The sequence below is a fragment of the Hypanus sabinus genome, unplaced genomic scaffold, assembly GCF_030144855.1.
Source record: "Hypanus sabinus isolate sHypSab1 unplaced genomic scaffold, sHypSab1.hap1 scaffold_416, whole genome shotgun sequence".
Lineage (NCBI taxonomy): Eukaryota > Metazoa > Chordata > Chondrichthyes > Myliobatiformes > Dasyatidae > Hypanus > Hypanus sabinus.
In genome coordinates this window covers 1-137500 of record NW_026781295.1, presented here as the reverse complement: position 1 = coordinate 137500, position 137500 = coordinate 1, and the positions used below count along the sequence as shown (strand labels likewise).

Genomic DNA, 137500 nt, shown 5'->3' with positions numbered 1-137500 from the left:
GCAGTACATTATTTCGAGATGATTGCATTGACGGCGGAGATCGGTGTGCGTTCGATTCAGCTCTGAGAGATTGGAGGTGAGGATGGAGATGCCGATTTCTATAATTGAAAGGTTGTTTTTCAGGACTGAAATATTCTGGAGACATGTTCTCTGTGAGAGAGCCAGGCGGGTATTCTCGGATATCCTTGATTCAAGGGTTGAGTTGAGCTCGTGGACTTGCTGTCGATATTGGCGCTGGGTCCTGTCCATCTCCTGATGTTGTTCCCAAAGTCTCCGATAGCTTCTGTTGGAGATGTTCAGAGAATGACGAATCTGTAACACTGAGAGAGACGGTGTGCGTCGTTTTAGTATCACAGTGACGGGATTGTCGGTGTCAGATGAGGCGCCAGGCGGTGTCTCGGTGAACGGAGTGTCATTGTCACGATGTGTGTTGTGTCGGTGTCACGGTGAGGGTCGTGTCCCTGTCACGGTGAGGGTTGAGTCTACCTCGGCGAAGGAGGTAAGCTGTCACGGTGGGTGGGCTCGTGTCACAATGAGGGGTGTGCAGTTTTCTGCGTGATGGGTAAGTGGGTGACATTGTGAGGGGCGTGCCCTTGTCACGGAGACGGAGGTACCGTTTAAACGGCGAGTACCATGGCGATGTTGCAGTGAGGTGTGTGTTCGTGTCATGATAGAGTCGATTTCAAAGTGATGGACGTGCTTTTGTCAAAGTGACGGATGTCTCCAAGTCTCGGTGCGGGGCATGTCGTTGTCAAGGCGGGGATTGTGAAGGTGTAACAGTGAATCGTCACTACGGTAGCATGAGTATCGATGAGGTGAGGGTTTTGTTGGTATCATGCTGAGGAGTATGACGGTGGGGGTTATGTTGGTGGTCAGTGTGAGGGGTGTGTCATGGTCACGCTGTGAGCCCGTTAGTAACAGTGATGGGTGTATTTGTATGACCATCAGAACATAAAACACTGGAACGTTGGTGGGCCATTCGGCCCATCGAGTCTGATACATCTGATCCGATTCTACCAGTCATCCACGCTCGCCTGACTTTAACCCTAACCCTTCGAAGCCGTAACTAATTAAGAAACTACCTGTCTCCGCCTTATATTCACCCAATGACTTGGCCTCCACAGCCGCTCATGGCAACAAATTCCTCAGACTGTCCACCCTCTGACTAAAGTAATTTCTCTGCATCTCAGTTCTAAAAGGACGTCCTTCAATCCTGAAGACGGGCCCTCTTGTCCTGGACTCCGCTACCGTGGGAAATAACTTCTCCATATCTAATCTGTTCAGGCTTTTTAACATTCGGAATATTTCCAGGAGATTCCCCATTCATTCTCCTGAACTCCAGCTGAAACAGCCCAAGAGCCGTCAGACGTGCTTCATACGGTAAACCTTTCATTCCTGGAACTATTGTAATAAATCTTCTCGGAGCCCACTCCAATGTCGGTATATCTTTTCGAACATAAAGAACACATAAATGCACACAATACTCCAATTGTGTTGTCACGAGAGCCTTATAGAGCCCCAACATCACATCCCTGCTCATACTCTATACCTCGAGAAATTAATGCCTACATTGCAGCCGCCTTCTTCACCACCGACTCAACCTGGAGGCTAACCTGTAGGGTACCCTGAACAAGGACTCCTAAGTCCGTTTCCATCTCTGCCTTTTGAATTTTCTCTCCATCTAATTAATAGTCTGCCCGTTTATTTCTTCCACCAAAGTGCATGATCATACAACTTCCAACATTGTATTTCATTTGCCACTTCTTTGCCCGTTCCCCTAAAATACTAAGACTCTCTGCAGTCTCTCTGGTTCCTCAACGCTACACGCTCCTACATCTACTTTTGTATCATCGGCAAACTTAGCCACAAATCTATTAACACTATAGTCCAAATCATTGGCAAACATCGTAATAATCAGCTGTCCAAGCACCAACTCCTGTGGAACTCCACTGGTAACCGGTAGCCTGACAGAACAGGATCCCTATGTTCCACTCTCTGCTTTCTGCAGATCAGTGAATGCTCTACCTATGCTGTATTCCCCCTGTAATCCCATCTTTCTAAGCTCTCTCATTTGCGGCACCTTGCCAGAAAATCAGCATACCAATTTCACTGCAACTTCTTTGTTTATCCTGCTGGGAAATTCCTCAATAAAATTGCAGTAGGTTTAACAGGCCGAACTGTCCTTTCAAGAAACTATCATGCATTTGTCCTAGCCTGTCATATGCCGCCAGGTACTCCGTAACGACTTATTGACAAACGATTCCGACAACGTCCCAAATTCTAATGACAGGCTGACAGTTCTATAGTTCCCTTTCTGCTGCCTCCCTCTTCTCGGAAAAGGCAGAGTTACATTTGCAACTTTCAGTCATTTAGTACATTGCCAGAATCCATCCACTCTTGAAAGATCATTCTCAATGACTCCACAATCTCTCCAGCTACTTCCTTCAGAACCTGAGGGTGCATTCCATCAGGTCCACGAGATTTATCCAGCCTATGCTTCCTGAGCACCTTCTCAGTCGGAATTTTCACTGCACATACTTCACTTACCTGACACACTTGAGTGTATCACGGTAAAGTGAGTTTCGGGGCAATGTTGGGAATGTGTCGTTGTTACAGTTTCTGCTGTTTGATCGTGTTAAACTCACCATGAATCCTCCAGCAGATACCAGTGCTAATGAGGGTCGCTGTCAAAACGCAGATTAGACATATGCTCGGGTCTGATCTGCTTCTCCTTTTGGGTCGTTCACTACCTATGTTGTCTGTGGGAAAATCGTTTCTTGTACTTGTCAAACGATCGTCATATTCGCTGATCTGCCCCGCCTTGCTCATCCCACCCATGAGTTCAAATCAGTCTCTTCCGCTCCTGCAGCGTAGAGAACGTAAATGGCAGAACAGAACAGACCCTCCGGCCCACAATTTTGTGCTATACCAGTGAAATAAATTCTAACTACGCAATATCCATCTCCCTTTACATGTAACTGCCTGTAACCGCTCCAGGGAAATACACCCTGTATCTCTCATAATGATATAGACCTGTATCTCCTCCCCCCTCAGTCCCCGCCGCTCTAGACTAATACACCGAATGACTCGTCTACCTGTGTCTCTCGTAATGATGTAGACCTGTATCGCCCCCATCTCAGACTCCGCCGATCTAGAGAAATACATTGGTTGTCTGGTCTACTTGGGTCTGCCGCAGAGGTACAGACCTGTGTCAGCCCCAACACTGACTCCCCTGCCTCAGGTCTGGTCTATCTGTTTATAGATTATACTGTCTATTACAGGCAGCGGAGAAGTTCTTCTGCATTCTCTCCGAAGACCCCTAGACTCTTCCCGTAACGGGGCGACCGGTAATCAACTCGTGAACTCGAAAACGTCAAAATCTGTCTCAATTCCAATCTGCCCTGTGGCTCGTTTCCTCGACTCTCCACAAATTGTATAGCCCATCCGTGGAAACCGAAGTCCCCCTCTCCTTCAACACTTCCGACTACTGACGTTATGGGCCTTTCCCTTGGGCAGATACCGCAACACCTTGTACAGAAAATAGCCTCTCCCCATCCACCTATAGCCGAGGAATTTGGCCACAAGAATATTCTGCCATGGCTGTCTAACCCCTTTCATCCTGTTGACTATCACCCTGTTTCTTCTGCACTACGAGAGGAGTCTATTTACTTACCAATATGCCCTCCTTATCACCCCCTCACCTTCCCGACTGACCCTGAGCTCATTCAGTTCCAGCTCCAACTCCGTAACCCCGAGTGTTGGAAGCTGCATCCGATGCGCTGCTCACATAAAACGTCATCAGAGACACTGGAGACCTCCTTGACGTCCCACGTCCGACAAGAGGAGCTTTCAACTCTCCGGCCAGACATTGCCGACAGATTCAACTGTCCGAATATAAGGAAGGAAACAATAAATAAACGGAAAGTAAGCTAGAAACAGTTGTGTGCCTTCTCTCGCCCTGGACTCTCCTCCTTGAAGCCTGAAAGAGCGAAAGCCACAAATACCCACGATAACCCTGCCCACTCCAGTAACGGCCTCTCCGTTTGCACCGGCCATATTTTTTGTTTGGCCCTTGCGAATGAATCCCGGACTCTGGGCAGTTGCTGTTTACACGCCGACACTTCCTGTGAATCACTGTGTTTTTTTATAACCACACGCCGACCCATGTGAGAGACATTTCACCGGTTCCTTCTCTTTGTTTGGAGATACGGAAACCACCTGTCCCTCTGACTCAGACATAGAGGGATGCTCACTCCATACCATCCCATCACACAATTCCCTGTAAAGCTCTCTCCGCGTTGTCCTGTGACAGGATTCCGGGTACAGACACCTTCTTTCGGGACGGGAAAGAAAGATCATTCTTTCCCATCCTGAACACAATCCCGAGGTCAGAAAAGAACTAAAGCTTACTACAGACTGTGCCATCACACACTTCTGGATTTAGACACTGAGTGAAGCTCTCTCCACACAGACGCATCACGCAATCTTCAGCCACAGGGTGGAGCTCCATCCACGCCGTCTCATAACACGCTAGTGGGTTCAGTTGTTTTGTGAAGTCCGCCCTCTGCCCCCCGCTCCACGGATGGGGTGTGGAGAACAGAGGCCGGAATGGGCGGAGAACGCTTTGCTGGGAAGGGGCGGTGAGATTACAGCCACTGGAGGAAGTTGGGGTGGAACCGCACGATCGGCCTAACCACACAGAGATTGGAGAGATTCTGAACCGGGAAATCGATATTCGGGGGGAAAAAGGGAGGTATGACAACAGACATGAACTCTCTCACTCCCTCATCCCAGTTCCTTCTAAACACATGGAGGGGCACAGTGGAGGTCTGGGGTAACGGAAAAGGGTCGAGTGTAGGAGAGGTGGGAGGGTGTGGAGCATACGAGGATGGATATGGGTGGGAATTCGGCCCGGGGATTTGTTTTTCAGGAGACGGGACGGGGGACGGGTAATGGAGACCGTCTGTACTGTGTTGCATTGTTCTATGTTCTACGTTCATAATCACTAGATTGAAAGTGTGCCTCTGCACAAACCTCTGACACCCTGACTTATCTCTTGCCCTGATATGAGATAAAGTGATGTTCTCTCTCATTGGGACTTCTACGTACTGGCTAAGGATTATTCTCTGAACATTTTTGGCAAACTCCATTCCACTGGTCCTCTTGCAGTAGGCGACTCAGTCAATAGGTGGAAAGCTGAAAACACCTGTTATCACAATCTTACATTTCTTGCAACCGTCTGCGATCTCTCTACAGGTTTGTTCCTCCTCATCGAGCGGACAGTTGTCTGGTTTATAATGCAGAGGTATGAACACCGTGATACATTTCTTATGCCTTCATTCCACCCATAAAGCCTGACTTAGACGAGTTCTCTTGTCTGTTCTGACTGCGCACTGTAGGCACATTTTCTCAGCCCTGTAATGTCACCCCTCCCCCTGTTATTCCTTCCGCTTTCTCACGTTTAAAAATAGGGCTCCCCGAAATATCGTGATTTCCTGCTTCCTCCTGCTACACCCAATTCTCAATGATGGCTACAGTGTCATAATTCACTGTGTTGATTCAATCCCTGAGCTCACCTGCCTTGCTTCGAAGCTTCATGCCTTGTAACATACACAGGTCAGGACACCAGTCGCATCATGCTCAAGCGTTTGATTCCTGCCTTTTGCTGAGACGGCCTCACTAGGGCGGGTAGTGGTGTCGTTCTTTAATAACTGAATCCCTGACCTCACTTACCAGAACTACCTTCCCATACACACTGGTTTCATTGCTACCTATGTGGACCTGGACCTCCAACTGCTCAGTCACGCACTTGAGAATCATAGAGAAGGAACGGTGTGCTGTGAAAAGAGGAAGGAAGGGGCGAAGAGTGGAGGCCACAGAAAGAGTGTTCAGATTCAGCCGTTGGAGCAGAACGTGTGAGTTACCATTTTCTTGCTCCCTAACTCTGACTGGAGTCTGCTTGAACGCCAAAATCCACTGACCCATGATTTGGAGTCAGAGACAGAGCGAGAATCCCTCCATACAATCCCATCACACGCACCTGGAAACATACACTGAGTAACGCTTCCTCCGAACCGATCCATCACATACTCCCGGGATCACAGTGCAGCTCCCTCCACACTGTCCCAGCACACACTTTCCGGGTCAGGTACCCAGCAAAGCTCCCTAAATATGATTCCCTGACACTCCCTGTGTCAAACATGTGAATTACTTCCCGCACCATCGCATCACACTCCACTAGAATGAGTACAAGTACGAAACCGTCTCCCACCTCCGGTCTCCCCACTCACCAGTACCCAGCATTCCGGGTTTCCAGTAGTCTTGAATTGTGTGTGTCACTCGGAGATGGTGTGTGTGAGTGAGCGGATTGTGCGCTGCCGGAAGAGGAAGGAAAGGGAGGAGAGAGGAGGCCAGGGAAAGGGTGGTAGGATTGAAGACACTGATGCTAGCGGTATGGAACCACTCATCCGGCCAGTGCATGCAGAATTTTGAAGTGGTGATGGATATGCGGTGGAACGGGATTCCCCACAATTGCCTGTGTCAGAGAGTGGGAGGAGAGTGGAGGGAAAACGTAGATGGGAGTGTTTAGCGGGTAGAGTGTATCACGAAGAAGGGGAGGGGCGTATGTTTATGTAGGGGATGAAGAAGACGGCGAAGTGTTCAGGAGAGGGTTTACGTCATGGAGACGGGGTTGCTTGTCGTCGAGCAATGGGTGCCGAAGACGGGGGCGGTGCACAGGAGACGGAGTTATGCCATCTCGCACTAGACTCTCCCACCATGAGAAACAATTTTGCCACATCCACATCCACATCCATGTACTGTAGCATTCGAGATGTTTCTACCGCTTCCCTCCTTATTCTTCTAAACTCAGAGGAGAACAGTCCAAGAGCGGTCAAACGTTCCTCATAAGTTAGCCCTCTCATTCCCCAAACATACTAGTGAATCTTCTCCCAATCTTCTCCGAATGCAGCTCAACTATTCTTAAATAAGGAGCCCAAAACTGCACACAGTACTCCAAGTGAGTTCTTACCAGTGCCTAATGGAGCCTCAACATGCTCCTGTACTCTATTCCTCTAGAAATTATTGCCAACATTTCATTCGCCTTCTTCACCGCCGACTCAACCTGAAGGCTAACTTTAAGGCTATCCTACACTAGGACTCCCAAGTCCCGTTGCATGTCAGAACTCTGAATTCTCTCCCCTTTTAAGTAATAGATTGACCGTTTATTTTTTTTCTACCAAAGTGCATTACCGTATAATTTCCAACATTGTATTTTATTTGTCACTTGTTCGGCCATTCCCCCAATCTATCCAAGTTTCTCTGCAGACTCTGTTTCCTCAACACTACAGCCACCCCCCCCCCCCCCTCCCACCAACTATCTCTGTATCATCGGCAAACTCAGCCACGAAGCCATCTATTCCATAATCCAAATCGTTTATTTACAACTTCAAAAGAAGCGGCCCCAGCACGAACCCCCGTGGAACATCAATGGTAAACGGCCGCCAACCAGAATGGGATTACTTTATTCCCACTCTCTGTTTCCTGCAAATCAACCAACGCGTTATTCACGTGGGCAACTTTCCCATAATTCCACGGGCTCTTATCTTGTTTAGCTGCTTCATGTGCGGTATCTTGTCAAAGGTCTTCTGAAAATCCAAATTGCAACTTCCACTGTATTTCCCTTGTCTAGCCTACTTGTAATTTCCTCAAAAAATGTACTAGGATTGTCAGGCAGGATTTTCCTTTAAAGAAACAATGCTGAGTTCTGCCTATCTTGTCTTTTGCCTCCAGGTACTCCAAAACCTCATCCTTGACAATCGATGCCCACAACGTCCCAAACACAGATGTCAAGCTAAGAGGTCTATAATTTCTTTTTTCTTCCTTGCTCCCTTCTTAAATAGCGGAGTGACACTTGCCGTCTTCAGGTTCCAGTTCCTCCGGAGCCAGGCCAGAATCTATCGACTTTTAAAAGATCATTGCTAATGCCTCCGCAATCTCCACTGCTAATTCCTTCAGAACACAAGGCTGCATTCAATCTGGTCCAGGAGATTTATCTACCCTTCGAAAATTCAGCTTCCTGATTACTTTCGCTGTCGTAACTCTGACTGTGCATATTTCTCTTAACTGACACCCTTGAATGTCCGGTATATTGCTGATGTCTTTTTCAATGACGACTGATGGAAAATACTGGTTCAGTTCCTCCGCCATCTCATTATCTCCCATTACAACCTCTCCAGCATCATTTTCTATCGGCCCTATATCTACCCACACCTGTCCTTTATACTTTATATAGTTGAAACGATATTAGTATCCTCTTTGATATTATTTCCCAGCATCATTTCACAGTTCATCTTTTCTCACTTAATTACCTTTTTTATTTCCCTTTGTAAGCTTATAAAAACTTCTCAATCTTCAGTCTTCGCACTAGATTTTGTTTCCTTGTATGCCCTCTCCTTTGTTTTTACCTTGGCTTTGACTTCTCTTGTCAGCCACGGTTGCAACCTTTTTCGATTCGAAAATTTCTTCTGTTTGGGAATATATCTGTCTTGCACCTTCCTCACTTCTCGCATAAACACCAGCCACTGCTGCTCTGACGTCCTTCCCGCTGGTGTCCCTTTCCAGTAAACTTTGGCCAATTCCTCTCTCATAACACTGTAAATTCCTTTACTCCACTGAAAAACCGACACATCGGATTTCGGCTTCTCTCTCTCAAATGTCACAGTGAACTCAATCATGTTGTGATCACTGCCTCCTAATGGTTCCTTCACCTCAATCTCTCTGATCACCTCTGATTCATTACACAATACCCAATCCAGTATAGTCGATCTCCTAGTGGGCTCAACAACAAGCTGCACTAAAACGTCATCTCGTAGACATTCTACAAATTCTCTCTCCTGAGATCCAGTGCTGACCTGAATTTCGCAATCCACTCGCATTTTAAAATCCCCCATAATTATTATAACAATGCCCTACTGGCAAGCCTTTTCTATTTCCTGTTGTAATTTGTAGTCCACATCACTGCAGCTGTTTGGAGGTCTGTATATAACAGCCACCAGGTTCCTTGTACCCCTGCCGTTTCCTAGTTCAACCCATCAAGATTCTGCACCTGCTGATCCTATGCCTTCACTTTCTAATGATTTAATTTATTTTTTTTTCCAATACAGCCACGCCACCCCCTCTGCCTACCTGCCTATCCTTCTGATACACCATCTATCTTTGGACGTTCAGCTCCAGGAGTCATGCATCCTTTAGGCACGTCTCAGGGATGACCACAACATCATACCTGCCAATCTGTAGCTGTACGTCAAGATCAACCACCTTATTCCTTATGCTGCATGTATTTAAGTATAACACCTTAAGTCTGGTAATAAGTGGATTTTCGCTTTTTTTGCTCTGCAACTTTATTGGCCTGCAACTGATCTCCATGGCTGCAAATTTGCTCCATCACCTGCCTATGATTCCTTACATCCTTTCTGCTCACTCCGTTCGATCTATTTCTGTTTCCCTCTTCCTCCGCTCTATCATTCCGGTTCCTATCCCCCCTGCCATATCAGTTCAAACCCTTCTTAAAAGCTCTACAAAACCTTCCCGTCAGGACATTTGTCTCTTTCGGTTTCAAGTGTAACCGTCCTTTTTGAACAGGTTATACTTCTCCCAGAAGAGATTCCAAAGATCAAAGAATCTGAAGCCCTGCCCGCTGCACCAGTCTCTCAGCCTCACACTCATCTGCTTGATCCTACTCTTCTTGCTAGCACGTGGCACAGCTAGCAATCCTGAGATTACTACCCCGGAGGTCCTGCCTCTCGGCTTCCTTCCAAACTCCCGGAAATCTCTCTTCAGGACCTCCTCCTATCTTGTTCCTATCTATGTCATTGGTACCAACATGCACCAAGATAGATAGCTGCTCGCCCTCCTCCTTCAGGATATTCTGGACCCGATCCGGGACATCCCGTACCCTGGCACCTGGGAAGCAGCACAGTATGCGGGTATCTCTATCAGGCTCGCACAATCTCCTGTCTGTTCCCCTGACAACGGAATGCCCTGCGATTACCTCATTCTTCTTTTCCCAACTACCCTCCTGCACAACAGCGCCAGGTTCAGTGCCAGAGACCCAGTCGCCATGACCGCCCCCTATCTGGTCATCCACCTCAAAGGCATCCACAACTATGTTAGCTGGGGGGCAGCCATAAGGGTGTTCTCCACTATCCGTACATTTCCCTTCCCTCTCCTGACAGTCTCCGAGTTTTCTGACCCCTGTAGCCTGGGGATGACTACCTCCTGTCTATTCCATCTTCAGTTTCCCTAATAAGCAGTAGGTCAAGCTGCAGCTACAAAACCCTAATCCTTCAGAATGTCAACTCATCATTTCCTATATAAGACACCAACCACCACTCATCATACTCGACATTGGGTTTCGGAAGAGCCTCAAAACGCATTAAACTTTAAAAGAAATTGCCTTCCTCACAACCGACCCTATCTGTAAATTAACATCGATGGAATACTCCATGAGGACTTCCAAATCACTATCTGCGGTAGATTGTTAAAGCGTCTCTCCATTTGGAGAAAAGTCTACGCTTTAATTTCGTCTTTAATCGGATTACAAGGATGCTGACTGGACTTGAGAAACAGAGTTATAGAGAAAGGTTGAATAGGTTAGGACATTATTTCCAGGAGAGTAGAAGAATGAGGGTATTTTTGATAGAGTTGTATAAAATTATGATGGGGATAGTGAATGCTAACAGGCTTTTTACACTGAGGTCAGGGGAGAAAATAAACCAGAGGTCATGGGTTAAGGGTGAAGGGGGAAAAGTTTAAAGGGAACATTAGGGGGGCTTCTTCACGCAGAGAGTGTTGGGAGTGTGGAATGAGCTACCAGATGAAGTGGTCAATGCGTGATCACTTTTGACATTTAAGAAAACTTAGGCAAGTATATGGATGAGAGGGGATTGGAAGGATGTGGCACAGGTGCAGGTCGGTGGGACTAGGCAGAAAAATGGTTCGGCACAGCCAAGAAGGGCCAAAAGATCTATTTTTGTGCTGTAATATTCTATGGTTCTATGGTCTGCCAAATTGCACGATCATTCACTGAGCGACACTGTATTCCATCTGCCACTTCTCCTAATCAGTTTCAACCATTCTGTGGCCTCTCTGCTAATTCGACGCTGTCTGTAAATCTTAAATCTTATCACCGAGCAACCCTGAGTGTGGATTCCTGATGAGGAAGACAATCGTTCTTTTGCAGAGGAAGATACAATCGCTCAGGATTTGGAGCATGTTGGATATCCAATTCAATAGGGGGTAAAGAGAGAGGGAGAGAGGAGATTGGGGAATGGGAATAGGGACAGGAAGCGAAAGGCGAAGTCAGTCGTATGGAGAGTGGGAGGGAGGGGAAAGGGGAGGATAGGGAAAGGGAGGTGAGCGGAAGTGGTTAAATGAGGTAGTTGGGGAATAGAGATAGACGGCAGGTACAGAGAGGAGGAGGGAGAAAGAGAAGTGGATGGTGGGGAGTGGTGGTGGATAGTGAGAGGGAGGGCAGGAGGGCTGTAGTGATTTTGGGAGGGGGAAGCGGAAAGGTTGCGGATGGGGAGTAACAGGGGGAGTAGGATGTGAGTGGAATGGAGGGGAATGGTGGGGAAGAACCGTAAGGGCGACAGATGGAGGGAGACAGATGAGGAAGGAGGATGTCAAGGGGACTGAGGCGGTGGAGGGCAAGGAGATAGAAGGAGTCGTGAAAACAAGTGAGGGTAAGCGAGTGAGAGGGTGGAATGAGGTCAGGACGTCATTCAGCTCCCGCCCGGACCATGACTCCTTCCCGTATCTCCCGGATCAGCTGGAGGCTTTCTGTCCCGCTCCTCGGTGCGCCGGAGGGATTACCCTATCCCGGACGGTGCATGCGAGTACCCTCTACTCCTCCTTCTCCTCATCCCCACTAGTTACTCTCTAATCTCCTTCTTCTACGCTCTGACCCCTCCGCGACCTCCCCGGCACTCTCCCCCTCACCCTCACCGTTCTACGTGAAAGGCGGCGGATCCTGCAGAGGGACATTAGGGGCTGAATGGGGTGCGAAAGGTGGGGGTGGTGAAAAGAAGTGGAAGCTCGGAAGGTGGAGGCAATTCATCCTAGGAATCCAGGCTTCTAGGGAAACTGACTGGACCGTGCAATTCCACACGTGCTCCTGCCCCGGAAGGAGGTGGCTGCCCACCAGCGTGAAGCGATGCCCGAGTGGACATGACGACGTGGAGCTCCCTCATTACAGCGCTCCGCAGGGGAGGCTCCTACGGAGTGGGTGGGTCCCAGCTCAATATCGGGAACTGTGGAGAGCAGAGTAGAGAGGGAGGGATGGAGGGGAACGGAGGAAGGGAGGAAGGGATGAGAACGGAGTGGAAGGGATGGAGGAGAGGTGAGGGAAAAAGGGAGAAGAACGGAGATGCTTGAGGAACGGGGAAGGAAGAGGAGGAGAGCGGACAGGGTTGTGCAGCGGAGGGAGGTTAAGATAAAAGAAGAGGAGAGGTTGGGAGGGAATATAAGGGGTAGAGAAGGAGCAGATGGGAGAGACTTTGGGAAAGGGATAGAAGAGGAAGTGAGTTAGACATAAATAGGAAAAGGAGGGTAAAAGGGAAAGAGTAACAATTTGGTGCAAGAGAAGTGGTGTTGTTTGGAGGAATGATCTGGCTCCAGATCTGGTCGCCTCACTACAGGAAGGATGTGAAAGCATTGGAAAGGGTACAGAGGAGATTTACCAGGATGCTGCCTTGTTTAGAGAGTATGCATTTTTTTCAAAAATTAAGGGAGCTAGTGCTTTACTCTTTGGACAGAATGAGAATGAGAGGAGACATGATAAAAGGTTATCATGTTATCAGGTTATACAAGAGATTAAGAGGAACAGACAGGGTGGGCAGCCAGCGCCTCTTCCCAAGGGCACTACAGCTCAATAGAAGACATGGCTTTAAGGTAAGGGGTGGAAAGTTCAAGGGGGATATAAGAGGAAGATTGTTTACACAGAGAGTGGTTGGTGCGTGGAATGCACTGCCTGAGTCTGTCATGGAGGCAGATACACTAGTGAAGTTGAAAAGACTACTAGACAGGGAAATGGAGGAATTTAACGTGAGTTATATGAGAGGCAGTGTTACATATTTCCGGAACACCTCCTCACCCCTCGAAAAGTCGGGTGGCGGAGAACAAACAGGGAGCTGAATTCGGGGTGCAAAGTCTGGATGGGCAGGTGGGTATCTCTAGTTTTGGGGGAACATGTTTGTTGGTGGTTTGGAGGAGAATGAGAGAAGTGCAGACAAATGGAGGAGTGCAGTAAGATATTGGGAACGAAGTAAAGGTTGGGTAATGTGGGAGAGCAGGTGAGAGATGAATGATGGTGAGAAAGGGGTGAGAGAAAAGGGAGTGAGAGAAAGATAAATAGGGAGAGAGAGACAGAGCGAGAAATCCTTGGAACAAAGAAGAGAAGACAGAGGGCGCCACTGGAAGGGAAAGTCGAATAAACCCCGTAGAGGGGATGTTTCGAGGGGAGCTGATCAAGATACTCCAAGGGGGGAGGGTGGACTCACTCACCTCGGTGGGGTTTGGGTGTTTGTTCTGGGTCCGTGGTTTCTCGCAGACAGAGCGTTTGAAGCTCCGGTGTCCGACAGTTAAAACAGGAACCAGGAATCTTCAGGGCAAAAGAGGCTCTGTATGTGACACAAATCCCAATTTCCTTCTATAATTCCTTCCTTCCATTCCTTGCCTCTCTCTCCCCCTTCGACGCCTCACTCCTCCATCGTCTACATTCCTTTTCCCTCATCCCTTCCCTTCTGCACGCCTCTTTCCTCTCTGTACCACTCTCCCTATCCTGTTCTCCGTTCCCTATCATTCCTTCTCTCTCCCTCCCTTCCTCCCATTCACGTCCCTACTTTCCTACCTTTCTCTCACATTCGCCTCCCCCTTCTATATATCTTCCCATCTACCTCGTCCCCTCTGGTTTCCCATCTCCATCACTCATAAATTCCCCACTCTCCCAACACTCCCTCTTCTCTCCTTCCGTCTGCTTACTGAGTCCACAGTCACAGTTCCCTCTCTCTCTGACGAAACCCTATCTCCCCTTCTCTTCCCGCTATCTCTCTGCCCCCGCATTCACTACAGTTACCCCCACCACTCTCGTATCTCTCGACCACTCTCCACCCTGAGACTCCTTCCACCCAGATTACCGCCCCTCACCCCCTGCTCTCTGTTCCTTTCTCCATCAGCTGTTCATCTGGTGTTTGTTGGTGTCGGTCTGCCTCCCTGTCATCACAGGCTTCCTCTGACAACTGTTGCTTCCCCTTTTCAGCTGAGAGCCGCAGAGAGTCCTCGACAGGATGGACGACAGTGACACTTATATGAATGTGAATTTCGCAAAAACGGACGCACCGTCTCCTTCCCGAGGTGAGTGGGCAGAAAAACGGAGAGAGGGAGTTCCAATCTACATCTGACCCCGAGGGCGTGTGATGATACTGTGTGGAAGTAACCTCACTCTGTGTCTAACCCTGCTGGTATGTGATGGGACAGTGTGGAGGATGCTTCACTGTGTCTCTAACTACAGGGCTGAGTGATGCGACCGGGCGGACGGAGCTTCACTCTGTGCCTCACCCCGCGTGAGTGTGATCAGACAGTGTGGGGGGGAGCTTCACTCTGTGCCTCACCCCGCGTGAGTGTGATCAGACAGTGCGGGGGGATCTTCATTCTGTGTCTGACCACGGGAGTGTGTGAATGCGAGGTGTGCAGGGTGCTTAACTCTGTATCTGATCGCGGGAGTCTGTGATGGGACGGTGCCTAAAGGAGCTTTACTGCATGTCTCACTCCGGGCGTGTGCGATGGGACGATGTGAATGGAGATTCACTCTGTTCCTGACACAGGTAGTGTGTGATGGCGCAGGGTGTAGGGGAATTTCACTATGTGCTTGATACCGGGAATGTGTGACGGGACGGTGTTGAGGGAGCCTCAGACAGTTTCTGACCCTCACTCCTCTGCTCCCAGCGGAAGCTGATGTATCGTCCCTGGTACCTGACATCAGGATACTCTCTGAGCCCCGGGTCCAGAGAGATGGAAGTAAGTTTCATCTCTGTTAGTTTGACGGTGTTTATCTGATGGGTCCACTCCTGTCGAGAGATCTTCGGGCAAGAGCGCCATGAATCCGGACGATTCCTTGTCTGAGGTTGTCAGAGGGTATTCGTCGGACTGGCTCCTGGGAGAGAGCACTGTGAGGGGTTGGGGCGTCAGTGGGGATGGTGCGCTTTGGGAGGGGCGGAGTGGAGGTGGCTTCATTGGAGGGTGGTATCGAAGGCCGCTGTGTATCGGTGTGAAGAATGTGGTGTGGATGGATGGAATGTCATGGGAGGGGCAATGTTGCGTGTGACTGGTGGTAGGGGCGGTGTTGTGGATGTGTAACTGAGGAAGGAGCACTGAGTGGTTGAACGGGAGCGCTGCGGGATGGTAGATGAATAAGAAATGCCGTGGGGAGGCGGTGATGAGGGAGCGCTGTGTACAATTTTATAATCCTCTCTCCTCTTTCAAACCACCATCTAACTTCTCTCTCTCTCTCTCTCACACACACACACACACACACACACACACACTGCCCCCTTCTCCATTCTCCCGTCCTCTGTCTGCTTTGACCCGCATTTCATCTTCTCATTTCCCTTCTCTCCATCCACCCCTATCACTACCCCTCCTCTCAATCTGCCCCTCCCCTCTCTCTCCTTCTTCCTTGCTCTCCCTCCCCTGCCACTGACGCTATCTGTTCCACTTTTTCTCCCACTCTCCCCGTCTGCTCTCCCTCTCGCACTCTCCATCTCTCTTTCCCCTCTTTCCCCCTCACTCTGACCCTCCCTCTCTAATCTCGCTCGCAGATTTCCTCACTGTCTACCCATCGTTCGACCTTTCTCTCTCTTCCTATTCTCTCCCAATTCTCTCACCCCTCTCTGTTTGCCCACCTTCTCAATCCTCTCCCCCTGCAGCACTCCCCCGGTCTCCCACTCTCACTCTCCCCTTTGACCTCTTCCCCTCGCTATCGCTCCCTTGCTCTCCCCCACTTTACTCATGCATGTCTGAACCACCCCATCCATTATTTTTATCCTCTTTTCCCGTGTCTGTTCCCTGCCTTCTCATTCTCCCTCACTCCCTCTCGCAGTCTCCAATCCCACTTTCCCACTCACTTACCTCCTCTCCCCGTACTCTCTCTTCCCCTCTCTCTGCATCTCGTTGTCTCCCACTCTCTAACATTCTCTCGCTTTATCTCCCAGACGGACTGAAGTCCACCTACTCGGAGCTGAACTTTCGGAAAGACAATCCACTCATCGATGAGGATGAGTATCCTCCCATCGCCTCCGATCTCGGCGTGTTGCCAGTTGCAACACAAGCAGGTCAGAATTCTTCGATAATTGTTTGTTTCCTCCATTCCCCAAGTCTGGGTAAAATAACTGTGCGCATCTACTTTGTCCGTGTCCCTCGTGGCTTTAGAAAACCCGGAAAGGTCATCACTGCGCTACGTGGCATAACTTGGCTACCAACCCAACCTCTCTTCATAACTCTGTCCCTGGCATGCCGTCAAAATGTTCCTCTGCAATCTTTCCATAGAACCACAGAACAGAACAGAAGCAGGCTTTTTGGCCCTTCTTGGCTGTGCCGAACCATTTCTCTGCCTCGTCCCACTGACCTGCACCTGGGCCATATCACTGCAACCCTCTCTCATCCATGTACCTCATCCAAGTTTTTTCTTAAACCCCATTTGCCACTTCATCTGGCAGCTCATTCCACCCTCCCACCAGTCTCTGTCTGAAGAAGCGCCCCCCCACCCCCATGTTCCCTTTAAACTTTTCTAACTTCACACTTGACCCATGTCCTCAGTTTGTTGCTCCCCAGACTCGGTGGAAAAAGCCAGCTTGCATTCTATACGCATTGTCACGTACCCCGTGAGCGGGTTAACAAACTAGCAGAAATGGAAGATACGTTGGTGTCTGGTGGTACTGTAACTAAAATTGTTTATTAGTAAACTAAGCAATACAGTATCAAAATGCAAATATCCATGTTAGCGATGATAAATATAAAAGTATTGGAATTAGAATCAAAACCAAGCTCTGTCTTAGTGCAGGGGTAAATGAATAGTCTTAAGATAAAGCAGAGTTCAGTTCAGTTTGGGTTGAGGGAGTTGCTGTTGTGACGTGAGAGAGAGAGAGAGAGAGAGAGAGCGTCCGTTGTACTGTTGTGGTCACCGATTATGACCCCTCCGTTCCAAGCCAGACCGTTCTTCAGTGGTGGACTCGTCACCCAGGCGAGGGTGGAAACACACACAAGACGCCACCGGTCTGGTTTCACACACTTTGAGCCTTTGACCGATACGCCGAATCGATCCTCCAAGCCCACACCTTCCTGTGGGTGCACAGCACTCTTTCAGTGTCCAGTGGCGTGCCTGCCTGTGTCTCAGCAGACTCGTCTTTTATCTCCCCTGCCGGGGTACCAGCCATCCATCAACTGATCATGGCCATCAAACTGGGCCACTCCCTGCTGTCTCAGCAGGCACCTGGCATCACTCTGCTGTGTCAGCAAGGATTCACACAAGCAGGCAAAGTACTTGGAAGGAAAGTCAGCAATCAGCAGAGAAGACATAATTTTAAATCCTTGTGTCCTTCTCATTATCAGCTTGTGCAGCATGGTGCCTCTCTCCCTCTTTATCGCTCTCTCTCTAGTTAGCACCATAGTTCACGGGGGGTCATCTCTGGACCCCATCTCCCCATGCTTTGCTCATCACACGTAACAACATCATAATTTTATATACCTCTATCAAATCGCCGCTCGTTCTTCTACGCTCCATGGAAAAAGGTCCTAACCTACTTGACCTTTCTCTGTAACTCAGTTTCTCATGTCTCGGCAACATCCTCGCAAACACTCTCTGCACTCTTTCAACGCTATTAATATCCTTCCTGTAATTCGGTGAACAGAACTGCACACAATACTCCAAATTCGACAGCACCAATGCCTTATGCAACCTCACCATAACATTCCAACTCTTATACTCAATACTTTGATTTACGAAGACCAATCTACAAAATGCTCTCTTTACCACCCTACCTGCCTGTGGTGCCAGTTTTTGGATATTCTGTATCTGTATTCCTAGATCCTTTTGTTCTACTGCACTCCTCAGTGTCCTAACATTTACCTTGTATATGCTAACAACACACACAAAATGATGGTGGAACACAGCAGGCTAGGCAGCTGTTGTCCTGGTCTCGGTCCGAAACGTCGACAATGCTTCCCCTTACAGATGCTGCCTGGCCTGCTGTATTCCACCAGCATTTTGTGTGTGTTGATTGAATTTCCAGCATCTGCAATTTTCCTCGTGTTTTCTCCTTGTATATGCTACCTTGATTGTCCTTCGCAAGTGCAATACCTCACTCTTGCGTTTATTACACAATATCTGCCATTTTCAAGCCCATTTTCCAGTTGGTTCAAATCCCTCTGCAAGCTTTGAATACCTTCCTTACTGTCCACTACACCTCCAATCTTTGTATCATCAAACAATTTGCTAATCCAATTTACCACGTTATCATCCAGATCATTGCCATAGATGATAAATAACAATGGACACAGCACTGATCCCTGTGGCACACCACTAGTCACAGGCCTCCACTCAGAGAAGCAATCCTCCACAACCACTCACTGACTTCTCCCGTTGAGCCAATATCTAATCTAATTTACTACCTCACCATGTATACCTAGCGACTGAATCTTCCGAACCAACCTCCCATGTGGCACTTTGTCAAAGGCCTTACTGGTCCATGTATACAACATGCACTGACTTCCCTTCATCCACTTTCCTGGTAACCTCCTCGAAAAGTTCTAATAGATTATTTAAGCATGTACTTCCACTCTTAAAGCCATGTTGACTCTCCCTAATAAGTACCTGTCTATCCAAATATTTGTATCTCCCATCACTTAGTTCTCATTCCAATAAGTTACCTACTACCTACGTCATACCTACCGGCCTATAATTTCCTGGTTTACTTTTTGAGCCTCGACCTCGACCGTAGATATCGAAATTTGTAATATACCTGCCAGGGCAACTGCAATTGCAACACTCGTCTCCTTTAACATCCGAGGGAATACCCTGTCAGTTCCTATGGATTTATCTTCTCCTATATTCCTCAAGATAGCAAGGATCTCCGTCTCTTCAATCTGCAAAGGTTCCATGACGTCACTGATTGTTTGCCTTACTTCCATTGACCACATGCAAGTTTCCTTCGTAAATTCAGACGCAAAAAAAGCAAAAGAAACTGCATTTTTAGATCTCCCCCATTTCTTTTGGTTCCATACATAGCCTACCATTCTGATCTTCAAGACGACGAATTTTATCCCTTACTATCCTTTTGCTCTTAGTATACCTGTGGAAGCTCTTTGGAATATCATTGACCTTGACTGCCAAAACAACCTCTTGTCTTCTATTAGGCCCCCTGATTTCTTGCATGTATTTTATTTGCAATTATATAATCCTCAAGCACGTTATTTCTCAAGCTCGTTTTTTTTTCTTTCTGTCCTGTACATGTCATATTCATCTCTCTTCTTCTTTATCAAATTTCCAATATCCCTTGATAACCAAGTTTCCTTGTTCCTATTCACTTTGCCTTTAATCCTGACAGGAACATACAAACTCTGTACTCTCAAAATTTCTCCTTTGTAGGCCTCACACTTAACCAATCACATCCTTGCCAGAGAGCAACATGTCCCAATTCTCACTTTTTAGATACTTTATCATTTCTTAAAATTTGGCCTTTTTCTGTTTGGAACCTCATCCGAGGACCAGATCTATCTTTGTCCATTTTCGAGTTGAAACTAAAGGTGCTACAATCAGTGGAAGCAAAGTGTTCCCCTGCACACACTTCCATCACCTGTCCTAACTCTTTTCCTAATAGGAGATCTAATATTGCATCCTTTCTCTCGTCGGTACCTCCATATATTAATTTAGACACAGCTCAGGAGATCATTACCAACATACACAACCCTTCCAGTTGTTAGTTTGCAAAAACTATTAACATAGTTTGTTTTCGCCCACGCTCTACTATCGGCTCTGGCACTTTGGATCCCACACCCTGCCAATCTAGTTTAAACTCCCCCCAAATAACACTAGCACACCTCTTTTTACAGATCCCAAATGCCCCAAAAGTTTCGATTCCTTTCCTGTTCGATTGCATTTTTGCTAGAGCTGGACGATCAAATACTGAATACCGTACTCCTTGTGGGACCTTACCGATGTCCTGTACAACTGCAAAACGGCCTCCCGGCGCCTACACTCCGTGCCCTAACTGGTAAAGACCTGCGCGTCAGACGCTTTTTTCTCCGCCTTGTCTACCTGTGACACCACTTCCTGGCGACCGCGTTCCTACAACGTGTGTCATTCTGTTCCACAACGCACCTCAGGATTCCTTGCAACACTGTGAATGTCCTACCCTAACTTGACAGATACGATAGCTCGCCCTTATCCGATCTAAATTGGTTTTGCTCCTTTCGGCCCCCTTTCCCAGCTAATCGAGATCCAACTGCAAGAGATAACTATCTTCACTGTTTACCACGCAACAAAAATTTCTGTCATATGTAAGCTGACCAACCGCGTGCTGATGAAATGGTCGATATAGTTGACAATGATGACTGGTCCCACCATCGAACGCCTGGTGAACACCACTAGTGACGGGCCTCCAGACTGTGAAACGAACTTCAACCCTAATCCTTTGTTCCTCACGCCGAGCCAATTGTATATGCAGTCAGCCACCCCTCCGAGCCTGGCACACGACCTACCGGAGTGGTATATTATCCGGCACGTTGTTTAACTCTGTCTACATCATCCTGACTTCATCTCTCCTCCGCAATCTAAATCGTGAGACACATCTCATTGGGTTCCATATCATCCTGCAAAATAGACAACCATCTGGGCCTTGTTAATATCCGTTTTAAATTCCTCCTACCCGTGTCTGCCCTGTCCTCTCCGGTAAAATCAGCCCTCAGCTCACCCGCGGTCTCTCACCATCTGGAATCTCCCTGTCTCTTCTGTCTTCCACCCGCCGTCCCTTTCCCTCTGTCTGTGAATTGTTGTTTCTCCATCTTTCCCAACCCTGTCTTCCATCTTACAAAGCGATCGACATTCAGGGACCTTAAGTCAGTTTACACTATGCCTCCCAATCAGCACAAATCAGCCAGGCAAATCTCCTCAGGCCCCACACTATTAGACACAGTAGATACAAAGTGAAAACATAAAATACCTTATTGAGTTCCCATAACGTCAAGTCCAACCTCCCTCTTCTCACGACCCACCCTCGTTCCACACTCAAAATAGAGAAACTGCTCCGCTCGTGATCTTAAGAAGCTGCGGTTTGTTGTAAATGCCAGGATTACCAGTATTTACAGAGTATTTAGCCTGTTTCCAGCCCATAGATTCTAATATCTACCCCATATGCGCAATCACTCGCAGCATGTCGAGAGAGGCGGGGGAGAAAGTGGACAGTTTAAATGAGTCTAGTGTTGACTTGGCTGAGAAGTTTTTACCGACCCTGTACCAAGAGGGGTTAGGGAATGGTAAAGTGGAGAATAGGAGTTGAAAGAGAATAAAGGTGAGGAGGTAGACCTACCCTTAGCCCAGAGAGAATGAAAAGAGACACAGAGTAAAGATGAGAAACAGATAAGGCAGAAGGTCTAGGGTTGGACACGGATGATCTGTCTGGCTTGACAGAACTGTTTGAAGAAGGTGAAAATTTTAAATGTGTTCCCGATAATGATATAAGGGCACTCCCACATGAAAAGGATGCCGCTACCTTGAAGGAGTCTGCAGGGTTAGCAGACGAAGTTGTTTTAACCCGTAGAGTTGAGTTTACTCCGGATGGGAGTTGCCCAGAGAGTAACTGGGAGGATCAGGGGTATTTAGAATTTGAAAAAGGGACTGGTATGGAAGAAGTAGTTGTCCCGTTTGAGTGTGTTCAGGATGTGGATGCACAGGGTACTGAACCTAATATTGAAACTCAGGAAGAGTCTGAGGTATCTGATTTAGTTCAAAAGGAATGCAGTCCTTTTGGGGCAGATGGACTTGGTTCAGTGAAGAAAGCGTTAACTTTGGTACCAGTGGAAAGTGAGAATTCTCAGTTGTTTGTGTTAAAAGGAATATTAAAAGTTAGTGAGGAGATGAAAGGTGGTAATGTGAATATTATTGAAGGAGAAGGGAAAGGTGTTGTTCCTAAATTGAATAAAGAAAATTTAAAGTCTGGATTGGTTTTAGAAGCATTAACCAGGCTGAATGAACAATGGCTTGTTAACAAGGTGCATGTGAATCAATTCCAGTTTGTTTTGGAATTTAAAGGTAAACAACTCGCTGATGTTACTCAAGGACGTGATTTGGAGGGACAGAATCAAAAGTGTTATTTTGACACAGAGGGATTACTTGCAGATGTTAAACTGAAAACTAATAGAATGCAGGGTCCTGAAGATACAATTAATGACTTGCTTAAAAATAAAGAATTGTGTGGGAGTTCAGAAAATAGACTGAGTTTGGAAAACATTGGTGATAAAATAACTCCTAGGAAAGGAGTATGTGAAAGTCTATTCCACATTGGTGAACAAGATAACCACGTGAGAGTTAAGTGGAAAAGAGGCAAAGGTTGACAGAATGCCACTTTAAATAACAGGATCTGGTTTTGAGTGGATTCGACAAAGCATGTAAATAATAAAGACAACAACATAGAAGATTGAATGTTAAGTTTAGAAGTAAAATAGAGGTTAGTATTTGCATAAACTTTTGTAATGTACTGCAGTATAATCACACATGTACTACACATTTTGTAATACACACTTAAGCTAAGATCACAACCCTTGGTATTTGTTGGCTAACAAAGAAAAATAGGCGGTTATTGAATTGGAATCTGATGCTACAGGAATTTATTATGATACAAGATATTAAAGGAAGTGACAATGTAATCGCTGACAGTTTATCTAGATGCTAAGCTGAAGGTATATCTGTATTGTTTTGTAGTTAAACATTTCTGTATTTTTTTGCTAAACTCTGTAATCCTGTAAAACGCTGTACTCGCTAATTTTCTCCTTTGTTGAAAATTCCTAGAAGGATGGGGGTGTTACGAAGTATGAACAGCTCTGATAGGTAGAAGGGTGCAAGGTTGCCCATGACCCCCTCCCCGAGAGCCCTGCCAGGCTGTTAATGAGAGAGAAAGAGATGGAACAAAACATACTGGGACTGGAACATTTGCTTCAGACAAGGGTGAGATAACACCGGGGGAGAGAGACCATATTATGACTCCTGTAAGACTCACGACTCCGGAGAGGGCGGTTTACTTGGTACTATTCTGTTCATTAAAATTCCTCAGTGGACAGCCGGAGTGGGCTAGTTTGATGGGCTAAACCATTCAAAACTGATTGACACCTGAAACCCCGTGAATAGGGATAAAACTGAGGACTGGGGAGACACCCCTCAGAAACACCAGGAGACGCACTAGTGAGCACTGCTTAAGTGCTGGGACCCACGAGTAGGAGTGGGGGCATCGGAAACCGAGCGAAGGATCAGTCAATTTTAACTCACAGTGTTTATAACGAGGCCAGTGGGGGCTTGTGTGTGTGTCCACCTTTGCCTGGGTGAAGTGTCCACCATTGATGAACACCCTAGACCTAAAGGACAGAGTGGTCATACCTGAATGGCCACAACAACCTATGGACGGATCAAGAACGTAAAGGACGGTTTGACTAGCTGTCACTGTTTCATCGTTCTCTCTCTCTCTCTCTCTCTCTCTCTCTCTCTCTCTCTCTCTCTCTCTCTCTCTCTCTCTCTCTCTCTCTCTCTCTCTCTCTCTCTCTCTCTCTCTCTCTCTCTCTCTCTCTCTCTTTCTCCAACAATTACAACACCTCGCCGAACAACTACCTCAGCCTGTATGAACTTTATACTTCCCATGTTAATTCATTATCCCCTAGACATGAAAAGAGCTTGTTTATTATCGATTATTATTATACCCACATTTTTAGATTGAGTACTGCTAAAGTGTATTAGCTGTATATTTGTATTGTTGTTATTGATTTGTAAATTTTACTAATAAACACAGTTTTGAAAATAGTACCAGACTGTAACGGACTCTTCTATCTTTGCTGGTAAGACACCCAGTTACGGGGTACGTAACACAAGTCTCTGTTATAGTTTGGGGTACAACAAATGTACCGACCTCGCCAGCTCTGTGAATGTTTGCCCAGTTTCCTACCTTAACTGCATGAAGTATGCAATCTGCCGTAGAGTTTGCAATTTCCGGAAGACCAGACAAATGATCGCCTGAATTTACGACAGAACTACTCAATTTTAAAGCTGTTTTATTCCAAAACTCAGCTGAATTGCTATTGGACAGACGGACAGGCAGACGGACAAACGTACTTTAGTGATCCAGAAGGAAATTGAGTTTCGGTACAACCGCACCAACCAAGAGTAGTGAAGAAATATAGCAATATAAAACCATAAATAATTAAATAATAATAATTTAATCATGCCAAGTGGAAATTAGTCCAGGACTAGCCTTTTGGCTCAGGGTGTCTGACACTCCGAGGGAGGAGCTGTAAAGTTTGATGACTTCCTATGCCACTCAGTGTTACATCTCGGTGGAATGAGTCTCTGGCTGACTGTACTCCTGTGCCTAACCAGTACATTATGGAGTGGATGGGAGACATTGTCCAAAATGGCATGCAACTTGGACAGCATCCTGTTTTCAGACACCACCGTCAGAGAGTCCAGTTCCACCCCTACAACGTCACTGGCCTTACGGACGGGGCGTTATCTACAGAGACGGCCATTTAGAGTAAACACATACTTCAGTCCATTCTTCAGCTCTTTTCTGAATTTCCTCTGTGTCAGTGTACAGATACAAGTATTGGTGCACATACTGAGCGTTTGCAACATGTGTCCAAATTGTTGTAGAATATACGCTGGGGAACTCAAATATCTGTCCTGATAAAAATAGTTTTCCGCTTGCCATTTCAGGGAATGAGCTGGATAGGGAATCCAAAATAAAATGAAGTTAGCTGATATTGCAAACAACAAAATCATCGATCTTCTGCGGTTTTTAACCTCGGTATCTTTCTGATTATCGGGGCTGTTCCGAAGCCCTCTGCGGACTCTATTTGCCGCAATTATATGTCTGACTGTTAACCCATTTGATACTAGAATTAAGCCGATTGGTAACAACGGAGTTAAAATGTTATCCAGCAATTCGAATCCTTTCCACACTGATGACGTAGCGTATTCCTGTGTGAAGGCGCAACGCCACGGGATGTTGTCGATAATGACGTAAGGTTCAATGGCAAAGTAAAACGGTATATTTCTCCCACAACTCACGAGAGCCACGGTCACCATAACCGCCGTTGCGGTCCTCTCGGTGCAGTATCGTTCCCGCAGCTGTTGACAACATATTGCGATGAAGCGATCGAAGGTAAAACTGACCGTAAACCAAACAGAACAGACCATCGTTACTACGCGAAATACCAGTGTCAGTGCGCACACAGGAGTGATGAGCAGGGTTCGGGAATAAATGTAGATATTGTTGGTCTGTTCCACTAAAGCAACAACGATGACCACCAGTAGATCCGCTGTTGCCATTCCAACCAGGTAACGGGTGATGCATTTGGAGAGTCCGCATTTTCCCCGAGAGAGGATCACAATCGCCGTTAAATTAACTACAAGAAATATGAAGAAAAAAAAACAGGATTATCGTTCGCTGCAACTGTCTGAATGCCCACGATTCCTTCAATGCAGGAAGTTCTGCTCTTCGGAAGTGAAAAGCAGAAATTCAAAGTGTGGAGGCTCCGTTGATGCACTTTGGCTAGAGTACCATTAACTTCCCGACAGTTTAGAGAGAGGCGTATAATTTTCACAACTCACCTTCCGATCGCTCCAGTAACCAGGAGCAACGCCAATTCCATAATTAGAGGTGAAACAGGTGAAGGGATTTCATAAATTTTAGAAGAATAGATCTGCGTGTCCAGATTCTACTGGGCGATCTTTTGAAATAAAGGATGCCTATCTGGAAAAGCAAGCGCCTGGAAAGTGGAAAGCAGAAATAAAGTGTGTGTAGTCTCTGCCGGTGCACTCCGGCTGGTGGACGAGAGCGGCAGTGGGTTGGCGACCCTCCACCAGTTTAGAGCGAGGCAGTGAGCCGTCCATCGCTTCCCAAACACAATTCCTATTAAGTTACAGTCACAGCTGATGACACGTCCCACAATAAAACATGATGTACGTATGTTGTTACAAGCATATAAAATAGATTGACAGCAATATTCCAGAGACCATTCATAATAAAAAAAAATCTTCGCGCCAACTCATATCTAGTTGCAGCTAGCGGACTGATTGATGAACGTTCCTTTCTGGATTGGTAGAGTGTGTCTGGTTGCTTCTTTGTGTGACAAGTGTAACTGCAGGATTGATGTTAGGTCCGTTATTATTTACCATAAATGTTACTGACTTGGATTTCAATGTAGAAAACTAAATCAGAAAAAAATGTGGGCAATCCTAGGTTGCTAGCGTTGTTAGACAATAACTCTATCCAAGCTTGTAGATTGATATTGGATGGCTGGGGAATCGGTTGAAAATGGCCGGTGGAATTTAATGCAGGCTACCGTGACGCTGTCTGCGTAGTGAGGAAAGATGCAACAGGTAAATAAGCAAACATTGAATTTTTTGGAATTTAGTGTGCATTATTTAAAAGGGTCCTGGGAATACAGATCGATATTTCACGGGCAGATCGGCACGTATTGACCACTCATCACATAGGCCTAAACAATCAGTTCACTGAGTACAGGAGTTGGGACGTCATGTTGAAGCTCCGTGAGCTTCGTGAGGCCGTAGGTAGTATGTTCTGGACTGTTCTGGTCACCTAACTGCAGTTTTGAAATGTCAATAAGCTTTCAGGTTTGCAGCGGTAACTTGAAAGGAAGAGTTCAGGAAATGACAGCAAGAGTTAGAGGGACTGGTTGAATAGGTTAATAATTCATTCGTTTGACAGCAGGAAAATGATTGGTGATTTTTCAGGAGTATAGAAAATTGTGAGTTACGGACGGTGAATTCCCGAAGATATTCCCCATCATCTGAGTGCATCTACAAGAATTCATAGGTTTGAGGTGAAAGGTGATTTGTTCAAAAGGAGTATGTGCTGACGCTTATTCAACTCAGTGGGTCGAACAAATGTGGAAGTAATTGCCAGCGAAACTAGGAACTGTATAATTTCTGTGAAATTTGTCAGGCACATGTATGAGAGCAGGAAGGAGAGTGCGGAAACAGGACGGGGTGGGGATCTAGAGGGGCAGAAGGCCCTATTTCTCTCTAGTGATAATCAATGACGCCATGAATATCTCCACTCTTCTCAATTTCCAGTTCGTCACTACTCTAAGTATGTGCAAAACCGCGTATGCGTTCAAACTCAGATTTCAATCGCAATTCCTACTGCTCTTGCAGTACCCCCTCTTTGTCTATCGTAGAATTCGTAACGATGTGCAGCTCTCGGTTGTCTCCGGAAGGTCTGACGCCAGTCCCGTCGTGGAACTGGGATCGACGTGCGGCCCTCGGCTTACTGTCGGATGATTCACTATTCGATATCCATTGTGGAGCTTGTTTCTGTGCGTGGCCCTCGGCTCGTTTAGGAATATGTCAGCGTGATAACACGCTTTACCTTCTTACACTTTGAATCCTATTTGCAAGGCTCACTGCATCCGTCTTGGGAATAGTTTTATTCTATTCCCAATTCGTAAACATCTGTCCTTTGTTGCAACAACAGATCATTTCAATTCCTACACCGTCATTTTTATTGCCAACAGCTCCATTATTCAATTTATCCGATTAGCTGATTAATACAAGTATTCATATAACCATATAACCAGCACGGGAACAGGTCACCTGGGCCCTTCTAGTCCGTGCCTAACGCTTACTCTCACCTAGTCCCGCCGACCTGCACACAGCCAATAACCCTACATTCCTATCCTGTTCATATACCTGTCCATTGTTTAAAATGACAAAATCGAACCTGCCTGTCCACGTCAAATCTATCTATCCACCTCATAATCTTAAATACTTCTATCAAGTCCCCCTTCAACCTTCTACGCTCCAAAGAATAAAGACCTAACTTGTTCAAACTTTCTCTCTAACTTAGGTGCTGAAACCCAGGTAACATTCTAGTAAATCTCCTCTGTATTCTCTCTATTTTGTTGACATCTTTCCTATCATTCGGTGACCAGAACTGTACACAACACTACAAACTTGGCCTCACCAATGCCTTGTACAATTTTAAAGTTACATCCCAACTCCTATACTCAATGTACTGATTTATAAAGGCCAGCATACCACAAACTTTCTTCACCACCCTATTGACATGAGATTCCACCTTCAGGGAACTATGCACTGTTATTCCCAGATCACTTTGTTCTACTGAATTCCTCAGTGTCCTACCATTTACCATGTATGTCCTATTTAGATTATTCCTACCAGAATGTAGCACCTCACACTTATCAGCATTAAAGTCCATCTGCCATCTTTCAGCCCGCTCTTCTGACAGGTCTAAATCTCTCCGCAAGCTTTGAAAATCTACTTCATTATCCACAATGCCACCTATCTTACTATCATCTACATACTTACTAATCCGATTTACCACCCCATCATCCAGATGATTAATGTGGTTTTGTTCATTTCTGCGATATTTGCGTTGTTACCAAGGAATCAATTATTATCTGTATGCAATTACTCCTCCGGTGGCGATGATTGCAGTCTTTCAAGTAGCGGATGGAATGAGGTAGAGAACGACAGTGACGGTCGGAGATATATATCTCGGCAAAACAAGTTCTAACTCGCACGGGAACTGTGAGGTGGCGGGGTTTCCCTGCCACTATGGCCGTTGCCCCAGACGCCGGAGCTACTGCCTGGACGGTCTCTGCACTCGCCGAATGAAACAGCATGAAGCAGGTTTCCTGTTCCGGATAGCATCGAATCTCCTACTGACTTGCTGAGGATTTGTTTTTAAGGTCAGCGGTGCACATTCCATCGTATTCTTGTGGCATGCCATGTGCGGACAGAAAGCAGGATATTTTACCGAAATTAAATTTCTCAATTAACCCGAAATTCACTGGGCTTCATTCTTATCGACTGGACACAAATCCATTTGTCTCGGAGTATTGGAAATTCTTTGTACATACATTCGCTGATTCAGAAGGCATGGGCTTTAGAGGGTGTCTGCGAAATGATGGTGTTTCGCAATGCTGAACCGGATGTTCATTGGGCGTCACCAGTCTGAGGGCCACCACTCCCAGGGATTGCGATTTAACTGCCGGATCTGCAAGGACAGATTGCCGTTAAAGGTAGTTGTTGAGCGAGAAGGTATAGATGCAGGTAAGCCACTTGCAACGCCTGCAGGGATCACTGCCAGAAAGGATGTCAGTAGGGAGGGATAGTGCACACGGCAGTGATGTGGAAAGTGATACCTGCCGAAAGAAATTGGGGGGTGGGGTAGGGAATGAGAAACTTCCTGAGCTCCCGTTCGAGATGAATGAATTTCCGGAGGACGAGATGCTCGTGTTGTGTTCGGTAACGACATGAAGATTCTGTTCTCAGCTCTGACGAGGGATGAAGTTGTAGTTGGAATTTCTCCAGAGGGTGAGATATAGATATCGAGAAATACTTATTGGTTTCAAGGTGATCATCTCGTTCAGTCAACTGAAGGTCTGGAAAATCGTGTGTAGCATCAAACACCGAAACCTGCAAAATAATCATGATTGCTATCGGAGGTAAATGCAAGTACAGGAAACTGAGCCAAACTTCAAGCGTTTGAGGATATACCGCCTGGAGCTTCAGTGAAAGATTTCCACGGGCTTCGGGCAGATCTGTCAATTTACTACAAGAATGTGCTGTTCAGCATACTCTACAAAACGCTCAGGTGCTGTATCGGCGTTGAATGCAATTGTTGCCGTTGTCCGCGTCAATATATTGATCTCGTACTTGTCAACTAAATATCATAATTATTTATTATGTTGAATATCATCAGCTAACAACCAGCATTGAAATACGAGCGGTCCACGGAAACGTACCTCTTTCACTTTCAGGAAAACGTACTGTATAAATTTACTTCAATTTAACTGCCTTACTTTCTTTAGAGAACCGCTGTGCTCCGCCAAAGGTAAGAACTGATAGTTATGACGTATTTCGTGCTGATTGTTCATGTCATAAAAATGACTATATATGAAAATTTCCCAAATTTGGCAGCTTAACTTTCGTGCCAAAACAAAGCCTCCAAGACTCTTCATTTATAAAATAATAATTTGGTTGGCACTTCTGGTGGCGAGCTTGTCGTGCTCCACCAGGGGCATCTCGTCCACCTTTGGTCACCACTCGCCACCACCTATAACTTGTGTTTCCAAGTAACCCTGACCCTGGCACATCACCTCGACAGGCGGGCTAAATAAGGTGAGGGTAACCGGGAAACTATAATCCCGATAAGTTAGGGATTTGCCTACCCGAGCATGGGAAAACAGCTCCCGGACTGGGCAGATGAGGTCAACTACGAGAACCAAAGCCTAAGAAGGCGCTGTTGCAAAGCTTCGTGGAGAGCGAAGGGCAAAACAAAGCATATGGTGCGTCACGGCTCTACGCTGCAGCGGCTGACGTCTGTAATGTTAGCGACATTTTCCCGCCATTGGACGGAATCTGTTAAGGCCGATGGAGCGCAGCAGCTGTCCCGCAGCAACGGCCGTTTCACTGTGAACTTTATCCCTCCCAGGTTTACGTCACCGTCGCATCGACGGTCAATAATCTACATCAGCAAGCAACAATTGAAAATGCATCAATAATAAAGCAACAAACCAATTATATTAGGATATAACACAGACATATTGTTGCGGAATTTTAATCTTCACGATTTTTACAATCATTTTTATAAACCTGCTTACTGGTGAGAACTCTGTCAACATTCAAAAGAAGATGGCACCGCGGCTATTTCACAGAAAGAGGTGTTCAGTTTATCGCAATGTGCACATACAAGTAGATAGATATGTAGAGAGGTAGATGGAGAAGGATTATATTGATGAGGCTTTTCTGGTCTGTGAGGAGCCCACTGGTATTTTCCTCATTCCCGGGCATCCATTACTCCTCGAGGCACCAGACTGTCACTACCAGTGCTTACTCGGAGATCTTACGGACCACCTAGGCCATAGGTGTCAAACTCCGGCCACATCCGGCCCGGCGTACAATTATATCCGGCCCGCGAGTTCATTTTAGATAGATCTGTTATTTTAATTAATGGCCCGGCGATATGAAGCCTATGATTGTCAGTTAATACCAATCATAAAAATAATGCTTGCTCAGCAGTCTTCTTCATAAGAAACGGAATTTGTGAAGTGAAACACTTTGTAGTTATAGCAGAGACTGAGACACATGAGAACAGGCTGAAAAAACGGTGGCAATGAAAGCTGCGTTCGCCCACGCCCGACTGATCCGGCCTCATGAAGCTGCATTTTGCCCCATCCGGCCCGGGACCTAAAATGAGTTTGACACCCCTGGTGTACAGTGTCCTATCACACGCGCCCGACTGATCCGGCCGCATGAAGCTGCATTTTGCCCAATCCGGCCCGGGAACTAAAATGAGTTTGACACCCCTGGCCAAGGCAATGTCTCTACTTGTCAGAGTTCCTCAATACTGCAAAGTTACTCTCACAGCTCATTCCGTCCTACGATCTCTAACACGGGGAATATCACTGCTTATTCAGAACTCACTACACTGATAAAGTCATTGATTTTTTTTCAGCCTCATGAGGGACGCAGCGCAAGCCAGATGCAAAACCATAAGACCAGAAAACCATAAAAGCTCCCTCTTCATAAAAATATTCTTCAGCAGAGTGACACCGTTAGTGAAGATGCCCAGTGATCAGTGCCCACATTGTCAGCGGAATGGCAGAACGTATTTCTCATGTCTTTATTCGATAATATCCACTCCCCTTTAGCAAGTAAAAATGTCGATAATACACATATTATAAACGGCAGAATCAATTCCTCAAAAGTGCAAACATTTAAAGATACTTATAGCACCAGGCACAGCAGGAGATGGATTGAATGAATTGAATTGAATTGAATGATCTTTATTGTCATTATACATAGGTACAATGATGGGGTGTACTGGACACAACTTCCGTTCATCGTATCCTTGTGGCCGTGATTTTATCGCTAATTCAGTTCAGAGGTCCACATACCTACGAGTTACCGAAAACATTAGTGGGACAGAACGTCATGGAACCTCGGCTTTTGCTGTTGATCTCAGGAGGAAAACTCACTCATTATCTTCACTTGTTTATATTTGGAGACAAGGGCATAGTTTTATTTTCGTATCTCTAAATGAAATTCGAGATCTTTATTGCAAATCCTGTTACCCCTATTTTATTTCGGCACTCTCATGAAAATACATCCGGACGTTGTACGGCGTCTTCGCGGATAAAGAACCTCAATGACAAAAGTAGTTTCAGATAATTAAGTTTATTAAGGGATTGGACAAGATAGAGGCAGGAAATATGTTCCAGATGCTGGGAGTGTCCAATACCAGAGGGCATGGTTTGAGAATAAGGGGTAGGTCATTTAGGACAGAGTTAAGGAAAAACTTCTTCTCCCAGAGAGTTGTGAGGGTCTGGAATGCACTGCCTCGGAAGGTAGTGGAGGTCTATTCTCTGGATGCTTTCAAGAAGGAGCTAGATAGGTATCTTATGGATAGGGGAATCAAGGGATATGGGGACAAGGCAGGAACCGGATATTGATAGTAGATGATCAGCCATGATCTCAGAATGGCGGTGCAGGCTCGAAGGGCCGAATGCTCTACATCTGCACCCATTGTCTATTGTCTATAATGGAAACATATGAATGCCGAGCCTACAGCACTTACAGCTTTACAACTATATGATACTCTGAAGTCTAATGCCAGGTATGAAATGGAGATTATTTATGTTAAAATACCCTGTGTACATGTAACCATACTTTTAAGATACTTAACTATTGAAGAAAATGTGCTGAATGCTGTGAATGAATGCACATGTTTTTAGTTGTTTCAGTTGGGCTGTGCGATGATGAAAAGGTAGCATCAGTGCAAATCACTGATCAAAGTGGGATGTAGTTAAACCGTTACAGTTCGGTCCTTGCAGAATTCCGGAACACACTCAGTTATTTGTTTGTGTGTCGGCAGTGAGGCCGATGACCAGGCGATGTGAGGGTCGTAGGTGGAGAGGAAGGGGTAACCAAATGTGAGAAGGATGTCAGGCTGCACTTGAAATAAGCTGATCAGTTTTAGACGGACATTTATAGAGCAAATTGTATTACTCTAGAATAGCACAGGAGGCATTCATCGATACTTTAATAGCACACAGGGAAATCCGATCTGAGAGAAGCTGGACAGCAAGAACATTGTTCGTTGGAGCTGAGCAAAATGACGTGTCAGCTTATGGATGTGTCTCTGGTCTTGCCAGGGTGAATACACTCAGTCTTCTTTTATTCCCGTAGATGTGTAAAATTCGATTAAAAATGGCATTTGTCGGCAAAGAGCAGTCAGAAAGGGTGTAGCCAAGTACCACAGACCCATAGAACATTACAGCACGGAAACAGGCCTTTTGGCCCTTCCTGGCTGTCCCGAACCATTTTTCTGACCAGTCCCAGAGACATGCCCGTGGCCCATATCCCTCCATACACCTCTCATCCACGTAACTGTCCAGGTTTTTCTTAAATGTTAATAACGTTTACAATGCCATCACTTACAATAACAGGTACAATAACATCATTTAAAAGCATTTCAAGGGATGCATTATTTGGGAAGGTTAGGCAGCGAACGCTGACAAATAGACCGAGCTTTGAAGGCACCGCGGTCATCATGGACGGCATGGTCTGATTTCATGCTGTACAACTCCAGCGCATGCAAAATGAGCAAACAGACTTTCATTGTTCCTACAGTCAGATTAAACCCAGTCTGCCATTGAATCAGAGACCTGATTTGGGAAGGATTCTTTAGCAAACTCAGGCGGCTGAGTGGCCGGGTGTTTCAGTTTCCTATCCTCTTGCATTCTATGATCAATAATGTAACTGTGCCAGCAGAGTCTGCAACTTTAGGCACGGGCCACCTCCGTTACCGACACTCAGGGGCCATAACAAGTCTCCTTGTACGTGTTGGACAGCTGAATCCTTTGCACACCTGAAGTCCGGTCGATGATCTTCAGTTCGCGCTGTTGGTTGAGCAGGATCGTTTGATCAGGGTAATTGTGTGTAAGGCTGCGCGGATCATTCTGCCAGCACTCCTCAATCGCAGTGAATTCACAGTGTGTAAGTTTACAGGGAACGGGCGGGCAGCTATAGGAGTGCAAAAGGAATCGGCAATAATGTGAATCCAGCAGGGTGTCAGCAGAGGACGTCAAACTCAAACAAAACATGTTCCGCCATCGACAGATTGTTTGTGATTTTTTATCCATTTATCGGTTCTGTGGGCACACGTGACACCAGCGGTTGACCTATGACCCCGTCAACAGAACACCTCCAGGTGACCAGGCAATGTCTGCAGCAACGGCAAATATGAGGACTCTGCGGACAGCCAATCCCCGTAAGGCTGCTGGTTACGTCAAAATCCCAGACTGACTGCTCAGTCTGTGTGCGCGCCAGACCACAGATAGACACGTTCAACATTTCACAAGCTGCTGCCCACTGGCATAAAGACAGGCGCTATGAAACATGTGCACACATTCTGTGTGAACTAAAATATTAAAGGAAGGATGCAATACTGAGGCTTCATAAGTATTTAGTCAGACAACACTCGGAATACTGTGACTGGTGTCGGCAATTCATCTGAGAATGGATGCGATCGCATTGGCGATGGCCGAGATGATTGACGCAAGAGTGATGCCGAATTGAAAGGGTTAACGTATAAGGAGCGTTTGATGACTCTGGGCCCGCACTCGCGGGAGTTCAGGAGATTGCAAATGGATTTAATTGAGATTATAGACTATTGGAAGACCAGGAAAGAGTGGATGCGTGGGGAATAATTCGCACATTGTGGGGTTTGGGAACAGACTGCACGGCCTCAGAATACAAGGACGTTTCTATAGAAGAAAGACGAGGAGATAATTCTGCAGCCAGGAGGTGGTGATTCTTTGGACTTCAATCCCTCAGACAGCTGTTGATGCCATGCCATTCGGTATATGAAACAAAAAAATTACATTTTTTCCTGATTATTAACGAGTTAAAGGTTATGGAGTAAAGGCAGGAGAATGGACGTGAAGGGAACAATAAATGATGGAATGGTGGAATGGCGGAGCTGAGTCCTTGGGCCGAATGGTCTAATTCTGCTCTGATTTCTTATGGTTTTGGTCAGTGACATCTGCTGGCACTGACGCCAATCATTGTGATGAAATCCGTGATGATGATGATTGCTTTATTGTGGGCAGTGTCTTTGAAATTTGGGTAACGCGGCCATGATAAATAACCTTCAGAGATTGCTTGCCTAGTATCATCAGTCACATAACTAGGACTTGTGAGACACAGCTGCTCATGCAATCGTCCAACAGCCGCTGCCGTGGCTTCACGTGACCTTGATCAGGCTGCCAAGCAGGTACGACATGTATCGCAGTAGCGGCCAGCAGGCCAGTGGAGGGAAAGGACGCCTTTCATCTCGCTGGCTCCAGACGAATTCCCAACTACTCACTTATTAAATTTCCCGCATATAATGATTTTTACCATCTCCATCTCAATACTTGTTCATTTTAAACTTAAATATGGAATGTAATGGATTACCGGAACTGTAGCGGTTGCAAACAGAATATTGAAATGAACAATGTTTTACTTTAATATCGAAAACAGCATTCAGCAATTAAATGTATTTCCCGAATAAACGATAATGTTAAGCAATGCCCAAGCTGTCGTATCTTCTATGTGCCCAGTCTACTAATCCTCCTCTTCATTGATATGATATCCGTTTTGTAAATGATCCCTGAAAGGAAGATCTGTGAATGAGAGAGAGAATCCCGGATGTCTTCTCAACTCCAGGATGACAGATTGCGGGGTATTCCGGATCGAGTCCTCTGAATTTTAAGCTGAAGGGTGAACAGTCACGGGCTGTGGTACATTTGGCTACGGGTGACGTAGATATGAAGTGTGACGAAGCTCTGCAACATTGGTTCAGAGAGTTAGGGACTACCTTTGAAGAACAGGCCGTCCAGGGTTGTGATCTCAGGATTGCTACCACATGACAGTAGGGACATGCAATACGAAGAATATACAATTTAACACGGGAATAAGAAACTGGTGTAAGCGGCTTGGTCTCTTCGAGGGAAGGTGAGCCCTGTACCTAGGAGACGGATTGCAACTGAACTAGAGGGGGACAAATATCCTGCTGGGGAGAGCTGCTTTGCAGGGGACAGAGTGACAGAGTTAAACGAGAGTGCAAGGGATGGTAATCCGACTGTCAGAAAATATTTAAAAATGGACTGTGGAGGCAGATGATGCTGAGAACTCAAGCATAAATCAAATATTTGAACATGTGCGACTAATGTTCTTTCTCCCTTAATTGTTCACAGGCTCGAAAGTGGCTTGTAGGCCAACGATATCTCTGATCTCCATCGTCCATTTGGGGTTGGCCGTATGGTTGGAAGTCATCAGCGCTCCATCAACTGTGCAGGGAATGGGCGTAAAGAGCTTTACCAGAGCCCCTTTGGCCTGTCTTATCCGTTTCATCTGTGACTGCGGAGACATAGGCTTGGTCTGTGAGGCAAATGTGCATAGCAGCGCATGATCCAATGCCGGAAATGTCGTAGGAAAGGCAGATGAGTTAAAGGCACCTGGAATTAAAATATAATAACGCAGTGATTAGTGAGACCTGCTTGCAGGAGGGGCAGAAAGTTCTGGCAACTTAATATTCCCTTTCTTTGGACGTGACAGAGCGGGAGGGAGAAACGTGGGAGGGGCGGTGTTGTTAGTCACGGAAAATGTCATCTCACTGCTCAGTCAGCACAGATTGGAAAATTCGTCTAGTGAGGCGCTAACGGTGGAACTGGGGATGAAAGTGGAGATGGCCACTATAATGGGGCCCTATTACAAATCACGTATCAGTCCTCGGGATTCAGAGGAACACACTCGCAGATAGACTGTAGCAAGAAACATAAAGTTGCTATAGTAGGCGCATTTAACTTTCCATACATTTACTGAGATCCTCATACACTGCTATCTGTTTATATATTTATTTGCACAGTTTGTTGTTCATTAATCCTGTTTAGAGTTACGTTTTAATAGATGTTCTCAGGTGTGCCCCTCAAGAAAACTACATTGGTATGCAGAAGTTTGGGCATCTCTGGTTTAAATTTCTGTTGATGTGAATAGCTAAGCGAGTAAAAGATGATCTGATTTTCAAAAGGTGTATAGTTAAAGATGTGATATTTCTTTAATTTTTTAAGCAAGATTATTATTTATTTTTGTTTCCAACTTTGACGGGTTTCAAAATAACAAAAAACGGAAAAGGCCCAAAGCAAAATTTGTGCATCCTGCATGGTCAGTACTTAGTACCAAGCCCTTTGGCAAGTATCACAACTTGCAAACTCTTTCTGTCGCCAGCTAAATGTCTTTTAATTCTTGTTTGGGGGATTTCGCCTGTTTTTACTTTCAAAAGGCTTCTAGTTCTGTAAGATTCTCGGGTCGTCTTGCATGCACTGTTTTTTTAAGGTATATGCACAAATTTTCGACGATAGGTCGGGAGACTGTGAGGGCCATGGCCAAACCTTCAGCTTGTACCCCGTGAGGTAGTCCATGGTGGATTTTGACGTGTGCTTCGGATCATTATCCTGTTGTAGAAGCCATCTTCGTCTCAACTTCAGCTTTTTTTTCTTTTTTTACTGGCAGTGTGATATTTATTTCCAGAATTTGCTGGGATTAAATTGAATTCATTCTTCCCTCTACCAGGAAAGCGTTCACCGTGCCACTGGCTGCAACACAAGCCCAAAGCATGATCGATCCACCCCTGTGCTTAACAGTTGGAGAGGTGTTCTTTTCATGAAATTCTGTACCCGTTTTTCTCCAAATATACCTTTTCTCATTGCGGCCAAAAACTTATATTTTAACTTTTGCAGTCCACAGGACATGCCAAAATGCATCAGACTTGTTTAGATGCTGCTTCGCAAACTTCCGACTCTGAATTTTGTGGACGCACTAAAAGTTTTCTTCTGATGACTCTTTCATGAAGGTCATACCTGTGCAGGTGTTGCTGCCGCACAGTAGAACAGTGCGCCAACGCTCCACAGTCTGCTAAATCTTCCTGAAAGGATTGATTTGCATTTTTAGAAATCCTACGAGTAGTTCTGTCAGAAAGTTTTCTTGGTCTTCTAAACCTCAACTTGACCTTCGCCATTGTTGTTAACTACCATTTCTTAATTACATTACGAACTCAAGAAACGGCTACCTGAAAACGCTTTGCTGTCTTCTTATAGCCTTCTCCTGCTTTGGGGGCATTGTTTACTTTAATTTTCAGAGTGCTGGGCAGCTGCATAGAGGAGCCCATGGCTGATGATTGTTGGGACAAGGTTTGACAAGTCAGGGTATTCATTCAACTTTGAAATTTGTATTACCTGGCCGTTCCTAACGATTGCTTTGAACAAGCCCTAGACTAACAAGCTAATTAATGTCTGAGCCTTTGGTAAAAGTTATCTGAGAGCTCAAATCTCTTGGAGTGCGCAAACCTCTGCATGGTGTTCCTTTCCTTATTTACACTCTAAAAATGTAGAAAACAAAAAATAATACACTACTATCGCTTAAAATGTTGAAAAAATGTTTTATCTTTAACTTTAAGACTTTTGGAGATCAGGTCAACTTCTGGTTACTTAGCTATTCTCAGTAACAGAAATTTTGACTAGGGGTGCCCAAACTTTTACATGCCACTGTTGACATTCCTATGACATTTTCCAACATTCAGCTTGCATCGTTGAATATTGGGGAATGAGTTCACAACCGAACAAAGTTTCGGAAAATTTGAATTCAATTAAACAAATGAATACAACAAAACAATCCGCCCACTTTCTTAGAAAGTTAGTTACATAAGGACAAGTAGTTGTTCATTTCATTTGGTTCACTAGGAAAGAACAGCCGTGTAACCTGTTCCAGGCCAAAGTCAACGTGACGACTTTCACTGCCTGCTGTATACAAGCAGATTATTCAGTTCGTTTCCCATTGGGATTTGAGATCATTGCAGAGCGTGTTAGCGATAACTCCCCCGTAACTGGAGAGAATTCACTGAGAGGCTGAACAACGTCACTGGAGAGCAAGGAACGGGAAACGTAAGTGCTCGACAGCGAACAACTCCGGAACACCTGGATTGAGTTCAATTTAACTGTTTTCAATGCCGCCTGTCAGGTCAGAATTCCATTGGTAATTATGATTCTCACACTTTGTCCAGCTTTACTTGTCAGTTTTGATCTCGGAAAACAGTCTGATGGAATGTGTTTCTATATATTGCTCCTCACTGAGTCTCCCTAATTACAAAATTAAATAAAATTACAAAATTGTATAAAATTATTGTAGGGGTCTATATTTCCACTGGAGGATCTTTTGCCCAAACTGTTTAGTTTACAATGAGCATGTCTGAGAGAGAGAGAGAGAGAGAGAGAGAGAGAGAGAGAGAGAGAGAGAGAGAGGGGGGGGGGGGGGAGAGAGAGAGAGAGAGAGAGAGAGAGAGAGAGAGAGAGAGACAGACAGACAGACAGACAGACAGACAGACAGGCAGACAGAGAGAGAGAGAGAGAGAGAGAGAGAGAGAGAGAGAGAGAGAGAGAGAGAGAGAGAGCTGTAACAGCTACAGGCAGGCAAACCTTCCTTTACGTTCTTGATCCGTCGTTTCGTTGTGGCCATTCAGGTATGACCCCTCTGTCCTTCAGCTAGACCGTTCTTCTGTGGTAGACTCGTCACTCTGGCATGAGTGGACACACACACAAGCCCCCACCGGCCCTGCTATAACAGTGTGATTTAAACTGACCGATTTCTTTGTTGGGTCTCCGATGCCCCACACCTTTCCGTGGGTTCCAACACTCAATCAGTGCTCAATAGTGTGTCTCCTGGTGTATCTGAGGGGTGACTCCCCAGACCTAACTTTTATCCCTACTCACGGGATCTCAGATGTCAATCAATTTTTAATGGTTGTGTCCATCAAACCAGCCCACTCCGGCTGTCCACTGAGGAATTTTAATGATCAGAATGGTTTAAGATAAATAACCCTCTCAGAAGCCATAAGTCTTACAGAAGTCATAATATGGTGAATCAACAAGTCTGACTACCCTGCTATATCTCTCTCTTATCTGTAGCAGATGTCCCAGTTCCAGCATGTTTTCCCTTATGTATCTCTCTCTCATTAGCAGCAAAGCAACAGTAACGGTTTATGATTCTCCCGGCCGAGGGGGGGGGGAGGACATGGGCAACTCTGCACCTTTCTGCCCATCAGAGCTGTTCATCCTTCATAACAACAGGAACAGCTCCTTCGGCCCAATATCTCCTTGCCGATCTACACGGCCAGCTGAGCTGTTTCCATTTGTCTACATTTGGACATCATCTTGTTAAATCTTTCGCAATCAATATTGGTTTTAAAACATCGATAACCATCCTGTATCACCCATTCCATTGCCAGGTAGTTCCATATACACACCGCCTTCTGTGTGATAAAATTTCTCCTGGAATCTAACTACATCTTGGCCCTCTGGACATCAACATACCCCCACCCCCCGCTTAGTTCGGTTCCACAAACTTATGGCGATACAAGTGACTCTGCGCCTTGTTTTACACCACTCTGTAAAGTTATCCTTCTTTCTCCGACCTTTAGGAATAAAACACTCTATGTAAGGGACAAAATACAGCCGGACCTCTCTCTCTACCTAAGCCTTTAGAGACCTTGCAGCATCTTTGTCAGTATTGGCTGCACTCTTTTCAGCCCTTGCTAAACGAGGCCACCAAAACTGCGCAGTGCATTATATCCAAAGACGGGGTAGTGTGATTAATGCGTGGAGGGAAACCTATACAAAGATGGCATCAGCATTAAGAGCCAGAGAGTTTTAATGATTTGTCAGAATGCCCTTCTCTTCAACCCGGGATCGCCCATCTGCGCTTCGTTTCAAAAGCCCCGGTTTGTATTCGAATGCAAGGCCGGATTGTGAAACCACGATATTGCCCAACAACATCGCCTCATCTCTCTTCATAGCTGTGCGGCCCAACTATTACTCTGAGCAGAACTTTTTTTTCGGAAGTTGTGAATCCCGTGCGTCACTGTAATTTTATATTTGTAATTCGCACATGAAACAAACACAAGCGGATGCACAGCAGGCGAGTGAACGATGTCAGGCTGAAAAACCGACTGACGGGCACGATGTCAAAAATAAGATGCTCTGACCAGACAGTGTCGGCGTTCAGCGGTCGGGATGCTTATTAGAAATCAGGTGCCGCCTACTGATCTGATTATCTTTCCCATCTGTAACAGTGGCATAACTTGAAACGCTGACAGCATAAACACTTTTGAACTCAAAATCTTTCAAGGTAAAGATTATGGGATGTTTATCCTTTCGAAATAAATATGGAATATAGTCATTGCTACATTATTAGTTTCAGGGTACTTCTCACTGATATTAGCAGGTATTTCGAAAAATTAAATTGACATAATTTCTAAATTATATTATCATAGTAATAGTAACGGTTTGCGACTCCCCAAAAAGGGGGGCATGGGCAACTCTGCACCCTTCTGCCCATCAGAGTTGTTTATCCTTCGGGACAGTACCATAACCTCCTGCAAAGCTAAATCCTTCGACAGAAGGAACCCCAGAACTTCGCTTCCAGATGTGTTCAATGTCCCCCATGTTCGCGTTGACCACCAGTACAGGGAGGGACCACCGCGCCTCCGATGATCCTTCTGTCTCAGTATCTGAAGATAACGCGCGGGCTGCTTCAGGAGAGTGAAAACAGGAAAGCATCGCGTCCGAACATGGCCAGGCATTGAAGACTTGTGCCGAACAACCACCCGGTGTGTTCAGGATACCTTCAATCTCTCAGTCCGCAAGTGTTTGGTACTCACCTGCCCCGAAGTTTGTGCCACGTAGGAGAATCTTACTGGTCCGGAAATCTGCCACTCCCCCATCTGCCGCTGCTTGGTTAGATGACGTAATGTGTTGTTTTAGTAAAGATTAAATTCACTCCGAGGACGTCTGTGATAACGTGGCTGTGAAATGCCCGTACTTGTATTTGTGAAGTGTTGTATTGTAAATACATTAGCTGTCATTGTATGCTCGGGGAGGGCGGTGAGGGGAGGTTTGTTTACGGGTAAGATACAAGAGCAAAATGGAGGAAAATGTAATCCAGTATGTATTCTATATTGTGTCGTTCCTTCAGTAAGATATATTATAAAAAACAAAGAATCGTAGAGAAGGAATGGTGTGCTGTGACAAGAGGAAGGAAGGGGCGGAGAGTGGGGCCACAGAAACGGTGTTCAGTTTGCAGCCGTTGGAGCAGAACGAGTGAGGTGCCATTTTCTGGCTCCCTGTCTTTGTTTGGAATCTGTTTAAACGCCGAAATCCACTGATCACTGACGGAGACGGGAGTGGTGCACTGCAATGTGTGTGACTGTGACTGGGAATGCTGTAGGAGTAGGGTGATGGAGTCGAGGAGAGTGTAATGCATACGGGGAGGTCTGTATTCGAGTTACTGTGCAGGGCCTGACTCTGTGTTGGTATCGTTGAGTGGTGAGATCCTGCTGTGGTGCAGAGCCTGTCTCTGTCAGTGTCACGATGAGGGGCGTGTTCATGTCAGATGTGGGTTGAAGAACGTCTCCGTGTCACAGTGAGGGTTGTGTGTCTCGTTCATAGCTTATGCAAACGGTTCTGTCCCGCCTGCAATCTCGTCTCACTACTATCTGCTGTGTCAGGCTGAGAGGCGTTGACCCCTGACCTGAGCGCAACGGCCCTTCAAACAATTCTTCCTGCATTGAAACGTACGCAGCTCAGAACATGAGTCCCGACAGGCTCGATTTTTTCCTTCTTGACTTTTTCAGAAGTCCTCACAACTGTCCCAACATCCATTCAACTAACTGAAATGGCGTTCTTATTTACATGTCCCTGCAACTCTAGTTTATACCAGCCCTCACCCCTTCTCATGGCAAACCGTACGGCTGGGATATTAGTTCGATTCCAGTTCAGGTGTAAATTCAGAGAGTTGCTCACGGGAGAGGAAATGAAGGAGCTGAGCCAGGTGGGGGCGGTGTGGCGCGTCCTCCAGGCAGGCGTCTGTGCTGCCCCCTAGAGTTCGATCGGCAGAATGCAATCTGCAGATAAATAAGTTTGGAGAACCGGCTCCCTTTTCCTACCGATATCCTGGTGACGATAACGACCGCATGCCATCGAGGAATCTCGGTATCGTCCACAGTACCGCTTTTCCGTTCCCCGAACAAAGACAATCCTATCGACACAGCTCGTCAAATTTCACCACTTATTCCCTGCAGAGCCGCAGAATCATAGTCAGTGACAGAGACCTGACCGGTGAGACTTTCCCCTGCTTGGTCATTCGCCCCTCCCTCCTCCCATCCAGAAAATCCGAAGTGGTCTACCTGTTATTGAGCGGGTTGGCCTCAAGGTGTCTCTGCATTGTTTCTGGCTGTTTATTCCTTTTCACCTTCCTGTCTGTCACCCAGATTCCAGTACCCTACACCGTGGGTGTAAATACCTCTCTATATGTCTTCACTATCTTACCTCAGTTTCCCGAATGATCCCGAGTTCATCCAGTTCGAGTTCCAGCGATGTTCCGCAGAGTCTCACGGCGAGATGCGTGTGGGTGTCACGGTATGGGGTCGTTTAGAGTCCGGTCGGTGTTGTGTCCATGTCATGGTGAGGGGTGTGTAGGTGTCGCAGTGACAGCTGTCTGTCTCGCTCACTACCTATGCTGTCTGGGAAGTGGTTGTTCTCGGTGTTTCGCAATCTATCTCCAAAGTCCTTGATCTACCCCACGGCCCTTCTCTGCCCACTCGATGAGTTTAAGTCTGTCTTTTTGCCCCTCTTTCAGAGCAGTGAATGCAAATCACCGAACAGAACACACCCTTCGGCCCACAATGTTGTGATATACCAACTGGCCTAAATCTCTTCTCACTGCACAACAACCATCCCCCTGCATTCCCTGCACGTTAACATCCCTGTCAAAGAGGCACATGAACCTCTCTCTCCCTGAGTTTGTCAATGAATTTCATGTGACCAGTAAAGCCGCCCCTCAACTTGGAATACTTCCCGCTTCATCACGAATAATGCACCCGAAACCGGGAACGTTGAGCTGACGCTCTGGCCGCCCTGCAACGGCGTCTCACTAATGTCTACAATATCACAATTCCAGCCGTTGACCCCTATCCTGAGCTCATTGGTCTCTCGTACAAAACTTCCTGCATTGAACTGAAGGCAGCTCAGAACATTTGTCCCTGCAGGCACAATTTTTTTTTTATTTCCTTGAATTTATCTGTGTTCTGAAAACATCTGTCCAAACGGTCACCCAACTATCTGTCATAGCGTTCTTGTTTACATCCCCCTGCAACTTTAGTTTATACCACCACTCTCCCCTTTTAATGGCGAACTTACCCCTGGGATATTAGTTCCAATCTAGTTCAGGTGTAAACTGAAATGATTGCTCAGGGGAGACGAAATGAAGCAGCTGAGCAAGGTTGAGGCGGTCAGGCGCGGCCACCGCAGGAGTCTGTGCTGCCCCCTATTGTTCACTCGGCAGAAGAAAGCTCAGTTGTGAACAATTGTAGATTGCAGTGGCATGCAAAATACCCAGGGGCTCAAGTGCAGTGATGTGCGAGTGAGTGGCTTGTAATTCTCAGGACTATCCCTACTGCATTTCTTGAACAAAAATATAGCATTCGCTGTCCTTCAATCCCCTGGCGCCCAGTGATGACGCACATATCATGTCCAAAAGGGCAGTAATATCTTTGTCCGCTTTCTCTAATTACATGGGGGTATATACCTTCTATCACTGGTGAAAGGTTTATTTTAGTTTTTAACAAATTTCCAACGCATAAATCTTTACGTAAGTATGTCCCACTATACCCGCCTTTTTACGCTGGATGCACGTTCATCAAGGTCTCGCTTGCTGATGAATACCGAAACAAAGTATCATTAAAGACCTTCAAAGCCTCCTTGCAATCCAGAGATATGTCCCACCCTTTCTCTCGTTACCCTTCTGTTCTTCATGTACCTTAATGCGACTCTCCAAGGCATTCTCATGTCCCTTTCTAATTCTTCTAATTCCTACTACTTTCCTTTCTGGCTACATTGTGACTTTCCAGAGCCTTGTCTGATTATTTCTTCCTGAAGCTGAAGTATCTTTCTCTCTTCTTCTTCTTGACGATGTGATCCATATCTTTTGTCAACCAGGGGTTACTTCAGACTCGCTTCCGTTCCTAGCCACGATGAAACAAGCCGACACTGAACCGCAATCAACTTTTCCATCAGCAGCCATTCGTTGTGCATTTCAGGCAGCAAACAATTTTACAAATTGGACTCCATGTGCCTACCTAATAGCACCAATTACCTACATTCCATAGTATCATCTACTATCCAGTGTAAGGTTATATTACATATCGAATAGTTGACCCGCGAGGAGGACTGTTAAAGTTTCTGATACTAGACTCTGAATGGACTGTTCTGTCGTTCGCCTGCAGACTTATGGAGACATTTCTGTCACATCTGAACCTTTTAACCTCAGGAAGTGCCAATGAATATTTGGAAAGTTTAAGTTGCCTGCGACAGGAACCACGTTAATATGGCACACTGGCCAAAATCTATCTCCGGACTTTTTGTTCTTTTGAGATAGTCTGCGGGGTGTGCGGTCTCCCAAGCGAGTGATTGTTCAGTTTCTGCCTCTGAGTTCTACTCGGAGTCCACCGGTAGACAATCTCTCCGCTGTTTCTTCCCTTTCAGCAGCTGAGTTACTATCACACTCTCCCTGTGATACTCTAATCACAGTCTACCGATAGACAATCTCTCCGCTGTTTCTTCCCTTTCAGCAGCTGTGTTACCATCACTCTCTCCGTGTGATACTCTAATCACAGTCTCCCGATAGACAATCTCTCCGCTGTTTCTTCCCTTTCAGCAGCTGTGTTACCATCACTTTCTCCGTGTGATAATCTAATCACAGTCTCCCGATAGACAATCTCTCCACTGTTTCTTCCCTTTCTGCAGCTGTTTTACTATCACTCTCTCCGTGTGTTTCAACGACACTCCCTTTACTCTCTTTTACCCGACTCTGTCAGTTTTGAAACATCTGGACCCGGGTAAGTACAGAAGCTATTCCCGCCCTTCTGTTTGTCAAGTCTCTGTGATAGTTTGGAGTGATTCACACAATGTAACAATCACGCCAGTTTATTGAGCGTTTCCCGAATTTCCTACCTAAACTGTATAAAGTATGTTACCTTCCTCAATTTTGCAATTTCAGGGTTACCAGGCTGATAGTAGTCTGAATTCATGACCTACTCATTTTGTAAAACTGTTTGATTAGAAATTTCCGCTGAATTGCAATTGTAGCGGGCGTTATCTACATAGATGGTCATTTAATGTAAGCACTTACTTCATTCCATTCTTCAGTTCCTTTCTGAATTTCCTCTGTGTCAGTGTGTAGATACACGTATTGGTGCACATATTCAGAATTTGCAACATGAACCCAAGTTGGTGTAGTATATATACCGGGGGATTCAAATATCTGTCCTGATACAAATAGTTTTCCGTTTGCTATTTCAAGGAATGACCTGCATAGGGTATCCAAAATAAAATGAAATTAGCTGATACAGCAAACAACAAAATCATCGATTTTCTGCGGTTTTCTCTCTCGGTATCCTGCTGATTTTCACTGCTGTTCCGAAGACCTCTGCGGACTCTATTTGCCACAATGATAGGGCTCACTGTTAACGCATTGAACACCAGAATTAAGCCGATAGGTAGCAACAGTGTTAAAATGCGGTCCAACACTTCGTATCCTCTCCACACGGGGGCGCACCGCCACGGCGTGTTGTCAGTGATGACGTAAGGTTCAACAGCAAAGTTAAACGGGACACATCTCCCGCAGCTCACTATAACAACGGTCACCATGACGACTCTTGCTGTTCTCTCAATGCAGTATCGTTCCCGAGGCTTCCGGTTTATCGCGATGAAACGATCGAAGGTAAAACTGACCGTAAACCAAACAGAACAGTCCCCGGTGACAACGTGAAATACAAGAGCCAGAGGGCATACAGGAGTGAGGAGCAGGGATCTGGAATAAATGCAGATTTTGTTGGTCTGATCCACCAAAGCGAAACCGAGAACCACCATCAGATCCGCTGTCGCCATTCCAGCCAGGTAACGGGTGATGCATTTGGAGAGTCAGCATTTTCCCCCGGGATAGGATCACGATCGCCGTTAAATTGACTGTAAGAAGTTTTCAGGAATAAAAAAGCATCAACACAGAATTATCTTTAGTTGCAACTGTCTGAATACCCACCATTCTTCCAACGCTATGCAGGGGTTGTGATGGAAAATAACTGGTTCTTTGAGTCTCAACAGTAGAGGCCTGGACACACACAGTTTTAATAATAAGGAATTTATTTACAAGGGGAAGTCGGGTCAAGACAAGCAACTACAATACACAGGAAGCGGTGTGGGGACAGGGTACGGTTACACAAAGAACAAGGGAAAAACACTACGACAGCTATCCCCCTTGACCTTGGATAGCCGCGGCTCCCTTATCAGGACAAGCGATAGACCTTCCCAAACATAAATCAATGCTCTTACCTGCAATGAGGTGGTCTGTAAGAGAGGGCGAGCCAAGGACAAGTCTCACCTTGTATAGCATGGGGCTGGGCGAGATAATCCAATTAAGGTGACCAATAATTTAGGTGTGCATTGATTAGTTGGGAGGGTCCAAATGTTGATTGGCATGTGGTGTGTCCTCCGACCCGCCAGGTGGCAGTGCACCAAATGTTGATTGGCATGTGGTGTGTCCTCCGAACAGCCAGGAGGCAGTGCACCAAATGTTGATTGGCATGTGGTGTGTCCTCCGACCCGCCAGGTGGCAGTGCACCAAATGTTGATTGGCATGCGGTGTGTCCTCCGACCCGCCAGGTGGCAGTGCACCAAATGTTGATTGGCATGTGGTCTGTCCTCCGAACAGCCAGGTGGCAGTGCACCAAATGTTGATTGGCATGTGGTGTGTCCTCCGAACAGCCAGGTGGCAGTGCACCAAATGTTGCTGGGCATGTGGTGTGTCCTCCGACCCGCCAGGTGGCAGTGCACCAAATGGTGATTGGCATGTGGTGTGTCCTCCGACCCGCCAGGTGGCAGAGCACCAAATGGTGATTGGCAAGTGGTGTGTCCTCCGAACCGCCAGGTGGCAGTGCACCAAATGTTGATTGGCATGTGGTGTGTCCTCCGACCCGCCAGGTGGCAGTGCACCAATATGTTGATTGGCATGTGGTGGGTCCTCCGAACAGCCAGGTGGCAGTGCACCAAATGTTGATTGGCATGTGGTGTGTCCTCCGACCCGCCAGGTGGCAGAGCACCAAATGGTGATTGGCATGTGGTGTGTCCTCCGACCCGCCAGGTGGCAGTGCACCAAATGTTGATTGGCATGTGGTGTGTCCTCCGAACAGCCAGGTGGCAGAGCATCTGTCATGTGGCCGGTATCTCTCGATGTAGCAGGGTAGAGTTTCTTTTTGGAAATAAATAAAAACGGAAATCCATAATGTCCCGGCTTCATCGGTGCACCACGGCTGGAGGGACAGCAACGTACCGGAGTTGCCGACCTTCCGACAGTTTGGTGCGGGGCATCAGATTACCACGACGCACGTACCGCTGAACGGTAGATCGCTTCATAATTAACACCATTTCAATTATCAGAGATGAAACAGCGGAAGGGTTAAATTGAAGTGAAATTAATGAGGTCCAAAGCACAAGTTACAATTTAGTGCTAATGCAAGAACTGACCTGCGTGTCGATTTTCGACTGGGAGGTCATTTGAAAAAAGCTGCCGATCTGGAAAAAGCGACCACTGTCGCTTCAGAAAGCCGAGCAAGATCAGTCTATGAAGCTATGGCCATATCGGCAACAACGTATTTGACAAAAGAGAAAAATAAATCACCGTATCGGAAAAATAAGGACACCGAAACTGAGGGTAGCATTCGTGCTGATAAAATTCCGAACAGCGCAGCGAAACAAAAAGCAGGACGACGGCACCATATATTTAGTGACCAACTCCAGTATCTAACCAGGGACACCGATCGCTACAATTGCAGGATAGAAAATGCTCAGGTTGTAGTAAATCGCTGCCTATTCTATATTCCGTCACAAGCAGCGTTCAGTTGTCCGGAACGCTCCAACTGCTCATATTGACCGGTGATGGGTTTTACAGAATTATAAGCAACAGAGAGCAATTCCACTGAGGCAATTATTCTGATTATGACGTCAGTCACATTCTGACCCCGGGAGTGTGTGATGGGACGGAGTGGAGGGAGATTCACTCTGTGTCTGACCCCGGGAGTGTGTGATGGGACGGTGTGGAGGGAGATTCACTCTGTGTCTGACCCCGGGAGTGTGTGATGGGACGGTGTGGAGGGAGATTCAGTCTGTGTCTGACCCCGGGAGTGTATGATGGGACGGTGTGGAGACAGATTCACTCTGTGTCTGACCCCGGGAGTGTGTAAGGGGACGGTGTGGAGGGAGATTCCCTCTGTGTCTGACCCCGGGAGTGTGTGTTGGGACGGTGTGGAGGGAGATTCACTCTGTGTCTGACACTGGGAGTGTGTAACGGGACGGTGTGGAGGGAGATTCCCTCTGTGTCTGACACTGGGAGTGTGTGATGGTACGGTGCGGAGGGAGATTCACTCTGTGTCTGACCCCGGGAGTGTGTGATGGGACGGTGTGGAGGGAGAGTCACTCTGTGTCTGACCCTGGGAGTGTGTGATGGGACGGTGTGAAGGGAGATTCACTCTGTGTCTGACCCCAGGAGTGTGTGATGGAACGGTGTGGAGGGAGATTAACTCTGTTTCTGACCCCGGGAGTGTGTGATGGGACGGTGTGGAGGGTGATTCATTCTGTGACTGACCCCGGGAGTGTGTGATGGGACGGTGTGCAGGGAGATTCACTCTGTGTCTGACCCCGAGAGTGTGTGATGGGACGGAGTGGATGGAGCTTCACTCTGTGTCTGACCCCGGGAGTGTGTGATGGGACGGTGAGGAGGGAGATTCACTCTGTGTCTGACTCCGGGAGTGTGTGATGGGACGGTGTGGAGGGAGATTCACTCTGTGTCTGACCCTGGGAGTGTGTGATGGGACGGTGTGGATGGAGATTCACTCTGTGTCTGACCCTGGGAGTGTGTGATGGGACGGTGTGGAGGGAGATTCACTCTGTGTCTGACCCCGAGAGTGTGTGATGGGACGGTGAGGAGGGAGATTCCCTCTGTGTCTGACCCCGGGAGTGTGTGATGGGACGGTGTGGAGGGAGATTCACTCTGTGTCTGAACCCGGGAGTGTGTGATGGGACGGTGTGGATGGAGATTCACTCTGTTTCTGACCCTGGGAGTGTGTGATGGGACGGTGTGGAGGGAGATTCACTCTGTGTCTGACCCCGGGAGTGTGTGATGGAACAGTGTGGAGGGAGATTCACACTGTGTCTGACTCCGGGAGTGTGTGATGGGACGGCGTGGAGGGAGATTCACTCTGTTTCTGACCCCGGGAGTGTGTGATGGGACGGTGCGGAGGGAGATTCACTCTGTTCTGTCCCCGGGAGTGTGTGATGGGACGGTGTGGAGGGAGGTTCATTCTGTGACTGACCTCGGGAGTGTGTGATGGGACGGTGTGGAGGGAGATTCATTCTGTGACTGACCCCGGGAGTGTGTGCAGGGAGATTCACTCTGTGTCTGACCCCGAGAGTGTGTGATGGGACGGAGTGGTGGGAGATTCACTCTGTGACTGACCCTGGGAGTGTGTGATGGGACGGTGTGGAGGGAGATTCCCTCTGTGTCTGACCCCGGGAGTGTGTGATGGAACGGTGTGGAGGGAGATTCACTCTGTGTCTGACTCCGGGAGTGTGTGATGGGACGGCTTGGAGGGAGATTCACTCTGTTTCTGACCCCGGGAGTGTATGATGGGACGGTGCAGAGGGAGATTCACTCTGATCTGTCCCCGGGAGTGTGTGATGGGACGGTGTGGAGGGAGATTCATTCTGTGACTGTCCCCGGGAGTGTGTGATGGGACGGAGTGGATGTAGCTTCACTCTGTGTCTGACCCCGGGAGTGTGTGATGGGACGGTGTGGAGGGAGATTCACTCTGTGTCTGACCCCTGGAGTGTGTGATGGGACGGTGTGGAGGGAGATTCACTCTGTGTCTGACCCTGGGAGTGTGTGATGGGACGGTGTGGAGGGAGATTCACTCTGTGTCTGACCCCGGGAGTGTGTGATGAGACGGCGTGGAGGGAGATTCACTCTGTGTCTGACTCCGGGAGTGTGTGATGGGACGGCGTGGAGGGAGATTCACTCTGTTTCTGACCCCGGGAGTGTGTGATGGGACGGTGCGGAGGGAGATTCACTCTGTTCTGTCCCCGGGAGTGTGTGATGGGACGGTGTGGAGGGAGGTTCATTCTGTGACTGACCCCGCGAGTGTGTGATGGGACGCTGTGGAGGGAGATTCACTCTGTGTCTGACCCTGGGAGTGTGTGATGGGACGTTGTGGAGGGAGATTCCCTCTGTGTCTGACACCGGGAGTGTGTGCAGGGAGATTCACTCTGTGTCTGACCCCGAGAGTGTGTGATGGGACGGAGTGGAGGGAGATTCACTCTGAGTCTGACCCCGGGAGTGTGTGATGGGACGGTGTGGAGGGAGATTCCCTCTGTGTCTGACACCGGGAGTGTGTGATGGAACGGTGTGGAGGGAGATTCACTCTGTGTCTGACTCCGGGAGTGTGTGATGGGACGGTGTGGAGGGAGATTCACTCTGTTTCTGACCCCGGGAGTGTGTGATGGGACGGTGCAGAGGGAGATTCACTCTGATCTGTCCCCGGGAGTGTGTGATGTGACGGTGTGGAGGGAGATTCATTCTGTGACTGTCCCCGGGAGTGTGTGATGGGACGGTGTGGAGGGAGATTCACTCTGTGTCTGACCCCGAGAGTGTGTGATGGGACGGAGTGGATGGAGCTTCACTCTTTGTCTGACCCCGGGAGTGTGTGATGGGACGGTGAGGAGGGTGATTCCCTCTGTGTCTGACCCCGGGAGTATGTGATGGGACGGTGTGGAGGGAGATTCACTCTGTGTCTGACCCCTGGAGTGTGTGATGGGACGGTGTGGCGGGAGATTCACTCTGTGTCTGACCCTGGGAGTGTGTGATGGGACGGTGTGGAGGGAGATTCACTCTGTGTCTGACCCTGGGAGTGAGTGATGGGACGGTGTGGAGGGAGATTCACTCTGTGTCTGACCCCTGGAGTGTGTGATGGGACGGTGTGGAGGGAGATTCACTCTGTGTCTGACCCTGGGAGTGTGTGATGGGACGGTGTGGAGGGAGATTCACTCTGTGTCTGACCCCGGGAGTGTGTGATGAGACGGCGTGGAGGGAGATTCACTCTGTGTCTGACTCCGGGAGTGTGTGATGGGACGGCGTGGAGGGAGATTCACTCTGTTTCTGACCCCGGGAGTGTGTGATGGGACGGTGCGGAGGGAGATTCACTCTGTTCTGTCCCCGGGAGTGTGTGATGGGACGGTGTGGAGGGAGGTTCATTCTGTGACTGACCCCGGGAGTGTGTGATGGGAAGGTGTGGAGGGAGATTCACTCTGTGTCTGACCCTGGGAGTGTGTGATGGGACGTTGTGGAGGGAGATTCCCTCTGTGTCTGACACCGGGAGTGTGTGCAGGGAGATTCACTCTGTGTCTGACCCCGAGAGTGTGTGATGGGACGGAGTGGAGGGAGATTCACTCTGAGTCTGACCCCGGGAGTGTGTGATGGGACGGTGTGGATGGAGATTCCCTCTGTGTCTGACACCGGGAGTGTGTGATGGAACGGTGTGGAGGGAGATTCACTCTGTGTCTGACTCCGGGAGTGTGTGATGGGACGGTGTGGAGGGAGATTCACTCTGTTTCTGACCCCGGGAGTGTGTGATGGGACGGTGCAGAGGGAGATTCACTCTGATCTGTCCCCGGGAGTGTGTGATGTGACGGTGTGGAGGGAGATTCATTCTGTGACTGTCCCCGGGAGTGTGTGATGGGACGGTGTGGAGGGAGATTCACTCTGTGTCTGACCCCGAGAGTGTGTGATGGGACGGAGTGGATGGAGCTTCACTCTTTGTCTGACCCCGGGAGTGTGTGATGGGACGGTGAGGAGGGTGATTCCCTCTGTGTCTGACCCCGGGAGTATGTGATGGGACGGTGTGGAGGGAGATTCACTCTGTGTCTGACCCCTGGAGTGTGTGATGGGACGGTGTGGCGGGAGATTCACTCTGTGTCTGACCCTGGGAGTGTGTGATGGGACGGTGTGGAGGGAGATTCACTCTGTGTCTGACCCTGGGAGTGTGTGATGGGACGGTGTGGAGGGAGATTCACTCTGTGTTTCACGCAGGTATTCCATCCTCCATCCGTCTGGTATTCGGGACCTCAGTGACTCACGTCTGATATTCTGGAGGATAATAACTGTCTGCGTGGTACAGGAGGGGTATAGTTAGCCTTGAACGGGGTTATTTTTAGACGAGATCCTGGGCACCCAGACTCTGCCAGTCCGACCTCCCTCAGCCTGGAGCTGAGACACTACTGTGTCAGTGTGAGGAGCTCCGACCCACTGTTGCGGTGCACAGGGTGCGGGGGGCAGCAGAAACCTCAAACAAACTCAAGTCCGACACCAAGGCAGGAAGTTACAGCGGTTTATTGATTTCATCATGATAAATGCAAATTAAACAGTATGTGAGCTGCTGTCTTGCGGGAGTAAATAAGCTGCTGTAGCGATGTACTACATACAGAGTTAGAGACAACGACTGACAGTCGGTAAATCTGTTCCAGACTAGTTTATTCAAACTTCCTGGTGCTGGCATTTACTCCCTGGGTATTTGTGAGCCGGTGCGCCTGCGCAGAAAGTGGGTGCCACACTGTTCCTGACTCGCTCACAGTCACTCACAATTAACTAACCGGCGACAACGGGTGACCGGTAGATTAATCAGTCCCGTTCCTCCCCGTCACTCTGCATCCAATCACACTCCGGGGCCGTGTCCGGGATCGCTGCGGATCCAAGGTCATTACCGAGGTATTTGTCAATTTAACACCATTATATCGGCCAGACAGCCGAATGCCCCGTCCTCGCTCACAGTCACTCACAATTAACTGACCGGCGACAACCGGTGACCGGTAGATTAATCAGTCCCGTTCCTCCCCGTCACTCTGCATCCAATCACACTCCGGGGCCGTGTCCGGGATCGCTGCGGATCCAAGGTCATTACCGAGGTATTTGTCAATTTAACACCATTACATCGGCCAGACAGCCGAATGCACCGTCCTCGCTCACAGTCACACAGAATTAACTGACCGGCGACAACGGGTGACCGGTAGATTAATCAGTCCCGTTCCTCCCCGTCACTCTGCATCCAATCACACTCCGGGGCCGTGTCCGGGATCGCTGCGGATCCAGGGTCATTACCGAGGTATTTGTCAATTTAACACCATTATATCGGCCAGACAGCCGAATGCACCGTCCTCGCTCACAGTCACTCACAATTAACTGACCGGCGACAACGGGTGACCGGTAGATTAATCAGTCCCGTTCCTCACCGTCACTCTACATCCAATCACACTCCGGGGCCGTGTCCGGGATCGCTGCGGATCCAAGGTCATTGCCGAGGTATTTGTCAATTTAACATCATTCTTTCGGCCAGACAGCCGAATGCCCCGTCCTCGCTCACAGTCACTCACAATTAACTGACCGGCGACAACGGGTGACCGGTAGATTAATCAGTCCCGTTCCTCCCCGTCACTCTGCATCCAATCACACTCCGGGGCCGTGTCCGGGATCGCTGCGGATCCAAGGTCATTGCCGAGGTATTTGTCAATTTAACACCATTATATCGGCCAGACAGCCGAATGCCCCGACCTCAGCAGAGGGGGCAAAAGGATTCTCTCCCGGGACACCGGTGTCCCAGACTGAGCCCCGGCCCCCCGGGCTCCTCCCGTCCGGGTAATTCCCCGGGGTGGCACGCGGGAGAGTCTCGGACCCGCACATCCGGCGGAAGTGGCGCCGCCGGACAGCGGGCGGAAATGCGTCACGGCGGGAGCGCTTCCGAGATCACCGAGCTCGAGACCGGAGCCAGTTCCGTTAAAACCGTTGGGAATCAGCCCCGGCGCGCGGCCATTAAAGGGAAGGGCGGGAGTTAAAGGGGAGGGGTAGTTTAAGGGGAGGGGGAGTTAAAGGGGAGGGTGAGGGGTAGTTAAAGGGGAGGGGTAGTTAAAGGTGAGGGGTAGTTAAAGTGGAGGGTGAGGGGTAGTTAAAGGGGAGGGGGAGGGGTAGTTAAAGGGTAGGGGGGGAATCGGCTCCATTCCGCGGGCGGGGATGTTCACACATTCAGATCCCCACTCCCAGTCCGGGTCTGGGTCTCTGTAGAGATCTCAGTTCCTTCCTCCCGGTCTCACTGAACCGATTCCCCCACAGCCTGAAACAGATGGGAGAATGAAGATGAAATAAACTGATCACACAACAGTGTCAGTAACGGGGGACTGGGGTTAATGTTTCAACAACACTCACAGACAAATATCACCAGAAAACCCGCGGATCCGCTGACATTTTATCACATTGAACATCAACACAAACACTCACTGGATCCACTTCAGACTCGGGAGGGTCAGTATGAGGCGGCGGAGAGCGGGGACAGATCCGTCTGTCAGAGAGTTTGATCCCAGGCTCAGATCCGTCAGGGATGGTTTTGTACTGAGAGCGGAGACGAGATCCTCGGCCCCAGAATCTGTGAGACCGACATATTCCAGCCTGGAAATGAGAGAGAGTGAGGGTGAAGGACACAGAGAGACTGGAGACGGTACAGATCCCCAGTGTTTATCAGTAACACAATTACTGATCACATTAATGTTCAGTGTCAGACACCCAGTGACTGTAAACACAATCTCCCACAGTCTGGAGATGAGAGAGAGTGAGGGTGAAGGACACAGAGAGACAGGAGACGGTACAGATCCCCAGTGTTTATCAGTAACACAATTACTGATCACATTAATGTTCAGTGTCAGACACCCAGTGACTGTAAACACAATCTCCCACAGTCTGGAGATGAGAGAGAGTGAGGGTGAAGGACACAGAGAGACAGGAGACGGTATAAATCCCCAGTGTTTATCAGTAACACAATTACTGATCACATTAATGTTCAGTGTCAGACACCCAGTGACTGTAAACACAATCTCCCACAGTCTGGAGATGAGAGAGAGTGAGGGTGAAGGACACAGAGAGACAGGAGACGGTACAAATCCCCAGTGTTTATCAGTAACACAATTACTGATCACATTAATGTTCAGTGTCAGACACCCAGTGATTGTAGACACAATCTCCCACAGTCTGGTACTTACAACAGTGTCTGTATTTTACTCTCCGGATTCCTCAGAGCCGACAACACCAGTTTCACTCCTGAATCTCCCAGTTTATTATCACTCAGGTTCAGCTCCATCAGTGATGGGTTTGTACTGAGAACGGAGACGAGATCCTCGGCCCCAGAATCTGTGAGTCCGACACGGGTCAGCCTGGAGATGAGAGAGATTGAGGGTGAAGGACACAGAGAGACAGGAGACAGTACAGATCCCCAGTGTTTATCAGTAATACAATTACTGATCACATTAATGTTCAGTGTCAGACACCCAGTGACTGTAAACACAATCTCCCACAGTCTGGTACTTACTCCAGTGTCTGTATTTTACACTCCGGGTTCCTCAGAGCCGCAGACACCAGTTTCACTCCTGAATCTCCCAGGTCATTCTCCCCAAGTCTAAACACAAACAAACAACTTGATGAACAAAGTGATACAAACCGTGGGTCTGAGGGTAATTCTCTCACGCGGATATTTCAGGAAACATTAAACCCTTCCGTAAATCACTGATCGGAGTTCCCATCACTGTCAATGTCCCTCACTGCCCAGCTCCATGGTATTCACCCAATGTCAGTCATTTAGTCTGTTGCTGTGACCCTGTGAACTCCACATATTCTGTCTCGTTCTCCGTTGGCTAGAGAAGGGTTACTGACCACAGAGTGTCAGAAGGGGCAGGGATGAAGGTGATATAGCCCCACAGTGAGGAAGCTTTGTAAATTGGGAAATGTCGATGGGAGATGGAGGAAGAGACCCCAACTGAGGGAACGGATGGAAACACACAAGAGGAAAAGGATGGGGGAAAGTGGGATGGGGAAGAGAGATCCCAAAGGTGGAAGGGGGATTCGGAAGAGAAATCTCAGAGGAGGAAGGGGGATGGGGAAGAGAGTTCCCACAGGAGGAAGGAGGATGGGGAAGAGAGATCCCACAGGAGGAAGGGGATGGGGAAGAGAGATCTCATTGGGGGATGGGGAAGAGAGATCCCACAGGAGGAAGGGGGATTCGGAAGAGAAATCTCAGAGGAGGAAGGGGGATGGGGAAGAGAGTTCCCACAGGAGGAAGGAGGATGGGGAAGAGAGATCCCACAGGAGGAAGGGGATGGGGAAGAGAGATCTCATTGGGGGATGGGGGAAGAGGGATCCCACAGGAGGAAGGGGAATTAGAAAGAGAGTTCCCATAGGAGAAAAGCGGATGGGGAAGAGAGATCACATATTAGGAAGGAGAATGGGGAAGGGAGATCCCACAGGTGGAAGGGGGCTGGGGAAGAGAGATCTCACTGGGGGATGGGGGATGGGGAAGAGAGATCCTACGGGAGGAAGGGGAATGAGAAAGAGAGTTCCCATAGGAGCAAGGCGGATGGAGAAGAGAGATCCCGCAGGAGGAAGAGAGATGGGGAAATGAGATCCCACAGGAAGAAGTGGGATGGGGAAAAGAGATCCCACAGGAGGAAGGCGGATGGGAAGGGAGATCCCACAAGAGAAAGGAAATGGAGAAGAGAGTTCCCAAATGAGGAAAGGGGATTTGGAAGAGTGATCCCACAGGGTGAAAGAGATGTGGAAGAGAGATCCCACAGGAGGAAGAGGCAAGGGGAAGAGAGATCCCACAGGAGGATGGGGAAGAGATATCCCAGTCAGAGGCGGAATCAGCAAGAGAGATCCCACAGGAGAAGGGAAAGGCGATGAGAGAACCCACAGGAGCAAGCTGGGAAGAGAGATCACATCGGAGGAAGGGGGATGGGAAAGAGAGATCCCACAGAAGGACGCAGAATCAGGAAGAGAGATCCAACAGGAGGAAGGGGATGGGGAAGAGAGTTCCCACATGAGGAAGGGGGATTGGGAAGAGAAATCTCAGAGGAGGAAGGGGGATGGGGAAGAGAGATCCCACAGGAGAAGGGAAAGGCGATGAGAGAACCCACAGGAGCAAGCTGGAAAGAGAGATCACATCGGAGGAAGGGGGATGGGAAAGAGAGATCCCACAGAAGGACGCAGAATCAGGAAGAGAGATCCAACAGGAGGAAGGGGATGGGGAAGAGAGTTCCCACATGAGGAAGGGGGATTGGGAAGAGAAATCTCAGAGGAGGAAGGGGGATGGGGAAGAGAGATCCCACAGGAGAAGGGGAAGGCGATGAGAGATCCCACAGGAGAAAGGGGGATGGGGAAGAAATTTCCGGCAGGAGGAAGTGGATGGGGAAGAGAGATCCCGCATGAGGAAGGGGGATTGGGAAGAGAAATCTCACAGAAGGTAGGGGATGGGGAAGTGAGCTCCCACAGAAGTAAGGAGATGGGGAAGAGATCCCACAGGAGGAAGAGGATGGGGAAGAGAGATCCCACAGGAGGAAGGGGGCTGGGGAAGAGAGATCCAGCAGGAGGAAGGGGGATGGGAAAGAGAGATACCACAGGAGGAAGAGGGATGGGGAAGAGAGGTCCCAGAGCAGGAAGCGCATATAGAAAAGAGGTTTCATAGGATGAAGGTGTTGGGGAAGAGAGATCCCACAGGAGGAAGGGGTACTGGGAAGACAGATCCCACAGGAGGGAGGGGGACAGGACAGAGAGATCCTGCGGGAGGAATGGGAATGGGAAGGAGAAATCCCACAGGAGGAAGGCGGATGGGGAAAGGAGATCTCACAGGAGGAAGGGGGATGGGGAAGAGGTCCCATAGGAGGAAGGCAATGGGGAAGAGAGATCACATATTAGGAAGGAGAATGGGGAAGAGAGATCCAACAGAAGGACGGGGATGTAGAAGAGAGATCCCTCAGGAGGAAGCGGGCTGGGGAAGAGGGATCTCACTGGGGGATGGGGAAGAGAGATCCTACGGGAGGAAGGGGAATGAGAAAGAGAGTTCCCATAGGAGCAAGGCGGATGGAGAAAAGAGATCCCGCAGGAGGATGGGGGATGGGGAAGAGAGATCCCACAGGAGGATGGGGGATGGGGAAGAGAGATCCCACAGGAGGAAGGGGGATGGGGAAGAGAGATCCCACAGGAGGATGGGGGATGGGGAAAAGAGATCCCACAGGAGGATGGGGGGTGGGGAAAAGAGATCCCACAGGAGGAAGGCGGATGGGAAGGGAGATCACACAGGAGGATGGGGGCTGGGGAAGAGAGATCCAGCAGGAGGAAGGGGGATGGGAAAGAGAGATACCACAGGAGGAAGAGGGATGGGGAAGAGAGGTCCCAGAGCAGGAAGCGCACATAGAAAAGAGGTCCCATAGGATGAAGGCGTTGGGGAAGAGAGATCCCACAGGAGGAAGGAGAATGGGGAAGAGAGGTCCCACAGGAGGAACGGGGATGGGGAAGAGAGATCCGACAGAAAGAGGAAGAATTGGGAACAGAGATCCGACATGTGGATGGGGGATGCGGAAATGAGATCCCAGAGGAGGAAGGGGAAGACAGATCCCACAGTTGGAAGGTGGATGCGGAAGAAACATCCCACAGGAGGGGGGGATAGGAAAGAGAGATCCTGCGGGAGCAATGGGAATGGGAATGAGAGATCCCACAGGCGGAAGGCAGATGGGGAAGGGAGATCTCACAGGAGGAAGGAGAATGGGGAAGAGAGGTCCCACAGGAGGAACGGGGATGGGGAAGAGAGATCCCACAGGAGGAAGGGGGATGGGGAAGAGAGATCCCACAGGAGGAAGGGGGATGGGGAAGAGAGATCCCACAGGAGGAAGGGGGATTGGGAAGAGAGATCCCACAGGTGGATGGGGGATGGGGAAAAGAGATCCCACAGGAGGATGGGGGATGGGGAAAAGAGATCCCACAGGAGGAAGGGGGATGGGGAAGAGAGATCTCACAGGAGGATGGGGGATGGGGAAGAGAGATCCCACAGGAGGAAGGGGGATGGGGAAGAGAGATCCCACAGGAGGATGGGGGATGGGGAAAAGAGATCCCACAGGAGGATGGGGGGTGGGGAAGAGAGATCCCACAGGAGGAAGGCGGATGGGAAGGGAGATCACACAGGAGGATGGGGGCTGGGGAGTAGAGATCCCACTGGGGGATGGGGAACAGAGATCCAACAGGACGGGGGATTGGGGAAGAGAGATCCCACAGGAGGATGGGGGATGGGGAAAAGAGATCCCACAGGAGGATGGGGGATGGGGAAAAGAGATCCCACAGGAGGAAGGCGGATGGGGAAGAGAGATCTCACAAGAGGATGGGGGAAGGGGAAGAGAGATCCCACAGGAGGAAGGGGGATGGGGAAGAGAGATCCCACAGGAGGAAGGCGGATGGGAAGGGAGATCACACAGGAGGATGGGGGCTGGGGAAGACAGATCCAGCAGGAGGAAGGGGGATGGGAAAGAGAGATACCACAGGAGGAAGAGGGATGGGGAAGAGAGGTCCCAGAGCAGGAAGCGCACATAGAAAAGAGGTCCCATAGGATGAAGGCGTTGGGGAAGAGAGATCCCACAGGAGGAAGGAGAATGGGGAAGAGAGGTCCCACAGGAGGAACGGGGATGGGGAAGAGAGATCCGACAGAAAGAGGAAGAATTGGGAACAGAGATCCGACATGTGGATGGGGGATGCGGAAATGAGATCCCAGAGGAGGAAGGGGAAGACAGATCCCACAGTTGGAAGGTGGATGCGGAAGAAACATCCCACAGGAGGAGGGGATAGGAAAGAGAGATCCTGCGGGAGCAATGGGAATGGGAATGAGAGATCCCACAGGCGGAAGGCGGATGGGGAAGGGAGATCTCACAGGAGGAAGGGGGATGGGGAAGAGATATCCCACAGGCGGAAGGCGGATGTGGAAGGAAGATCTCACAGGAGGAAGGGGGATGGGGAAGAGGTCCCATAGGAGGAAGGCAATGGGGAAGAGAGATCCAACAGGAGGAAGGGGATGAAGAAGAGAGATCCCTTAGGAGGAAGGGGGCAGGGGATGAGAGATCCCACAGGAAGAAGGGGGATGTAGAATTTCAACATGCAGGTGAACTGGGAGAAACAGTTTGGTGCTGGACCCCAGGATAGGGAGTTTGTAGAGTGCCTACGGGATGCATTCTTGGAACAGCTTGTACGAGAGCCGACCAGGGACAAGGCTATTCTGGATTTAGGCTTGTGTAATGAACAGGATTTGATAAGCGATGTTGAAGTTAGGGAGCCATTATGAGGTAGTGACCATATTGTTATGGGGAAGAGAGAAATTGCAGAAGAATTTAATGAGTACTTTAGATCTGTTTTCACTAAGGAAGACACAAGCAATCTCCCAGATGTATGGATTGGCCAAGGACATAGGGTAACAGAGGAAATGAAACAGATTGACATTAGGATGGAAGGGGTGACAAGAAGACTGATGGGACTGAAGGCTGACAAGTCCCCAGGTCCAGATAGTCTGCATCCTAGGGTAGAGGAGGGAAGAGGAAAACAGAGAACTATCGACCTGTCAGCCTGACATCGGTGATGGGGAAGATGCTAGAGTCCATTAGTAAGGATGAAATAGTGGCATATCTAGATAGCAGTGATATCAATTCTCTGGATGCTTTCAAGAAGGAGCTAGATAGGTAACTTATGGATAGGTGAATCAAGTGATATCGGGACAAGGCAGGAAACGGGTATTGATAGTAGATGATCTGCCATGATCTCAAAATGGCAGTGCAGGCTCGAAGAGCCGAATGATCTACTTCTGCACCTATTGTCTATTGTCCCACAGGAGGAAGGGGGATGGGGAACCGAGATCCCACAGGAGGATGGGGGATGTTGGAAGAGAGATCCCAGAGGAGGAAGGGGGATGGGGAAGAAATTTCTGGCTGGAGGAAGTGGATGGGGAAGAGTGATCCCACTGTAGGAAGCAGAACCAGGAAGAGAGATCGAACAGGAGGTAGGGAGATGGGAAAGAGAGATACCACAGGAGGAAGGGGATCCGGAAGAGAATTCCCACAGAAGGAAGGGAGATGGGGAAGAGAGATCCCAAAAGAGGAAGGAGAATGAGAAAGAGAGATCCCACTCGAGGTAGGGGGATGGGAAAGAGAGATCCTACAGGAGGAAAGAGAATGGGAAAATGAGATCCCAGAGGAGGAAGGGGCCTGGGGAAGAGAGATCCCACAGAGGAAGGGGGATGGGGAAAACAGATCCTACAGGAGGGAGGGGGATGGGGAAAGAGATCCCACAGGAGGATGGGGGATGGGGAAAAGAGATCACACAGGAGGAAGGGGGATGGGGAAGAGAGATCCCTCAGGAGGAAGGGGGCTGGGGAATTTCAACATGCAGGTGAACTGGGAGAAACAGTTTGGTGCTGTACCTCAGGATGGGGAGTTTGTAGAGTGCCTACGGGATGCATTCTTGGAACAGCTTGTACGAGAGCCGACCAGGGACAAGGCTATTCTGGATTTAGTCTTGTGTAATGAACAGGATTTGATCAGCGATCTTGAAGTAAAGGAGCCATTGGGAGGTAGTGACCATAACATGATCTGTTTTTATCTGCAGTTTGAGAAGGATAAGGGCAGCTCGGAGGTGTCAGTGTTGCAGTTGAACAGGGGAAACTATGGAGCCATGAGGGAGGAGCTGGCCAAAGTTGACTGGACGGATATCCCAGCAGAAAAGACCGTGGAACAGCAATGACAGGTATTCTTGGGAATAATGCACAATGTGCAAAATCAGTTCATCCCCAGAGAAGGAAGGATTCAAAGGGGGAAAGGGGCCACAGTGGTTGACAAAGGAAGTCTGAGACTGCATAGCATTAAAAAAAAGGAAGTATGTCAGAGCTAAGGTGAGTGGGAGGACAGATGATTGGGAAGTTTTTAAGGAACAACAGAACTTAACTAAAAAGGCAATACGGGGAGAAAAATTAGGTACTAACGCAAGCTAGCCAGGAATATAAAGGAAGATAGCAAAAGCTTTCATAGGTATGTGAAGAGAAAGAAGATAGTTAAGAACAATGTTGGGCCCTTGAAGACTGAATTTGGTTAAATTGTTATGGGAAACAGAGAAATGGCAGAAGAATTTAATGAATACTTTAGATCTGTTTTCACTAAGGAAGGCAGAAGCAATTTCCCAGATGTATGGATGGGCCAAGGACATAGGGTAATAGAGGAATTGAAACAGATTGACATTAGGAAGGAAACGGTGATGAGTAGACTGATGGGACTGAAGGTTGACAAATCCCCAGGTCCAGATGGTCTGCATCCTAGGGTACTAAAGGAGGTGGCTCTGGAAACTGCAGATGCATTGGTAATCATTTTCCAAAGTTCCTTAGATTCAGGATCAGTTGCTGAGGATTGGAGAATGGCTAATGTTATCCCACTTTTTAAGAAAAGAGCGAGGGAGTAAAGAGAGAACTATCGACCTTTCAGCCTGACATCGGGTAAATCATGCTTGACTAATCTGTTGGAGTTTTTCGAGGATGTAACCAGGAAGTTAGACGGGTGAGATCCAGTGGAGGTCATGTACCTCGATTTTCAGAAGGCATTTGATAAGGTCCCACATAGGTGATTGGCGGGTAAAATCAAAGCTCAGGGCATCGGGGTGTAGACATTGACATGGATAGAAAACTGGTTGGCAGATAGAAAGCAAAGAGTAGTGGTGAATGGGTGTTTCTCAGAATGGCAGGTGGTGACTAGTGGGGTGCAAGAGGGCTCGGTATTGGGACCACAACTGTTTAGAATTTACATCAACGATTTGGATGAAGGCATTGAGAATAACTTCAGCAACTTTGCTTATGATACTAAGCTGGGTGGCAGTGTGACATGTGATGAGGATGTTAGGAGAATTCAGGGTGACTTGGATAGGCTGGGTGAGTGGGCAGATACTTGGCAGATGACGTTTAATGTGAATAAGTGTGAGGTTATCCACTTTGGGAGTAAGAACAGGAAGGCAGATTATTATCTGAACGGTGTAGAGTTAGGTTAGGGAGAAATACAAAGAGATCTATGAGTCCATGTTCATCGGTCACTGAAGGTGAATGAGCAAGTTCAGCAGGCAGTGAAGAAGGCTAATGGAATGTTGGCCTTTATTACAAAGGGAATTGAGTACAAGAGCAGGGAAATCCTCTTGCATTTGTACAGAGCCCTGATGAGGCCACATTTGGAGTATTGTGTACAGTTTTGGTCTCCAGGGTTAAGGAAGGACATCCTGGCTGTAGAGGAAGTGCAGCGTAGTTTCACAAGGTTAATTTCTAGGATGTCTGGACTGTCTTACGTAGAGAGATTAGAGAGACTGGGCTTGCACACACTGGAATTAAGGAGATTGAGAGGGGATCTGATTGAAACATATAAGATTATTAAGGGATTGGACAAGAGAGAGGGAGGAAATATGTTCCTGATGTTGGGAGAGTCCAGTATCGGAGGGCATTGTTTGAGAATAAGGGGTAGGTCATTTAGGACAGAGTTAAGGAAAAACTCCTCCCAGAGAGTTGTGGGGGTCTGGAATGCACTGCCTCGGATGGTAGTGGAGGCCAATTCTCTGGATGCTTTCAAGAAGGAGCTAGATAGGTATCTTATGCGTAGGGGAATCAAGAAATATGAGGACAAGGCAGGAACCGGGTATTGACAGTAGATGCTCAGCCATGATCTCAAAATGGCGGTGCAGGTTCGCAGGGCCGAATGGTCTACTTCTGCACCTATTGTCTATTGTCCCACAGGATGAAGGGTGCTGGAGCAGAGAAATCCCACATGAGGATGATGGATGGGGAAGAGAGATCCCTCAGGAGTAAGTGGGATGGGGAAGAAATTTCTGGCTGGAGGAAATGGATGAGGAAGAGTGATCCCACAGGAAGAAGCAGAATCAGGAAGAGAGATCTAACAGGAGGTAGGGGGATGGGAAAGAGAGATACCACAGGAGGAAGGGGATCCGGAAGAGAATTCCCACAGAAGGAAGGGAGATGGGGAAGAGAGATCCCACAGGGGGTAGGGGGTTGGGAAAGAGAGATCCTACAGAAGGAGAATGGGTAAGAGAGATCCCACAGGAGGAAGTGGGCGGGGGAAGAGAGATCCCACAGGGGAATGGGGAAGAGAGATCCCACAGGAGGAAGGGGGATGGGGAAGAGAGATCCCACAGGAGGAAGGGGGATGGGGAAGAGAGATCACACATGAGGAAGGGGGATGGGGAAGAGAGATCTCACAGGAGGAAGAGGATGGGAAGCAGATATCCCACAGGAGGAAGAGGGATGGGGAAGGTAGGTCCAGAGCAGTATTTGCAAATAGAAGAGAGTTCCTGGAGTAGGAAGCTGAATCAGGAAGAGAGATCCTACAGGAGGAAGGAGGATAAGGAAGAGAGATCCCACAGGAGGAAGGGAATGGGGAAGAGACAACCCACAGGAGGAAGGAGAAAAGGGAAGAGGGATCCCAAATGTGGAACGTGGCTGGGCAAGAGAGATACCACATGGTGAAGGGGGATGGGGAAGAGAGATCCCACAGGAGGAAGAGAATGGGGCAGAGGGATCCTACAGGAGGAAGGGGATGGGGAAGAGAAATCCCACTGAAGGAAGGGGGATGGGGAAGTGAGATCCCACAGTAGGAAAGGGGATGGGCAAGTGAGATCCCCCAGGAGGAAAGGGGATGGGGAAGTGAGATCCCACAGGAGGAAGGCAGATGGGGAAGAAATTTCCTGCAGGAGGAATTCGATGGGGAAGAGAGTTCCTACAGTAGGTAGGGGGATGTTAAAGAGAGATCCGACAGGAGGAAGGAGATGGGCAAGAGGTATCCCACAGGAGGAAGGACAATGTGGAAGTGAGATTCCACAGAAGTAAAGGGGCTGGGGAAAAGAGATCCCACGGGAGGTATGGGGATAGGGAAGAGAGATCCCACACGAGGAAGGCGAATGGGGAAGAGAGATCACACAGGAGGAAGAGGATGGGGAAGAGAGATCCCACAGATGGAAGGGGGATGGGGAAGAGTGATCCCACATGTGGAAGGCGAATGGGGAAGAGAGATCCCACAGGAGGAAGAGGATGGGGAAGAGAGATCCCACAGGTGGAAGGGGGATTTGGAAGAGTGATCCCACATGAGTAAGGCGAATGGGGAAGAGAGATCCCACAGGAGAAAGAGGATGGGAAGGAGAGATCCCACAGGAGGAAGGGGGATTGGGAAGAGAGATACCACAGGTGGAAGAGAATGGGGAAGTGGGATCCCACAGGAGGAAGGGAATGGGGAAGAGATCCCACAGGACGAAAGGGGATGGGCAAGTGAGATCCCACAGGAGGAAAGGGGATGGGGAAGAGAGATCCTACAGGTGGAAGGGGGATTTGGAAGAGTGATCCCACATGGGTAAGGCGAATGGGGAAGAGAGATCCCACAGGAGAAAGAGGATGGGAAGGAGAGATCCCACAGGAGGAAGGGGGATTGGGAAGAGAGATACAGGAGGAAGGCGGATGGGGAAGAAATTTCCTGCAGGAGGAATTTGATGGGGAAGTGAGTTCCTACAGTAGGTAGGGGGATGTTAAAGAGAGATACCACAGGAGGAATGGGATCCGAAAGAGAGATCCCACAGGAGGAAGGGGGATTGGGAAGAGAGATCCCACAGGTGGAAGAGAATGGGGAAGTGGGATCCCACAGGAGGAAGGGGATGGGGAAGAGATCCCACAGGACGAAAGAGATGGGCAAGAGGTATCCCACAGGAGGAAGGACAATGTGGAAGAGAGATATCACATGGTGAAGGGGGATGGGGAAGAGAGATCCCACAGGAGGAAGCGGTTGGGCAAGTGAGATCCGACAGGAGGAAAGGGGATGGAGAAGAGAGATCCCTCAGGAGGAAGGCGGATGGGGAAGAAATTTCCTGCAGGAGGAATTCGATGGGGAAGAGAGATCCCACAGTAGGTAGGGGGATGTTAAAGAGAGATACCACAGGAGGAATGGGATCCAGAAGAGAGATCCCACAGGAGGAAGGGGATGGGGAAGAGAGATCCGACAGGAGGAAGGAGTTGGGGAAGAGAGATACCACAGGAGGAAGGGGATGGGGAAGAGAGATCCAACAGGAGGAAGGGAATGGGAAGGTGAGATCCCACAGGAGGAAATGGATGGGGAAAAAGAGATCCCACAGGAAGAAGGGGGATGGGGAAATTCAACATGCAGGTGAACTGGGAGAAACAGGTTGGTGCTGGACCCCAAGGTAGGGAATTTGTAGAGTGCCTACCGGATGCATTCTTGGAACAGCTTGTACGAGAGCCGACCAGGGACAAGGCTATTCTGGATTTAGTCTTGTGTAATGAACCCGATTTGATCAGCGATCTTGAAGTAAAGGAGCCATTAGGAGGTAGTGACCATAACATGATCTGTTTTTATCTGCAGTTTGAGAAGGATAAGGGCAGCTCGGAGGTGTCAGTGTTGCAGTTGAACAGGGGAAACAATGGAGCCATGAGGGAGGAGCTGGCCAAAGTTGACTGGACGGATAGCCTAGCAGAAAAGACAGAGCAACAGCAAAGGCAGGTATTCTTGGGAATAATACACAAGGTGCAAAATCAGTTCATCCCCAGAGAAGGAAGGATTCAAACGGGGGAAAGGGGCCACAGTGGTTGACAAAGGAAGTCTGAGATTGCATAGCATTAAAAAAAGGGAGTATGACAGAGCTAAGGTGAGTGGGAGGACAGATGATTCGGAAGTTTTTAAGGAACAACAGAACTTAACTAAAAAGGCAATACGGGGAGAAAAAATGAGGTACGAACGCAAGCTAACCAGGAATATAAAGGAAGAAAACAAAAGCTTTTTTACGTATGTGAAGAGAAAGAAGATAGTTAAGAACAATTTTGGGCCCTTGAAGAATGAATTGGGTGAAATTGTTATGGGAAACGGAGAAATGGCAGAAGAATTTAACGAGTACTTTAGATCTGTTTTCACTAAGGAAGACACAAGCAATCTCCCAGATGTATGGATGGGCCAAGGACATAGGGTAACAGAGCAAATGAAACAGATTGACATTAGGATGGAAACGGTGACGAGAAGACTGATGGGACTGAAAGCTGACAAATCCCCAGGTCCAGACGGTCTGCATCCTAGGGTACTAAAGGAGGTGGCTCTGGAAACTGTGGATGCATTGGTAATCATTTTCCAATGTTCCTTAGATTCAGGATCAGTTCCTGAGGATTGGAGAATGGCTGATGTTATCCCACTTTTTAAGAAAGGAGGGAGGGAGTGAACAGAGAACTATCGACCTGTCAGCCTGATATCGGTGGTGGGGAAGATGCTAGAGTCCATTAGTAAGGATGAAATAGTGGCATATCTAGATAGCAGTGATAGGATTGGGCCGAGCCAGCATGGATTTACCAAGAGTAAATCATGCTTGACTAATCTGTTGGAGTTTTTCGAGGATGTAACCAGGAAGTTAGACGGATGAGATCCAGTGGATGGAGTATTCCTCGATTTTCAGAAGGCATTTGATAAGGTCCCACATAGGTGATTGGTGGGTAAAATCAAAGCTCAGGGCATTAGGGGGAAGACATTGACATGGATAGAAAACTAGTTGGCAGATAGAAAGCAACGGGGAGCGGTGAATGGGTGTTTCTCAGAATGGCAGGTGGTGACAAGTGGGGTGCCACAGGGCTCGGTATTGGGACCACAGCTGTTTATAATTTACATCAACTATTTAGATGAAGGCATTGAGAATAACATCAGCAAATTTGCTGATGATAGTAAGCTGGGTGGCAGTGTGACATGTGATGAGGATGTTTGGAGAATTCTGGGTGACTTGGATAGGCTGGGTGAGTGGGCAGATACTTGGCAGATGTCGTATAATGTCAATAAGTGTGAGGTTATCCACTTTGGGAGTAAGAACAGGAAGGCAGATTATTATCTGAACGGTGTAGAGTTAGGTAAGGGAGAAATACAAAGAGATCTAGGAGTCCTTGTTCATCAGTCACTGAAGGTGAATGAGCAAGTGCAACAGGCAGTGCAGAAGCTATTGGAATGTTGGCCTTTATTACAAAGGGAATTGAGTACAAGAGCAGGGAAATCCTCTTGCATTTGTACAGAGCCCTGGTGAGACCACACCTGGAGTATTGTGTACAGTTTTGGTCTCCAGGGTTAAGGAAGGACATCCTGGCTGTAGAGGAAGTGCAGCATAGATTCAGGAGGTTAATTCCTGGGATGACTGGACTGTCTTACGCAGAGAGTTTAGAGAGACTGGGCTTGTACACATTGGAATTAAGGAGATTGAGAGGGGATCTCATTGAAACATATAAGATTATTAATGGATTGGACAAGAGAGAGGGAGGAAATATGTTCCTGATGTTGGGAGAGTCCAGTATCAGTGGGCATTGTTTGAGAATAAGTGGTAGGTCATTTAGGACAGAGTTAAGGAAAAACTTATCCCAGAGAGTTGTGGGGGTCTGGAATGCACTGCCTCGGAAGGTAGTGGAGGCCAATTCTCTGGATGCTTTCAAGAAGGAGCTAGATAGGTATCTTATGGATAGGGGAATCAAGAAATATGGGGACAAGGCAGGAACGGGGTATTGATAGTAGATGCTCAGCCATGATCTCAAAATGGCGGTGCAGGCTCGAAGGGTCGAATGGTCTACTTCTGCATCTATTGTCCCACAGGAGGAAGGGTGCTGGAGAAGAGAAATCCCACAGGAAGAGAGATCCCTCAGGAGTAAGTGGGATGGGGAAGAAAATTCCGGCTGGAGGAAATGGAGGGGGATGAGTGATCCCACAGTAGGAAGCAGAATCAGGAAGAGAGATCCAACAGGAGTTAGGGCGATGGGAAAGAGAGATACCACAGGAGGAAGGGGATCCGGAAGAGAATTCCCACAGAAGGAAGGGAGGTGGGGAAGAGAGATCCCACCGGAGGTAGGGGGATGGGAAAGAGAGATCCTACAGAAGGAGAATGGGAAAGAGAGATCCCACAGGAAGAAAGGGGCGGGAGAAGAGAGATCCCACAGGGGGATGGAGAAGTGAGATCCCACAGCAGGAAGGGGTATGTGGAAGAAACATCCCGCAGGAGGGAGGGGATGAGGAAATGAGATCCCGCAGGAATAAGTGGGATGGGGAAATTAGATCCCACCGCAGTTGGGGTTATGAGGAAGAGAGATCCCACATGAGGAATGGGGATAGGAAAGAGAGATCCTACGGGAGGAAGGGGAATGGGAAGGAGAGATCCCACAGGAGGAAGGCGGATGGGAAGGGAGATCCCACAGGAGGAAGGAGAAAAGGGAAGAGAGATCCCAAATGAGGAACATGGCTGGGCAAGAGAGATACCTCATGGTGAAGGGGGATGGGGAAGAGAGATCCCACAGGGGGAAAAGAATGGGGACGTGGGATCCCACAGGGGATGGGGAAGAGAGATGGCACAGGAGGAAGAGAATGGGGAAATAGGATTCCACAGGAGGAAGGGGATGGGGAAGAGATCCCACAGGACAAAAGAGATGGGCAAGAGGTATCCCACAGGAGGAAGGACAATGTGGGAGAGAGATCCCACAGAAGTAAAGGGGCTGGGGAAAAGAGATCCCACAGGAGGAAGGTGAATGGGGTAGAGAGATCCCACAGGTGGAAGGGGGATAGGGAAGAGAGATCCCACACGAGGAAGGTGAATGGGGTAGAGAGATCACACAGGTGGAAGGGGGATGGGGAAGAGAGGTTCTAGAGCACGATTTGCAGATAGAAGAGAGATCCTGGAGTGGGAAGCTGAATCAGGAAGAGAGATCCCACAGGTGGATGGAGGACAGGAAAGAGAGATCCCACAGGCGGAAGGGGGATGGGGAAGAGGTCCCATAGGAGGAAGGAGAAATGGGAAGAGAGATCCCAAAGGAGGAATGTGGCTGTGTAAGAGAGATAACACATGGTGAAGGGGGATGGGGATCCCACTGAAGGAAGGGGGATGGGGAAGTGAGATCCCACAGGAGGAAAGCGGATGGGGAAGAGAGATCCCACAGGAGGAAGGGGGATGGGGAAGAAAATTCCTGCAGGAGGAATTCGATGGGGAAAAGAGATCCCACAGTAGGTAGGGGGATGGGAAAGAGAGATACCACAAGAGGAATGGGTTCCGGAAGAGAGATCCCACAGGAGGAAGGGGGATGGGGTATTTCAACATGCAGGTGAACTGGGAGAAACAGGTTGGTGCTGGACCCAGGATAGGGATTTTGTAGAGTGCCTACCGGATGCATTCGTGGAACAGCTTGTACAAGAGCCGACCAGGGTCAAGGCTATTTTGGATTTAGTCTTGCGTAATGAACCCGATTTGATCAGCGATCTTGAAGTAAAGGAGCCATTAGGAGGTAGTGACCATAACATGATCTGTTTTTATCTGCAGTTTGAGAAGGATAAGGGCAGCTCGGAGGTGTCAGTGTTGCAGTTGAACAGGGGAAACTATGGAGCCATGAGGGAGGAGCTGGCCAAAGTTGACTGGACGGATAGCCTAGCAGAAAAGACAGTGGAACAGCAATGGCAGGTATTCTTGGGAATAATGCACAAGGTGCAAAATCAGTTCATCCCCAGAGAAGGAAGGATTAACAGGGGGGAAAGGGGCCACAGTGGTTGACAAAGGAAGTCTGAGACTGCATAGCATTAAAAAAAAGAAGTATGACAGAGCTAAGGTGAGTGGGAGGACAGATGATTGGAAAGTTTTTAAGGAACAACAGAACTCAACTAAATAGGCAGCACGGGGAGAAAAAATGAGGTACGGATGCAAGCTGGCCAGGAATATAAAGGAGGATAGCCAAAGCTTTTTTAGGTCTGTGAAGAGAAAGAAGACAGTTAAGAACAATGTTGGGCCCTTGAAGAATGAATTGGGTGAAATTGTTATGGGAAACAGAAAAATGGCAGAAGAATTTAATGAGTACTTTAGTTCTGTTTTCACTAAGGAAGACACAAGCAATCTCCCAGATGTATGGATGGGCCAAGGACATAGGGTAACAGAGGAAATGAAACAGATTGACATTAGGATGGAAACGGTGACGAGAAGACTGATGGGACTGAAGGCTGACAAATCCCCAGGTCCAGATAGTCTGCATCCGAGGGTACTAAAGGAGGTGGCCCTGGAAATTGCGGATGCATTGGTAATCATTTTCCAATGTTCCTTAGATTCAGGATCAGTTGCTGAGGATTGGAGAATGGCTAATGTTATCCCATTTTTTAAGAAAGGAGGGAAGAGGAAAACAGAGAACTATCGACCTGTCAGCCTGACATCGGTGATGGGGAAGATGCTAGACTCCATTAGTAAGGATGAAATAGTGGCATATCTAGATAGCAGTGATAGGATTGGGCCGAGCCAGCATGGATTTACCAAGGGTAAATCATGCTTGACTAATCTGTTGGAGTTTTTCGAGGATGTAACCAGGAAGTTAGACGGGTGAGATCCAGTGGATGTAGTGTACCTCGATTTTCAGAAAGCATTTGATAAGGTCCCACATAGGAGTTTGGCGGGTAAAATCAAAGCTCAGGGCATCGGGGGGAAGACATTGACATGGATAGAAAACTAGTTGGCAGATAGAAAGCAAAGGGTAGCGGTGAATGGGTGTTTCTCAGAATGGCAGGTGGTGACTAGTGGGGTGCCACAGGTCTCGGTATTGGGACCACAGCTGTTTACAATTTACATCAATGATTTAGATGAAGGCATTGAGAATAACATCAGCAAATTTGCTGATGATACTAAGCTGGGTGGCAGTGTAACATGTGATAAGGATGTTAGGAGAATTCAGGGTGACTTGGATAGGCTGGGTGAGTGGGCAGATACTTGGCAGATGACGTTTAATGTGAATAAGTGTGATGTTGTCCACTTTGGGAGTAAGAACAGGAAGGCAGATTATTATCTGAACGGTGTAGAGTTAGGTAAGGGAGAAATACAAAGAGATCTCGGAGTCCTTGTTCATCAGTCACTGAAGGTGAATGAGCAAGTGCAGCAGGCAGTGAAGAAGGCTAATGGAATGTTGGCCTTTATTACAAAGGGAATTGAGTACAAGAGCAAGGATATCTGCTTGCATTTGTATAGGGCCCTGGTGAGACCACACCTGGAGTATTGTGTACAGTTTTGGTCTCCAGGGTTAAGGAAGGACATCCTGGCTGTAGAGGAAGTGCAGCGTAGATTCATGAGGTTAATTTCTGGGATGTCTGGACTGTCTTACGCAGAGAGGTTAGAGAGACTGGGCTTGTACACACTGGAATTAAGGAGATTGAGAGGGGATCTGATTGAAATATATAAGATCATTAAGGGATTGGACAAGATAGAGGCAGGAAATATTTTCCTGATGTTGGGAGAGGCCAGTACCAGATGACATGGTTTGAGAATAAGGGGTAGGTCATTTAGGAAAAACTTCTCCCAGAGAGTTGTGGGGGTCTGGAATGCACTGCCTCAGAAGGTAGTGGAGGCCAATTCTCTGGATGCTTTCAAGAAGGAGCTAGATAGGTATCTTATGGATAGGGGAATCAAGGAATACGGGGACAAGGCAGGAACCGGCTATTGATAGTAGATGCTCAGCCATGATCTCAAAATGGCGGTGCAGGCTCGCATGGGCCGAATGGTCTACTTCTGCACCTATTGTCTGTTGTCCTACAGGTGGAAAGGGGATGGGGAAGAGAGATCCTACAGGAATAAGTGGGAATGGGACGAAATTTCCGGCTGGAAGAAGGGAATGGGGAAGAGTGATCCCACAGGAGGAAGGGGATGGGGAAGAGAGATCCAACAGGAGGAAGATGGATGGGGAATAGAGATCCCTCAGGAGTAAGTGGGACGGGGAAGAAATTTCCGGCTGGAGGAAATGGATGGGGAAGAGTGATCCCACAGGAAGAAGGAGAATCAGGAAGAGAGATCCAACAGGTAGGGGGATGGGAAAGAGAGATACCACAGGAGGAAGGGGATCCGGAAGAGAATTCCCACAGAAGGAAGGGAGATGGGGAAGAGCGATCCCACTGGAGGTAGGAGCATGGGAAAGAGAGATCCTACAGAAGGAGAATGGGAAAGAGAGATCCCACAGGAGGAAGGGGGCAGGGGAAGAGAGATCCCACAGGAGGAAGGGGGCAGGGGAAGAGAGATCCCACAGGAGGAAGGAGGATGGCGAAAGGAGATCCCAAAGGAGGTAGGGGGTCTGGGAAAACTGATCCCACAGCAGGAAGGGTTATGGGGAAGAAACATCCCACAGGAGGGAGAGGATGAGATAATGAGATCCCACAGGAGTAAGTGGGATGGGGAAAAGAGATCCCACAGCAGTTGGGGGTATGGTGAAGAGAATTCCCACATGAGGAATGGGGATAGGAAAGAGAGATCCTACGGGAGGAAGGGGAATGGGAAGTGGAGATCCCACAGGAGGAAGAGGAAGGGGAAGAGAGATCCCACAGGAGGAAGAGGAAGGGGAAGAGACAACCCACAGGAGGAAGGAGAAAAGGGAAGAGAGATCCCAAATGAGGAACGTGGCTGGGCAGGAGAGATACCACATCGTGAAGTGGGATGGGGAAGAGAGATCCCACAGGAGGAAGGGGGATGGGGAAAAGAGATCCCACTGCAGGAAGGGGATGGGGAAGAGACATCCGACAGGAGGAAGGGAATGGGAAGGTGAGATCCCACAGGAGCAAATGGATGGGGAAAAAGAGATCCCACAGGAGTTAGGGGGATTGGGAATTTCAACATGCAGTTGAACTGGGAGAAACAGTTTGGTGCTGGACCCCAGGATGGGGAGTTTGTAGAGTGCCTACGGGATGCATTCTTGGAACAGCTTGTACGAGAGGCGACCAGAGACAAGGCTATTCTGGATTTAGTCTTGTGCAATGAACCCGATTTGATAAGCGATCTTGAAGTAAAGGAGCCATTGGGAGGTAGTGACCATAACATGATCTGTTTTTATCTGCAGTTTGAGAAGGAGAAGGGCAGCTCGGAGGTGTCAGTGTTGCAGTTGAACAGGGGAAACTATGGAGCCCTGAGGGAGGAGCTGGCCAAAGTTGACTGGACGGATATCCCAGCAGAAAAGACCGTGGAACAGCAATGACAGGTATTCTTGGGAATAATACACAAGGTGCAAAATCAGTTCATCCCCAGAGAAGGAAGGATTCAAAGGGGGAAAGGGGCCACAGTGGTTGACAAAGGAAGTTAGTGACTGCATAGCAGTAAAATAAAGGAAGTATGTCAGAGCTAAGGTGAGTGGGAGGACAGATGATTGGGAAGTTTTTAAGGAACAACAGAACTCAACTAAATAGGCAACACGGGGAGAAAAAATGAGGTACGGATGCAAGCTAGCCAGGAATATAAAGGAGGATAGCAAAAGCTTTTTTACGTATGTGAAGAGAAAGAAGACAGTTAAGAACAATGTTGGGCCCTTGAATAATGAATTGGGTGAAATTGTTATGGGAAACAGAGAAATGGCAGAAGAATTTAATGAGTACTTTAGATCTGTTTTCACTAAGGAAGACACAAGCAATCTCCCAGATGTATGGATGGGCCAAGGACATAGGGTAACAGAGGAAATGAAACAGATTGACATTGGGATGGAAACGGTGATGAGTAGACTGATGGGACTGAAGGCTGACAAATCCCCAGGTCCAGATGGTCTGCATCCTAGGGTACTAAAGGAGGTGGCCCTGGAAACTGCGGATGCATTGGTAATCATTTTCCAATGTTCCTTAGATTCAGGATCCGTTCCTGAGGATTGGAGAATGGCTAATGTTATCCCACTTTTTAAGAAAGGAGAAAGGGAGAAAACAGAGAACTATCGACCTGTCAGCCTAACATCAGTAATGAGGAAGATGCTAGAGTCCATTATTAAAGATGAAATAGTGGCATATCTAGGTAGCAGTGATAGGATTGGGCTGAGCCAGCATGGATTTACCAAGGGTAAATTTCCCAACTAATCTGTTTGAGTTTTTCGAGGATGTAACCAGGAAGTTAGACGGGTGAGATCCAGTGGAGGTCATGTACCTCGATTTTCAGAAGGCATTTGATAAGGTCCCACATAGGTAATTGGCGGGTAAAATCAAAGCTCAGGGCATCGGGGGGAAGACATTGACATGGATAGAAAACTAGTTGGCAGATAGAAAGCAACGGGGAGCGGTGAATGGGTGTTTCTCGGAATGGCAGGTGCTGACTAGTGGGGTGCCACAGGGCTCGGTATTGGGACCACAGCTGTTTATAGTTTACATCAACTATTTCGATGAAGGCATTGAGAATAACATCAGCAAATTTGCTGATGATACTAAGCTGGGTGGCAGAGTGACATGTGATGAGGATGTTAGGTGAATTCAGGGTGACTTGGATAGGCTGGGTGAGTGGGCAGATACTTGGCAGATGACGTTTAATGTGAATAAGTGTGAGGTTATCCACTTTGGGAGTAAGAACAGGAAGGCAGATTATTATCTGAACGGTGCAGAGTTAGGTACGGCAGAAATACCAAATCTAGGAGTCCATGTTCATCGGTCACTGAAGGTGAATGAGCAAGTACAGCAGGCAGTGAAGAAGGCTTATGGAATGTTGGCCTTTATTACAAAGGGAATTGAGTACAAGAGCAGGGAAATCCTCTTGCATTTGTACAGAGCCCTGGTGAGACCACACCTGGAGTATAGTGTACAGTTTTCGTCTCCAGGGTTAAGGAAGGTCATCCTGGCTGTAGAGGAAGTGCAGCGTAGATTCATGAGGTTAATTCCTGGGATGCCTGGACTGTCTTACGCAGAGAGATTAGAGAGACTGGGCTTGTACACACTGGAATTAAGAAGATTGAGAGGGGATCTGATTGAAATATATATGATTATTAAGGGATTGGACAAGATAGAGACAGGAAATATTTTCCTGATGTTGGGAGAGTCCAGTACCAGAGGGCATAGTTTGAGAATAAGGGGTACGTCATTTAGGACAGGGTTAAGGAAAAACTTCTCCCAGAGAGTTGTGGGGGTCTGGAATGCACTGCCTCGGAAGGTAGTGGAGGCCAATTCTCTGGATGCTTTCAAGAAGGAGCTAGATAGGTATCTTATGGGTAGGGGAATCAAGGAATACGGGGACAAGGCAGGAACCGGCTATTGATAGTAGATGCTCAGCCATGATCTCAAAATGGCGGTGCAGACTCGGAGGGCCGAATGGTCTACTTCTGCACCTATTGTCTGTTGTCTATTGTCCCACTGGAGGAAGGGGGATGGGGAAGAGACAACCCACAGGTGGAAGATGCATGCGGAAGAGAGATCCCTCAGGAGTAAGTGGGATGGGGAAAAAATCTCCGGCAGGGGGAAGTGGATGGGGAAGAGTGATCCTACAGAAGGAAGCAGAATGAGGATGAGAGATCCAACAGGAGGTAGAGGGATGGGAAAGAGAGAAACCTCAGAGGGGAGGGGATCCGGAAGATAACTCCTACAGAAGGATGGGAGATGGGGAAGTGAGATCCCACAAGAGGAAGGAGAATGGGAAAGAGAGATCCCAATGGAGGTAGGGGGATGGGAAAGAGAAATCCTACAGAAGGAGAATGGGAAAGAGAGATCCCAGTTGAGGTAGGGGGATGGGAAAGAGAAATCCTACAGAAGGAGAATGGGAAAGAGAGATCCCACAGAAGGAGAATGCGAAAGAGAGATCCCACAGAAGGAAAGGGGCTGGTGAAAATGATCCCACAGGAGGAATGGGGATAGGGAAGAGAGATCCTACACGAGGAAGTGGGATGGGGAAGAGAGATCACACAGGAGGAAGAGGGATGGGGAAGAGAGGTCCCAGAGCAGGATGTGCATATAGAAGACAGTACCTGGAGTAGGAAGCTGAATCAGGAAGAGAGATCCCACTGGAGGAAGGGGGACTGGGAAGACAGCTCCCACAGCAGGAAGGGGTATGGGTAAGAAACACCCCACAGGAAGTAGGGGATGAGGTAATGAGATCCTGCAGGAAGAAGTGCGATGGGGAAAAGAGGTCCCACAGCAGTTGGGGGTATGGGGAAGAAAGATACCACAGGAGGAATGGGGAAAGGAAAGAGAGATGCTAGGGGAGGAAGGGGAATGGGAAGGAGAGATCCCACAAGTAGAAGAGGATGGGAAGAGAGAGCGCACACGAGGAAGGGGATGAGGAAATGAGATCACGCAGGGAGAAGTTGGATGGGGAACAGAGTTCCCTCAGGTCGAAGGGGGATAGAAAAGAGAGATCCTACGGGAGAAAGGGAATGGGAAGGAGAGTTCCCACAGCAGGAAGGCAGATGGTGAAGGGAGATCCAACAGGAGGAAGGGGGATGGGGAAAATGATCGCTTGGGAGGAAGAGGGTTGGGTAAAGGAGATCCAGCACGAGGAAGGGGGATGGGGAAGAGATATCCCACAGGAAGAAGGCGCATGGGGAAGAGAGATCCCACAGGAAGAAGGGGGATGGGGAAGAGATACCCCACAGGAAGAAGTGGGATGGGGAACAGAGTTCCCACAGGTTGAAGGGGGATAGAAAAGAGAGATCCTACGGGAGAAAGGGAATGGGAAGGAGAGATCCCACAGGAGAAAGGCGGATGGTGGAGGGAGATCCAACAGGAGGAAGAGGGATGGGGAAGAGAGATCCCACAGGAGGAAGGGGGATGGGGAAAGGATGTCCCACAGGAGGAAGGGGATGGGTTATCGAGATCTAAGAGGAGAAAGGGGATGGGAGATCCCTCATGCAGAAGAGTGATGGGGATGAGAGATCCCACAGTAATTGGGATGAGGAAAGAGATCCGACAGGAGGAAGGGGGATGGGGAAGAGAGATACCACAGGAAGAAGGTGGATGGGGAAGAGAGATCCCACAGGAGGACGGGGGATAGAAAAGAGAGATCCTACGGGAGAAAGGGAATGGGAAGGAGAGATCTCACAGGAGGAAGGGGATGGGGAAGAGAGATCCCACAGGTGGAAGCGGGATGGGGAAGAGATATCCCATAGGAAGAAGATGGATGGGGAAGAGAGATCCCACAAGAGGAAGGGAGATAGAAAAGAGAGATCCAACGGGAGAACGGGAATGGGAAGGAGAGATCTCACAGGAGGAAGGGAATTGGGAAGAGAGATCCCACAGGAGGAAGGGTGATGGGGAAGAGAGATCCCACAGGATGAAGGGGGATGGGGAAGAGAGATCCTACAGGAAGAAGGGGGATGGGGAAGAGAGATCCTACACGAGGAAGGGGGATGGGGAAGAGAGATCCCACAGGGGGAACGGGGATGGGGAAGAGATATCCCACAGGAAGAAGGGGGATGGGGAAGAGAGATCCCACAGGAGGAAGGGGATGGGGAAGAGAGATCCCACAGGTGGAAGCGGGATGGGGAAGAGATATCCCATAGGAAGAAGATGGATGGGGAAGAGAGATCCCACAAGAGGAAGGGAGATAGAAAAGAGAGATCCAACGGGAGAACGGGAATGGGAAGGAGAGATCTCACAGGAGGAAGGGAATTGGGAAGAGAGATCCCACAGGAGGAAGGGTGATGGGGAAGAGAGATCCTACAGGAAGAAGGGGGATGGGGAAGAGAGATCCTACACGAGGAAGGGGGATGGGGAAGAGAGATCCCACAGGGGGAACGGGGATGGGGAAGAGATATCCCACAGGTGGAAGCGGGATGGGGAAGAGATATCCCATAGGAAGAAGATGGATGGGGAAGAGAGATCCCACAAGAGGAAGGGAGATAGAAAAGAGAGATCCAACGGGAGAACGGGAATGGGAAGGAGAGATCTCACAGGAGGAAGGGAATTGGGAAGAGAGATCCCACAGGAGGAAGGGTGATGGGGAAGAGAGATCCCACAGGATGAAGGGGGATGGGGAAGAGAGATCCTACAGGAAGAAGGGGGATGGGGAAGAGAGATCCTACACGAGGAAGGGGGATGGGGAAGAGAGATCCCACAGGGGGAACGGGGATGGGGAAGAGATATCCCACAGGAAGAAGGGGGATGGGGAAGAGAGATCCCACAGGAGGAAGGGTGATGGGGAAGAGAAATCCCACAGGATGAAGGGGAATGGGGAAGAGATATCCCACCGGATGGGGGATGGGGAAGAGAGATCCCACAGGAGGAAGGGGAATGGGGAGAGAGATCCCACAGGATGGGGGATGGGGAAGAGAGATCCCACAGGAGGAAGGGGAATGGGGAGAGAGATCCCACAGGAGGACGGGGGATAGAAGAGAGAGATCCTACAGGAGAAAGGGAATAGGAAGGAGAGATCCCACAGGAGAATGGCGGATGGTGAAGGGAGATTCAACGGGAGGACGAGGGATAGGGAAGAGAGATCCAACAGGAGGAAGGGGGATGGGGAAGAGAGATCCCACAGGAGGAAGGGGAAGAGAGATCCCCAAGGAGGATGGGGGATGGGGAAGAGAGATCCCACTGGAGGAAGGGGGATGGGTAAAGGAGATCCCACACGAGGAAGGGGGATGGGGAGGTGAAATCCCACAGGAGGAGGGGGATGTGGAAGAGAGATCCCTCATGAAGAAGAGTGATGGGGATGAGAGATCCCACAGGCGGATGGGAATGGGGAAGTGTGATCCCACAGTAAGGGTGATGAGGAAAATGATCCGACAGGAGGAAGGGGATAGGGAAGAGAGATACCACAGGAGGACAGGGATCGGGAAGAGAGATCACACAGGAGGATGTGGGATGGGGAAAAGAGATCGCACAGGATGACGGGGGATGGGGAAGAAATTTCCGGCAGGAGGAAGTGGATGGGGATTATGGATCCCACAGTAGGAAGCAGAATCAGGAAGAGAGATCCAACAGGAGGTAGGGGGATGGGAAAGAGAGGTATCACAGGAGGAAGGGGGATGGGGAAAAGAATTCCTACAGGAGGAAGGGAGATGGGGAAGAGAGATCCCACAGGAGGAAGGGCAATGGGAAGAGAGATCCTACACGAGGAAGGGGGATGGGGGAGAGATCCCACAGGAGGAAGAGGATGGGTTATCGAGATCCAAGAGGAGAAAGGGGATGGGGATGAGAGATCCCTCATGAAGAAGAGTGATAGGGATGAGAGATCCCACAGTAAGTGGGATGAGGAAAGAGATCCGACAGGAGGAAGGGGATGGGAAGAGAGATACCACAGGAGAAAAGGGATCAGGAAGAGAGATCACACAGGAGGAAGGGGGATGGGGAAGTGGGATCCCACAGGAGGAAGGGGGATGGGGAAGAGAGATCCCACAGGAGGAAGGGGGATGGGGAAAAGAATTCCTTCAGGAGGAAGGGGGATGGGGAAGAGAGATCCAACAGGAGGAAGAGGGATGGGGAAGAGAGATCCTATAGGAGGAAGGGGGATGGGGAAAATGATCACTTGGGAGGAAGAGGGATGGGTAAAGGAGATCCTACACGAGGAAGGGGGATGGGGAAGAGATATCCCACAGGAAGAAGGCGGATGGGGAAGAGAGATCCCACAGGAAGAAGGGGGATGGGGAAGAGATACCCCACAGGAGGAAGGGGGATGGGGAAGAGAGATCCCACAGGAAGAAGTGGGATGGGGAAGAGAGATCCCACAGGAGGAAGGGGGATGGGGAAAAGAATTCCTACAGGAGGATGGGAGATGGGGAAGAGAGATCCCACAGGAGGAAGGGCAATGTGAACAGAGATCCTACACGAGGAAGGGGGATGGGGGAGAGATCCCACAAGAGGAAGAGGATGGGTTATCGAGATCCAAGAGGAGAAAGGGGATGGGGATGAGAGATCCCTCATGAAGAAGAGTGATAGGGATGAGAGATCCCACAGTAAGTGGGATGAGGAAAGAGATCCGACAGGAGGAAGGGGATGGGAAGAGAGATACCACAGGAGGAAAGGGATCCGGAAGAGAGATCACACCGGAGGAAGGGGGATGGGGAAGTGAGATCCCACAGGAGGAAGGGGGATGGGGAAGAGAGATCCTACACGAGGAAGGGGGATGGGGAAGAGAGATCCTACACGAGGAAGGGCAATGGGAAGAGAGATCCTACACGAGGAAGGGGGATGGGGAGAGAGATCCCACAGGAGGACGGGGGATACAAGAGAGAGATCCTATGGGAGAAAGGGAATGGGAAGGAGAGATCCCACAGGAGGAAAGCGGATGGTGAAGGGAGATTCAATGGGAGGAAGAGGGATGGGGAAGAGAGATCCCACAGGAGGAAGGGGAATGGGGAAGAGAGATCCAACAGGAGGAAGGGGGACGGGGAAGAGAGATCCCGCATGAGGAAGGGGGACAAGGAAGAGAGATCCCACAGGAGGAAGGGGAATGGGAAGAGAGATCCCAAAGGAGGATGGGGGATGGGGAAGAGAGAACCCACAGGAGGAAGGGGGATGGGTAAAGGAGATCCCACACGAGGAAGGGGGATGGGGAGGCGAAATCCCACAGGAGGAAGGGGATGGGTTATCAAGATCCAAGAGGAGAAAGGGGATGGGGAAGAGAGATCCCTCATGAAGAAGGGGGATGGGTAAAGGAGATCCCACACGAGGAATGGGGATGGGGAGGCGAAATCCCACAGGAGGAAGGGGATGGGTTATCGAGACCCAAGAGGAGAAAGGGGATGGGGAAGAGAGATCCCTCATGAAGAAGAGTGATGGGGATGAGAGATCCCACAGGCGGATGGGAATGGGGAAGAGAGATCCCACAGGAGTAAGTGGGAATGGGATGAAATTTCCGGTTGGAAGAAGGGGATGGGGAAGAGTGATCCCACAGTAGGAAGCAGAATCAGGAAGAGAGATCCAACAGGAGGTAGGGGGATGGGAACGAGATACCACAGGAGGAAGGGGATCTGGAAGACAATTCCCATAGAAGGAAGGGAGATGGGGAAGAGAGATCCCACAAGAGGAAGGAGAATGGGAAAGAAAGATCCCACTCTAGACAGGGGAATGGGGAAGAGAGATCCCACAGGAGGAAGGGGAATGGGAAGAGAGATCCCCAAGGAGGATGGGGGATGGGGAAGAGAGATCCCACTGGAGGAAGGGGGATGGGTAAAGGAGATCCCACACGAGGAAGGGGGATGGGGAGGTGAAATCCCACAGGAGGAGGGGGATGGGAAAGAGAGATCCTACAGAAGGAGAATGGGAAAGAGAGATCCCACAGGAGGAAGGGGGCAGGGGAAGAGAGATCCCACAGTATGAAGGAGGATGGCGAAAGGAGATCCCAAAGGAGGAAGGGGGACTGGGAAAACTGATCCCACAGCAGGAAGGGTTATGGGGAAGAAACATCCCACAGGAGGGAGAGGATGAGATAATGAGATCCCACAGGAGTAAGTGGGATGGAGAAAAGAGATCCCACAGCAGTTGGGGGTATGGGGAAGAGAGTTCCCACATGAGGAATGGGGATAGGAAAGAGAGATCCTACGGGAGGAAGGGGAATGGGAAGTGGAGATCCCACAGGAGGAAGAGGAAGGGGAAGAGAGATCCCACAGGAGGAAGAGGAAGGGGAAGAGAGATCCCACAGGAGGAAGAGGAAGGGGAAGAGACAACCCACAGGAGGAAGGAGAAAAGGGAAGAGAGATCCCAAATGAGGAACGTGGCTGGGCAGGAGAGATACCACATCGTGAAGTGGGATGGGGAAGAGAGATCCCACAGGAGGAAGGGGGATGGGGAAAAGAGATCCCACTGCAGGAAGGGGATGGGGAAGAGACATCCGACAAGAGGAAGGGGATGGGGAAGAGAGATCCTTCAGGAGGAAGGGGATGGGGAAGAGAGATCCGACAGGAGGAAGGGAATCGGAAGGTGAGATCCCACAGGAGCAAATGGATGGGGAAAAAGAGATCCCACAGGAGGTAGGGGGATTGGGAATTTCAACATGCAGTTGAACTGGGAGAAACAGTTTGGTGCTGGACCCAGGATAGGGAGTTTGTAGTGTGCGTACGGGTTGCATTCTTGGAACAGCTTGTACGAGAGCCGACCAGGGACAAGGCTATTCTGGATTTAGTCTTGTGCAATGAACCCGATTTGATCAGCGATCTTGAAGTAAAGGAGCCATTGGGAGGTAGTGACCATAACATGATATGTTTTTATCTGCAGTTTGAGAAGGATAAGGGCAGCTCGGAGGTGTCAGTGTTGCAGTTGAACAGGGGAAACTATGGAGCCATGAGGGAGGAGCTGGCCAAAGTTGACTGGACGGATATCCCAGCAGAAAAGACCATGGAACAGCAATGACAGGTATTCTTGGGAATAATGCACAAGGTGCAAAATCAGTTCATCCCCAGAGAAGGAAGGATTCAAAGGGGGAAAAGGGGCCACAGTGGTTGACAAAGGAAGTCTGAGATTGCATAGCATTAAAAAAAAGGAAGTATGTCAGAGCTAAGGTGAGTGGGAGGACAGATGATTGGGAAGTTTTTAAGGAACAACAGAACTCAATTAAATAGGCAATACGGGGAGAAAAAATGAGGTACGGATGCAAGCTAGCCAGGAATATAAAGGAAGATAGCAAAAGCTTTTTTACGTATGTGAAGAGAAAGAAGACAGTTAAGAACAATGTTGGGCCCTTGAATAATGAATTGGGTGAAATTGTTATGGGAAACAGAGAAATGGCAGAAGAATTTAATGAGTACTTTAGATCTGTTTTCACTAAGGAAGACACAAGCAATCTCCCAGATGTATGGATGGGCCAAGGACATAGGGTAACAGAGGAAATGAAACAGATTGACATTAGAATGGAAACGGTGATGAGAAGACAGATGGGACTGAAGGCTGACAAATCCCCAGGTCCAGATGGTTTGTATCCTAGGGTACTAAAGGAGGTGGCCCTGGAAATTGCGGATGCATTGGTAATCATTTTCCAATGTTCCTTAGATTCATGATCCGTTCCTGAGGATTGGAGAATGGCTAATGTTATCCCACTTTTTAAGAAAGGAGAAAGGGAGAAAACAGAGAACTATCGACCTGTCAGTCTAACAACAGTAATGAGGAAGATGCTAGAGTCCATTATTAAAGATGAAATAGTGGCATATCTAGGTAGCAGTGATAGGATTGGGCCGAGCCAGCATGGATTTACCAAGGGTAAATTTCCCAACTGATCTGTTTGAGTTTTTCGAGGATATAACCAGGAAGTTAGACGGGTGAGATCCAGTGGAGGTCATGTCCCTCGATTTTCAGAAGGCATTTGATAAGGTCCCACATAGGTGATTGGCGGGTAAAATCAAAGCTCAGGGCATCGGGGGGAAGACATTGACATGGATAGAAAACTAGTTGGCAGATAGAAAGTAATGGGGAGCGGTGAATGGTTGTTTCTCGGAATGGCAGGTGGTGACTAGTGGGGTGCCACAGGTCTCGGTATTGGGACCACAGCTGTTTATAATTTACATCAACTATTTAGATGAAGGCATTGAGAATAACTTCAGCAAATTTGCTGATGATACTAAGCTGGGTGGCAGTGTGACATGTGATGAGGATGTTAGGAGAATTCAGGGTGACTTGGATATGCTGGGTGAGTGGGCAGATACTTGGCAGATGTCGTTTAATGTCAATAAGTGTGAGGTTATCCACTTTGGGAGTAAGAACAGGAAGGCAGATTATTATCTGAACGGTGCAGAGTTAGGTATGGCAGAAATACAAAATCTAGGAGTCCATGTTCATCGGTCACTGAAGGTGAATGAGCAAGTACAGCAGGCAGTGAAGAAGGCTAATGGAATGTTGGCCTTTATTACAAAGGGAATTGAGTACAAGAGCAGGGATATCCTCTTGCATTTGTACAGAGCCCTGGTGAGACCACACCTGGAGTATAGTGTACAGATTTGGTCTCCAGGGTTAAGGAAGGTCATCCTGGCTGTAGAGGAAGTGCAGCGTAGATTCATGAGGTTAATTCCTGGGATGTCTGGACTGTCTTACGCAGAGAGATTAGAGAGACTGGGCTTGTACACACTGGAATTAAGGAGATTGAGAGGGGATCTGATTGAAATATATATGATTATTAAGGGATTGGACAAGATAGAGACAGGAAATATTTTCCTGATGTTGGGAGAGTCCAGTACCAGAGGGCATGGTTTGAGAATAAGGGGTACGTCATTTAGGACAGAGTTAAGGAAAAACTTCTCCCAGAGAGTTGTGGGGGTCTGGAATGCACTGCCTCGGAAGGTAGTGGAGGCCAATTCTCTGGATGCTTTCAAGAAGGAGCTAGATAGGTATCTTATGGATAGGGGAATCAAGGAATACGGGGACAAGGCAGGAACCGGCTATTGATAGTAGATGCTCAGCCATGATCTCAAAATGGCGGTGCAGGCTCGCAGGGCCGAATGGTCTACTTCTGCACCTATTGTCTGTTGTCTATTGTCCCACTGGAGGAAGGGGGATGGGGAAGAGACAACCCACAGGTGGAAGATGGATGCGGAAGAGAGATCCCTCAGGAGTAAGTGGGATGGGGATAAAATCTCCGGCAGGGGGAAGTGGATGGGGAAGAGTGATCCTACAGAAGGAAGCAGAATGAGGATGAGAGATCCAACAGGAGGTAGAGGGATGGGAAAGAGAGAAACCACGGGGGGGAGGGGATCCGGAAGATAACTCCTACAGAAGGATGGGAGATGGGGAAGTGAGATCCCACAGGAGGAAGGAGAATGGGAAAGAGAGATCCCAATGGAGGTAGGGGGATGGGAAAGAGAAATCCTACAGAAGGAGAATGGGAAAGAGAGATCCCACAGAAGGAAAGGGGCTGGTGAAAATGATCCCACAGGAGGAATGGGGATAGGGAAGAGAGATCCTACACGAGGAAGTGGGATGGGGAAGAGAGATCACACAGGAGGAAGAGGAATGGGGAAGAGAGGTCCCAGAGCAGGATGTGCATATAGAAGACAGTACCTGGAGTAGGAAGCTGAATCAGAAAGAGAGATCCCACTGGAGGAAGGGGGACTGGGAAGACAGCTCCCACAGCAGGAAGGGGTATGGGTAAGAAACACCCCACAGGAAGTAGGGGATGAGGTAATGAGATCCTGCAGGAAGAAGTGCGATGGGGAAAAGAGGTCCCACAGCAGTTGGGGGTATGGGGAAGAAAGATACCACAGGAGGAATGGGGAAAGGAAAGAGCGATGCTCGGGGAGGAAGGGGAATGGGAAGGAGAGATCCCACTGGAGGAAGGCAGATGGGTAAGGGAGAACCCACAGGTGGAAGAGAATGGGAAGAGAGAGCGCACACGAGGAAGGGGATGAGGAAATGAGATCACGCAGGGAGAAGTGGGATGGGGAACAGAGTTCCCTCAAGTCGAAGGGGGATAGAAAAGAGAGATCCTACGGGAGGAAGGGAATGGGAAGGAGAGTTCCAACAGGAGGAAGGCGGATGGTGAAGGGAGATCCAACAGGAGGAAGAGGGATGGGGAAGAGAGATCCTATAGGAGGAAGGCGGATTGGGAAAATGATCGCTTGGGAGGAAGGGGGATGGGTAAAGGAGATCCAGCACGAGGAAGGGGGATGGGGAAGAGATATCCCACAAGAAGAAGGGGGATGGGGAAGAGAGATCCTACAGGAAGAAGGTGGATGGGGAAGAGAGATCCCACAAGAAGAAGGGGGATGGGGAAGAGAGATCCCACAGGAAGAAGGGGGATGGGGAAGAGAGATCCTACAGGAAGGTGGATGGGGACGAGAGATCCCAAAAGAGGAAGGGGGATGGGGAAGAGAGATCCTACAGGAAGAAGGGGTATGGGGAAGAGAGATCCCACAGGAAGACGGGGGATGGGGAAGAGAGATCTCACAGGAGGAAGGGGATGGGGAAGAGAGATCCTACAGGAAGAAGGTGGATGGGGAAGAGAGATCCCACAGGAAGAAGGGGGATGGGGAGGAGAGATCCCACAGGAGGAAGGGGGATGGGGAAGAGAGATCCCACAGGAGGAAGGCGGATGGGTAAGAGAGATCCCACAGGGGGAAGGGGGATGGGGAGAGAGATCCCACAGGAGGACGGGGGATAGAAGAGAGAGATCCTACGGGAGAAAGGGAATGGGAAGGAGTGATCCCACAGGAGGAAGGCGGATGGTGAAGGGAGATCCAACGGGAGGAAGAGGGATGGGGAAGAGAGATCCCGCAGGAGGAAGGGGGACAGGGAAGAGAGATCCCACAGGATGAAGGGGAATGGGAAGAGAGATCCCAAAGGAGGATGGGGGATGAGGAAGAGAGATCCCACAGGAGGAAGGGGGATGGGTAAAGGAGATCCCACACGAGGAAGGGGGATGGGGAGGCGAAATCCCACAGAAGGAAGGGGATAGGTTATCGAGATCCAAGAGGAGAAAGGGGATGGGGATGAGAGATCCCTCATGAAGAAGTGATAGGGATGAGAGATCCCACAGTAAGTGGGATGAGGAAAGAGATCCGACAGGAGGAAGGGGATGGGAAGAGAGATACCACAGGAGGAAAGGGATCCGGAAGAGAGATCACACAGGAGGAAGGGGGATGGGGAAGTGGGATCCCACAGGAGGAAGGGGGATGGGGAAGAGTGATCCCACAGGAGGAAGGGGGATGGGGAAAAGAATTCCTTCAGGAGGAAGGGGAATGGGGAAGAGAGATCCAACAGGAGGAAGAGGGATGGGGATGAGAGATCCTATAGGAGGAAGGGGGATGGGGAAAATGATCGCTTGGGAGGAAGAGGGATGGGTAAAGGAGATCCTACACGAGGAAGGGGGATGGGGAAGAGATATCCCACAGGAAGAAGGCGGATGGGGAAGAGAGATCCCACAGGAAGAAGGGGGATGGGGAAGAGATACCCCACAGGAGGAAGGGGGATGGGGAAGAGAGATCCCACAGGAAGAAGGAGGATGGGGAAGAGATATCCTACACGAGGAGGTGATGGGGAAGGGAGATCCCACAGGAAGAAGTGGGATGGGGAACAGCGTTCCCACAGGTTGAAGAGGGATTGAAAAGAGAGATCCTATGGGAGAAAGGGGATGGAAGGAGTCACCCCACAGGAGGAAGGCGGATGGTGAAGGGAGATCCAACAGGAGGAAGAGGGATGGGGAAGAGAGATCCCACAGGAGGAAGGGGGATGGGGAAAAGAATTCCTACAGGAGGAAGGGAGATGGGGAAGAGAGATCCCACAGGAGGAAGGGCAATGGGAAGAGAGATCCTACACGAGGAAGGGGGATGGGGGAGAGATCCCACAGGAGGAAGAGGATGGGTTATCGAGATCCAAGAGGAGAAAGGGGATGGGGATGAGAGATCCCTCATGAAGAAGAGTGATAGGGATGAGAGATCGCACAGTAAGTGGGATGAGGAAAGAGATCCGACAGGAGGAAGGGGATGGGAAGAGAGATACCACAGGAGGAAAGGGATCCGGAAGAGAGATCACACCGGAGGAAGGGGGATGGGGAAGTGAGATCCCACAGGAGGAAGGGGGATGGGGAAGAGAGATCCCACAGGAGGAAGGGGGATGGGGAAGAGAGATCCTACACGAGGAAGGGCAATGGGAAGAGAGATCCTACACGAGGAAGGGGGATGGGGAGAGAGATCCCACAGGAGGACGGGGGATACAAGAGAGAGATCCTATGGGAGAAAGGGAATGGGAAGGAGAGATCCCACAGGAGGAAGGCGGATGGTGAAGGGAGATTCAATGGGAGGAAGAGGGATGGGGAAGAGAGATCCCAAAGGAGGAAGGGGGATGGGGAAAAGAATTCGTTCAGGAGGAAGGGGAATGGGGAAGAGAGATCCAACAGGAGGAAGGGGGACGGGGAAGAGAGATCCCGCATGAGGAAGGGGGACAAGGAAGAGAGATCCCACAGGAGGAAGGGGAATGGGAAGAGAGATCCCAAAGGAGGATGGGGGATGGGGAAGAGAGATCCCACAGGAGGAAGGGGGATGGGTAAAGGAGATCCCACACGAGGAAGGGGGATGGGGAGGCGAAATCCCACAGGAGGAAGTGGATGGGTTATCGAGACCCAAGAGGAGAAAGGGGATGGGGAAGAGAGATCCCTCTTGAAGAAGAGTGATGGGGATGAGAGATCCCACAGGCGGATGGGAATGGGGAAGAGAGATCCCACAGGAGTAAGTGGGAATGGGATGAAATTTCCGGTTGGAAGAAGGGGATGGGGAAGAGTGATCCCACAGTAGGAAGCAGAATCAGGAAGAGAGATCCAACAGGAGGTAGGGGGATGGGAACGAGATACCACAGGAGGAAGGGGATCTGGAAGACAATTCCCATAGAAGGAAGGGAGATGGGGAAGAGAGATCCCACAAGAGGAAGGAGAATGGGAAAGAGAGATCCCAATGGAGGTAGGGGGATGGGAAAGAGAAATCCTACAGAAGGAGAATGGGAAAGAGAGATCCCACAGAAGGAAAGGGGCTGGTGAAAATGATCCCACAGTAGGAAAGGGGATAGGGAAGAGAGATCCCACACGAGGAAGTGGGATGGGGAAGAGAGATCACACAGGAGGAAGAGGGATGGGGAAGAGATGTCCCAGAGCAGGATGTGCATATAGAAGACTGTACCTGGAGTAGGAAGCTGAATCAGGAAGGGAGATCCCACTGGAGGAAGGGGGACTGGGAAGACAGCTCCCACAGCAGGAAGGGGTATGGGGAAGAAACACCCCACAGGAAGTAGGGGATGAGGCAATGAGATCCTGCAGGAAGAAGTGCGATGGGGAAAGGAAAGAGAGATGCTAGGGGAGGAAGGGGAATGGGAAGGAGAGTTCCCACAGGAGGAAGGCGGATGGTGAAGGGAGATCCAACAGGAGGAAGAGGGATGGGGAAGAGAGATCCCACAGGGGGAAGGGGGATGGGGAAAATGATCGCTTGGGAGGAAGGGGGATGGGTAAAGGAGATCCAGCACGAGGAAGGGGGATGGGGAAGAGAGATCCCACAGGAGGACGGGGGATAGAAAAGAGAGATCCTACGGGAGAAAGGGAATGGGAAGGAGAGATCTCACAGGAGGAAGGGAATTGGGAAGTGAGATCCCACAGGTGGAAGCGGGATGGGGAAGAGAAATCCCACAGGAAGAAGGTGGATGGGGAAGAGAGATCCCACAAGAGGAAGGGGGAAGGGGAAGAGAGATCCCACAGGGGGAACGGGGATGGGGATGAGAGATCCCACAGGAAGAAGGGGGATGGGGAAGAGCTATCCTACACGAGGAAGGGGATGGGGAAGAGATATCCACCAGGAGGGGGGATGGGGAAGAGAGATCCCACAGGAGGACGGGGGATAGAAGAGAGAGATCCTACGGGAGAAAGGGAATAGGAAGGAGAGATCCCACAGGAGGAAGGCGGATGGTGAAGGGAGATCCCACAGGAGGAAGGGGCTGGGGAAGAGATATCCCACAGCACTTGGGGGTATGGGGAAGAGAGATCCCACAGGAAGAAGTGGGATGGGGAACAAAGTTCCCACAAGTTGAAGGGGTAATGGAAAAGAGAGATCCTATGGGAGAAAGGGGATGGGAAGGAGTGACCCCACAGGAGGAAGGCGGATGGTGAAGGGAGATCCAACAGGAGGAAGGCGGATGGTGAAGGGAGATCCAACAGGAGGAAGAGGGATGGGGAAGAGAGATCCCACAGGAGGAAGGGGGATCGGGAAAAGAATTCCTACAGGAGGAATGGTAGATGGGGAAGAGAGATCCCACAGGAGGAAGGAGGATGGGTAAAGGAGATCCCAGACGAGGAAGGGGAATGGGGGAGAGATCCCACTAGAGGAAGAGGATGGGTTATCGAGATCCAAGAGGAGAAAGGGGATGGGGATGAGAGATCCCTCATGAAGAAGAGTGATAGGGATGAGAGATCCCACAGTAAGTGGGATGAGGAAAGAGATCCGACAGGAGGAAGGGGGATGGGAAGAGAGAGATCCTACGGGAGAAAGGGAATGGGAAGGAGAGATCCCACAGGAGGAAGGTGGATGGTGAAGGGAGATTCAACGGGAGGAAGAGGGATGGGGAGGAGAGATCCCAAAGGAGGAAGGGGGATGGGGAAAAGAATTTCTTCAGGAGGAAGGGGAATGGAGAAGAGAGATCCAACAGGAGGAAGGGGGACAAGGAAGAGAGATCCCACAGGTGGAAGGGGAATGGGAAGAGAGATCCCAAAGGAGGATGGGGGATGGGGAAGAGAGATCCCACAGGAGGAAGGGGGATGGGGAAGAGAGATCCCACACGAGGAAGGGGGATGGGGAGGCGAAATCCCACAGGAGGAAGGGGATGGGTTATCGAGATCCAGGAGGAGAAAGGGGATGGGGAAGAGATCCCTCATGAAGAACAGTGATGGGGATGAGAGATCCCACAGGCGGATGGGAATGGGGAAGAGAGATCCCACAGTAAGGGGGATGAGGAAAATGATCCGACAGGAGGAAGGGGATAGGGAAGAGAGATACCGCAGGAGGAAAGGGATCGGGAAGAGAGATCACACAGGAAGAAGGTGGATGGGGAAGAGAGATCCCAGAAGAGGAAGGGGGATGGGGAAGAGAGATCCTACAGGAAGAAGGTGGATGGGGATGAGAGATCCCACAGGAAGAAGGGGAATGGGGAAGAGAGATCCTACAGGAAGAAGGTGCATGGGGAAGAGAGATCCCACAGGAAGAAGTGGGATGGGGAAGAGAGATCCTACACGAGGAAGGGGGATGGGGGAGAGATCCCACAGGAGGAAGAGGATGGGTTTTCGAGATCCAAGAGGAGAAAGGGGATGGGGATGAGAGATCCCTCATGAAGAAGAGTGATAGGGATGAGAGATCCCACAGTAAGTGGGATGAGGAAAGAGATCCGACAGGAGGAAGGGGATGGGAAGAGAGATACCACAGGAGGAAAGGGATCCGGAAGAGAGATCACACCGGAGGAAGGGGGATGGGGAAGTGAGATCCCACAGGAGGAAGGGGGATGGGGAAGAGAGATCCCACAGGAGGAAGGGGGATGGGGAAGAGAGATCCTACACGAGGAAGGGCAATGGGAAGAGAGATCCTACACGAGGAAGGGGGATGGGGAGAGAGATCCCACAGGAGGACGGGGGATACAAGAGAGAGATCCTATGGGAGAAAGGGAATGGGAAGGAGAGATCCCACAGGAGGAAGGCGGATGGTGAAGGGAGATTCAATGGGAGGAAGAGGGATGGGGAAGAGAGATCCCTCTTGAAGAAGAGTGATGGGGATGAGAGATCCCACAGGCGGATGGGAATGGGGAAGAGAGATCCCACAGGAGTAAGTGGGAATGGGATGAAATTTCCGGTTGGAAGAAGGGGATGGGGAAGAGTGATCCCACAGTAGGAAGCAGAATCAGGAAGAGAGATCCAACAGGAGGTAGGGGGATGGGAACGAGATACCACAGGAGGAAGGGGATCTGGAAGACAATTCCCATAGAAGGAAGGGAGATGGGGAAGAGAGATCCCACAAGAGGAAGGAGAATGGGAAAGAGAGATCCCAATGGAGGTAGGGGGATGGGAAAGAGAAATCCTACAGAAGGAGAATGGGAACGAGAAATCCTACAGAAGGAGAATGGGAAAGAGAGATCCCACAGAAGGAAAGGGGCTGGTGAAAATGATCCCACAGTAGGAATGGGGATAGGGAAGAGAGATCCCACACGAGGAAGTGGGATGGGGAAGAAAGATCACACAGGAGGAAGAGGGATGGGGAAGAGAGGTCCCAGAGCAGGATGTGCATATAGAAGACTGTACCTGGAGTAGGAAGCTGAATCAGGAAGGGAGATCCCACTGGAGGAAGGGGGACTGGGAAGACAGCTCCCACAGCAGGAAGGGGTGTGGGGAAGAAACACCCCACAGGAAGTAGGGGATGAGGCAATGAGATCCTGCAGGAAGAAGTGCGATGGGGAAAGGAAAGAGAGATGCTAGGGGAGGAAGGGGAATGGGAAGGAGAGTTCCCACAGGAGGAAGGGGGATGGGGAAGAGAGATCCCACAGGAGGACGGGGGATAGAAAAGAGAGATCCTACGGGAGAAAGGGAATGGGAAGGAGAGATCTCACAGGAGGAAGGGAATTGGGAAGTGAGATCCCACAGGTGGAAGCGGGATGGGGAAGAGATATCCCACAGGAAGAAGGTGGATGGGGAAGAGAGATCCCACAAGAGGAAGGGGGAAGGGGAAGAGAGATCCCACAGGGGGAACGGGGATGGGGATGTGAGATCCCACAGGAAGAAGGGGGATGGGGAAGAGCTATCCTACACGAGGAAGGGGATGGGGAAGAGATATCCACCAGGAGGGGGGATGGGGAAGTGAGATCCCACAGGAGGACGGGGGATAGAAGTGAGAGATCCTACGGGAGAAAGGGAATAGGAGGGAGAGATCCCACAGGAGGAAGGCGGATGGTGAAGGGAGATCCCACAGGAGGAAGGGGCTGGGGAAGAGATATCCCACAGCACCTGGGGGTATGGGGAAGAGAGATCCCACAGGAAGAAGTGGGATGGGGAACAAAGTTCCCACAAGTTGAAGGGGTAATGGAAAAGAGAAATCCTATGGGAGAAAGGGGATGGGAAGGAGTGACCCCACAGGAGGAAGGCGGATGGTGAAGGGAGATCCAACAGGAGGAAGAGGGATGGGGAAGAGAGATCCCACAGGAGGAAGGGGGATCGGGAAAAGAATTCCTACAGGAGGAATGGTAGATGGGGAAGAGAGATCCCACAGGAGGAAGGAGGATGTGTAAAGGAGATCCCAGACGAGGAAGGGGGATGGGGGAGAGATCCCACTAGAGGAAGAGGATGGGTTATCGAGATCCAAGAGGAGAAAGGGGATGGGGATGAGAGATCCCTCATGAAGAAGAGTGATAGGGATGAGAGATCCCACAGTAAGTGGGATGAGGAAAGAGATCCGACAGGAGGAAGGGGGATGGGAAGAGAGATCCAACAGGAGGAAGGGGGACAAGGAAGAGAGATCCCACAGGTGGAAGGGGAATGGGAAGAGAGATCCAACAGGAGGAAGGGGGACAAGGAAGAGAGATCCCACAGGAGGAAGGGGGATGGGGAAGAGAGATCCCACACGAGGAAGGGGGGTGGGGAGGCGAAATCCCACAGGAGGAAGGGGATGGGTTATGGAGATCCAAGAGGAGAAAGGGGATGGGGAAGAGATCCCTCATGAAGAAGAGTGATGGGGATGAGAGATCCCACAGGCGGATGGGAATGGGGAAGAGAGATCCCACAGTAAGGGGGATGAGGAAAATGATCCGACAGGAGGAAGGGGATAGGGAAGAGAGATACCGCAGGAGGAAAGGGATCGGGAAGAGAGATCACACAGGAAGAAGGTGGATGGGGAAGAGAGATCCCAGAAGAGGAAGGGGGATGGGGAAGAGAGATCCTACAGGAAGAAGGTGGATGGGGAAGAGAGATCCCACAGGAAGAAGTGGGATGGGGAAGAGAGATCCCACAGGAGGAAGGTGGATGTGGAAGAGAGATCCCACAGGAAGAAGTGGGATGGGGAAGAGAGATCCCACAGGAGGAAGGGGATGGGGAAGAGAGATCCCACAGTAGGAAGGCGGATGGTGAAGTGAGATCCAACAGGAGGAAGAGTGATCGGGAAGAGAGATCCTATAGGAGGAAGGGGGATGGGAAAATGATCGCTTGGGAGGAAGGGGGATGGGTAAAGGAGATCCTACACGAGGAAGGAGGATGGGGAAGAGATATCCCACAGGATGAAGGGGATGGGGAACCGAGTTCCCACAGGAAGAAGGGGGATAGGAAAGAGACATCCTGCAGGAGGAAAGGGGATTTGGAAAAGTGATCTCATAGGAGGAAGGGGGACTGGGAAGACATATCTCACAGCAGGAAGGAGGATGGGGAAGAGCTCCCATACATGTTGGGATTTGGGGAAGAGCGATCACACTCGAGGAAGGGGGATAGGAAAGAGTGATCCTACGGGAGGAATCGGAATGGGGAGGAGAGATACAACAGGAGGAATAGTGATGGGGAAGAGAGATCCTATAGGAGGAAGGGGGATGGGGAAGAGAGTTCCCTCAGGTTGTAGCGGGATAGAAAGAGAGATCACACTCGAGGAAGGGGGATAGGAAAAAGTGATCCTACGGGTGGAATGGGAATGGGAAGGAGAGATCCCACAGGAGGAAGGCGGATGGGGATGGGAGATCTCACAGTAAGTGGGATGAGGAAAGAGATCCGACAGGAGGAAGGGGATGGTGATACTACAGGAGGAAAGGGATCCGGAAGAGAGATCACACAGGAGGAAGGGGGATGGGGAAGAGAGATCCCACAGGAGGAAGGGGGATGGGGAAGAGAGATCCCACAGCACCTGGGGGTATGGGGAAGAGAGATCCCACAGGAAGAAGTGGGATGGGGAACAAAGTTCCCACAAGTTGAAGGGGTAATGGAAAAGAGAAATCCTATGGGAGAAAGGGGATGGGAAGGAGTGACCCCACAGGAGGAAGGCGGATGGTGAAGGGAGATCCAACAGGAGGAAGAGGGATGGGGAAGAGAGATCCCACAGGAGGAAGGGGGATCGGGAAAAGAATTCCTACAGGAGGAATGGTAGATGGGGAAGAGAGATCCCACAGGAGGAAGGAGGATGTGTAAAGGAGATCCCAGACGAGGAAGGGGGATGGGGGAGAGATCCCACTAGAGGAAGAGGATGGGTTATCGAGATCCAAGAGGAGAAAGGGGATGGGGATGAGAGATCCCTCATGAAGAAGAGTGATAGGGATGAGAGATCCCACAGTAAGTGGGATGAGGAAAGAGATCCGACAGGAGGAAGGGGGATGGGAAGAGAGATCCAACAGGAGGAAGGGGGACAAGGAAGAGAGATCCCACAGGTGGAAGGGGAATGGGAAGAGAGATCCCAAAGGAGGATGGGGGATGGGGAAGAGAGATCCCACAGGAGGAAGGGGGATGGGGAAGAGAGATCCCACACGAGGAAGGGGGGTGGGGAGGCGAAATCCCACAGGAGGAAGGGGATGGGTTATCGAGATCCAAGAGGAGAAAGGGGATGGGGAAGAGATCCCTCATGAAGAAGAGTGATGGGGATGAGAGATCCCACAGGCGGATGGGAATGGGGAAGAGAGATCCCACAGTAAGGGGGATGAGGAAAATGATCCGACAGGAGGAAGGGGATAGGGAAGAGAGATACCGCAGGAGGAAAGGGATCGGGAAGAGAGATCACACAGGAAGAAGGTGGATGGGGAAGAGAGATCCCAGAAGAGGAAGGGGGATGGGGAAGAGAGATCCTACAGGAAGAAGGTGGATGGGGAAGAGAGATCCCACAGGAAGAAGTGGGATGGGGAAGAGAGATCCCACAGGAGGAAGGTGGATGGGGAAGAGAGATCCCACAGGAGGAAGGGGATGGGGAAGAGAGATCCCACAGTAGGAAGGCGGATGGTGAAGTGAGATCCAACAGGAGGAAGAGTGATCGGGAAGAGAGATCCTATAGGAGGAAGGGGGATGGGAAAATGATCGCTTGGGAGGAAGGGGGATGGGTAAAGGAGATCCTACACGAGGAAGGAGGATGGGGAAGAGATATCCCACAGGATGAAGGGGATGGGGAACCGAGTTCCCACAGGAAGAAGGGGGATAGGAAAGAGACATCCTGCAGGAGGAAAGGGGATTTGGAAAAGTGATCTCATAGGAGGAAGGGGGACTGGGAAGACATATCTCACAGCAGGAAGGAGGATGGGGAAGAGCTCCCATACATGTTGGGATTTGGGGAAGAGCGATCACACTCGAGGAAGGGGGATAGGAAAGAGTGATCCTACGGGAGGAATCGGAATGGGGAGGAGAGATACAACAGGAGGAATAGTGATGGGGAAGAGAGATCCTATAGGAGGAAGGGGGATGGGGAAGAGAGTTCCCTCAGGTTGTAGCGGGATAGAAAGAGAGATCACACTCGAGGAAGGGGGATAGGAAAAAGTGATCCTACGGGTGGAATGGGAATGGGAAGGAGAGATCCCACAGGAGGAAGGCGGATGGGGATGGGAGATCTCACAGTAAGTGGGATGAGGAAAGAGATCCGACAGGAGGAAGGGGATGGTGATACTACAGGAGGAAAGGGATCCGGAAGAGAGATCACACAGGAGGAAGGGGGATGGGGAAGAGAGATCCCACAGGAGGAAGGGGGATGGGGAAGAGAGATCCCACAGGAGGACGGGGGATAGATGAGAGAGATCCTACGGGAGAAAGGGAATGGGAGGGAGAGATCCCACAGGAGGAAGGCGGATGGTGAAGGGAGATCCAACGTGAGGAAGAGGGATGGGGAAGAGAGATCCCAAAGGAGGAAGGGGGATGGGGAAAAGAATTCCTTCAGTAGGAAGTGGAATGGGGAAGAGAGATCCAACAGGAGGAAGGGGGATGGGTAAAGGAGATCCCACACGAGGAAGGGGGATGGGGAGGCGAAATCCCACAGGAGGAAGGGGATGGGTTATCGAGATCCCAGTGGAAAAAGGGGATGGGGATGAGAGATCTAACAAGAGGAAGGGGGATGGGGAAGAAAGATCCCGCTGGAGGAAGGGGGACAGGGAAGAGAGATCCCACAGGATGAAGGGGAATGGGAAGAGAGATCCCACACGAGGAAGGGGGATGGGGAGGCGAAATCTCACAGGAGGAAGGGGATGGGTTATCGAGATCCAGGAGGAGAAAGGGGATGGGGAAGAGAGATCCCTCATGAAGAAGTGTGATGGGGATGAGAGATCCCACAGTAAGTGGGATGAGGAAAGAGATCCGACAGGAGGAAGGGGATGGGGAAGAGACATACCACAGGAGAAAGGGGGTGGGGATGAGAGATCCCACAGTAAGTGGGATGAGGAAAGAGATCCGACAGGAGGAAGGGGATGGGGATACTACAGGAGGAAAGGGATCCGGAAGAGAGATCACACAGGAAGAACGGGGATGGGGAAGAGATATCCCACAGGAGGAAGGGGGATGGGGAGAGAGATCCCACAGGAGTAAGGGGGATGGGGAAGAGAGATCCCACAGGAGGACGAGAGATAGATGAGAGAGATCCTACGGGAGAAAGGGAATGGGAAGGAGAGATCCCACAGGAGGAAGGCAGATGGTGAAGGGAGATCCAATGGGAGGAAGAGGGATGGGGGAGATCCCAAAGGAGGAAGGGGGATGGGGAAAAGAATTCCTTCAGTAGGAAGGGGAATGGGGAAGAGAGGTCCAACAGGAGGAAGGGGGATGGGTAAAGGAGATCCCACACGAGGAAGGGGGATGGGGAGGCGAAATCCCACAGGAGGAAGGGGATGGGTTATCGAGATCCAAGTGGAGAAAGGGGATGGGGATGAGAGATCTAACAGGAGGAAGGGGGATGGGGAAGGGAGATCCCGCAGGAGGAAGGGGGACAGCGAAGAGAGATCCCACAGGATGAAGGGGAATGGGAAGAGAGATCCCAAAGGAGGATGGGGGATGAGGAAGAGAGATCCCACAGGAGGAAGGGGGATGGGTAAAGGAGATCCCACGCGAGGAAGGGGGATGGGGAGGCGAAATCCCACAGAAGAAAGGGGATAGGTTATTGAGATCCAAGAGGAGAAAGGGGATGGGGAAGAGAGATCCCTCATGAAGAAGTGTGATGTGGATGAGAGATCCCACAGGTGGATGGGAATGGGGAAGAGAGATTCCACAGTAAGGGGGATGAGGAAAGAGATCCGACAGGAGGAAGGGGATAGTGGAGAGAGATACCACAGGAGGAAAGGGATCTGGAAGAGGGATCACATAGGAGGAAGCGGGATGGGAAAGAGAGATCCTATAGGAGGAAGGGTGATGAGGAAAGTGATCCGATCGGAGGAAGGGGATGCGGAAGAAAGATACCACAGGAGTAAAGGGATAGGGAAGAGCTATCCCGTAGCAGGAAGGGGGATGGGGAACAGAGATCCCGCAGGAGGATGGAGGATGTGGAAGAGAGATCGCACAGGAGGACTGGGGATGGGGAAGAAATTTCCAGCAGGAGGAAGTGGATGGGGAATATCGATCCCACAGTAGGTAGCAGATTCAGGAAGAGAGATCCAACAGGAGGTAGGGGGATGGGAAAGAGAGGTACCACTCGAGGTAGGGGGATGGGAAAGAGAGATTCCACAGGACGAAAGAGATGGGGATGAGAGATCCCACAGGATGAAAGAGATGGGGAAGAGATATCCCACTGGAGGAAGGAGATCGCGAAAAGAGATCCCTCAGGAGGAAGGTGAATGGGGAAGTGAGATCCCACAGTAGGAAGGCGGATGGGTTATCGAGATTCAAGAGGAGAAAGGGGATGGGGATGAGAGATCCCTCATGAACTAGAGTAAGGGGGATGAGAGATCCCACAGGCGGATGGGAATGGGGAAGAGAGATCACACAGTAAGGGGGATGAGGAAAATGATCTGACAGGAGGAAGGGGATAGGGAAGAGAGATACCACAGGAGGAAAGGGATCGGGATGAGAGATCACACAGGAGGAAGGGGGATGGGAAAGAGAGATCCTATAGGAGGAAGGGTGATGGGGAAAGTGATCCGACCGGAGGAAGGGGATGCGGAAGAAAGATACCACAGGAGTAAAGGGATAGGGAAGAGCTATCCCATAGGAGGAAGGGGGATGGGGAACAGAGATCCCGCAGGAGGATGGTGGGATGTGGAAGAGAGATCGCACAGGAGGACGGGGGATGGGGAAGAAATTTCCGGCAGGAGGAAGTGGATGGGGAATATGAATCCCACAGTAGGTAGCAGATTCAGGAAGAGAGAGCCAACAGGAGGTAGGGGGATGGGAAAGAGAGGTACCACAGGAGGAAGGGGATCCGGAAGAGAATTCCCACAGAAGGAAGTGAGATGGGGAAGAGAGATCCCACAAGAGGAAGGAGAATGGGAAAGAGAGATCCCACTGGAGGTAGGGGGATGGGAAAGAGAGATTCCACAGGACGAAAGAGATGGGGATGAGAGATCCCACAGGCAGAAGGAGAAAGGGGAAGAGATATCCCACAGGAGGAAGGAGATCGCGAAAATAGATCCCTCAGGAGGAAGGTGAATGGGGACGTGAGATCCCACAGGAGGATGGTGGATGGTGAAGTGAGATCCAACAGGAGGAAGAGGGATGGGGAAGAGAGTTCCCACACGTCGAAGGGGGATAGAAAAGAGAGATCCTACGGGAGAAAGGGAATGGGAAGGAGAGATCCCACAGGAGGAAGGCGGATGTGGAGGCGAAATCCCACAGGAGGAAGGGGATGGGTTATCGAGATGCAAGAGGAGAAAGGGGATGGGGAAGAGAGATCCCTCATGAAGAAGAGTGATGGGGATCAGAGATCCCTCAGGCGGATGGGAATGGGGAAGAGAGATCACACAGTAAGGGGGATGAGGAAAATGATCTGACAGGAGGAAGGGGATAGGGAAGAGAGATACCACAGGAGGAATGGGATCGGGATGAGAGATCACACAGGAGGAAGGGGGATGGGAAAGAGAGATCCTATAGGAGGAAGGGTGATGGGGAAAGTGATCCGACCGGAGGAAGGGGATGCGGAAGAAAGATACCACAGGAGTAAAGGGATAGGGAAGAGCTATCCCATAGGAGGAAGGGGGATGGGGAACAGAGATCCCGCAGGAGGATGGTGGGATGTGGAAGAGAGATCGCACAGGAGGACGGGGGATGGGGAAGAAATTTCCGGCAGGAGGAAGTGGATGGGGAATATGAATCCCACAGTAGGTAGCAGATTCAGGAAGAGAGATCCAACAGGAGGTAGGGGGATGGGAAAGAGAGGTACCACAGGAGGAAGGGGATCCGGAAGAGAATTCCCACAGAAGGAAGTGAGATGGGGAAGAGAGATCCCACAAGAGGAAGGAGAATGGGAAAGAGAGATCCCACTGGAGGTAGGGGGATGGGAAAGAGAGATTCCACAGGACGAAAGAAATGGGGATGAGAGATCCCACAGGCAGAAGGAGAAAGGGGAAGAGATATCCCACAGGAGGAAGGAGATCGCGAAAAGAGATCCCTCAGGAGGAAGGTGAATGGGGACGTGAGATCCCAAAGGAGGATGGTGGATGGTGAAGTGAGATCCAACAGGAGGAAGAGGGATGGGGAAGAGAGTTCCCACACGTCGAAGGGGGATAGAAAAGAGAGATCCTACGGGAGAAAGGGAATGGGAAGGAGAGATCCCACAGGAGGAAGGCGGATGTGGAGGCGAAATCCCACAGGAGGAAGGGGATGGGTTATCGAGATGCAAGAGGAGAAAGGGGATGGGGAAGAGCGATCCCTCATGAAGAAGAGTGATGGGGATCAGAGATCCCTCAGGCGGATGGGAATGGGGAAGAGAGATCCCACAGTAAACGGGATGAGGAAAATGATCCGACAGGAGGGAGGGGATAGGGAAGAGAGATACCACAGGAGGAAAGGGATCGGGAAGAGAGATCACACAGGAGGAAGGGGGATGGGAAAGAGAGATCCTATAGGAGGAAGGGTGATGGGGAAAGTGATCCGACCGGAGGAAGGGGATGCGGAAGAAAGATACCACAGGAGTAAAGGGATAGGGAAGAGCTATCCCATAGGAGGAAGGGGGATGAGGAACAGAGATCCCGCAGGAGGATGGTGGGATGTGGAAGAGAGATCGCACAGGAGGACGGGGGATGGGGAAGAAATTTCCGGCAGGAGGAAGTGGATGGGGAATATGAATCCCACAGTAGGTAGCAGATTCAGGAAGAGAGATCCAACAGGAGGTAGGGGGATGGGAAAGAGAGGTACCACAGGAGGAAGGGGATCCGGAAGAGAATTCCCACAGAAGGAAGTGAGATGGGGAAGAGAGATCCCACAAGAGGAAGGAGAATGGGAAAGAGAGATCCCACTGGAGGTAGGGGGATGGGAAAGAGAGATTCCACAGGACGAAAGAGATGGGGATGAGAGATCCCACAGGCAGAAGGAGAAAGGGGAAGAGATATCCCACAGGAGGAAGGAGATCGCGAAAAGAGATCCCTCAGGAGGAAGGTGAATGGGGACGTGAGATCCCACAGGAGGATGGTGGATGGTGAAGTGAGATCCAACAGGAGGAAGAGCGATGGGGAAGAGAGTTCCCACACGTCGAAGGGGGATAGAAAAGAGAGATCCTACGGGAGAAAGGGAATGGGAAGGAGAGATCCCACAGGAGGAAGGCGTATGGAGAAGGGAGATACAACAGGAGGAAGAGTGATGGGGAACAGAGATCCTATAGGAGGAAGGGGGATGGGGAAGAGATATCCCACAGGAGGAAGGGGGATGGGGAAGAGATATCCCACAGGAGGAAGGGGGATGGGGAAGAGAGATCCCACAGTAAGGGGGATGAGGAAAGAGATCCTACGGGAGAAAGGGAATGAGAAGGAGAGATCCCACAGGAGGAAGGCGGATGGTGAAGGGAGATCCAACGGGAGGAAGAGGGATGGGGAAGAGAGATCCCAAAGGAGGAAGGGGGATGGGGAAAAGAATTCCTTCAGTAGGAAGTGGAATGGGAAAGAGAGATCCAACAGGAGGAAGGGGGATGGGTAAAGGAGATCCCACACGAGGAAGGGGGATGGGTTGAGATTCAAGAGGAGAAAGGGGATGGGGATGAGAGATCCCTCATGAAGAAGAGTGATGGGGATGAGAGATCCCACAGGCGGATGGGAATGGGGAAGAGAGATCCCACAGTAAGGGGGATGAGGAAAATGATCCGACAGGAGGAAGGGGATAGGGAAGAGGGATACCACAGGAGGAAAGGGATTGTGAAGAGAGATCACACAGGAGGAAGGGGGATGGGAAAGAGAGATCCTATAGGATGAAGGGGGTAGGGAAAATGATCGCTTGGGAGGAAGGGGGATTGGTAAAGGAGATCCTACACGAGGAAGGAGGATAGGGAAGAGATATCCCACAGGAAGAAGGGGGATGGGGAAGAGATATCCCACAGGATGAAGGGGATGGGGAAGAGAGATCCCACAGGTAGAAGGGGGATAGGAAAGAGACACCCTGCAGGAGGAAAGGGGATTTGGAAAAGTGATCCCATAGGAGGAAGGGGGACTGGGAAGACATATCCCTCAGCTGGAAGGAGGATGGGGAGGAGCTCCCATAGGTGTTGGGGGTTTGGGAAAGAGCGATCACACTCGAGGAAGGGGGATAGGAAAAAGTGATCCTACGGGTGGAATGGGAATGGGAAGGAGAGATCCCACAGGAGGAAGGCGGATGGGGATGGGAGATCCCACAGGAGGAAGGGGCTGGGGAAGAGAAATCCCACAGAAGGAAGGGGGATGGGGAAGACAGTTCCCACAGGAGGAAGAGGGATGGGGAACAGAGTTCCCACACGTCGAAGGGGGATAGAAAAGAGAGATCCTACGGGAGAAAGGGAATGGGAAGGAGAGATCCCACAGGAGGAAGGTGTATGGAGAAGGGAGATACAACAGGAGGAAGAGTGATGGGGAACAGAGATCCCACAGGAGGAAGGGGGATGGGTAAAGGAGATCCTACACGAGGAAGGCGGATGGGGAGGCGAAATCCCACAGGAGGAAGGGGATGGGGAAGAGAGATCCCTCATGAAGAAGAGTGATGGGGAAGAGAGGTCCCACTGTAAACGGGATGAGGAAAATGATCTGACAGGAGGGAGGGGATAGGGAAGAGAGATACCACAGGAGGAAGTCGGAAGGGGATGGGAGATCCCACAGGAGGAAGGGGCTGGGGAAGTGATATCCCACAGCATTGGGGGTATGGGGAAGAGAGATCCCACAGGATGAAGTGGGATGGGGAACAGAGTTCCCACAGGTTGAAGGGGGGATAGAAAAAAGAGATCCTACGGGAGAAAGGGAATGGGAAGGAGAGATCCCACAGGAGGAAGGCATATGGTGAAGGGAGATACAACAGGAGGAAGAGTGATGGGGAAGAGAGATCCTATAGGAGGAAGGGGGATGGGGAAAATGATCGCTTGGGAGGAAGGGGGATGGGTAAAGGAGATCCTACACGAGGAAGGGGGATGGGGAAGAGAGTTCCCTCAGGAAGAAGAAGGATGGGGAAGAGAGATTCCACAGGAAGAAGGGGGATGTGGAAGAGATATCCCACAGGAGGAAGGGGGATGGGGAAGAGAGATCCCACACGAGGAAGGCGGATGTGGAGGCGAAATCCCACAGGAGGAAGGGGATGGGTTATCGAGATGCAAGAGGAGAAAGGGGATGGGGAAGAGAGATCCCTCATGAAGAAGAGTGATGGGGATCAGAGATCCCTCAGGCGGATGGGAATGGGGAAGAGAGATCCCACAGTAAACGGGATGAGGAAAATGATCCGACAGGAGGGAGGGGATAGGGAAGAGAGATACCACAGGAGGAAAGGGATCGGGAAGAGAGATCACACAAGAGGAAGGGGGATGGGAAAGAGAGATCCTATAGGAGGAAGGGTGATGGGGAAAGTGATCCGACCGGAGGAAGGGGATGCGGAAGAAAGATACCACAGGAGTAAAGGGATAGGGAAGAGCTATCCCATAGGAGGAAGGGGGATGGGGAACAGAGATCCCGCAGGAGGATGGTGGGATGTGGAAGAGAGATCGCACAGGAGGACGGGGGATGGGGAAGAAATTTCCGGCAGGAGGAAGTGGATGGGGAATATGAATCCCACAGTAGGTAGCAGATTCAGGAAGAGAGATCCAACAGGAGGTAGGGGGATGGGAAAGAGAGGTACCACAGGAGGAAGGGGATCCGGAAGAGAATTCCCACAGAAGGAAGTGAGATGGGGAAGAGAGATCCCACAAGAGGAAGGAGAATGGGAAAGAGAGATCCCACTGGAGGTAGGGGGATGGGAAAGAGAGATTCCACAGGACGAAAGAAATGGGGATGAGAGATCCCACAGGCAGAAGGAGAAAGGGGAAGAGATATCCCACAGGAGGAAGGAGATCGCGAAAAGAGATCCCTCAGGAGGAAGGTGAATGGGGACGTGAGATCCCAAAGGAGGATGGTGGATGGTGAAGTGAGATCCAACAGGAGGAAGAGGGATGGGGAAGAGAGTTCCCACACGTCGAAGGGGGATAGAAAAGAGAGATCCTACGGGAGAAAGGGAATGGGAAGGAGAGATCCCACAGGAGGAAGGCGGATGTGGAGGCGAAATCCCACAGGAGGAAGGGGATGGGTTATCGAGATGCAAGAGGAGAAAGGGGATGGGGAAGAGCGATCCCTCATGAAGAAGAGTGATGGGGATCAGAGATCCCTCAGGCGGATGGGAATGGGGAAGAGAGATCCCACAGTAAACGGGATGAGGAAAATGATCCGACAGGAGGGAGGGGATAGGGAAGAGAGATACCACAGGAGGAAAGGGATCGGGAAGAGAGATCACACAGGAGGAAGGGGGATGGGAAAGAGAGATCCTATAGGAGGAAGGGTGATGGGGAAAGTGATCCGACCGGAGGAAGGGGATGCGGAAGAAAGATACCACAGGAGTAAAGGGATAGGGAAGAGCTATCCCATAGGAGGAAGGGGGATGAGGAACAGAGATCCCGCAGGAGGATGGTGGGATGTGGAAGAGAGATCGCACAGGAGGACGGGGGATGGGGAAGAAATTTCCGGCAGGAGGAAGTGGATGGGGAATATGAATCCCACAGTAGGTAGCAGATTCAGGAAGAGAGATCCAACAGGAGGTAGGGGGATGGGAAAGAGAGGTACCACAGGAGGAAGGGGATCCGGAAGAGAATTCCCACAGAAGGAAGTGAGATGGGGAAGAGAGATCCCACAAGAGGAAGGAGAATGGGAAAGAGAGATCCCACTGGAGGTAGGGGGATGGGAAAGAGAGATTCCACAGGACGAAAGAGATGGGGATGAGAGATCCCACAGGCAGAAGGAGAAAGGGGAAGAGATATCCCACAGGAGGAAGGAGATCGCGAAAAGAGATCCCTCAGGAGGAAGGTGAATGGGGACGTGAGATCCCACAGGAGGATGGTGGATGGTGAAGTGAGATCCAACAGGAGGAAGAGCGATGGGGAAGAGAGTTCCCACACGTCGAAGGGGGATAGAAAAGAGAGATCCTACGGGAGAAAGGGAATGGGAAGGAGAGATCCCACAGGAGGAAGGCGTATGGAGAAGGGAGATACAACAGGAGGAAGAGTGATGGGGAACAGAGATCCTATAGGAGGAAGGGGGATGGGGAAGAGATATCCCACAGGAGGAAGGGGGATGGGGAAGAGATATCCCACAGGAGGAAGGGGGATGGGGAAGAGAGATCCCACAGTAAGGGGGATGAGGAAAGAGATCCTACGGGAGAAAGGGAATGAGAAGGAGAGATCCCACAGGAGGAAGGCGGATGGTGAAGGGAGATCCAACGGGAGGAAGAGGGATGGGGAAGAGAGATCCCAAAGGAGGAAGGGGGATGGGGAAAAGAATTCCTTCAGTAGGAAGTGGAATGGGAAAGAGAGATCCAACAGGAGGAAGGGGGATGGGTAAAGGAGATCCCACACGAGGAAGGGGGATGGGTTGAGATTCAAGAGGAGAAAGGGGATGGGGATGAGAGATCCCTCATGAAGAAGAGTGATGGGGATGAGAGATCCCACAGGCGGATGGGAATGGGGAAGAGAGATCCCACAGTAAGGGGGATGAGGAAAATGATCCGACAGGAGGAAGGGGATAGGGAAGAGGGATACCACAGGAGGAAAGGGATTGTGAAGAGAGATCACACAGGAGGAAGGGGGATGGGAAAGAGAGATCCTACACGAGGAAGGAGGATAGGGAAGAGATATCCCACAGGAAGAAGGGGGATGGGGAAGAGATATCCCACAGGATGAAGGGGATGGGGAAGAGAGATCCCACAGGTAGAAGGGGGATAGGAAAGAGACACCCTGCAGGAGGAAAGGGGATTTGGAAAAGTGATCCCATAGGAGGAAGGGGGACTGGGAAGACATATCCCTCAGCTGGAAGGAGGATGGGGAGGAGCTCCCATAGGTGTTGGGGGTTTGGGAAAGAGCGATCACACTCGAGGAAGGGGGATAGGAAAAAGTGATCCTACGGGTGGAATGGGAATGGGAAGGAGAGATCCCACAGGAGGAAGGCGGATGGGGATGGGAGATCCCACAGGAGGAAGGGGCTGGGGAAGAGAAATCCCACAGAAGGAAGGGGGATGGGGAAGACAGTTCCCACAGGAGGAAGAGGGATGGGGAACAGAGTTCCCACACGTCGAAGGGGGATAGAAAAGAGAGATCCTACGGGAGAAAGGGAATGGGAAGGAGAGATCCCACAGGAGGAAGGTGTATGGAGAAGGGAGATACAACAGGAGGAAGAGTGATGGGGAACAGAGATCCCACAGGAGGAAGGGGGATGGGTAAAGGAGATCCTACACGAGGAAGGCGGATGGGGAGGCGAAATCCCACAGGAGGAAGGGGATGGGGAAGAGAGATCCCTCATGAAGAAGAGTGATGGGGAAGAGAGGTCCCACTGTAAACGGGATGAGGAAAATGATCTGACAGGAGGGAGGGGATAGGGAAGAGAGATACCACAGGAGGAAGTCGGAAGGGGATGGGAGATCCCACAGGAGGAAGGGGCTGGGGAAGTGATATCCCACAGCATTGGGGGTATGGGGAAGAGAGATCCCACAGGATGAAGTGGGATGGGGAACAGAGTTCCCACAGGTTGAAGGGGGGATAGAAAAAAGTGATCCTACGGGAGAAAGGGAATGGGAAGGAGAGATCCCACAGGAGGAAGGCATATGGTGAAGGGAGATACAACAGGAGGAAGAGTGATGGGGAAGAGAGATCCTATAGGAGGAAGGGGGATGGGGAAAATGATCGCTTGGGAGGAAGGGGGATGGGTAAAGGAGATCCTACACGAGGAAGGGGGATGGGGAAGAGAGTTCCCTCAGGAAGAAGAAGGATGGGGAAGAGAGATTCCACAGGAAGAAGGGGGATGTGGAAGAGATATCCCACAGGAGGAAGGGGGATGGGGAAGAGAGATCCCACACGAGGAAGGCGGATGTGGAGGCGAAATCCCACAGGAGGAAGGGGATGGGTTATCGAGATGCAAGAGGAGAAAGGGGATGGGGAAGAGAGATCCCTCATGAAGAAGAGTGATGGGGATCAGAGATCCCTCAGGCGGATGGGAATGGGGAAGAGAGATCCCACAGTAAACGGGATGAGGAAAATGATCCGACAGGAGGGAGGGGATAGGGAAGAGAGATACCACAGGAGGAAAGGGATCGGGAAGAGAGATCACACAAGAGGAAGGGGGATGGGAAAGAGAGATCCTATAGGAGGAAGGGTGATGGGGAAAGTGATCCGACCGGAGGAAGGGGATGCGGAAGAAAGATACCACAGGAGTAAAGGGATAGGGAATAGCTCTCCCATAGGAGGAAGGGTGATGAGGAACAGAGATCCCGCAGGAGGATGGTGGGATGTGGAAGAGAGATCGCACAGAAGGACGGGGGATGGGGAAGAAATTTCCGGCAGGAGGAAGTGGATGGGGAATATGAATCCCACAGTAGGTAGCAGATTCAGGAAGAGAGATCCAACAGGAGGTAGGGGGATGGGAAAGAGAGGTACCACAGGAGGAAGGGGATCCGGAAGAGAATTCCCACAGAAGGAAGTGAGATGGGGAAGAGAGATCCCACAAGAGGAAGGAGAATGGGAAAGAGAGATCCCACTGGAGGTAGGGGGATGGGAAAGAGAGATTCCACAGGACGAAAGAGATGGGGATGAGAGATCCCACAGGCAGAAGGAGAAAGGGGAAGAGATATCCCACAGGAGGAAGGAGATCGCGAAAAGAGATCCCTCAGGAGGAAGGTGAATGGGGACGTGAGATCCCACAGGAGGATGGTGGATGGTGAAGTGAGATCCAACAGGAGGAAGAGGGATGGGGAAGAGAGTTCCCACACGTCGAAGGGGGATAGAAAAGAGAGATCCTACGGGAGAAAGGGAATGGGAAGGAGAGATCCCACAGGAGGAAGGCGTATGGAGAAGGGAGATACAACAGGAGGAAGAGTGATGGGGAACAGAGATCCTATAGGAGGAAGGGGGATGGGGAAGAGATATCCCACAGGAGGAAGGGGGATGGGGAAGAGATATCCCACAGGAGGAAGGGGGATGGGGAAGAGAGATCCCACAGTAAGGGGGATGAGGAAAGAGATCCTACGGGAGAAAGGGAATGGGAAGGAGAGATCCCACAGGAGGAAGGCGGATGGTGAAGGGAGATCCAACGGGAGGAAGAGGGATGGGGAAGAGAGATCCCAAAGGAGGAAGGGGGATGGGGAAAAGAATTCCTTCAGTAGGAAGTGGAATGGGAAAGAGAGATCCAACAGGAGGAAGGGGGATGGGTAAAGGAGATCCCACACGAGGAAGGGGGATGGGTTGAGATTCAAGAGGAGAAAGGGGATGGGGATGAGAGATCCCTCATGAAGAAGAGTGATGGGGATGAGAGATCCCACAGGCGGATGGGAATGGGGAAGAGAGATCCCACAGTAAGGGGGATGAGGAAAATGATCCGACAGGAGGAAGGGGATAGGGAAGAGGGATACCACAGGAGGAAAGGGATTGTGAAGAGAGATCACACAGGAGGAAGGGGGATGGGAAAGAGAGATCCTATAGGATGAAGGGGGTAGGGAAAATGATCGCTTGGGATGAAGGGGGATTGGTAAAGGAGATCCTACACGAGGAAGGAGGATAGGGAAGAGATATCCCACAGGAAGAAGGGGGATGGGGAAGAGATATCCCACAGGATGAAGGGGATGGGGAAGAGAGATCCCACAGGTAGAAGGGGGATAGGAAAGAGACACCCTGCAGGAGGAAAGGGGATTTGGAAAAGTGATCCCATAGGAGGAAGGGGGACTGGGAAGACATATCCCTCAGCTGGAAGGAGGATGGGGAGGAGCTCCCATAGGTGTTGGGGGTTTGGGAAAGAGCGATCACACTCGAGGAAGGGGGATAGGAAAAAGTGATCCTACGGGTGGAATGGGAATGGGAAGGAGAGATCCCACAGGAGGAAGGCGGATGGGGATGGGAGATCCCACAGGAGGAAGGGGCTGGGGAAGAGAAATCCCACAGAAGGAAGGGGGATGGGGAAGACAGTTCCCACAGGAGGAAGAGGGATGGGGAACAGAGTTCCCACACGTCGAAGGGGGATAGAAAAGAGAGATCCTACGGGAGAAAGGGAATGGGAAGGAGAGATCCCACAGGAGGAAGGCGTATGGAGAAGGGAGATACAACAGGAGGAAGAGTGATGGGGAACAGAGATCCCACAGGAGGAAGGGGGATGGGTAAAGGAGATCCTACACGAGGAAGGCGGATGGGGAGGCGAAATCCCACAGGAGGAAGGGGATGGGTTATCGAGATGCAAGAGGAGGAAGGGGATGGGGAAGAGAGATCCCTCATGAAGAAGAGTGATGGGGAAGAGAGGTCCCACTGTAAACGGGATGAGGAAAATGATCTGACAGGAGGGAGGGGATAGGGAAGAGAGATACCACAGGAGGAAGTCGGAAGGGGATGGGAGATCCCACAGGAGGAAGGGGCTGGGGAAGTGATATCCCACAGCATTGGGGGTATGTGGAAGAGAGATCCCACAGGATGAAGTGGGATGGGGAACAGAGTTCCCACAGGTTGAAGGGGGGATAGAAAAAAGAGATCCTACGGGAGAAAGGGAATGGGAAGGAGAGATCCCACAGGAGGAAGGCATATGGTGAAGGGAGATACAACAGGAGGAAGAGTGATGGGGAAGAGAGATCCTATAGGAGGAAGGGGGATGGGGAAGTGAGATCCCACACGAGGAAGGCGGATGTGGAGGCGAAATCCCACAGGAGGAAGGGGATGGGTTATCGAGATGCAAGAGGAGAAAGGGGATGGGGAAGAGAGATCCCTCATGAAGAAGAGTGATGGGGATCAGAGATCCCACAGGCGGATGGGAATGGGGAAGAGAGATCCCACAGTAAACGGGATGAGGAAAATGATCCGACAGGAGGGAGGGGATAGGGAAGAGAGATACCACAGGAGGAAAGGGATCGGGAAGAGAGATCACACAGGAGGAAGGGGGATGGGAAAGAGAGATCCTATAGGAGGAAGGGGGATGGGAAAGAGAGGTACCACAGGAGGAAGGGGATCCGGAAGAGAATTCCCACAGAAGGAAGTGAGATGGGGAAGAGAGATCCCACAAGAGGAAGGAAAATGGGCAAAAGAGATCCCACTGGAGGTAGGGGGATGGGAAAGAGAGATTCCACAGGACGAAAGAGATGGGGATGAGAGATCCCACAGGCAGAAGGAGAAAGGGGAAGAGATATCCCACAGGAGGAAGGAGATCACGAAAAGAGATCCCTCAGGAGGAAGGTGAATGGTGGTGAGATCCAACAGGAGGAAGAGGGATGGGGAAGAGAGATCCTATAGGAGGAGCGGTATAGGGAAAATAATCGCTTGGGGGGAAGTGGGATGGGTAAAGGAGATTCTACACGAGGAAGGAGGATGGGGAAGAGATATCCCACAGGAAGAAGGTGGATGGGGAAGAAATATCCCACAGGAAGAAGGGGGATGGGGAAGAGATATCCCACAGGATGAAGGGGTTGGGGAAGAGAGATCCCACAGGTGGAAGGGGGATAGGAAAGGGACATCCTGCAGGAGGAAAGGGGATTTGTAAAAGTGATCCCATAGGAGGAACGGGGACTGGGAAGACATATCTCACAGCAGGAAGGAGGATGGGGAAGAGCTCCCATAGGTGTTGGGGGTTTGAGGAAGAGAGATCACACTCGAGGAAGGGGGATAGGAAAGAGTGATCCTGTGGGAGGAATGGGAATGGGAAGATCCCACAGGAGGAAGGCGGATGGGGATGGGAGATCCCACAGGAGGAAGGGGCTGGGGAAGAGAAATCCCACAGAAGGAAGGGGGATGGGGAAGACAGTTCCCACAGGAGGAAGTGGGATGGGGAACAAAGTTCCCACACATCAAAGGGGGATAGAAAAGAGAGATCCTACGGGAGAAAGGGGATGGGAAGGAGTGACCCCACAGGAGGAAGGCGGATGGTGAAGGGAGATCCAACAGGAGGAAGGGGGAAGCGGATGAGAGATCCCACAGGAGGAAGGGGGATGGGGAAGAGAGATCCCACAGGAGGAAGGGGGATTCGGAAAAGAATTCCTTCAGGAGGAAGTCGAATGGGGAAGAGAGATCCCACAAGAGGAAGGGGGATTCAGAAAAGAATTCCTTCAGGAGGAAGTGGAATGGGGGAGAGAGATCCCACAGAAGGAAGGGGATGGGTGAAGGAGGTTCCACACGAGGAAGGGGGATGGGGGAGGCGAAATCCCACAGGAGGAAGGGGATGGGGAAGAGATCCCTCATGAAGAAGAGTGATGGGGATGAGAAATCCCACAGGCGGATGGGAATGGGGAACAGAGATCCCACAGTAAGGGGGATGAGCAAAGTTATCCGTCAGGAGGAACGGGATGGGGAAGAGAGATACCGCAGGAGGAAAGGGATCCGGAAGTGAGATCACACAGGAGGAAGGGGGATGGGGAAGAGAGATCCCACAGGAGGAAGGGTGATGGGGAAAGTGATCCGATAGGGGGAAGGGGATGGGGAAGAGAGATTCCACAGGAGGAATGGGATCGGGAAGAGATATCCCATAGGAGGATGGGGATTGGAAACAGAAATCCCACAGGAGGAAGGGGGTTGGTGAAGAGAGATCCCACAGGAGGAAGGGGGATGCGTATAGGAGATCCCACACAAGGAAGAGGGATGGGGAAGAGAGGTCCCACTGGAGGAAGGGGATGGGTTATCGAGATCCAAGAGAGAAAGTGGATGGGGAAGGTAGATCCCTCATGAAGAAGAGTGATGGGGATGAGGGATCCCACAGGAGGATGGGAATGGGGAAGTGAGATCCTACACGAGGAAGGGGGATGGGAAGAGATATCCTACACGAGGAAGGGGGATGGGGAATAGAGATCCCACAGGAGTAAGCGGAATGGGAAGAGAGATCGCACAGGAGGACGGGGGATTGGGAAGAGAGATCCCACAGGAGGAAGGGGGATGGGGAAGATAGATCCCACAGGAGGAAGGGGATGGGGAAGAGAGATTCCTCATGAAGAAGAGTGATGGGGATGAGAGATCCTACAGGAGAATGGGAATGGGGAAAGTGATCCGACAGGAGGAAGGGGATTGGGAAGAGAGATCCCACAGGAGGAAGGGGAATGGGAAGAGAGATCCCACAGGAGGACAGGGGATGGGTAAAGGAGATCCCACACTAGGAAGGGGGATGGGGAAGAGAGATCCCACAGGAGGAAGGGGATGGGTTATTGAGATCCAATAGGAGAAAGGGGATGGGGAAGAGAGATCCCTCATGAAGAAGAGTGATGGGGATGAGAGATCCCACAGGAGGATGGGAATGGGGAAATCCCACAGGAGGAAGGGGGATGGGTGAAGGAGATCCCACACGAGGAAGGGGGATGGGGAAGGGAGATCCCGCATGAGGAAGGGGGACAAGGAAGAGAGATCCCACAGGAGGAAGGGGAATGGGAAGAGAGATCCCAAAGGAGGATGTGGGATGGGGAAGAGAGATCCCACAGGAGGAAGGGGGATGGGGAGGCGAAATCCCACAGGAGGAAGGGGATGGGTGATTGAGATCCAAGAGGAGAAAGGGGATGGGGAAGAGAGATCCCTCATTAAGAAGAGTGACGGGGATGAGAGATCCCACAGGAGAATGGGAATTGGGAAGAGAGGTCCCACAGTAAGGGGGATGAGGAGGAAAGTGATCCGACAGGAGGAAGGGGATGGGGAAGAGAGATCCCTCATGAAGAAGAGTGATGGTGATGAGAGATCCCACAGGAGGATTAGAATGGGGAAAGAGAGATCCCACAGGAGGAAGGGGGATGGGTGAAGGAGATCCCACATGAGGAAGGGGGATGGGGAAGAAAGATCCCACAGGAGGAAGGAGATCGCGAAAAGAGATCCCACAGGAGGAAGGGGATCGGGAAGAGTGATCCCACAGGAGGAAGGGGATCGGGAAGAGAGATCCCACAGGAGGGAGGGGTTGGGAAGAGAGATCCCACAGGAGGAAGTGGATAGGGAAGAGAGATCCCACAGCAGGAACGGGTGTGTGGAAGAGAAATCTGACTAGAGGAAGGGTAATGGCTAAGAGAAATCCAACAGGAATAATCGGGATGGGGAAGTGTGATCGCACAGGATGAAGGGGGTGGCATTTGTCACAATACATCTCAATCTGATTTACTGCAGTTTTACCCAAATCCGTTTACTTGGAAACAGCACAATGGAACAGTTTTAGAGTTCTGAGTGAGAGATAAACCAAGATACCTCAACTCCTGGCACTTGTTCAGCCCGGGTCCCAGCCGCTGGATTCCTTCACACTGAATGTGGCAGCGCTGCAGGTCGAGGTGTTTTATAGTATCACAGAGTCCGATGGCATGAGACAGGACCGCGCAGTCAACCGGGGTCAGTGTCATTCCACTGAATGAAAGTGTTTTCAGAGATCCCAGTGCGGCCTGAGCCAGTCCACGATTCTGAGACTCAAACAGGTAGTGCAATGTGTTCAGGAGTCTCCTTCTCCCAATGTCACCAGTGTTTCTACTCTGGCGTTTAACCTTGTTCTTCAACCAGTCAATCACCCGGCAGGTTGTTTGATGAGGAAATGGACCCAGAAACTCCTCCAGGCCCCGAGCTGTCATTGGGTTGGAGAGACCAGCAACAAAACGGAGAAATACCTCAAATCGCCCATCTTTTGTCTTGTGGGCTTCAGTGAGGAATTTCCGGATATCCTCGGGATGTACAGTCAGGAATTGTGCGACTGCAGCTACAAACTCTTGGATGGTGAGGTGTGGGAATGTGTACACCACACTGTGGGCAGAATCCTCTCTCTCCAAAAGCTCCATCAGGAACCCGGACAGGAACTGGGAAGGCTGCAGAGTGTAGTTGATCAAATCTCCGTCTGTAAACACAATCTTCTTCTCGGATACTCCTCTGTAGGCCATCTGACCCACCCTGAGAAACACATCACGGGGTCTCTCAATCTCACGGCCGTGATTTTTTAGGATATTGTAAATATAGTAGGAGTACAGTTGGGTGATGGTCTTGGGAACTCTCTGCGGGTCCCTGACTCTTTGTGTGAAGAAGGGGCCCAGTGCCAGAGCGAGGATCCAGCAGTAGGAGGGGTTGTAGCTCATAGTGTACAGGATCTCGTTCTCCTGCACGTGTTTGAAAAGAGCTGCTGCCACCATCTGATCTTCAAAATGCTTGATGAAATATTCCTTCCGTTCCTCACCAACAAATCCCAGGATTTCAGCCCGGACACTGATCTCCGCCTTTTCCAATAAATGTAACGCAGTGGGGCGGGTGGTCACCAGCACTGAACACCCTGGGAGCAGCTTGCCCTGGATTAAACTGTACACAATGTCCGACACTTCACACCACCACTCGGGATCTGGGCACTGGTGCTTGGGTTCTGTGTATCTCCGACTGTCCGCAAAATCAATTGTGTGCTTGAATTCATCCAAACCATCGAATATAAACAGCAATGCCTCTGGGTTCTTCCAGACCTCTCTCAGGATATTCCCAAAGTAAGGATACTGATCCAGAATCAGTTCCCTCAGGTTTATTCTGCAGTTAATTGAGTTTAAATCCCGGAATTTGAAACTGAAGACAAACTGGAATTGTTGGAATATTTTCCCCGCGGCCCAGTCATAAACAATCTTCTGTACCATTGTTGTTTTCCCGATTCCTGGCACTCCGGCTACTGCTGCAGAACTGCCAGATTTGGATTTTCTCCGGGAAAAACTGCTGTGGAATAACTGAGCAGTCTCTATTTTTTCTAACGCTCCACGGAGATGTTTCTCTCTATAATCCTCGTGGTCTCTGCCTCTTGCCAGCAGCTCGTGTTCCACCAGTCTCCGATCTCGAAGAGTAGAAGTGACCGTGAGCTTTGTGTATCGATCAAGCAGCTGGAAAACCTTCACCTTCTCACTCATCAGGATCGTGTTCACTCTCAGTGTTTCAGTTTGTGCCCGCAGAGTCTCCTTGTGTTTCTGTTGAACATCTTCATGGGAACAGATAACATGGTCAAAATGTTAACTAGCTCAACTGACAAAGAACTTTATAACTACATTCCAATATCCAGTGTTTGAGATTACATGAATTAATTCAATGCTTCCATGGATATTAGGAGAGAAAATAAAATTCTGTCCACAGACATAGGAACTGACAGCGATGATTGTCTCAGAAAAATATCTAATCCTCATATTCTGACACTAATTACTGATGAAGGTGAACATTCCCCTGATATTCTATTGCAATCCTGACTGCACTCCCGTTACAAAGTTTCACTATATTTAAAGCATTGTTGCGTCATTAACAGACGATGTTAATGTTGATCTGGTGTGGAAATATGGAGAGAAGGACAACGTGCATTTTGGCAAAGCTACACACTGGGGTGTCACGGGTGTCCACTGCTCTTGCATCAAAACAAGAGCAGAATATGCCGGAAATACACAAGTCTGGCAGTGCCTGGGGGACAATCGCAGTGAACTTGTGGGTCGATAACCCTTCGGAATGGCAAGAAAGAGACTGGCTATTTTGCAGTCACAGTGATGGAGGATTGGTGAAAAGATGGAATCTCTGTTAATGGAAGAAACCACAAGCGTCTGTCTCAGTGATGTACGTCGTGTCTGTGGGAGAGGGTGGTGAAGTCTTGACAACTGCTTCTCATCAGTCTTGCTGTGGGGGTGTGGGGCTCTGTCTAATGAGGCCTCCGTCTGTCTCAGTGATGTACGTCGTATCTGTGGGAGAGGGTGGTGAAGTCTTGACAACTGCTTCTCATCAGTCTTGCCGTGGGGGTGTGGGGCTCTGTCTAATGAGGCCTCCGTCTGTCTCAGTGATGTACGTCGTGTCTGTGGGAGAGGCTGGTGAAGTCTTGACAACTGCTACTCATCAGTCTTGCTGTGGGGGTGTGGGGCTCTGTCTAATGAGGCCTCCGTCTGTCTCAGTGATGTACGTCGAGTCTGTGGGAGAGGGTGGTGAAGTCTTGACAACTGCTTCTCATCAGTCTTGCTGTGGGGGTGTGGGGCTCTGTCTAATGCGGCCTCCGTCTGTCAGAGTCGACCGAGGATGTCCTGTCCCTGCAAGCCGGGACACTCCGATATGGAGAGGAAGCTTCTGCCGATGTTGCAAGCTCCCTCTCTCCCTGCATCTGATGTACACAAAGGAACGGCAGAGACTGACACAGCTTGGCACCAGAGGTGTTTCAGGAGATGCCAGTCTGCGTTGAACACCATTTAAGACTGCCTCAGGGGCTCTAGATCCACTGGGTTTACTCCCAAACTCTTCCCCATGAGGGGTACAGTTACAGAACAGTGGATGTTTGAGGTCAGAGCTTTCCTGTTGCTGGGTGAGCTGCCAATCATGGCCGACTAGACCCATCTGCCCAAAGGGACCGGTTGTAAGGAACCAGTAACCCGCCTTTACCCCTTCTCCTGTCGGAAGAAACGCTTCCCCCGGGCTTAGTGGCTGAGCCAGATGCCTGCATCCCAGCTGCCCGTTTTCTTCTCTCTCTCTCCCCCTCTCCCTCCCCCTCCCCCTCTCTCACACACACACACACACACACACACACTACTGTTCTTATGGAACTTGGAACTTCTGTTAACCAACCAAGGGAGAGAATCAAATGTTTTTTGATACAGTATAACATTGAAAGATGTCTTCTTTCCCCAGTGTTTGACATAGAATTACATAATTGATTATCAGTTGTTCCTTAAATTTGTTCATAAGTTACAGGTATTCTTTCTGCTTTTCTGTATGTATTAATCTAAATAAGTGGTTATCGTTTATGAGATACCTAATGTTACAATTTTATATATAAAATGTTCTTATTTTTAGGAGCCAGTAATAACATAGTAGGTGACCAATCAATAGTCATAAATGCAGAATTAAAGCTGTCCTTGAGGCTGGTGGGACATACCTTCAGCTTTTTATATTTTCTGCCGCATGGGAGTATGAAAGGGAGAATGTTTGAGGGTTCATCAGCAAGACTTTGGGTGGGGCTTGTGTCTGGCTAACTTAATTGAGTTCCTCCAGGAGGTGACAAAGGTGATGGATGAAGTCACAGATGGATGTTGTCTACTTGGATATTGGTAGAATCTTTGACAAGGTTCCCACAGGGGAGGCTCATACACAAGGTTAACATGCCTGGGAACTGTGATGAATTGCCCTGGCTGGCGGGGAACCATATTGGATATTGGCAGAATCTTTGACAAGGTTCCCACATGGGAGGCTCATACACAAGGTTAACATGCCTGGGAACTGTGGTGAATTGTCCTGGCTGGTGGGGATCCATATTGCGAGAAATTGCTTTCGCTGACGGGTGGTCAATCTGTGAAATTATTGTCATAGTTGGCAGAGGAAGACAAGTCAATGGGTATACTAAAATGCAGGTCTATGTATATGTTGCTGATTCCGAAGAGCGTCAACATTTACAGAAGGCAGGATAATGGGGTTGAGAGGAATTGCCGAGCAAATTCACTGAGCTGAATGGCTTAATTATCTGCCTAAGTCTGATGGTTTTAGGGAGCATCTAGAGTATTGTGTTCACTTCTGATTGTCCAGCACTGGGGATGATTGGAGAGGGTGTAGAACAGGTTCACCAGGATGTTGCTTGGATTCGGTGGCATGTGAGGCAAGTAGAGGTTTGAGAAACTTGGACTGAGTGTAGCTGCTATTACGAAGGAGAAGGTGCTTCGGAATCTGAACGGTCACCTGGACTGGGTCATACTGTGTGTCAGGAGCATGTCTGGGGTGAGTGGGGATTCCCAGAGCGTTGGGACCTGGAGTGGAGGGTTCAGAGACACAAGGGCTGGATTAATACATTAACAGCTGGAACAGCTGGAAAAATACATTTTACAATGTTCAGGCTACAACGAGAGATGATCTGAATTGTAACCTGAAACCAGAGATCGGCGAATGATTGTTGGTGGATTTTCGTTCCCAGATTCTGACAAGTCACAGTATAACATTTGAGATGTGGTTTGAACGGAGCATTTCATCACTCACCTGTCAGTTCAGTGGGTAACTCAGACAACCCTTGTGCGATGTTCATGTATTCCTCTGGGTCAGGACCTGTTTAAATAAAAAAAAAATAATTCATGAAAACAGAACTAAAATAATTACAACTATTTAGTTCAATGTGCCTTTGTGTTCAGTGCGTGGTTTTAACATACCGAGCTCCTGTATCTCCCTCAGTATCCTGTCCAGCTTCGGTAACTCAGTCCTCCACATCACAAAGGATTCCCACATCGCCCGTCGGGCCCGGGAGCCTTTGCCATTCACCAAACTGAGGAAGAGTCTGGAACTCTCTGTCCGGTTTCCCTTCTCCGTCAGTTCAGTGACTTTCTATAAAAGCAAACAATTAATTTATTTATTGTGGAGTCGATGGACAGACATGGCGAATCTCACAGTTTAATATTCATGCTGGATTAATGAGCTGAGGTGAATTTGACTGACGGTCCTGATAAGATGCAAAATTAATTTTAGACTGAATGCCTGTTCAACAGTACGGATATGCAGACCTTGCAATTATGTCATAGAACGATATGACGATTACAGCACAGTAACACAGTCCGTGCCGACCTGCACTCAGTCCATAACCCTCCATTCCTTTCCTGTCCATATACATATCCAGTTTTTAAAATGACAATATTGAACCTGCTTTTGCCACTTCTACTGGAAGCTAGTTCCACACAGTAACCACTCTCTGAGTAAAGAAGTTACCCCTAAACTCGTGTTACCCCTAAACTTTTGCCCCCGACTCTCAACTCATGTACTCTTGTTTGAATCTCCCCTAAATCTCCCCCTGGAAAAAAGCCTATCCACGTCAACTCTATCTATCACCTCATAATTTTAAATGCCTCTATCAAGCTCCCCCCCCCTTCAAAATTCAACGCTCTAAAGAATAAAGACTTAACTTGTTCAACCTTTCTCTGTACTTACCTGCTGAGACTCAGGTAACATTCTAGTAAACCTCCTCTGTACTCTCCATATTTTGTTGACATCTTTCCTATAATTTGGTGGCCAGAACTGTACACAATACTCCAATTTTGGCCTTACCAATGCCTTGTACAATTTATCTTTACTTCCCAACTCCTGTACTCAATGCTCGGATTTATAAAGGCCAGCATACCAAAAGCTTTCTTCAACACCCTATCCACACGAGATTCCACCGTCAGGGAACTATGCACCATTATTACTAGATCACACTGTTCTACTGCATTCCTCAATGCCCTACCATTTACCATGTATGTCCTATTTTGATTAGTCCTACAAAACTATAGCACCTCACACTTATCAGCATTAAACTCCATCTGCCATCTTTCGGCCCACTCTTCTAACTGTCCTAAATCTCTGTGTAAAATTTGAAAACTACATCATTATCCACAACGCCACCTATCTTAGAATCCTCTGCATACTTAGTAATCCAATGTACCACCCCATCATCCGGATCATTAATGTATATGAGAAACAACATTGGACCCAGTACAGATCTCTGAGGCACATCACTTGTCACCTGCCTCCAACCTGACGAAGTTATCCACCACTACTCTCTGACATCTCCCATCCAGCCACTGTTGAATCCATTTTACTACTTCAATATTAATACCTAGTGATTGAACCTTCCTAACTCACCTTCCGTGCAGAACCTCGTCACAGGTCTTACTGAGGTCCGGTACACTGATAAATACAGCAGGTGTGAGACGAAAAGGTGACGCTGAACCTGCAGTTCCCAGTGCTCCCCACCGGAACAGCTGAAACAAATCTACTGAGGACAAGTCAGAGATCAAAGTCTCCATTGCCATGTAGAACTCCTAGAACGTGCAGGAGATTAATATTGATCACTATTCCCTCTGATACCAGCAGTTCAGTGACAATACACTAAATACACTCACCTCATTTTCTTCTCTACTGAAATGTCCATCCTTTGTCAACATCCAACCGAGTCGTTCAACTTTCTCTTCAATTGCATGTTTGAGTCTGTCCCTGTAGAACTTGGTCAGTTGGTACAGTCGATACTCACCCCCCTCTGCCAGGAGGTCGGAGATTGTAAACTCTGGCTCAGTGAATATAAAATGAGAATGTAGTCACAAACTCAAATATCACTTGTCTCCACCGCTCTCACCCAGCCCTAACAAACCAGTCATGTCTTGAACCTCAATCTTCACCTGCTTTCAGATGGAAACACGTATTTTGCCCTAATCTCCATCACTGGTCTTAAAAAACCGACCCATCAATGCGCTGTGCTAGACGTTCCCAGAAGGAACCCATTCACCAGAAACCTGTCTCTCCCACCGACCCACCCCCTCACCGATTTCACTTTAAAATGGGCAATAAATGTTAAGACTGTCAATGATAGTCGCTTCCCAGAGATACTCTCTCTTTCCTTGCAAATACATTTCCCATAACTCATATCCTGGAAATACTCTCTTATCCGGATAGCTGCATTTCCTCCGATACACATCCTGGAAATCCTCAGAACAGGTAGGACATTTCCTGTAGTGCGGTAACCGGTGCCACACTACACCGCATGCACCACGCTTTTCCCGTCTCTGACCAACCCTCCAACAAGGAATCACATTTACCCACTTCCCACCGCATTCTGCGAACACATCACCCTCGTGTTTCACTCACCCACTCCCTGTTGGGCACTGGACAATTCCGTGTTTAATGAGTTTCCGAGCTGACAGGCAGTCGCCTCACTTGTGCCGGTTCCAGGGTCCTGCTCTGTGACCATGACGTCACTGTCTCTGGGCTGACAGACAGTCGCCTCACTTGTGCCGGTTCCAGGGTCCTGCTCAGTGTCTCTGACGTCACTGTCTCTGGGCTGACAGGCAGTCGCCTCACTTGTGCCGGTTCCAGGGTCCTGCTCAGTGTCTCTGACGTCACTGTCTCTGGGCTGACAGGCAGTCGCCTCACTTGTGCCGGTTCCAGGGTCCTGCTCAGTGTCTCTGACGTCACTGTCTCTGGGTTGACAGGCAGTCGCCTCACTTGTGCTGGTTCCAGGGTCCTGCTCAGTGTCTCTGACGTCACTGTCTCTGGGCTGAATTTGCTTCTCCTCCTCTGCAGCCGGACCGCATTCCATTGGGACATTGCTCTCAATCTGACCCTGCTTTGGAACCTTGCTTCCTGTATCCCGATCATTTTCCCTCGATGAGCTGCCTGGTAAAAGCCTCTTGAGTACTTTTTGTACCCGATTTAATTTCCCACCTGCAGGAAATGATGAATTGCAGGTTTAGAGTGATTTATACTCGGAACAAGGATTCACAATGGATGTCAGCAATGGAGCCGGGACTCCGGCTGACCGGATTTGGAGCGGGACTGTGCTGGTGAATGTGAACCACACCTCCTGCTAGGTGACCATCCCGATAAGCCAGTAAGTGGACACATCCACTCCCCGAAAAAAGAACTGGATAGACGCAGTAATACTGATCACAGACTACGCATTAGCTGAACACACCAATAACCAGTGGTTATTAATGGAAAGGCATTAGGTGATACCGGGAATTATCACTTGGATTATCTCCCACAAACATAAATCTCCCTGGATCACAAACTGTCCAGTCACGTGTATCACTGACAGACAAGCCACTGGATTACTCGTGGTCCGATCCTCCAGATCCCACGTTCTCCGGTTGCTTTGTCACACACTGTCTTGTCCCCCGGGTCAAAGACTGACCACTGCCTTGAGATGAACAACGTCCAGACCCCTGAGTTACAGACTGAACATAACCTTGAAGCCCATGATGCCTGGTCCCCAGGGTCCCATCACGTCTCCTGGATAATAATTGTCATGTAGCAACTATACAAGTCATTGGCAAAGGGAGAGTCTTGCGTGCAGCTCTAGTAGCTAAACAAAGTCTCGCTGAGAGAGCTTTGCATTTGCTAAGGATGCAGTTGCTATCAATCTACAGGATGGATGTGATTCAGCTGGGAAGAGTGTCGGGGAGATTCACAAGTGCGTTACCGGATGGGGTTGTTTGTTATCAGGTTCGGCTGGGACAGTTTGCCCCGGAACACGGGAGCTTGAAGGGTAAACTTCCACACGTAAAACAGAATCAGCATCAGGTTTATTATCACCGGCATGTGACGTGATATTTGTTAACTTAGCAGCAGCAGTTCAATGCAATAGGTAATCTAGCAGGGAAAAATTAATAATGAATAAAATTTTGAAAAAAGTAAACAAGTAAACCAATTACGTATATTGAATAGATTTTTTTTAAATGTGCAAAACCAGAAAGACTGTATATTTTGAGCAAAGTAAGGTAGTGTCCAAAGATTCAATGTCCATTTAGGAATGGGATTGCAGAGAGGACAAATTTGTTACTGAATCGCTGTGTGTGTGCATTCAGGCTTCTGTACCTCCTCCCTGATGGTGACAGTGAGAAAAGGGCATGCCCTGGGTGCTGGACGTCCTTAATAATGGATGCTGCCTTTCTGAGACACCGCTCCCTGAAGATTTAGAACTTCCTGCAGCTTCTCTCGGTCCTGTGCAGTAGCCCCTCCATACCAGACAGTGACAGACCGATGCAGACCACAAATGAAGTGTCTCCTGATCCTCAGCCATTTCCAATGCTGGCAATGTTCTCGGCTCGGCTACAGAAAACAGAGTTCGGAAAACTCCCCTCATCTACTTTGCGCAGCGAGGGGGGAGTTGAGAGCTGCCCTGACAAAACCTGAAATGTTGTATTATCGCACAATCTTTGAAATCCCGGAAATGCCCTTGTCACCTGCCTCTGAATTTTGTAAATGGAAGTTGAAGATGCCTTTCACCTCTAAACAGGCCCTGTTGTGCAACAAACCCTGAACCTAGATAATGTTGTAGGGGTGGAACTGGACTCTCTGACGGTGGTGTCTGAAAAGAGGATGCGGTCCAAGTTGCATGCTATCTTGGAAAATGCTCCCCTCCACTCCATAATGTTCTGGTGAGGCACAGGAATACATTGGGCCAGAGACTCATTCCACCGAGATGCAACACAGAGCGTCATAGGAAGTCATTCCTGCCTGTGGCCATCAAACGTTACAACTCCTCCCTCGGAGTGTCAGACACCCTGAGCCAATAGGCGGGTCCTGGACTTATTTCCACTTGGCATGATTAATTTATTATTATTTAATTATTTATGGTTTTATATTGCTATATTTCTACACTATCCGTGGTTGTTGCGGCTGTAATGAAATCCAATTTCCCTCGGGATCAATAAAGTCTGTCTGTCTGTCTGTAGACTTTTCTGTAACAAACAACACCGCTGTCACATTCCTGTTGGTGTTTCACTCTCAACCTGCTGATTCAGGGTCTCCGGCTCCTTTCACTCAGGTGAAGCTTTGCCTGGTGAGCGGAGTCATTCGACCATTTCTGGTGTCAGGTCCCTGCGCTGGAACTGTGGGACCGATCGATTACACAAAGGCACTTTACCAGTGGGATCAGTGACACTGCTCGATGAACCTTTTTCTCTGGCTGTGTAAGTTTCTTCATCTGAACTATTGTGCACCAACAGGGCAGAAGTTTAGTTATAAAGATACAGGTGAACATACCTGTAGCCATTCCGATTCTGACTGAAGGTTGCTGATTGTCGTCCTCTTGTTTACACTCTGATCCCGGTGCAGGACAGCGCCGCCTTCTGGTGATGCTCTGAGCTACACAGAACAAGCAGACAGCGAGACAGAGAGAGTAGGATTACTTTGCAAATTAGGAACCAAACATCAACTCCCACACCATGTCTGTATGTCCGTCCAGTGATACCTGGAGCATCATTTTGATTGAATCACAGAGCAACAGAGCACAGATACTGACCCTTCAGCCCATCGCGACAATGCTGACACACAGTTTAAACTGAGATGGTCCTAATTTTCTAAGTTGGATCCGTTTCCCTCCTGTTCTAAATTGCTTTTATTCTTAATACTTATAGTATTGAATTAAACACATTTCCAGCAGACTATATGATGCCCTGTTCACATCCAATCGTTCCACAGTCTCTGTGAACTTTGCATCTGCCTTTATATCAACTCTCCTATCACCTGACAAACACTCTGGTTCCCATCCCACAACGACCGAGTTTAAACCGACCCCCGCAGCTCCTGCAGTCCTGGCTGCAAGAACATTTGTTATCTCCAGTACAGATTTATCCCAATCCTTTTGTACAGTGTCAAATGGGAACATAACTTGTTTGTAAAACCTACTTCTGCTTAATCACAGATCCGTAGTGTTACGTACTCGTGACACATGACAGTGGTGCCCTTGTCACGTGACTGGGCTTGAAGCTTTACTGGACTTGAGGTAATGGTCTTGTGATGGCGGAGTGACGTCATTTCCCGCCAGTAGAGATCATGTGACAGGTTTTTTTTTACAGGTTATAAAAGGTAGACCCCACCCTGTGAGGAGGGGCAGTTCGTGGCTGGATTTGCCAAGTTGACTTCATACCACTGCGTGTTTTAAGTGATGACGCAGTTTAGTTGAAGTATGAAGTTTTATGTAATCCCTGAAGATTAAAAGGTCACTGCCAGCAAGTTCTTTACGATTCTGCTAGTAGATCGAGACAGTGGAGAGTGAAGATCGAAGTTCGGGAGTTAAAGATCGAGGAGAATCGCTTTCTACGGTGAAACGGGTTTCGACCTTTGCTTGATCCTTATTTGGAAGGATTTCATTGACTATCTTCGCGTTAATCCCTGGGGTTTAACCAGAAAGGATTGAAGATAGTGAGGAAGGAAAGGTCAGTGCCTTTAAGCCGTCTCGTTTCGTAAATTATTCGTGGGAAAAGTTCGACGTCGGGGATCGAAGCCAAGCGACGTGAAAGAGAATTTAAATCGTCTTATAAAGTCTCTCCTTTTAAATGGTCTGTGAGCATATCGAACTTTAAGCAATACCACTTTAAAGAACTGTTTTTGCAATATCGCTTGAAGAACTGTTTGGGCTGCCGCACAGCAGCTCTTTCCGGTTACGTTAGTGTTCGTTTACTTTTGGGGGGTTTGTTTTCTGTGTTTAATAAACGTGTTTTTTGTTATAAAAAATACCCTTGCCGAACTCATATATTTATTGTTGCCTGAATACGTAACAGTAGGTTCTGACCATTTATTAATAGAAAAGTACTTCATGATGTCAGGGTATGCAAATATAAATTATTATTTGGAATTTGCTAGTTAGGACTGAAATAAATGTGGTGTTGGGACATTTGGCTTCAGGGGTGTTTGCACTTAGCAGAGGCTTGCACAACGATATACCCGAGGGCAAATATATCATTGCAGCTTGCAATAGACAGAGGAGTCAATGACATGTTGCTGTAGTTCATGGTGATTCCGCTTCTCTGCAATCACTACAGCAGGAAAGAAATGCGGCACCTTCTAAAGGGGGGAAATTCTCAGAATATTTTGAGATAATTGTGACATAACACAGAAAAGGAAGGAGACATCAGAAGAGATAATTTGGAAATGGGCAAACAATGTAAGGGAATGTGCGCGGTTTCACAGAGCTGATGCTGACAGCACATTAGCAGACCTGGAATGATTGCAACTGGGACTGATAGGGACATAAATTGTATTTCTAGGCTTATTCAGTCTCACTCCAGCTATTTTCTGCCTTCCTTGGTACATAAATGTAATGTCTTAAAGGACTAATGTTTGAGTAAATGAGACTCACCAAACTTTCTCCTGAGTGAGTCAATGGAAACTCTGATTCAGACGGTTTCTCTCCAGTTGGTGCCCTCAGTTCCCGAACTGGTTCACTTGTTGCTGTTCCCTCGTCGTCAGTTGTGATTTCTTCCAGGCGTGGGTTTTCCTTCCAATAAATCTCTCAACACAGGTCTAGCTTTGAGCAGAGAGATAATGAAGCGTGTTAATAATACAAATTAGAACAAAGCATTGAATTTAAATATTGAACGCAAATATAATGATTCGAGTGAAGAAATAGGTGACTGCTCCTCACACTTTACAAAACCTGACAGGGGATGCAAAAGAACAGACAGAAATGCTGGAGGAACTCATCAGGCCAGGTAGCATCTGTACGTCGACTCTGATCTCTTCCATAGACGCTGAGTTCCTCCAGCATTGTGTGTGTGCTGCTTGGATTTCCAGACACTGCAGATTATCTCTTCTCCTGTGATAGGATACAAATAAGTCATCATTCAGTCATGGTAGAAGATACAAGTCATAATACATAGAAGTAGAATTAGGTGACTCTAGTCTTCCCCAGAATCAGTCATGGATGATTATGTTTCCAACACCGTATTCTTGCTTCCCTGCTATAACACTCAGCCTATTTAGCCATCTACACGAATATACCCAACTATTTTCCACTGAGGCCAGGGGAGAAAAAAGAAACAGAGGACATGGGTTAAGGGTGAAGGGGGGAAGTTTAAAGGGAACATGGGGGGGGGGGTGCTTCCTCACACAAAGAGTGGTAGGAGTGTGGAATGATCTGCCAGATGAAGTGGTGAATGCGGGCTCCCTTTTGACATTTAAGAAAAACTTGGACAGATACATGGATGTGAGGTGTATGGAGGGTTATGGTCCAGGTGCAGGTCAGTGCTACGAGGCAGAAAAATGGTTCGGCACAACCAAGAAGGACCAAAGGCATCTTTCTGTGCTGGAATGTTCTATGGCTCTACGATAGCCTCCACCACCCTCTGTGGCTTCAAAGTCCACAGATCCACCAACACTTGGATAAAGTATTTGCTCTTGTCCCAGTTTTAAAGTGAACTTCCTTTATTCTGAGGCGGCACTCTCAGATACCAGACGCTCCGTCTAAACAAGACATCCCTTCCATTCCCACTGCGTCCAGACTTGTTGTTATTCAGTTGGTGTAAATAATCATCCCCGGTCGTACTATCCCCCTCCCCCCACCAACCCCAATCTCAATCCCCCTGAACTCCACAGAACACAGGCCCAGGGACATCAAATGCTCCACAAGCATGGCAGGCAGTGACTAATGGGGCAAATCAAGGCTCAGTGCTGGGACCCAAGTTGTTTAAAATATATATTAATGATTTAGACGAGTGAATTAAATGCAGGGATCTCCAAGTTTGCACATGACACGAAGCTGGGCGGCGGTGTTAGCTGTGAGGAAGATGCTAGGAGGATGCAGGGTGACTTGGATAGGTTGGGTGAGTGGGCAAATTCATGGCAGATACAATTTAATGTGGATAAACGTGAGGATAAATGTTCTTGCACTTTGGTTGCAAGAACAGGAAAACAGATTATTATCCGGACGATGGCTGATTAGGAAAAGGGGAGGTGCAACGAAACCTGGGTGTCATTGTACACCATTCATTGAACGTGGGAATGCAGGTACAGCAGGTGGTGAAAAAGGCAAATAGTATGTTGGCATTCATAGCAAAAGGATTTGAGTACCTGAGCAGGGAGGTTCTACTGCAGTTGTACAAGGCCTTGGTGAGACCGCACCTTAAGTATTGTGTGCATGTTTTGTCCACTAATCTGAGGAAAGACATTCTTGCCATGGAGGGAGTACAGAGAAGGTTGACTAGATTGATTCCTGGGATGGCAGGACTTTCATATGAAGAAAGACTGGATGTACTCGGCTTATACTCACTGGAATTTATAAGATTGAGGGGGGATCTTATTGAAACGTATACAATTCTAAAGGGATTGGACAGGCTAGATGCTGGAAGATTGTTTCCGATGTTGGGGAAGTCCAGAACGAGGGGTCACAGTTTAAGGATAAAGGGGAAGCCTTTTATGACCGAGATTAGGATGAACTTCTTCACACAGATAATGGTGAATCTGTGGAATTCTCTGCCACAGGAAACAGTTGAGGCCGGTGCATTGTCTATATTTAAGAGGGAGTTAGATGTGGCCCTTGTGGCTAAAGGGATCAGGGGTTATGGAGAGAAAGCAGGTACGGGGTTCTGTGTTGGATGATCAGGCATGATCATACTGAATGGCGGTGCAGGCTCGAAGGGCCGAATGGCCTACTCCTAGACCTATTTTCTATGCTTCTATAATGCTTATCATTCCTCAGATTATTCTTTGAACCTTGTTAGCAACAACTGTACTGAATATATTTCCGGGGAAAACAAGACAATTGGTACCAGGATAATGTCCCGGAAAAAGCTCTCGTTTCTTTACTCTTCTATCAACTCTCACAAAACGAGCGCTGCTGCACTGGTCGATTCGCAGGAGATTTAAAGTTCTCCAGGGTGAATGTAATAAAGTGATACTGGAATTACCAGAATCGCTCAGCAGGTAAGGAACAGCTGTGGGGAGACGGAAATCGTTAGCGATTCCAGTTTCCCTATCTTCCGTCAGAATGGATTCAAATTCTTTCAGGTTTTAGTGAAAATTCTTGGGTTGTTCTCCATGGAACGGTGGGGACTGAGGGAGGATCTGACAGAGGTTTATAAGATTATGAATGACATAGTCAGAGTAGACAGGGAGCATCTTTTCGCTGGTTAGAAATGTCTAATACTAGAGGACATGCAATGAAGGTGTGAGGGAGAAGATGCAAACGAAATGTGAGGTATTACTCAGACTTATGTGGCTGCCTGGATTGCCCTGTCTGTTATGGTGGTGGAAGCAAATACACCGGAGGCTTTTTAAGAGACGTTTAGATAGGCACATGGGTGTGAGGAAGATGGAGAGGACATGGACCTTGTGTAGGAGGGAGTCATTAGTTTTTTTCGGGGTGTGTTGATTTTCTTTTCAGCTGGTATGGCACAACATTGTGGCGGGAAGGCCTGTTCCCGTGACGTACTGTTCCATGTTATGTTCTTTCTTCAACATCTTGAATTTCTCTTTGACTCACACCGGCAGATAGACATGTGACAATCAGGGGGAATTTCCAAATGCGAATTGAATTCTGAAACCCCGGTCTGCTTCTGTTGCAAACACAAATCAGCGTATTTAATCAGGGCCTTTCCCTGTGAGGGATGGAATGGGAACTCGTTCTCTAACGTCACTGTATGGACAGACAATCAATGTCAGACTCCATATGTCCAGACACTCCTGTGACTAATGTCACTTTATGGACATATGATCAATGTCACAGACCCAACAGTTGTGCAATATTGCAATGGAAGAACGGCTGAATCAAAAATGCAGTCAAGGAGAAGGCTATATTAACAACAGCAAAGATATGGACAAAAAAAGGAAATTACTGGAATTAAGGAAACCTCCTCTACAGGATGCATAACAGATCAATAACGTATGTGAGAGCTGGATTCAGTATATAGAGTAGCTTTTTCTGAAGATAATAGAGGGGAACCCCCAGATATTAAACACCCTAATTCTGGCCCACCGATTGCCAAAGAAGAAATAACTGAAGCAGTGAAAAGCATGAAGCATGGTAAAGCCCCTGGACCTGATGAAATATCAATGGAACTGATTCAAGCCCTAGAAGATCTGGGCATAGACATTCTTTCTGAAGTGTTTAATGGCATATATGAGTCTGGTGTATTGCCTAACGATCTCTTGAAATCAGCATTTAAAACTCTGCCTAAAATTCCTGGAAGTATTGGCTGTGAAAATTATAGAACAATCAGTCTCATGAATTACATAATAAGGATTTTGTTGAGAATAGTTCTGAGTCGAATTTTAAAAATGTTAAGGCCTGAAATTTCTCAACGGCAATATGGGTCTATTTAGGATAGAGAAGCTAGGAACACAATTTTCATAATGCGAATACTTTCAGAAAGGGCAATTGAATATTAAAATGATGTCTTTTATGTTTTATTGATTTCAGTAAAGCATTCGACAAAGTGCAACATGAAAAATTATTTCAAATTCTCACTATTCTAAACATTGACGGAAGGGTAAATAACCGAGAAATAGAAGACCGAGATGGGATAAAAATTGAAGGTGTTTACAGCAAAAATATGAGATATGCAGACGATACCACCCTAATAGCACGTGCTGCAGAAGACTTGCAAATCCTCCTAGACAAAGTAGTACAAACAAGTGTAGATTTTGGTCTAAAAATCAACTGTCAACAAATCCAAATATATTGTAACATCAAAAGAGCAGAATTCTCTCAAGTGCCAATTGTCCATCGGTAACAAAAGAGATTGAACAAAAGACCAGCTGTAATTACCATGGGAGCTTTATATCGCAAGATGCTAGACGTAAAATAGAAATAAAAATAAGAATTGGCATTGCCAAAAACAACTTCCAAAAAATGAAACCCATTTTTCCCAATAGAATAAAAAATCTGTGTCAAAAAGACTTAGTCTACTAACGTGTTACATCTCGGCAATCTTGCCGTATGCTTCCTAGACATGGACTATGACATCAGAACCCCAAAGAAACTTAGAAGCAACAGAAATGTGGTTTCCTAGAAGAATTCTGAAAATATCATATAGAGATGGGGTAACTAATGAAACAGTACTCCAACATGCCCAGACAAAAAGATCTTTAATGAAAACATTAAATTAGAGGAAAGTTAAATTCCTGGCCCATCACATCAGAAAGGGAGCAATAGAATGCCTTACATTACAAGGCCGTATGCCTGGGAAACGCGGTAGAGGAAGGCAAAGAAGAAAACATATGGACACTGTGAGAAAACTAACAGATCTAAGTCTGTGAGTGATCATTGGATGTGGAGGGCCATGATCGGCCAGGCATGTAAGGCGCAAGTCACATGCAGCAGAAGAATCAATGAAAGTCTCATATGTCCAGATCCTCCTGTGATTAACGTCACTTTATGGACAGACAATCAATATTTTTAAACAATCATACTTTATGTATTGTCTTTTGTTTATTATTGCGGACTCCATCATTTTGTTGTTTTTTTTTTCTTTTCTGTCAATTATTTTGTTCAGCTTCACACTTGTGTACTGGAATGACATAAAACAATTTTGGATTTTAAACACTGGGGAAAATACCACGACCATCCACATTATCTGAACTCCCTCTTGATTCCATCAGCTCCTACAATGTCACCCACATTCTTCTCTGGAATAAATATCTTCAGTAATCTCTTCCGCACCCTCTCCAGCTTCAAATATATTTACTACAGTAGGGTGAACACAACTATACATAATACTCTGTGTAGCCATGTTGATTCATATACAAATCAATGGTATGAATAGTGAATTACTGAGGTCTTAACACTGACACACACACCCCACTCGTCACAGGCCTCCATTGGCTAAAACCATCTTCAATCATCTCCCTCTGCTTCTTGTTCTCGAGCCCGGAGTGAATCATCCTCGCCAGCTCCCCGTGACTTCCTCGTGACCGAACCTCCCCGATCAGCTGCCTTGAGGGATTTTGTTACAGACTTTACCAAAGTTCAGAAAAACAACATCACTTGCAAACTTCACCCAACTCCCTAGTTAACTCTTAAATAATCTCCAAAATACTGCCTCGCCGATCAGTGGGTCTCAGAAAGAGATAAACTGGGAATTGGGAATAATCAAACTTTGCATACAGTTCATTTCTGCGCGATTAAAAGTGTAAAGCCGGTTTCGCTGATGCCTGAAACGCCTCCATGCGGGAGAAAAGTTCTGGTACACGGTACCGTAAGACGAACAGTGTTTAGCAGGAGGATCGCCGAGGACACTTTGGTGAAAACAATTTCAATCTCCCACCATCAGTTTGTGCAAGGCCTTGGTACCTCGGCCACGTTCTCAGCGATGGTGACTGCCGCGTTCCTGTCACGTTGCTCTGGCACTCTCCCCAGACAGAGAAGGCCCGCTCCCTACCGCTCTGTACATATACACGTTTCGAAATTCAAGGCAAATTTACTTCACCCGCTTACATGTCTTATTATCTTCCTCGGCTCTCATTTGTCACCCGGCCACAGGGGCCCCGCCTTGCACACTTCTTTCCAATTCCGCAACTACTCCTGGCAGTTTCCTGCGCTCTATGTCAAGGTATTGGATCAGAGAGTTTCAAGTATCCGCTGGTAAAAATGTGCCTGACCCGCTGAATGTTTCGGGTATTTTCCCTGTTATTGCTTCAACAATACAGGAAGGAGGATACAGGTACTTGGAATCATCTGCCTCTTTCAGGGTTTGCTCCGAATTGCGGGAACATTATTCTAAATGCTTCAATGCTTATTGTTCCAAAGTGGAGTGTCACATAAACGTTACCTCTTTTGACCTCTAAGGAGCAGCGCTGGGCTGGCTTTTCATTTCTTCATCACTCCACAGATAATAGGGCGCGGTAACGTGCTCTGGGATACTAAAACACACCCCAGAACCTTTCCTGAATACAGCGTATAGCTCATCAGTGATGTCTACTGCACTCTGCTGAATCTCAACGGCGATTCGTTTCCGCGTTTCCTTCAAACTCGCCGCCACAATATTTATCAATCCAAAGCAGTGAGCTTCAACTTGGATTTAAAGCACGTGTTCTAATTCAAAGCATGCCACATGGATGAGAGCAATTATCCCGTAAAGGTGTCAAGTGCACTCGATTATGGGAATTTACTTCGACAACGTCTATGAGTGAATAAATCAAAATAGCGTGCCGTGAATTCACAAGGTGAATTCTTTCTGCGCCTGTTTCCACTGCCGGTTTCTTTTCCCCGGGGCCACGGATTAAACTGCAAGGCCACTTCTGACAGAGCACAGAGATGTTTCACAATGTTTGCACCACATTCATTGACACATCTGCATCACAGCACTGTCGGTAACTGAGAGAGTCCGAAGATCGCGCACACAGAACAGAAAATGTTAGTTCGGCGATCTTCTTACCGGGAACACCAATGGCGGCAATGATCATGCACCATATTTTTTCACACAGTGAAATGTTTCAGCCATTCTGTGTGAGATCCAGCCTGACTTCCAGATGCCCGCGATCTCGCTGAAGCAACTCTGAGCTGATGAATCTCAACGGCCATTCATTTATACTCGCTCAAGCACACTAAATATTCAAGACGACACACGGCCGACGTGTCTTGTAAGAGCTGGGACAAAAACATATGTGATGTCATTCAAGTAAAGTCCTAATTGTGAAGAGGTATGGACAGCTTGACACGAAATTACAAAATCTCAAAGACGGAGAATTGACGATTCGGTAAGTCAGTGAATGTTACGAAACTCTCTCGGACTGACTTCTCGGTTTCATGATTGGTATTAATCGTGTCCATTCCGAGGCTCCATAGACTTCGTCATCATAGACCAATGCTCTACTGACATGGGGCTGCTCTGTTTCACGCTGGGATTCGTCTCGGTTTTAGATCTTGCATTAGAAGTAAATACAAAAATAAAATATGTGTGGAGACTTCGACTAAAATAGCATCCGGGCTTACGAAGAGACTGAGCAGAAGCAAACAGTTGGTCAAATAAATTTCAACACACATAAAATGCTGGATGAATTCACCAAGTGAACTTTTAGGGAAACAAATAAGCAGTCGACGTTTCTGGACGCGACCCTCCTTCGTTGAGCAGCTGAGCTCCATTCACAAGAGAAGAGGAATTTCCCAGCAGACAGCCATTTCAATTCCCATCCTAATTTCCGGTCTGACATGTCAGTCCACTTCCGCTCTTTGTTTCACAATGAGCCCACACTCGGGCTGGGGCAATTGCACCTTATATTCCGCCTGGGTAACCTCCAAACGTATGGCGTGAACATCGATATTTCGAAGTATACCGTCCACTATATATTGTGTGCTCGATCGAGTGGATTTCACAAGGAGATGGATAATGAGAATCAGTTTTGCAGATGAAAGTGTTTTGTTCTCCCTGGATCGATATCAATGAGCTGAATTTGCTCTGAAATGTGACGTCATTTCACTAATCACGGTCACTTCAAGGGCATTTACAAAGGCCCACTGGAATCTCGCGATCCATGAACCATCGAGTCGGCAAAGTGCAATCTTACACGTGATGCCCCAGTTTTTGACTGATATGTTATGTTGTTCGGCGGACACAGACTAGAGATCGTTCACAAGAACTGACTGAGTACAATGAGTACAAATGAGCATTGTCAGTTTGAATGATGTCCATGACAGACAATGGGACAATGCAACAACAGGAATAATTTCGGAGAGGATAAAGATTAACATCGTACCCTGCACTCCCAAAAACTGTGAAGTGCTCATATGGCACAAGACCACACGGCCCTTATGTTCCTGTGATGTCCCATCTGCAGCTGATAATATACCTGACCAGGAAGTAGATGACATCCGATTGGAACCTGAACAACAACCTGATTTGCCAAATAACCAACCTAGACGCACGTCCCTGGAATTTTGGAGCAAAATCGAGTAAATGACGCACTGAGTCGTTGAAAGTTGAACCACACCTTCTGAAACATTTCAGCAATGGGGCGAGGGAAACTGACTGTAAGTATCTCTACCAGTTCAAGCGCTTATTAGTTGAGGATCAATAACTGCTCCTGACCTTGTCGGCGGGGTTTCTGAGGCTCCTGTACCTTCTCTGTAACTGATGGAGGCAGCAAGAAGAGCGAATGACCTGGGTGGTGAAAATCCTTTCTTTCGACAGCACCCCGTGCAGATTTGCTCAGTGGTGGGGAACGCTTTACCCGAGATGGACAGGGCCATATTGTCTATTATTATTAGGAATTTACATTCAGCATTTTCAGTTTCCAGACCCTAATGCTACCAATCTACACTTCAGCACACCTCTAGAGAATTCCGTCAACGTTTTAGATGTCGTGCCGATTCTTTGCAAACTTCTAAGGAAGTAGAGGTGCTGTCAGGCTTTCTTCGTAATTATAGTCACGTGTTGCCATTTATCCATATATGAACGCTCATGAGTGCAGACAGACGAGACAGCGTTTCTACGGAGACAAAGCGAGAAGACGCGTTGCCAACACTCACACCCAGTGAGCAGACACAAGATCATAATGACGTAATAACAGTCTCGACACCCACCTTCCCAATCCATATTCCCCCCGCCCACCGCCCTACCCCGGTGACGCCGTAGCTGCAAGCATACGTCATCACACCCACATAGAACAGCAGTAAAAATACAACAACGCGGGATTGATATAGTTTAGTACCGGACAGCCCAGCCTACCGATATCATCTCTCCACGGTCCCCGAACACCTGCTGGGAGACACCGCGGCATTGTGGCGCAGTTCTCCTCTCGACCACCGACAGTGTCCAAAGAGTGAATCGGTGATCCAGAAGTTTGAGGAATCGATGATCATACCCAACAGACACACACAGAGCACACACACCAGCACAGTCACGTAATAAAAATCCGGAGGCCCACTTCCCCTCTCGAACCCCCGCTTACCCCCGACGAGGGGTTGGGAGACTGGTGCTATGGAGAGAGAAACGGAGGGATGGGGAGAATCGGAGGTGAAAAGAAGTCTGATGTGAGAGAGCGACCGACGCAGGCATAGTGGGGGATATGGGAAAGCCTGGTAGAACAGACATGGGTGAGAAGAGACTTTGGATAGAGTAAGACCATGGTGGTGGAGACACTAGTGGGAAGGGAGACTGGGAGAGAGAGACGCGGGGACAGAGAGTCGGACACGAGAATTAGAA

At 49.1% G+C, this 137500-nt stretch overlaps 2 protein-coding genes across 2 annotated transcripts in view; one reads left to right on the top strand and one right to left on the bottom strand.

The window, feature by feature from the left end:
* The window catches only part of LOC132388810 (uncharacterized), a 59902-nt gene extending 39251 nt beyond the window's left edge, over positions 1 to 20651 (top strand). The window contains exons 7-10 of the mRNA XM_059961232.1: positions 15004 to 15075; positions 16269 to 16388; positions 16873 to 16937; positions 20541 to 20651. Of these exons, the coding sequence (XP_059817215.1) occupies positions 15004 to 15075; positions 16269 to 16388; positions 16873 to 16937; positions 20541 to 20651 (368 nt within the window). The remainder of the gene's footprint in view (positions 1 to 15003; positions 15076 to 16268; positions 16389 to 16872; positions 16938 to 20540) is intronic.
* Positions 20652 to 56630: 35979 nt separating this feature from the next.
* Positions 56631 to 127866, bottom strand: LOC132388813 (NACHT, LRR and PYD domains-containing protein 3-like). Its single transcript, XM_059961234.1, has 9 exons — positions 127723 to 127866; positions 125625 to 125726; positions 122727 to 123302; positions 121988 to 122148; positions 120266 to 120437; positions 120099 to 120164; positions 115359 to 117093; positions 56961 to 57047; positions 56631 to 56805 (listed from the first exon to the last, which is right to left on the bottom strand). Exons 2-9 carry the CDS (start codon positions 125632 to 125634, stop codon positions 56631 to 56633), a joined length of 2982 nt encoding a protein of 993 aa, XP_059817217.1. The 5' UTR covers positions 125635 to 125726; positions 127723 to 127866.
* Between the last annotated feature and the right edge of the window lie 9634 nt (positions 127867 to 137500).

Bases quoted from the DNA above. Each gene is read 5' to 3' on its own strand.
- LOC132388813 (XM_059961234.1), bottom strand. The intron at 120,438-121,987 runs GTGAGTGTATTT...TTGCTTTTATAG, and splicing joins TCAGTAGAGAAGAAAATGAG to AAAGTCACTGAACTGACGGA. The intron at 57,048-115,358 runs GTATCTTGGTTT...GTTTGTGTTTAG, and splicing joins AACAAGTGCCAGGAGTTGAG to ACTTGGGGAGAATGACCTGG.